The following is a 144,179-nucleotide window of genomic DNA, read 5'->3' as shown; positions in this document are numbered from 1 at the left end:
GTGCCATCAGGTGAGACGTGGGTGTCGCCCCTGGGCAGAACTTGCCCTACGATTCGCAGATTCAGGACAACGCAGGGGACGGTGTTTTGGTCATCGCACCATCAAGCGGCCAAGCCGCACAGACGTGGTCAACCACCGGGAGAGCTGATCCAGTCGCTACCTTTCCGGCCTGAATCGACCCAGGTGCCTTCAACCCTGGTGCCATTGACGCAAATACTATCGTCACCACCTGCTATGCATGAGGCAGACCCCGAGAAACCCTACAAACACTCGGTGAGTGCAGTCCCGTCAACTTCTTTTCAGGAAAGCCAACCAGACAAGACCCCGATAGTCTTGATCAAAATCGCAGGACTGGAACTTCCAGCCCTTTTAGACACAGGGTATACGGTGTCAGTCTTCGGCGATCAGGTAAAGAATTCCTGTGAGAATTCCGGGTGCGGAGTGTAAACACTAACCTTCGTATGGCGTCGACTCACGTAGTACCAGCAGCCTCAGCAGCCCACTTAACAGTTAATATAGATGAGACCGCGTTTCTTACACCTCCTCGGGCTATCCTGGCCAGTCAAAGTAGGCCGTAACTTCATAGTGAAGGCAGGAATCGTGATGGATATCAGTAAGGGCACCTACCGGTACGGCACCGGTACGGAAGCATTTCAGTTCAAGACCAAGGCCGCTGAGCCAGTCACAGTTGCTTGCCAGGAACGGCCATTCGGCCAATATCACAGGAACTGGTATTCTAACTGTTTTGAATTCCTTCACGGGACCACCAGCGGAAAAAAGCAGAATCGAGACAGTGCTCAGGCGCTTTGCAGCAATGTTCACGGAGGCGCCGGGGAAAGACAGTGTACTAACCCACAGGATCGACACCGGCGATGCTCGTCCTATCCGATTCAATCCAAGGCCCTTGAGTGTCCACAAGCGAGCGCTGCTGGATGGGGCCCTCGACGAAATGGTGGCTACTGCTGCAGTGAGACCATCAAAATGTCCCTGGGCGTTCCCTGTTGTTCTCGCGCATAAGAAAGACTGCACAGCACGGTTGTGTGTCGATTATCGACGTCTGAACACTGTGACAGTACGCGACTCTTAGCCTTTCCCGTCAGTTGACTCTGTCATGTACTCACTTGGGTCAGCTAAGTTTTTTACAACTCTTGACTGTAGCAGGGGTTTTCTGCAGATCCCAATTGCCCGCTGTAACGTTGAGAAAACTGCTTTCATTTTCCATCGGGGACTGTGAATTTGTGCGATTGCCTTTCGGTTTGTGCAATTCACATGCTACTTTTCAGCATGTAATGGACATTGTGCTCGGAGACGGTAAATTTAACTATGCCATGGCATACATGGATGACGTAGTAGTGTTCTCAGAAAGCCTAGAAGAGCATCTCCTTCATCTAACCAATGTCTTTAAACGAATAGAAAATGCGGGCATCACCATAAACCCCAGCAAGGTTCAGTTAGTGACAAGTACAATCAACCTTCTTGGTTTCATTGTGGAACAGGGCATAGTCCGCCCAGATGGAGAAACTCCAGGCCATTCTACAGCTCCCACCACCAACAAACATAGAGTCTCCAGTGGTTCTTGGGTGTGGTGAGATTCTACCGCCACTTCATCCCGAACTGCGCCGACCTAGCACGACCCCTCCATCAACTCCTCCGGAAAGGTGCCCGCTGGTCATGGACAGAAGCAGAACAGGGATCGTTCAGTTCACTGTCGGCAGCCATCGTGGATACTGCACGCCTGCAGCTTCCAGATCTTAACCGGCCATTCACGGTACAAACGGATGCAAGTGAGTACGGAATTGGTGCGGTATTGCTTCAAGAACATCAAGGAAAGCTTTGCTCATTGGTGTTTGCCAATCATACACTGACGGGACCGGAAAGGAGCTATACTGTGACAGAGAAAGTGTCTCGCGATTGTATTTGCACTAAAGAAATTTGACATGTATTTGGATGGCGCAGAATTCACTATTCGGACCGATCACCAGGCCCTTTCGTGGCTTTCAAGGTTGCAAAACCTAGCTGGTCGTCTAGCCCGCTGGTCACTCGCTCTCCAAAAGTATAATTACAGGGTAGAATACAGAAGAGGCACTTTCAACAAAGTGGCCGATGCCCTGTCCCGAACTCCACTTCCTGGTGAGGGCGAGCGAGCACTCGCGGTCCATGCTGTGACAGCTCCTGCAGACACCTGGGGCACACTGGTGTCCTGTCAACAGCTGCTCGGATCACAGGATAGCTCATATGTGGCACAATCGCAATGCACTAATTGCCGGTACTAATTGTCGTTATTTAATTACTTTGAATAAATATTGAACTTCAGGCTATAGCATGAAGTTATACATCTTTGGACAGCTCGTATAGCAAGGATGTTTGCAGTACACTAATTACTGGCTTTAATTAGGAACTGTTAACTAGTTGTGATTAAAGCTGGAACTTTAAGTTACATTGTCATATATCACAGCTAGGATAGCTTTTACGTGGTATATTCCAGTAAACTAATCTCTGGTCTTAGTTATTACCCATTAATTAGTTAATTGTGATTACCTTTTGTACTTCTGTCTACACCAAGGAATATCGCGGGGTATCTTATATCAAGTATGAATGCAGTATGCTCCTTGCCGGCCTTTATCTATAACCGCTCAAAAAGTGAATTGTAACTAATAAAATTCGTTGAGTGCAGTTTTCGTTTTTATCTTTCCTACATAGATGCTTAGCATCAGCAAACATTGGCTCTCTATTCTGAGCAATTTGACTTCTTCGAACCTCCTTTTTCAAGTTTTATTTTTCAAGTACTTCAATTAATTGATCAGTTACACACTATAATTTATTAATCAGCATCAACAAGCATCCGATTTTCATTTTGTGTGTTTTGACACCTTTTAAACCGCATTTACTAATTTTCATTTTGAGAATATTTCAATCATTAATAAAAATTAAATTCGTTAATATAATTATTTTTCCTTATATTAGCCTTACAAGCATAGGATTTTCTTTCGGAGCGCTTCCACAGCTTTGACCCCCTTTTCCAAGTTTTCATTTTTTCAATTACTTAATTGTTCAATTACAAAGTCTAGACTTTCTTAATTAGCCCCATCAAGCATTGTGTTTTCGTTGTGAGCATTTTCACACCTTTGAAACTGCTTTTTCGTTGTCTCATTTTTTCTTAATTCAATTATTTAATTCATAACTGCATGCTCTAAATTTTCTTATTTAGCATCATCAAGCATTGGCTTTACATTCTAAGCATTTTTACACCTTTGAACCCCATCTTTCTCTCTGAATTCATTAATTACAATTAACTCGTCACCGCCTATCATACATCAATCAGTCATTAATCACTATAACCACAAATTACCATGATACGATTTTTTACGCGGCCTTTGATTATTTCCAGCATATGGTTCAGACTATAACTACTACTACTATTTCTACTATGCCGACGGCTTTTCTACCGAATGAGCTGTATAAGATACATCACTTATTATTTAACGCGGTGCGCAAATATTTCATACAGATAGCAGCGAAGAAAAAATCAGACCGCCGCAATGTACGAGCGCCAGCGCTCTCCTTCATGCAGAGCGCCTGGCCGCGTCGGTTCAGTTGGGGACCAAAATGGCGCCGCTAGCTCATATGGCAACACTGGTCTTTAGCGGGCGGTGGCAAGTGCCCCCACAAAGGATGGCACCACCCTAAGCCGGACGCCGCGGTGAAACATGTAGCTCCCTACACTCGGCTTTAGGCTTGCAAGTGGAGAGGCAGCCTCGGTGGACGCGATCGAAGCTACAAAGAGACGATTTGAGTTTTGGTGGCAAGCAGCACATAGCAACATCCTTGTGACGCGGCCGCAGCTACAGTGATTTTTGTGTTTTCTTTACTTTTTGGCTATGCCTTTAGCTTGTTGAAGTTAAACTGGCGACCCGATATAAAGGGTGGGCCACCATCACCATCTTAACCATAACCATAACTCCAGCAGCTTGCCAACTTGCGACTTCCCTAACCTCAACCGTCTGTAAGCTAATGGAACACATGATCACCAATCGACTTACACATTACCTTGAGACCTCAAATTATTTTCACCCGTTCCAGACTGTCTTCCGCCCTCAGCTAGGAACACAGGACAGCCTTTATCTTTTCCACACCAACCCGAACAGAGCACGCCGATGGTGCAAAGGCCGTCCTGACATGTAGCTGTCGATTTACACAAGGCGTTCGACATCATCAGCCATCAAGCCATTGTCGACGCGCTCATCCACACTGGAGTTGGAGCCCGCGTCATCAACTTTGTGAAATCCTTCCTGAGTAACAGTACCTATGAAATTCAAATCGATACCAACCACACGGCACAACATTTTACAAACCACACGGGTGTGCCTCAAGGCTCAGTAACTTCCCCAACCTTATTTAACATCGTCATGGCGAAAATCGCATGGCAACTAGACAAAATCGATGGCCTATGGTTCACAATATACGCGGACGACATCACGCTCTGGACCACGTACCGTAATACGGCTTGAGAACAAACGGAGACGCTGCAACTAGCACTAGATACAATCGACATTGAACTTCATTCTACAGGCATGCGTCCATCCCCTAAAAAACAATTTCTGATCATACATCCACCACCTGGCGGCGTGCACAGACGTCAACCTTCACTGCGGCGGTCAAAGCATCGAACAACATCCGGAAGGTCATCTCCGCGGATACTTGACGTTCCTATCAATCAACATGGTACTGCTAAGGATTGGATCCAACAGCTAAAATCTCTATGGAAGCCAACGCTCCACTTAATCAAACGGCTCAGCAGCAAGAGTGGGGTCGCATGGACGGAGGTAGCGCGTCGCCTCGCCGTTGCCATTCTGCTCGCTAAGCTCCGCTACGGTGCCCCTTACTTTGACTTGACCGCAGCCAATTACAAGACACTTGGCTTACTACTTTATAACTCTGCCTTGATGGTTATAACTGGTCTACCCGTACACACACGCATCACGGCGCTTCACAGATTCGCTCAACTCCCACCAGTGGATGCACTTATTGCTACGCATCAAGCCAATCGTGAAACTCGCCTGCGTCACACACCTACCGGGCATCGCCTCCTCACTCAAATCTTTGACGAAGCAAACCGACACTTGCCCATATTGGACCACCTTACAGCACCAGGACAGAAACATTGGTAACGGATCCAAAGCCCCTTCCAGCCAACACCAAAGGGCCAGGACGAGATCACCGACAACCAGTGGCGTAGCCAGAAATTTTGTTCGGGGGGGGGGGGGGGGGAGGGGGGCTCACGTTGCAGCGCGTCCTCCTCCATATAGAAGTTGTCGATGGATCAAATATGATTAATTCCAGCCAATAGCCATTGTGTATTAGGTGCTGCAAACGAATTCTTGAATGCCACGCAGTACGCACTGACAAGACAAATGTAAAATATTAACTTTATTATAAAAGAACATATATGTATGTGACAAACATTGTGGCAGAAATAACTGACATCAATGCTTCCCTGGTTCTGTCTGTTGAATAAGCACAGAAAATATTAAACGAAATCTAGAACTATATCAGTTCGAAACCAGCAAAGCAGTGCATACCGCTGATATGAAAACGTAAAGGCCAAGAAATGAACACTTTGACGGGAAATGCTTTATTAAATCTGTCATCCAAGACGCTTGTTTACATTTTTGTACACGTCCAACGGCCAATGACGCTGTCCTTTTTTCCATTTATTGCACAGGAACACCTGTCACCAGTCGTATACTGTGGGTAATTTAAGTGAAATTATAGTCGCTACAGAGAGCGCACAGAAAAAGCAGGAGAGTTCCGAAACATATGTATTTACATACAAATGCGAAGATATAATGGAATATTATAAATGAGATGATACAACTTGATAAGGGCAAAAAATTACCATTGGAAACAAACTTCACTATATGTATGCACAAAACCTCGCAACATGACATTTAAATATACGTACAAGTCTCCAATATATGCAACTAAGCAAAGTCACTGCACATGATGCGTCAAACAAGGCACATAAACATGTTGCGCAACCCTTCACTAAGCTAAAATAGCCGGAGAAGTCGTCCGTTGGCTGAGATCATTTCCCTGGCGTTACTTCTCAGAAGTTCACCCGCCTGCTTCGAGAAGTCGGCGAGCAGGGTCAATGCTGATCGGCGACGCACCTCCGAACCTTTAAACAAAAGATCAGGTCCCCGTGGTCGTCGCCGCGGGTGCCAATAGTATTAAGGTCTGAAAGAGCAGCTCCTCTCCGTCTCCATCGCGAAAGGAGAGGGGGGAGGGGGGTAGGGGGCTTGGGCGCCGCAGTAGGAAACAAAGGATCACTCCGCCGCCGTAGGCGCCGCTTCGGTGTTTTTGGTCACGGTCGCTCACCGGCGCCCGCAAGGTCAGTTTCTGTTTTAAGGGGGATTAAGGTCTGAAAGGGCAGCTCGTCTCCGTCTCCATCCCGAAAAAGGGGTGGCGGGGAGGGGGCTTGGGCGCCGCCATCGGCGCCGCTTCGATGCCTTTTGGTCGCGGTCACTCACCGGCGTCCGCAAGGTGCGTAGGGCGGCGTAGAACGGTGTAGGAAAAAAAACGAGGTTCAATAAAAAAACCAAAACGCTCCTGGGCCAATGTTCAGCTCCTTCTCTTCGGCGCGTAAGAAGAAGCGTGAAAACGAAAAAAAAAACAAAAAGCGCAACCACGGAGAGAGCATAGTGTACGGGGAGAAGGGCGAGGGAGTACCACTAAGAGCTGCTACAGCACGGTGAGGATTCGCAGAAGGCACGAGAAAAAAGAAAGCCCCAAAAGAGAGACACAGGGATTTTGAGGAAGCGGGGAGTCGAAGGCGAGGGAAATACCGCCTTTGAAACACTGAGCGGGAATGGAAACCTGTCTTGTTTCGTCGTCCACCCCCACCTCCGCGGCCGGCGCGAGTTGACGCGACGAGCCCGCTCGCTATCTAAACGCCCTTAAAACTTAGTGCTCGGAAATGGTTCCTGGCTTTACGTGACTCCATCTGCATGGGCGTTGCTACGAAATGTAGCCCCCAAGTTCGTAATGTTCGTGCCGAAATGTATTTTCGAACGAACCGGAAAAAGATATTGTAGACAAAACCCAGAATGCTTTCGAGCGCCGGTGGTTGCTTTGGTCGGCGGTTCATGACAGCACGAAAACATTTCGGGGGGGGGCTGAAGTCCCATAAGCCCCCCCCCCCCTCCCCTGGCTACGCGCCTGCCGACAACGCCACATAATTTATACACAAGGCCAGCACATCGGTCTCCGCATTTACACCGACGCCGCCCTATATCATGACGATAACACCGGCATCACGTTTGCAACCACCGCTTACTACCGGGAGAGTTCACAGCAGCACTAGAGTCCCTAGAAGTATTTGCTAGTCTGCTGTCCGAGCGGGGTTCCCTATGGATCCGGTTGGCCGCTTCTCGGATGAAAGCGCACGGGGCGCTGCTCACCTTCGGAGCGTTATCGGAGCGTGGTGTAGGTTGTGCCGCACTGCGCGTCTGCGCCCTGCTGAACCGCCCGTGGCAACGCTTGTGCACCACGTGCACTTCTTTGCGCTCGCGAGCCGGAATCCGCGGAAGTCAGCATCTAGTAGCACACTTTGTTGCCTCAATGTGGCCGCAATGTTTGCTTTCAACATTGCCTTAACGTGGCTAGTGTCCTCTTTTTGCCACGTTGCTGCAACATACATAAGACAACATTGAAGCAACATTGCACCAATGTTACAACAACCTTTAGTCAATGTTTAAGCCACTTCTGAAGACGATATTAATGTAACATGGCTGCAACATTTTCTTAATATTGGTACAACTTTTTATTTGCACACATGCAACATTCCCATGACAACGTTAGTGCAATATTGCTGCAAAGCTATTGTAATGTTTCAGAAACTTTCAGGCAACATTTCAAGCTACTGAAATATTCCGCCGCATTGATGGCCACTAGCTATCGATGCTTGCTGTTCAATAAATTTATCTTGTGAAAGGCTAAACCATGTGCAATGGTATCGTCGTACCACAATGGTTATGGTAGCTTAAGGTCGCAAGAATGAGCAACTGAACATTACTCGTTGCCACACGGCAGTGCGGTGCAGAGGAGTACGAATACCTAAAAGGCTGCACTGGACAACACAGCTTTTCCCCACTTTTCAAGCCGCTTGCTCTGAATGAGACCTTAAATGTAATATTCATCAGCTCTGTACCAGTGCTCATTTAGACGCTATAAGCTGCTGTGACCTGAAAATGGCACTGAAAGTGGTTATTCTGCAATTAGAATGATTTATATATATGCATTATCATTAGAAATAACCATCATTTGTTTTTTAGCGCTATTTTATTTGTCAAGAATTTATTCAATTAGCCTAACAGCAAGCTTGATTCCAGTATACTCATTAGCTTGACATACAGAAGCTAGTTTCACAAATGTAAGACATTTACTTCAAGACAATCGTTTTATGCAGAAACTTTCAACAATCATACATAGCACACAGCCGATTTGGCTACTCAAGAACAGGAAGCACAAATAATGTCAACAGTTACTAAGCACATCAGCATAACTTTAAAATGTGCATGTCCCTCAACTTGAGTTTTACAAACATGACACTTTAGTAAATTATTAATTGCAGAAACTTGCAACAAAATATAAAACAGCAGTACTGCCTATTCAGAAAAAGGAAGCAGATATATAACATACTGAACATTTACACAGGCACATTGGCATAGATTGAAAAATGTGCCACATGGGCCGACATTTCACAGGCAAGATTTATTTTATTACTTTATTCAGTAACTTGCAACAAAGCTACAAAACAACTACTCAGGAACAAGAACCAGAGATAATGTTTTGAACAGCTACTGGGCACAATAGCATAGCATGAAAATGCACTCACCACCCCTCCAACTTGCATTTACAAATATAAAACACTTCAGTAAACTATTTACGCAAACACTATAGCACAGTGTAGCACTATTTTGTGCAGAAACTTGACACAAATACATATACAAAGTAGGAGTACAACCTAGTTCAGTATTCAGAAACAAGCAGACATATTATGAACAGTAGAGACATTACGACTAGTTTAATCCTTCCTTCTTTGGACATGCGCCATTGCACTGGAAAACTACAAACAAGTATTGTCAGCATTTTAATGAACAATTTAGCATGTCTAAAAATGCTTGTGCCCTGGTAGCCTCCAGCTGGTCACGATGAGGGTCTCTTCCAAATCATGATGTTGTCACAAGTGAAGCTGAAAAAAAAAATCGAATTGCTAAGTTAAGCATCTTGGTGGGCACATCTCTAATTACACAATTTTTACGCTGCTCTATGAACACTGACATGGACAGCTATCACGACCATTATCAGGACTGACATCTGCCGAACAGTTTTCTAGTTTGTCGTTAACAGCCTCTGCTATTCTTCGTCGTTGCCGGATCGACACTTCACTTAGCGAACACTTTACTCTCTTCATGATCTGCTGTCACAACCATTATCAGGACTGACATCTGCCGAACAGTTTTCTAGTCGTCGTTAACAGCCTCTGCTATTCTTCGGCGTCGTTGCCGGATCGACACTTCGCTTAGCGAACACTTCACTCTCTTCATGATACAATGAATGTAGCACTTTACCAAACTATCACGAAGGGCATGGGTAACACATGCATATATGCACTACTGGCTTTCTGCCAGGCAACACGTGTCACAGCTCAACAACGTAGGTTAGAAATCACTCACCACTGATGTTATCCTCTGTGCAGGCCTCCGTCATTTCAGCTGAATTCTTATGAAGCCGCAATGCAACACAGCAGCAAGAACACGGCGACCACAAAAAAACTATGCTAAAATAAGGGAAACACACGTGAGCCATGGAGGAAGGAAAATGCTCCATGCACGTGAAGAATTTGCCACGATCGCCGCTTACACGCGGTATGGTGTCTAGAAGGGGGCAGTGTGACGGGCGGGAGCCGGCGAAGCGCACAGCGGAGCGATGAAAGCTATAGATGGCGCTACTTGCAGCAGGTGTGCAGCCGTCGCGGCGGTTGGAGGGGGCGGCACAGGGCCCCAGGCAGGCGTGTCGCGTGAATTTTGTGTCGCGTTTGAATTTTTATTCTGGTGCGATGCCAACATGACGAAATGTTTGCAGATCGGAGATGAAAAGATGCATTGTTTTCTCCATCAGTGCGCGCAAATGGAGTTTAGCGACGTAATTTAGGAAAAGCAAGCTTTAATAGAAGGCATATCAGAATATTAACTCTGTACGCGCTTAGTTTTCACTTAAAAGCTTGATAGCACAAGTGAACATGGACAACGAACACGGACAATTCGGAACTCTGACTGGGAGCTTTGGAGTTCGGATGCAGCTGCGGAAAATATAATGAGTGGCCACAGAAAAAAAAAAAAAAAAAGGACGTACTAGCAAATTCTCAGGGCGCTACGACACGCTAAGAAGTAGACAAACGTATAACAGACAGGACGACGAACAGAGCGCTGTCTGTTCGTCGGGCTGCATGCGCCAGCAACATGCCGTTTATGGAATCACGTTACTTGGAAGTTGTAGCTCATAAATAATAGGTGCATTTATGGATGATCTGGCGCATCTCATATCATGCACTAAATATTTTCCATCACTGCTTTTGCTGGACAAATCCACAAGACCAAAGGAAACACTTCATTACAATTAAGGTAAAGAAATCATTTGCACAAAATGTCTACAATTAAGAGCATAAATGACGTTTATTTTATTAATACAATATACAAATGCAGACGTCAGAGCGACCGAATAACGAATGGCTCTGCTTTGAATTCACTTTGTTTATAACTTCGAATGTTTCTGGCGGTCATTTTGAAGAGCCGTGTCCTTTATTCAACGAGTAAAAAAAAAAAAAAAAAAAAATGAATCCATAGTTAGCACCACAAACTGGAAACATTTTGCAGTAACCTCTTTATGACGAACATCGCGCATCCCACTTGGTGGAGTTTGTTAGACTGTTGAGAAACTGCGCGAAAATATGCACACTGAAAGCATAAAACGTTTCCTTTTTTTAACAAAAAATGTGAATGCGTCCCCTACTAACGCCGGCCAGCATAGTTCTATATGCTACAGCCAGGAACAAACGTTTGAGGGCGGCCGGATTTGTGGGAAAAATTTATTTTTTCGTTGCCTCGCAAGTTTGTCTTCTGATATTTTTTTTTTCTCCGAATGGAGTGTGCATGTCCCCTCGTGACTCCACAAATTTCTTTCTTTATAATTGCCCGACCACACACACACACGCACACATACACACAAAGAATTCCACGAGCCAGCATCCCTCAAACTTTTGTCCCTGGCTGCAAAATAAGCCTCACCTACCAAATTGTTGCGTGCACAGCGATCCTAATTGCATAGCTGCTGCTCGGGTGACTCTGAGGCCAGAATCACAATTATGGCAAGAAATTGTGCTGCTAAACTGCTGTGTCACACATATCCTGCCATGTAAAAGATAAGCTGGCTATCCCTTGTTTCACCTACATTATTGTGGCCTGAACTGAGGCACAGCTGAATAAGAGAGCCAGCATCACATTAATGCTCCCAGCATATGTCCTGAAATATAAACATGTCCAGCGTATTAAAATATTATTTTCAGCTGGTGATCAGAAAAGGCATAGCGTAATATTTAAGTTTGGCTTGAATATTCTTCTGTTTCTGTGGATGGGCAAGGTTATAGAAACTAGGGCAGATGATAGTTACGAGCAACTTTGCAGGTCCTTGGTGAAGATATTTGTCTCGGGTATTCTACACCGAAAAAGTTGTCCTGTATGCCATGCGTTCGCAAACGAGACACAATAAGTCGTCAGCTCCTTGTCAGCACGTTTGATATTTCGCAATCCCAGTTCGCGTTAAGCTACATATTTAGGTGGTCTGAAAAGGGGGTTTCGGCTTTGCGCGCTTTGTACCCGCTTCTGCGCCCAGGTACAAAACATGTTCGTGCTTTTGCGCCACGAGTGTGCACAGCGTTATCTACTGCATAACACAGGATCAGCACAAAATCACTCACTTCGCATCTCAAAAGGATCACTGTGGTACATGTGCGACTACCAGCTTCGAATCGTTCGCGGTCCACGCGTCCCAGACCTCGCCCGCACCCGCGCTGCTGCGCTCAATCGCGCGGCAGCGGCTGGTTCCCCATGCACACCAGAGCGCTGCAGCGCCCCTTGCGGCGCCGAGAAATTTCATCGCGGATCGCGCCTCCCTCTCACAAGGCGCGGATACGTCGCCCGTCACACTGCCCCCTTCTAGCCACCATACACGCGGTTTGGCAGGAATGGCTCTCGGCGCGGCCGCGATTTCGACTTGATTTGGATTCGCGACGATCTTCATGACCATTAGGCTGCGGGGCATTAGTGAAAACAGAACTGAATTTCTTCAGCAGTTATAATTTTAGTCCGCATGTTTAATTGAAAGATAATGCAATCTCAGCAGTCTAAATATATTGCATGTAAATAAATATATATATATATATATTTCTATCTCAGTGTAACAAAGTTCAGCACACTTGAACTGTTCATCGCATGCACATGACATGCAAGGTTACCCTCAAACTAAAAAATAAATAAACATTGTCATGCGGGGAAGTGACAAGGTCAATGGAGTGACCTAATACCGGCTTTTGTGTTTGGGCTGCAGAAATAGTCTGAAAGAACGACAGTTAGCCAATAAAGTAAATGTTATAGCAATGTCATCGTATGTGGTTCAACATTCATACATCATTTGACAATATTGCTGCAATGTGGAAAGACCACTTTAGAGTAACATTGTCAGCATGTTACTTGTTAACATTGCAGCAACGTTATCGAATGTTGAAAGTTTTCTCATTATGTTGGATAAATGTAGTCCAATGTTATCGCAACATTATACAACATTGACAATGTTGCTACAATGTTACAGAAACATATTGTGCTACTAGGATATGCATGTGTGTTGGTGCTCCTTTTTTATCGATGTGCGATCGCGTCATGTCCACACAACGGGACAAACGTGACAGCACGTGTTTCGAACCCTACCGCCTTCTAGGAACTGACGCTAGCACACAAATAATATTTGCCAAGTATGGCTCCCTTAGTGGCCTGATCAGAGCAATTTGATTTGAGTGATGATCTGTGGAAACACTAAAGATTTCGTCTAGTCTTTGTTACCTCCATCTATGGCCATAAGCCGTCCTATTCAATAAAGGACTTGCACCTCAACTCGTGCTCGCGGGTGCAAGAGCTGGTAGCGCTCGTTCAAGGTGAAACGCTCTGTTTTAGGACACCGAAAGACGCAGAGAAGAGGCAAGAGCGGGAGCGCATCATCAAGCGCGGCGACAGAGTACGTGCTCGACGAAGGTAGTGTCGTTTGTGAGCGACACTTCGAACTCTAGCTGTTTCATTGAGAAGACTGTGATTCAGACAAAGGTTAATTGAGGTTCCCCGGGATGTTACCTCACTAAGGATGCCGTCCAGACAATGCTTCCTGACGTTACAAAACACTCGCCGAAACCCTTGCCTCAAAAGAAAAATGAGCGCAACTTGTTGAGAGAGCAAAAACAGTCAGCAGGAAGACCTGCAGAGAAAAAGAAGCGCATTGATCCAAAAGCACCAGTGAGACGATTGAGGAATACAATGACGGTGGATCGCACGTGTGACGCGAGTCTGCTCCAGGAGTGCAGAAAGCTGCTGTCACCACCACCGCGCGGACAAATGTCGATCTTTCTGATGATGAACAAGTAACATTCGCACATGCCACTCAAGCGAGGACGGATCTTCGGAAGCAATCTACGTAAGCCGGCGAGTTCTGTATACATGAAGCTGCCATGAATGCTGCAGTGTACATCGAGCAAAGAAAGTGAAGGAGATAGCAGCTATCAAGTAAACAGAAGAGATAATTAATCTTCTTCAGGACATTGCGAAACTCAGTTTGTGTCCTGGCTGCGGATTGAAGCCCATGCATGACAAAGACCTTTCCCTCCTCCAATGGGCGTTACTTTGCAACGAACTGTACCATTCTTTCTGATGCAGCACGCATGCATAGCCTGCAAATACTTGCGAAAGTTAACTCAGAACACCCTGTCAAGGAGAAAACGGTCAAGTCTGGCGGGTGTAAAGAATAAAAAGACTTCCAAGTCTTGAGCAGGTTGTCGTATGAAAGACGTACAATTGGTGACAAAGTTGGTAAAAGGTCTACGAAATGAAAAATGAAAATGAACACCTTTCAAGGACAGAGTTTGAAAGAAGGGTTAGTTGCCTTCCTCTCAAGCAGCATCTGGCTGTCAAAACATGTTTTGACGCTGTAAAACGCAATTCAAGAAAAGGGCCGGGGTGGCATATTCGAGTGGTACTCGGCTCCCTTAGCACCAAAGAATGCATATCAGCATTTTGCCTGAAGCGCGATGCGATTTGCAGGGCTCGGGTTTCCATCTTGCGTGCTTTAATTTTGCCTGCATCCGAAAGGTTCCAGTTCTACTTACGTGTTGTAACTTAACAAGAAGTGAAGATGAAATTATAGCGTGAACGAAAACGCCAACGACAGCGCTCTGTTTTTCGCACATATATGGTCCTCTGAGCATAGAATGTGCGTCTAATATAGCCCTTCATGCAAGAGTAATTGTTTATAGAAACCCTTCAGAAGACGTTATTACAATACGGCACCGCGGTAGTATTCAGTGAAGATAATAGAGTATAAAAAGCGGCTTCATTTCTCCATTGGCTCCGGGGCATGCGCGCAAAACATCGGTCACAACAACAAAAAAAATCGTTTCCGTGGTTATGCAAATTAGCTGGGGCGGGAATCCAATACTACGACTAAACTGAAATAAAAATCTAAAGAGCGGCATCACACGTACAAGGCACCAGGCAGTGCGCAGCGAATGCATTTCGAAGCGCACGGGTGCACGCGTCGTCTGCTCCGTCAGCAGTGGCGCACTCCGGTAGTGTTCCAGCGCCACCGCGGCGATCATTCGGCGGCAGCCCCCGCCGCGGCCGGCGGACGAGAGACTAGCAATATTTCTAGGGACCATAGCAGCACGCTTGGGTAAAGTGAGCTAGAATTGGGTAGTGGGCTCACTCCTCAGCCGGCGCCATACATTGCAATGACGCCGCCTATGTCAGCAGATTCTGGTTCTGCGCGCCTCCGCAGGGGGCCGCCACCGCCGCCTTCAATATATGTGAGTTGACAGTTGACAGTCGTTTGGTGCGGACGCGTGTTCCATCGCTCCTCCGATTGCACATGGCTACCGGAAACGGACTGACTGGCGACAGCGGGAGCTTCCGAAGCGTCAAATAGATGAGTTCTTTCTTTTGTTAACTTTATTTCGTTTTCAGCTAGGCAGGTTAGGTGCAGCCTAAAAATAGATTTTAGCTCTTTGTCCTAGCGGCCTGGTTTTTCGTGCCGGCAGCTAGGTTTTCTTGGCGTTCATTCTTTAACTATCTTGTTTAGATAAATACTTTTTTTCTAGGCTATTGCCATTCGCAGAATTGGTTTTTAACGCGTGTTTGCTAGTCGTTTCTTGTGTCTTCTTTTGGCAATTTGTATATTCTGAGAATTCGTAATAGATATAGTTCAGTCGATAAGCGCTTAAGATGTGCAATCAAAAGAAAGTAAAGTGTACTCAGTGTGAGGCGCAGGTTAATCTCAAAGAAACGCGTTCTGACTCTGTAGCTGAAGCGGAAGGCAGCGACTTTTTGTGTCGGTGTTGCGTACTGAATGCACGTCTAGATAGATTTGACCAAGAAAGGGGCAGTATAGTGTCTCGTGTGGAGGATTTAGAAAATGAAGTACGTTTGCTAAGGACGGAAAATCAGAAACTACTTGGACAGCTTCTTGAAAAAAAAAAGGGGCCGACTTTATCCTTGGAACCAACGAGGACGAACATTCCAATGCGGGCCACGTGGCTGGGGCCAGCACTGGCATAGAAGGCATAAGCAAAGTAGGTCAGGCGGATCAAACCGTCAGAGTTATTAGAAGCAGCTAAGAAGCCGGAAAAAAAGGAAGAAGTAAGTAAGAATGAAAATCCCAGAGAAAAGGACACAGATAACTGAAAGCAGGAGCCAACAGTTGGGAGAGGGAGAGAGAAGGCCCAAGTGCTTATCGTCGGAGATTCTAACATGAACAGGTGCAAGCGAGATATCATGGAACGTGTAAAGGGTGAAAGTGTTGGTTGAAGCCTTCCCAGGGAGAACAATGAGGGCAGTGCTAAAAGAGAGTAAAAATAGGCTGTTGAAGAATTCCGCAGAACGCAGTATGGTAATATTAGCCGCAGGGCTAAACGATGTCCTAAATGGTGACGCTGCAGGAGTGGTGGAAAGTTTAGCTAATGGAGTTGACAAGATCAGGCAGATAGCACAGCAGACGCAGATAGTTGTATGCACAGTAGCAGAGGTGCTAGGATTGAACGGAAAGATGGAAAAGGACGTGGTGACAGTTAATCAGGACATAAGAAAGTTAAGCCTGGAGAAGCGTTTCGAAGTGGTTGAGGTAAACAGGGAGGTACATAAAGCAGGTTTTGGTAGGGCTTTTCAGCGAGATGACATTCATTTTAACAGAAGGGTGGGAGCAGAGATCGGCTGGCGCCTGGCAGGCAGGGCTGTAGCTTTTTTAGGGAGTCCGCGAGGACTCCGTGCACAGAGGTAGTTAGAGGTGAAGCAGAAGAAAGTGTAATAATGGAGGCTGAGCCCCCAAAGATGGCAAAGAGTAGGTCGAGAAAGAAAAGTACAAAAAAAGTAATTTAACACTAGGATCAGCTACATAAACATGCAAGGAGGTAGAAAAAGAGCGAAATGGCTAGAGATAGAACAGCAGTTGAAGGATGACAAAATAGGTGTGTACGCTCTTTGCGAGACTCATCTCAGGGTTCTAGAAGATCCGCCGTTTATAGAAGGCTACGTCTGGGAAGGGTGCAACAGAACGAGAACGAAAAAAAAAGGCGGAGGGGTAGGTATGTTGATACACCAGGGAACAAATTGGCAAAGAATTAAATCATCTTGTAAAGAGCATATCTGGGTTTCAGGAACAATTGCCGGCATAAGGACATGGCTAGGGGTAGTTTATTTAGGAACAGGATATCAATGCAGGCAAGAAAACAGGGATCTTGTTGAATGTCTCAGTGACAATATAAGCCAGTTTGGAAATGGGGCCAATATTATTCTACTGGGGGACATGAACGGCCACATCGACGATCTGGATGGATACACGGATTGTAACGGCAAGCTAATGCTAGATTTCTGTGACCGACACGATTTAGTTATAGTAAATACAGAAACAAAATGTGAAGGCCAAATCACGTGGGAATTCCGCAACAGGCAGACGACTATTGTCTAATGTCGCAGGAAATTTATAGCAAGGTCACAAAAATGGAAATAGACGAAGAAGGGGAGTGTAGTCTGGGAAGTGATCATAAACGTATTAGTCTGCAGATGGGGCCCTTGATGAAAAGAGAAATGGAACTTAGACAAAATGTAAACGCAAAATTAAACGACGACCAAATAGCGCAGATAGCAGCAGACATAGAGGAAGCAATAGAGAAAAGCCCCATGGAAGACTGGGAATATGAACAGGTAGAACTACTCATAAGGAGGAAAATTCAGGAGGTTAAAGTAGCAAACCGCTGGAATGGAAAGAGGAAGCCACGGAGCTGGTGGAATAAGGTAATCAGGGAAGCTATTGAACAACGACGGGCTGCTTCAAGGGAACACCGAATGGCAAAGAAAGCACAGGTATCTGAGGAGGAAATCGACCAAAATTGGGAATCATATCGACAAAAGAAACTTGAGGTGCACGCCCTCGTCCAAAGTAAAATAAGGCAGTCCACCGATCGCTGGATGGCTGACATACACGATGCCTCTAGAGGCGGAGCAAGAAAATTATGGAAGCATATAAGCTGGCTAGGGAAGAAGAATCAAAGAAACCAGGATCGGATTCAAGATAACGAGGGAAATTGTTTAAAGGGAGATAACGCAGTGAACTACATTACATCAGTTATAGCCGAGTCATTTAAGAGCGACGATAGGGTAATCTCCGCAAATCAGGAAGCAACACAAGGTAGCAGAATACAGAGCAGCTTAGAACTGACCAATCTAAACTGGAAAAAGGCAGAAAAAAATATTCCTAAAAACACATCTACAGGAATAGATGGAATTCCGATCAAGCTGATTAATGAACTGGGTCCAAAAAGTAAGGAAACATTGTTAAAAGCTCTGGAAACAGTCATAACGAATAAGCAAATTCCGGGCAGCTGGCGGCAGAGTAAAATGAATTTGATTTATAAAAGGAAAGGAGACAGGATGCACATAAAATCCTACAGGCCGATTACCATAACATCTGTTATGTACAGGTTAGCCATGCAGGCGGTGAAATTAAAGGTGCAAGCATGGGTTGAAAGTAACAAGATGCTCGGAGAACTTCAGAACGGCTTTAGAAATGGTAGACGCTTAGACGATAGCCTGTTCGTGCTTACCCAATGCATCGAAATATCTAGAGTAGAAAATAGACCTTTGTATTTGGCCTTCCTGGACATAAACGGGGCGTACGACAACGTAAGCAGGCAACTCCTGTGGAACATATTAAAAGAAGAAGGTATCGGTTATGAGATAATAGAGTTCCTACAGGAAATATACCAGGATAACAAAGTAGAAATTACATGGGAAGGGATAAGAAGTACGGAGGATGTCAAAGTATGCAAAGGATTAAGACAAGGCTGTCCTCTATCACCGGTGCTGTTCATGCTTTATATGATAAACCTGGAACGGAGGATACAAGACAGTAACCTAGGTTTTAACCTGTCATATAGATTAGGTGGAAAGGCGGTAGAGCAGCGCCTCCCCGGTTTGATGTACGCAGACGATATTGTGCTGCTAGCTGAGAGCCTGGAAGAATTGCAAACTCTAGTTAAGTATTGCGGAGACGAAGGGGACGCTCTAGGCTTCAGTTTCAGCGCAGTTAAGTCGGGTCTGATGATTTTCAATGGCTCAACTGATCAAGGTCTTAAAATACAAGGCCTTGAAATACCTAGAGTAGCAGAATATAAATATCTGGGACTATGGATAAACGAAGGATTGGCATACATTGGAAAGCATGAGCAATCACTTAAGGCCAAAGGGCGAAGGAATGCCGGGATAATGAAGCATAAGGCATTGTGGGGATACAATAGGTAAGAGGTTTTGAGGGGTATTTGGAAAGGAATTATGGTGCCCGGACTTACTTTCGGAAATGCGGTTTTGTGCCTAAAATCAGAGGTACAGTCGACATTAGAAACAAATCAGAGATCCGTTGGACGATTAACACTAGGTGCCCACAGCAAAACTACAAATGAGGCGGTACAGGGAGATATGGGCTGGGCATCTTTCGAAGTACGGGAAGCTCAGAGTAAAATATATGAGGAATGCTTGAGGAAATTTGACAGTAACAGATGGGCAGCTAAAGTATTTAAATACCTGTACCTAAAAAGCATTGACTCACAATGGAGGAAAAGAACTAGGGAACTAACTAGTAAGTATGCTAGTAACAAGGACGGAGAAATAAAGAGCATTAAGCAACAGGTGAAAAACACAGAAGGTAAAAATTGGATAAATTCGATGGAAAAGAAACAGAGTGTGGAATTATAGTGAAAGTGGAAAATGCAGATCAGGAAGGAAGATTTCTTTGATAACTCAAGAGGCAGTGCCCTACTTTTTGAAGCTAGATCAGGGTGCCTTAGAACACGCAGCTACAAAAAGAAATTTAGCAATGGAGATGATGCATGTGCTGTATGTGGAAACTCCAGTGAAACAATTGATCGTATTATACTCGAATGTAATGGTATCCATCCGGAAGTTGGTGCAGGCGCAATCACTGTCCCTGAAGCTCTGGGGTTTAGTGATAACAGTGGCCGGGTGAATAAACCGGCGGTGGAAACTAGCAAAAAACGACTGGAAGATTGGTGGCTTAAAAGCAGAGAAGTGACATAATGTTAGTAATGTAGGAACAAAATTTAATAAATAGAATGATGGTTTAGTTAACCATTGTAAATCAATCATTAAGATATAGGGAGAAAAATGAGCATTATAGCTACTGCTACCACCCCGTTTCAAAGGGGACGCTCCTATATTCCATCCATCCATCCATATAGCAGCGCGCGGCACCGCGCGCCGTTTGCCTTTGCCTGCCTTCCCCTTCGCTGCTGTATTCTTGCCATTGCGGAGGTTTTGTTTTGAGGTGGGCAATGTGACTTCTAATACGAAGAAGCCACCCCGATGACAAAACCATTGTGCTAGGCTGCCGGACATGCTTACGGGAAAGGCACCACGAATCGAAAGATATGTGGCTCTTGGAAAATAATGGGGGCGAATATAAATACTCCCTAAAGGATATAAATACACGATGACCTGATCACATCAATGACACGTACACCAGCCTAGTTTTTCAGTTGTATTTCATTCTATGGACTTGTGGAAACAATAAGCCAGGGGAAGGGCAAGCAGGGCCAGCTAGCCGGATTGTCGACATATGCTGCATCAAGGAAGCACAAAGCCAGACACGAATGTGAACAAAAAGGAGGACCAGTAGTTAGGAAAGAACTTTATTCAACGCATTACTAAGCGTCAAGAATACGCTGGTATATCTGTTGACCACAGCCAGCATATATTATAGCCGAAGTGCGTGATTATAGGCTAATATTTCACACTACTGGGTATATGTTGCTAAATAGAGTCTAATGAAATTGAATTGCGAAGCTTGTACAAGCCTGCTAACCGCTTACTCGGCGCAAACTTCCGCGACAATGGGAAATCAGCTATTGTAAGTTCAGCTTTTGCTCCTTGAGCAAGCTCGAAAAATGACGGCCTGTGGGGCGATCATTCATGACTTGAAAACCACTGTACACGGCGCAAAGACGACAACACAAGAAATAAAAGAACGCCATGTGAGCATGTGCTGTCCTTTTCTTTCTTGTGTTGTCTTCTTAAATTTGCGCCGTATACATGCAGTGGTTCTCGAAATATATGTTCACGAAGTTTTTTTGTTTTTTTTTCGTGCCATAAACTGCATTCGGGCAGCAAATTAATTGATGCACTCGGAGTAGTAAAAGACACGCTCCCGCGAGAAATCGGATGCTTACAACATACACGCGCCTCGCCTCTCTCATCAGTTATGATTAACACGGGTGTACTTTTTGTCAAGGAAGCTAGCAGTGGAGCTGCCGTTCATCAGCCCGAGATGCCTACTAAATGTTTGTTTTCACACTCCTAGAGCTCCTGTCAGGTCCTTCCCTATCGATCAGAACACTGTCTACACGAATATAGCTAATTCGCAATTGTGCAGTTATCCGAAAATTTTCAGATTAAACTGCTGATAATGGACGGGGGATGCTCAACTGCAAGCTTTTAAGATGTGTTCAGTAATGACTTGTGGCAATTTTTATGCACCTTTCTTCCATAAACAGCGTCGACAGTAAATTAAAATTCACGATCCAGAAGGCAGGCGCGACAAAAAGGTGCTGACAGCTGCGGCCTATTAGGAATACGGATACAGCTTTACACGTTACACACGTAAACCTACGTGTCTCTGTACTCTATCATCGCGGCCGTGAATCACAAACCTCAGAAAATTGGGCAATCGAGCTCCGCAGTCATTTTCATACAAGCGCCTTAATTCACTTTTCGCCAAGGACTCCGGAGAGAAATCGGACACGTGTTTGCAGTTAGAAACCTCTTAGTTCATCTTATAGCACCAGTAGTAGCACAACTTGCTAATATATCCAACCTATGCATAGCTGCTACATGCAAATCTAGAAAGTGTGGATGAAGACGGTGCGTTTTTCTAAAGCGAGAAGGCCGCGGTCGCACGAACGCAACCCCTCAACCAGCAGAGCGCTACATTGAAGTCTGCGGTGGCGCCACCTAGTGCATGTGACACAGACTGCCACATGTGGTCGCAGGTACTGGTCCGCAACTGAACTCGAGTTAACGGCCATCGACGAGGCCCTTCAACAGTGCACCAAAGGTACAGATCGTTTCATCCACATCTACACCGACAGTCAAGAGGCTATAAAAACCCTGCAAGCCCGTTAATTCTTACAAGACCTCAGTACAACACCGCATCAAACAGCACTGCCGCTACCTGCGAGGGACCTCGCATGTCTCGGTACGAATTCATTGGACACCTGGACATCACGCACAAGGAACTGGGAACAGAATGGCCCACGAGGCCGCTGCAGCGCAGCTAGAGGAAGACCGCCGGCATAACCTTGATGTGGGCCCGTCCAACTCGGACCATCCTTACTGTTCTCCCGTCTCCTTCATCATACCGGATTCTGTCATCAAGCGGCTTAAACACGAATGAAGGGGTTTGTTGCGGGACCTTGTCCCCGATATTACTCCTCCGCTCCCTTCCGGCCTCAAGTTCTAACTCACAAGGTGCGAGCCGGTGCAGCGTACACACCGGACATCCTGAGTCAATGGGCCGAACCAAGATCAGCTGCCCCAACTGCCCTACTGACTCCGTTGACCTGCAGTACTTGATCTGTACCTGTTCTGGCACGGCTGGCCTCCGCGCACGCTACACATCTGCTCACCACATTCAGAGTTACGAAGACTGGACAGCCCACAATACCAACGCCAAGCGCAAGCTTAGTGCCCCGCTAGATTTCATGTCAGAGTCTGGCGCCCTCAATCTCACCTAACTCACCCCCTTCCCCTCTACTCTCAGGTCATCCTCATAATAATTTTTTGCCCCGCCGGGGTGGTGCAGTGCTAAGACGCCCGACTACTGTGCCGGAGTACCCGGGTTCGAACCCGACCTCGGCGGCTGCGTTTCGATGGAGGCGAAACGAAGGGCGTCGTGTGCTGTGCGATGTCAGCGCACGTTAAAGATCCCCAGGTGGTCGAAATTACTCCGTAGCCCTCCACTACGGCTCCTCTTTCTCTCTTTTCACTTTCACTCCCATCTTCCTCCCTTCCCTTACCGCGCGGTTGCGGTGTCCACAGAAAAACAAGTGAGACAGTTACCGCGCCTTTCCCTTCCTATAAATAAATGAAAAAAAAAAAAAGGTTTTTGAATGATTTTTTTTTTCTTCAAACCTCGTCGCAGCATCTCGTCTAGGCGAAGGGGTAGAGAGAAATACCACTTGGACCGTTCTGGCCGAGGCCGTGACCACGGTATGGGAAATTTTCTCATCTGAGCAGCTATAAATTAATGTATCTCGTGTGGAAAATAAAACGGTTTAGTGTTTTTTTGTTGGTGTGTGTTGTATGAAGACCCAAGTCGTGACTCGCGACGACATATGTCGTAGGGCGCCGTAGGGCTGCAAGTTTCGGTACTGGGCGCTTGTTTTTCTTTCATTTAATTGGCGGCCTGTGGCTAGAGTTGAATTAAGCGTAAAGTGAACCATGTTCGCACGCCATGTCAAGAGCGTGAATGTTTCCGCATTTGGGATCGGTCGTACTGTTGCTTCTCTCTCCATCGTCGCAGTTTGGCTGCTTTCGTTCGTCCCTTGAAACACATTTTTTTTTTTTTTTTTTTACATCAAACCTTGTCGCCGCATCTGCTCTAGGCGGAGAAAGGACCTTTAAATTTTTTGTTTTTATTGGCTTTTAGCGCGCAGCGCAAAAAATGACTCTTTTAATCTGGATGCTTGGGCGAGTTGGATGTTTCATTCTTGATCCGCCGCGCCCGTGTGTGTTTTGTTTGTGTCCCTTTGTAACGTCCGCGGCCGTTGCGCTGTATCAAGGACTTTGTTTTCTTTTTTTTTACCTCAGAACTCGTCGCGGCAACTCGTCTAGGCGAAGGGAGTGGGAGAAATGCCACTTGGGCCATTGTAGCCATGACCGTGGCAGTTTCACAACCGGTGTACACATCCACAATCAACGCAAGGAAGAGGAGAAATAAACTTTTATTTTCCAACAGAAATGGTGCGCGGCTAGCTCCACATGTCCACGTGACAAGGAAATGTAAGCACATCAAACATGATTTTGACGAAGTGACTTCATTCGGACAAACTTTTCATCCAGAAATTGCAGCAAAAATCCATCAGCTTGTGAGAGAAGGCACATCAGTGCAGGGAGTAAGGAAGTGCCTGAGGTACTATGCAGAAGATGTGATGTTTGCAGAAAAAAAGAAACCTTATCACCTGCCGAGCATTCTATCCGACAAACAAAGATATTGTAAATCACATTCATTATGCACTTAAAAAACAAAGGTGAAGTAACATTGGTCAAGATGTGGAAGCAATGGTTGAGGCTCCTCAGAGTAATAGCACAGGTGACAATGTCGAGTTCCAACCATACCACAAAACAGTTAATTCAGAAACTGAAGAGGGAAATAATTATAAGTTGGAGGCAGTTGCAAAGAATATGAGCAGGCATTATTATTTTACTACCAGTCATATTTTATGAAGGATTTGCTTTTAAAATACGGGCAGAGTGCTGTTTGTTTAGATGCCACCAACAAGACAACTATATGCTGCCTTTTTTTTTTTCACAGTAAACTCTGATTGGCTACATGGCTGCCAGAGCTTTCATATATCAGTTCGAGACTGCATCTTGCATAGCAGAGGCACTTTCTGTCTTTAAGCGTTGGTGCCCAGAGCTAGAGCCTTAGTACTGGATGGTGGACTGTTGCTCAGTATAAATGAGAGCAATTGAAGAAATTTTCCCAAACAGTGCCATGATGTTTTGCAAGTTCCACAGGGAACGAGCATTTGAACGGTGGCTAAGGAAAAGGAGAGTGGAGTAGCTGATAGTGAGGGTGCGCTTTCTCTATTAAGGAGGCTGGCCCACGCCATGTCCCAGGAAGAATACATTAAAACAGCTCATGAATTCTGACCATTGGAAAAACACTACACGGAGGAGTTATATGTCTTACCAATGGTTACCACTAGCAGACAAATGGACCATGTTCAACAGAACAAAATTCTCAGTTTTGATAACCACCAAAAATGGCACTGAATCCCAGAACAAATTGTTGAAAGAACATTATTTGAGATCCAGGAATGGCAAACAAAGCTTATCATTCCTAATATGGACATTAAAAGCCAGTTTTTGCCTAACGAAAGACACAATTCAACCAGGAACAGATGGGAAGTCCTCAAAGTACCAGAGGTATCATAATACTGTACCTATTTACCTACACAATAGACCTCCACAAGTCAGAAAAAGCACATCATGCAAAGGTTGGACACTGCATGCCCTGCAGTACACCCAAACTGATGTACATAATTCACCCGAAAACAGTGTGTTTAAAGACAACTCCAGCCCAGCTGGTCAGTATCACACTGTAAACTTTAACACACTAACCTGCACATGTGCAGACTTCAAGAAGTATAAACTGCCATGTAAACACTTCTGTGCAGTTTTCCAACTGATTGAAGACTGGGGCTTTGAGAGGCTTCCTGAGAATACACCAGCAATGTTCAACTGCACCTTGAAATGGGGTCAGAAGAGTCGAATGAGGTGCCGCAGCTCTGTCCACCCAAAATATCAAGCAGAATTCAACTCAGTATTCTTCCAAAACCTTAAAAACAGGGGCTCAGAGCCTCAAGAGCAAGACTACAAAATGTGACCGACAGGCTGAGAAACATATGGCTGTATACTGGAGTAACCAGGAAGCATTTGATGCTGCTTATGAGCATGTTTCAGCAGCACTCAATCCACTATCACAGGGGACAGTGGTCTCCTAGTCAGGCAATCCCCATAAGGGTGTTCTGGACAGACAAAAAGACAAACGCCCACTCGGCCACTGCTAGACAAATTAAAGTGCAGCAGAGCTGGGCTTACAAAATCCTGGAAGACACATGGAAGAGTGAGGAAGAAGGTAGATGCACTGAGAAAACACATACAAGTATACGACATACAGATTTGAAGAGTAAATCAGTACTACAATTGTTTCCAGCTCCAAAAATGTGCTATTTCTTTCATTTCATTTTGTACTTTCAAGCTCCTCCCCTGAGGTGGCATTTCATAAAGGGTAGCATAATAAGAAGTTAAAAGCAAAGCCCAAGATTAGTAGCAACACTTTCACAGATTGTACACATATAGAATAACAGGTTACAGCTGTGATGCGATGGACAGTTTGGTTGTTAGGTGCCATATCCTGCGAAAAAAATAGCATAAAAAATATCATGATGCGGGCACGCTGTTGCAATATTTGGAGTGTGTTTGACATGAAGTAAGCCCGTGCCAGTGATATTCGCGCTGTGCTGTGATCCCTGCATTTTATAGACTGTCTTCTGCTTGCTGTATTTTACATTCCTTTTGACAAGTGTGTAAAAACTAGGAAAAGATGCCAAATTCTGTGTAAGCCCGTCTGATCCACTGTGCCGTGTTTTTAGAAGTAATATTGTTGTGGGACGCTGTGCCCGCCTAGAGATGAACACAGAAGAACGGATGACACCACGCAAACACCACTTGCCCCGGCGCTCTTCTTTTGTTCTCTAACCCTCGCGCTGGCGCCGCGTGCTTGTCTCGCGTGGGAAAGGCAATCAGGCAGCAGGCGACGACAGTAGTGGTGATGACCCGGTATCTAAGTCGAAGTGAATGCTGGCGCCGTTGACATATCGCTTCATGTTTGACACGTGCTCCGGGAAAATGTGGTGCACACCGCATGGTCGATGCTCGGGGAGATCTTTGAGGCGGTATGTCACGGGGCCGAGCCGTTCAACGACACGGTAAGGGCCGCGGTATCAGGGCGTGAGCTTCGTGGCACGGCCAGTCGCGCGGATGGTGCGGCGAACGAGGACCAAGTCACCGGACCAGAAGGAGGGAAGTGGTGGTGCTGCCGCATTGGCCACTTGCACACGCGCATGAGTCGTGAGAAGGTTGCACTCAGCGTCGAGGCGGGCGTAACGAAGTTGTTGGGCGGAGTCAGTTGGTGACGCAGTCTGATGGGGAAGGCCCAACTGCGCGTCGGGAGGGATGGAGGTTGTTCAACCATAGACGACTGAGAACGGCGTAACATGCGTTGTTTCTTGCCTCGTAGTGTTGAGTGCAAAAGCTGCCGCAGAAACAAAACGATACCAGTTTCTGTGGGACGGAGCCACGTAGGAAGCGAGTATATAGGTGAGGGTGCGGTTAGCATGCTCCACGAGGCCATTTCACTGGGGATGATTGACGGATGTAGTGGAATGCGCAATGCCGAAAGAGCGGAGGGCTCGCTCAAATTCATGGGACATAAAGCAGCTCCCACGGTCCGTGAAGAGACATCGGGGCACACCATGCCGAAGAACGAGATGCTGTTCCACAAACAAAACGGCATGAGTGGAAGAGGTGTCTGGAACGGGCAGTGCTTCGACCCACTTGGAAAAGTAGTCGATCGCAACCAGAATATACCTGTTTCCGGCGGGCGTCTTCGGGAATGGGCCCAAATGGTCCAGTCCAACCAGTTCGAAAGGTGAACTCGGCGGCCAAGCCAAGGGGGTGGCTTGGTTATTCGTGTGGATGATTTCCGGTATTGGCACGTCTGGCAGAACGCAACGTGTTCCTTGACGTCTCTGGACATATTAGGCCACCAAAAGCGCTCCGACACTCGTGCGTAGGTATTGCCGCGACCAAGGTGACCAGCTGTGGGAGCGTCGTGTAGGCCGCGCAAGACTTGCGACCGCAGTGTTGCTGGCACCACTGGCAACCACACGGGTGGTCAACCACGGAGCCGCCTCACATGACACAAGAGATTATCTTTAATTCGATAGATATCGACCTGGCACATTTTACGAAGACCTGTGCCGGCGGCGGTGTCAAGGGATTTGTCGCAATGTGTCAAGAGCCGCAATGTCAGGATCTTGCGTTTGTGCAGTCCTGAAATCCGTCAAAGCCGTCACGGGACAAGGGTGGCGAGAAAGGAAATCGGCATCTCGATGGGCAGAACCGCGGCGATGCACTATGGTGAGATCGTACTCTTGAAGTTGCAGCGACCAGCATGCAATCTTGGCATTTAAGTGTTTGGCAGACTGCAGCAAAGTGAGAGCGCTATTGTCCGTGACTATGGTAAAATGACAGCCGTACAGGTAGGGACGGAACTTCTCGACAGCCCAGACAACGGCGAGGCACTCGAGTTCCGAAGAGTGACGGCGGCGCTCTACGTCGGAAAGCTGGCGGCTGGCATAAGCTAGAACTTTGTGGTCACCAGACTCGTCTTCCTGCAGAAGGACAGCGCCGAGCCCATCTTGGCTGGCATCCGTGTGAAGGACGATGGGGGCCGATTCGTCATAGTGGGCCAATGTGAGAGGCTTGAGGAGGGCATGCTTGACGTCAAGGAACGCGAGCTGTTGGACCGGCACCCAACTCCACGCTGCATTCTTTTTCAGCAGGGCGGTCAATGGAGCGCTTCGCTTGGCAAAGTCCAGAATGAAACGACCGAAATACAAAGCAAATCCAAGGAAACTTTTGAGCTCCTTGGCGGTGGTGGGAGCTTCGTAAGCCGTAAGCGCTTTTAGTTTTTCAGGGTCGGGACGGATGCCATGCCAACTCACAACGTGACTCAGGTACGTCACCTCTGCAAACCCGGAGAAACATTTCTTTCGTTTTAAGCGAAGCCCAGCAGAGGTAAGGGCTTCGAGGACGAGTTTGAGTCGCGTTTGGTGTTCTTCAAACGTAGCCGCGTACACAATTATGTCGTCCAGGTAAACCAACGCCATAGTTCACTTCATATTGCCCAAGACGCGGTCCATGAGGCGCTGAAAGGTAGCTGGGGCATTCGAGAGACCGAAGGAAATACGGTTGAACTGGTAAAGGCCGTCGGGAGTCATGAAAGCAGTCTTTTCCGCATCATCGGGGTGAACAGGTACCTGCCAGTAGCCCGAGAGCAGATCTACGGTGGAAAAATAACGGGCCCCCTTCAGGCGATCAAGTGCATCGTCGAGGCGGGGAAGAGGGTACACGTCGAGGTGAGTAATAGCATTCAACTTGCGATAATCAACGCAGAAGTGGAGTGTTCCATCCTTCTTGCGCACAAGGACTACAGGGGAAGACCAAGGGCCACAAGATGGGGCAATGATTCCCTGGTCAAGCATGTCGCATACGTGCTGCTGGATGACTCTCCGTTCGGCTGGCACTACACGGCGAGGTTGGTGATGAATGGGCCCGCGGTTTTCGATGTTGATCCGGTGTTGGGCCCAGGAAGTGCACCCGAGTTCACCGGCACTTAGAGCAAAGCAACTGCGATGTTCGAGCCGCAAGGCCTTGAGAGAGGCAAGCTACGCGTCGGTGAGGGTGGGGCCAAAAGTTAAATGTTTCCCATGGTAGGACCGCCGGCGCTGGAGGGTGCTGAGGCGGTGCTTCAGGTTGCAGAGACGCAACCGGTGATCCGGAGTTCAGGATTGAGGCTGTACCCAATTGAGTGCCAGGAGTCAGCACGAGAGGTGCGCGGCTGATGTTAAGCATAAATACGTGGGCCTCTCCTTTGAGCACAGGCAGAAGGCTTCGAGGGGAGGTCATCTCACGGGCTGGAGCTGAACACCAGATGGGTTCGAAAAGCACGTCCGCTGTGATCAGACTGTCAAGCTTGGCATACACTCACATTGCCGCACCCGGTGACAGTCACGGCGGACGCTACAGTCACGGTAGTGACGTCGATCACCTTGACTCAACGTGGCCACTTGTTGCGAGGTAACGCACAGATTCTGAGGCACGCTTGGTCGCCGACACCAGGGACTGCCACAAGGCGACACCTAGACTGGAAATCCGGCTAAGCCAACCCGGCCCACGCAGAGTTCGGCTCGCCCGTGGTTCTGTTGTTGTAAAATTAAGGACGACTCCGGCTTGCTGGCACCACCCGCGCACGAGGACCACTGGCCAAATAGGGCTGTCTGCTACAACAAACTCGGTGGAGAGGGTCTTTCCGAGCGCTGTCAGATTGACGATGACACGTCCGACTTGCTCCACCGGGGTACCGTTAAAAGCGAAGAGCCGGGTTTTAGCGGCTGGAAGAAGCCGGTGGGGCTCGTTAACAATAAATGATTTGTCCAGCACATTGACAGCCGCTCCGGTGTCGACCAAGGCCTCTATGTACCGGTCAAGCAGAGCGACGTCGACGAGTACGTAGGGAGCTTCAGTTGTTATCGAAGCCGACGAAAGGAGGAGACAAGGAGAACAAAGAAGTGTGGGGACGGCGGAACGGTGCCCCCTGAGTTCCGCCAAATCGTTTTCCGACGTCTGAAGGCTAGCACAGTCCCTCACGTAGTGCCCCCTCAGGCCGCAGCGGAAGCAGGTCGTGCGGGTGTCGTTACGCCCGCGTCGGTTAAAGGCCACTGTAGGGACTGCCAATCGAGGAGTCTGCACCGAGACTGTGGGCGCAGCAGACGGTGGCGACCCCCGCGTGGCCAACAAAGTCAATTCCGCCTCGATAGCGAGCGCCGTGGCGGCGTGGACGGATTCAGGACGCCCAAAACGGACCAAGCGCTGAACCTCAGGAAGTCGGATGGCGTCGACAAACACCTCAGTGCCGACCAGGGCCACGGCGTTCTGAGGTGCCTCCGGCAGCGACTGCAGAACCAGGCGCTCAATGGCGTCCTGGTATGTCTCCCCAGGCTCTTGACGGCAAGCTCGCAGGCGGTGGTACTGCGTACGGGGTTGACCTGAAGCACTGTAGTGGTCGGACAGGAGGCCCACCAGGACGGTGTAAGAGCCCAGCTGGTCAGGCGGCACGTTCTGCAGCAGCTCAGTTGCGCGGCCTCTCAGTTTGGAGATGAGCATCCATGCCTTCATTTGCTCATCCCAGCCTCTCGCCGTCGCAATACCTTCCAGTTGGATGCGGTAAGCATCCCACGAAATAGTGCCGTCAAACGTGGGTAATTCCACTACGTCCAATGATGTACCCGTGCCGAGCACATTATTGGCGGCTAAGACAGCAGGTCTAGCGACGGCAGGGATGAAGGCAGCGGTGGCGGTGACGCCCTAAGACTCATGACCTGTGTTCGGCTCGGCTGGCACAAGGCGACGAAAGTCGCGCCGGAGAGCTTTCATCTCCACAGCCTGGGCAGTCAGACGGGCCTCCCATGCGTCCATCTGCTGAGTAACTATATCCAGGAGGCGCTAATTACCGCCATCCAGCTGCTGCAAAGGACCGAGCTCCTCCAAGCGTCTAGGTCTAGATGCGTCAGCCGCTGCGTCGTCGGCGCCATCGCCTGGTGGCAGAGTCCTGTCGTCTGGCACGTCGGGTCCTTGACTTTGGGAGCGGGTGAGCAGCATGATCCCACCGCTGCCACCTAAATGTTGTGGGACGCTGTGCCCGCCTAGACATAGACACAGAACGGAGGACACCAGGCAAACACCACTTGCCCCGGCGCTCTTTTGTTCTCTAACCCTCGCGCTGGCGCCGCGCGCTCGTCTCGCGCTCGTCCCGCGCCTCTTTTTTCTAGCGCAGCGCTCCTCGGCGTGCGCCGTAACAATATGCTTTCGACCACTGATATGTCTGCAGTCAGCAATAAAATACTTCAATGCTTAAATGATGCGTTTTTTGTCCAACCGGACAGGAAACGACAAAAGATGATTTGGGTGCGCCCTCTCTTTTATCTATCTGTGTGCAACAAATCGGCACGCCGCAACATACTGCAAATCCGACTCGGGCGTTCGGAGCATGGCATTTCTCACGGTGTTCTTTTGTCACTACTAACTTTGTAGAAATATATAGCAGCGACCTGAAATAGCTGCAAGGTTCACACAAGCGGCATTCTTTCTTTTTTTTCTTGCAATTAAACTACTGCACATATGAAGGTAGCTGTTGCGAAGCAATGAACACAAGGTCGGCATCAAAATGAAAGAGAACACAATTTCTCGCACGCTCACCATTTCATTAGATTCCAAGGGACGAACGAAAAGAGCCAAGCTGCGACGATGGAGAGAGAAGCAACAGTACGACCGATCCCAAATGCGTATGACCACTCCGATGTCGATGACCTAATTACAATTGCTGAATTACAAGTAGTGAATTGCTAGAAATTTATATTCACACAATCTTTTGCCATCACTTTGCTTACTACCTTTAGACCTCCAAATTGAAGTATCAGAAACTGTAGATGACTTGCATCTACTTGCCTTCCCATGTGGTCCCATATGTGATAGGCAACTGATGTGCTGGAGAAAGAACAGCACATTGTAGCTGAACACTTGAATGTGCTTCCTGACATTCGAATAGAAACCACTATCAACGTTCCATCACATGTCAACATTTTGGGCCTATAATTTGTGCCTGCATGCCTAGATCATGTCAATGTTTGTACCAAGAACGACCAGATATTTCTGCTCATGTATTATGGTGCAGAGATAAGACAGCGAATAATTATTTATCCGAGAAACTGTTGAACGTCTTGTAGCCATATGTTCACGTATTTACCTGTTTGGCCAATGTAATTTCTCCCACATGTGAAAGGTATAGCCTTTGTCAAAAGTTTATAGCCCAGAGAGTTTGCTTTTAAGCAATATACTATATGGCATATATTATGAGTTCTTTAACAATCGTGGAAGTCCTAGCCACTAGAGAGGGTAGGACAAAAATATTCTTGCCTTCAGCAAGTTTGAAAATCTGGGAATGCATTACAAGCCACATAGTATGGCTCAGAAGTAGACCCCATGGGCTGTAACCTTTTGACAAAGGGTGTACATTATGTGCAACACCTGTACATGAAAGGAATGGTACCGCATGCTTAACCTGGCATCTCCTGCTGCTTAAACTTGGTAAATCTTGATCTTTAAATTTTTTCGACCTTTTCAGAAAAGTTACCCAAATTGATGGGCACAGAGAGCACCACTTCCACATCACACCCATGTCCTACCTATTTTAGGCGATGCGACAGCCTATCAGTGTATGTCACTACGGTAACGAGATCCTTAAAAAAATAAAGTCGAGCGAAAAACCAGATATGCTAAGGGCTCTCTAAAAACAGAAAAAAAAATTCCGTTCAATCCTGAACACATGCTGTCTGATCACTTTATTGTTCAGTGCAGCTTTTTGTTGCCACAGTATGCTGCTTTCAACAAACCAGGAAGTAGATGTTGATTTGTTGTTGAAAGACAGCTTGACTTGTTACAGCCCTACAATTGGCTACCTTTCTTGAAAGCGGTGGAGATCACGTTCACAGACGATATGTAGTGAGCCCCTGGCAAAAACAATGCCTCATCAAACTCGTCAGGAGGCGGTACTTTGTCGCTGAGGGCATAGCCAGTGGTGTCGGAGTGGACGATGGCAGTAAGGTGCAGACTCACTGACCTTCACTGCCAATGTAATTAAACAGGATAGCCTTCTGTAGGTGTGCGGCTAGTGTAGAACCACTCGACACCACTATGCAGTTCCGGAATGCCAGCTCCAGTTGTGCCTACTAACAGCAGGTGGACCAGGAGACAACCGGGACAACGGCGGCAGCTACTAGAGACTTGCTATGCTCATGATGGATGTAATAAGGCCACATCAAGGTCCTTTAAACAGACACCTTTGTCCTCAAAATGTTATCACAAAATTCAAGAAGCAACATGTACACATAACGCAGCAACAGGGTGCTCTATATTTCTTTCACACGCACGTGCATGTGCATACATCGCCTGTACTACACTTCATCTTCATAACAATGATGTACTACTTCATAAACTTCACAGCTTTCCTTGAGAATTATTTGAACACCCAAGTAGTAGTAATTGGAAATATTAGAAGCAAGCTCAGGCAACTGGCCATTAAAATTTATCAGATATATTTTAGCAACCTTTTATTCAACTTAACGATCTCAGTCCAAGTCATTCTTCACAGTGAGGTTTTTGAGTATGAGATGTGTGTTTCAGTATCCCATGACAGTAATTATAATTAGGCTGTGGCTGGATTGCAAATTGGCAGGGCAACTGTTGTTTGTGAGTTGGCATTGGAACAACCTAATTTCTACCAATCAAAATAAAACTGAATTAGTATGCTTCCACGATCCACTGAAACTTATTCCTGTCACCAGTCTGCTTCTTCATTCTCTGCTGTGTGATAATATGCCTACTTTTTTTGTTTCATACCTTTCGGGCAGTCATCTGGCTAATGTTTGTGATCGGCTGCCCGAATAGCTTGTCTGCTATATCCTATTAATGCATTCTGCCTAATTAACGCAGGAAAAACAATAGCACATGCATTGGTGCACAGCGTGCTCCAATATGAAATTTGTTCTTTTTGTGCTCGTGCAACAAGGTTTATCAGTTACTAAAATCTATAATTTGTGCTCTGCTGTATATATGCCAATTACCAACAATCACTGCCTTTTTTTGTGCTCTCGTATGGCTTTGTTCACACTATTACATAAGTGTTATTCTTAAGTATCGGCACAATAAGGAATTCTGCCTCTCTATATGTCCGTGCTCGAACAATCACAACCCTGAGACTGTTTTACTTCGTCCACAGTGTGGACAAGACATGGCGAACCTGTCCATGCTTTCTATGTGCGAAGGGATGATATGCCAACAAATGTTTTCTCTTGAAGCAGCCAGAAGAATGTGACGCCTGTTCTAAACTTCTGTGCTTCTTTTTTTTTTGCCTTCTTATTTTTCTTTCTTCCTATTTCCTAGTTTTACTTTGCTTGTAAATCGAGTATGGCATATGCCCCAACTTCTCATGCTGCTAGACACTTCCACAAGCCATTTGTGGAGGCCTGTATATGCACCATGGCATTACACAAACAGATATTCAGTAATTTAAAAAAATTACATCATATTATGATCATGTGTTCTCAGTGCATTATGAGTTACTGCAACTACTCTCTATACACATGTTGTTGTTTTGTGCAAAAGCTATGTAGTTACACGACTATGAACTCATTTTTGACCTTTTAAAAGTCAGCTTATTTTGCGCAGTGATTTATCGAGTATCCTGTGTTCTTATACTGCTTCAATCTTTCCAGCAACCACTCACACAATAAAAACAGAGAGTGCGCAAACGTTACGGTATGAACTTTCCATTACTAGTGCTCAAAGCAGAGCAGAAGACCGCGACGTGAGTGAGTTTTGAATGTAAAGAATGTCACTTATTAAGTTGGAAGGTTCATGTGGTATGCAACAGAAACCGCTCATGTAAGTTCAAGCGCTCTTGGTTTCAGTACGCTACATATACTGTGAACCTTCATCACTGCGATTTTCTGACCACCAAAAACCGTTGGTCGGCGGCTTTCCTTATGCGAGTATTTCATGTCTCAAGAAGATCAAGTTTAGTGCCTTCTTTATATTGCGTTTCGTCAAGCACATGCTCACTCACGAAACCTACCAGCCGTTACTGTAGTGTGATACGCAAACCTTCAGAATTCATGTACGGCACAATTCTGTTTATTTCTGACTCGCACACTGCACTGAAGCTTCCCTTAATTCATATTCCCTTTGCCCATACATAATGTGAATGGGATATCTTTGTGTGCTACTGCTTCAAGCATAACCTGCGTTTCCTTCCCAGTTATATGAATCGATTCATCGCAACCACCTTGACGTGTTGCATGCGTATTCGTTACCCAGCAAGATGAGATCACAACAGATTCAGACCGTTCAGGCTGCCACGACTCAAGAGCAATGCCATACAGTCTCCAGGCTCTAGGAAATGCCAGCTACTAAATCGTACGCACAGCCCACAGATCGGTGTGCATGCCCCTTTTCATGCAGAAGCCACTGCCAACAGCTGCTGAATGAGCACAGAGCACTGTTACAACACCGCAGCTAAAAAAATCTTGGATATGTGGAATCGGGTAGCGGTCAGGGACTGTGGCCTTGTTTAGAGCCCGGTAATCGCCGCATGGGCGCGTCGCCGGAGACGGAGACGGCACGGAGACGGTACCTGAGCGGAGGAATCCGTAGCCATGGCTTAAACAAGGGAAGGTAGGCGGGATCTCAAGCTCCGGGTGCTAGTAGGCCTAGCGAAGAGGCTGATGCAAGCGCAGGGCAGGAGCAGAGAGCGAAGGCGTGAAGTCCAGAATCACCAAATTTGTGGAGATCAACCACAGACACACTTGTTGTCGAGTCTCCACAAATATACTTGGCAGGACCCGCTGAGCCAGGCGGGAATGGGACAGCAAACCGCCGCCATTCAGTCCTGCTGTCACGGAGAACGAACTGCACGTGCTGAGGCTGTCGTCTCCTTTTGCGCCGAGACCACGATGGCATGCCACAATATGAAGGCACAGCACACTTGTAGAATTAGGTTATTGTGCAAAAACAACGTTACTGAATTAAGACATTGGCGGTGTTACTCGATAATGAACCTGGTAGCGGCGAAGTTTCGGTGGTACAACTTGTGGCTGGAATGACTAAGAGTGCGCTAGCTCTAAATCAAAGCAAACGGTTGATTTTGCGGCCAAGTACTCGGTGAGCTCGCATTGCTCACCCTCTGCCTTTCACCTTGATATCAGCGCCGGTGTTACCAAAGTGGCCCTCAGCTCTGTCACTGACGGCTACCAAAGTTCCGCTTGCGGCGAGGAGGCGGGGAGGAAAAGCGGGTCGATGCCGGGAAAGAACTCGGAAGCTCTCCTCGCCTGGGAAAGGCGTGGAAAATTACTATGCATTCTAGACGCTTATCACACTATGGTGGTATATTAGCGCTTTCACAAATGTTCCATGCGTTTGTGATCTTAATGCCCAGCCTGGAGTGCCCAAGACAAATATACGTTTAACCCAAGCCCGGCCCGAGCCTGAGGTAGAGGGCTTCCGAGGGGCCCGAGCCCGGCCCGCAGGCCGAGCCAAGTACGAACTTTCGGTACAGCCCAAGCCCAGGAACAGCTCTAATAAGTTATGCTCATTGTCGTTGTCTAGTCTTCATTCCGCCATTTTGTGAGGTGTCTGTTCCACGTTGTCATTTCTTTGTTCTGTTCCTGTTACTTGTTTTGATCCATCGCCTACCATGTTCTTGGTGTCACATCCCGACGGGACAGTATGCAAGCTGTACAGCTGCTTTTAAGCTGAAAGCTATACAATACGCGTGAGAGCATGGCAACTGCACTGCCAGTAGGCACTTCGGCATCAACAAGTTCTGCGTATGTTACTGGTGACGGCAGCATGAGAAGCTGAAGATGACAAACGAGATGCGCCGGGTCTTCAGAAGACCAGAGTGGAAAACTTCCTGGCTTTGAAACGTCACTCCTTGAGTACATTAAGGCGCTACAGGCGGATAGGTGTGCCGTGTCGATAGAACTGATAAGGAACCAAGCGCACATAATAAAGTGCTTTACCAGTTCGTGGTTTTGTCGACCTTGTACTTTTATAAGAAAGGTAAACCCTGCTTGAAAGTAACGTTTTGGCTATGTTTTCAACAGCTGTCCTAAGAATTCCAATTCACACCTATTTAAATTTGCTTTTAGCACTCCAAATATTTGCTCAAATTTTCGCAAAAAATTATTGCATCCCCTAACTTGGCATCAATTTTCCACAAAAAAAAAGTGCGAGCATTAAGCGAGTAAATGCGGTAGTAACACTTTACATGTTACTACCAACCTTACTACTCAGGTTAATGCTACTTTATTATTAAGGTTACTACGTAAACATACGTGTTGCGTGTATTATGCCCAATGATGGTTTTTTTTTTGTCTTGTAATAACCATTTCGGTTTTGTGGTGCTGTGAAATATTTTATCTGCTTTGTTTCGATGCGATTTTGACTTGTTTCTGTGACCGACACTGCTTATATTATGTTTGTTTTTTATGTACACCCTCCCCCACTGTAAAGCCGCTTGGCACTGTGGGTAAATAAATAAAGCAGCAGGAAGCACTAACAGCCTGCCTTCTGATGTTATGTCTGGGCTTTAAGGCGTCTAGGATGATGAGCTCAGCAATACACAGGTCCTGCAAGGCGAGAGTGACTGATGATCAGGCTTTGCACAAGGTCTTGACTTGCAGGCAGACGATGCAGCCCAGCAAAGTAGGAAAAAGTCTACATCGCTGTCAATCAGAGGCAAGAGCCAGACACCACGGAGTTTCACCAGGACCAGAGACGCAGTTGTCATCAGCTGGGCACATCAGGTGGCAGCAACAGCACTTCCCGGTAGAGTGGCCGCAGCGATTCCCAGCTGAAACGGCTTCGGTCAAGCTGCAACAAAGATGGACACTGCCAGACTCAACCTAATGCCCTCCAGCTACAATCTTCAAATGTCAATTTGAACACAGCACATTAACCCACTCACTATGACCCATACAATGGCGCGAGACCAACAATATTGCTCCCAAGATCATCCACTGTTTTCTGCACCTTTCCCTACAGTTCGCTAAACACATCATGTGTATATGCCACGCATACATAGCAGAAGGCAGATGGCAGCTCTTGACTGGACACCTGCCGTGTACAGCGAATGCCAGGGCTGAGCAAAAACAAAATATATTGTAAGAGAAGGTTTAATCTATACGTCGAGGACGGCAAGGAAGCGCACGATGATCAAACCAGCACGCTGATCTGCGTGATCACAATTCCACAGACTACTTCCTCTTCATCAGCGTCCAGCAGAAAGGGCTTATCTTCTTCTTCACAATGCCCCCCAGAGAAAAAAGAGCCATCCTGGCGACTTAAGGGGACGAAGGTACAATTGGATCGTAGAACGGCTTAAGACGCTGCACATGTACAGTCTCGCGGCCACGGCGTCACAAATCGGAAGATGGCGTAAGTGGCTCAACAATATAGTTCACTGGCGAAGTGCGCTCGATGACACGGTAGGGCCCGTGATACTTTGAGATCAGCTTTACAGAGACCGGGGCTACCAGATGGAACCCATAGCCACACAAGTGAGCCGGGCTCAAAGTGTGGTGCATTCTCCTGATCGGTGTCATGGCAATATTTTTGGTGCCACTGAGAGTCGGTCGTTAACGTGCGGGCAATCTGGCGGCATTCTTCGGCATACTTGGCAGCTTCTGTCACTGTAGTGTATTCTGACGGATCAGGGTTGTAGGGGAGGACAGTATCAAGGGGAGCAGATGGATGCCGACCGTAAAGCAAAAAGAATGGAGAGAAACCCGTGCTAGATTGCGTAGCAGTATTGTACGAATAGGTGATATAAGGAAGAACAATGTCCCAGTTTGTGTGGTTGGATACGACGTACTTCGCGAGCATGTCGCCGAGGGTGCGATTAAATCGTTCAGCAAGGCCGTTCGTTTGCGGGTAGTAAGCGGTGCAAGTCCGGTGAATGATTTTGCACTGATCGAGCAGGGCTTAAACGACTTCGGATAAGAAAGCACGGCCTCTGTCGCTGAACAATTCACGAGGAGCACCATGACAGAGAATAAAGTTCTTCAATAAGAAACCAGCCACATCTCGGGCTGTTGCAGCTGGGAGCGCGGCGGTTTCGGCATATCGCGTCAGGTGGTCGATGGCGACAATGACCCAGCGATTGCCATCGGGTGTGTACAGAAGAGGGCCATTAGGTCAATTCCAATGCGGTCGAAGGGTCTAAGCGGGCATGTGAGAGGCTGTAACTCACCAGCTGAACGGGGAGAGGCAGGTTTGGCTTACACTTGCACTTCTGACAGTGCAGGGAAAAAAAGAACGGCAGATAAGCTGAGAAATAAACGACCACAAGTGATCCCTTATATACATAGAGTTACACACTGCCTGAAAAAGGTGGCAGGTAGGTTTGAGGTACCAGTTGTGTTTTCTGCCGCCAAAAAACTGAATGGGTTGTGTGCATTAATAGGGAGGAGAAAGAACGGACAATGCGATAAGAAGCATGCAAAGAGTTTTATTGGATGTCGGGTGGGAGTGATTTATGAGATTCCACTGATGTGCGGTAAAGTATATATAGGGCAAACTGAAAGATGTATCAATGATAGAATGAGGGAACATGAGAAGTCCATAGAAAATGGGAAGGGGTCAAATTTACGCCTGCACTGTCAGAAGTGCAAGTGTGAGCCATTGTTTAGCAGGCTTAACATTTTAGGGAAGAGTCGGGATAAGATGGCGCGCGAAATTTTAGAGGCATACTGGATACAGAAGAAAGAAGACAGATGTATTAGTGAAGCTTCGTTGAGTTTACGTAGAAAAGAATTTACTTTTACTGAGCAATCCTCTTTAGTAATGCAAAGAACGAGTTTATTATCGGGCCTCGAGCTGTTATTCTTGGCCTCAAGCTGTTATTCTTGAACACCTCTCACGTATTGTGGCCATGGTAGTTTAAAGAATTTTTTTCCCTCAAGTATGTGGACTTCGTTGCTTTGTAGACTTTGGCAGGTTACAGTTTTTTTTCAATACATAGAGACTTCACAAGTGATGTGTTGTGGATGGACATGTCCTACTGTACATGTGTGGTGGTGGTTATTAGTGTGTGACTATGTGACTATGTGGTGGTCTTTGTGACTGTCCAGCGTGGTATGAGTTTCTGGGCAAAGCAGAGGTGTGGAGAAGCAAGACAGTGTAGAATTGGTTACTTCCATGCTTGGACGATGTTTATGTTCTGCGAGGAAGAAAGTGCCAATATCCCCTTGGCAAAGAAGAGGAAGATGAGAAGATGTACTTGAGTGTAGAAGAAGAGGAGTGGTGAAGGGGAAGTGTTTTCAGATCCTTATTACAGTTGGTAGTGTGCGCGTGTATTGTGTCTCTTCGCTTGTGTTTGTGTTTGTTGCACCACATTCCTGGGTATTACACTACAAATCTATTGCATGCCAGTAGTCACTAGTTAAATCTATGCAACCTGCACTTTCAGGAGTATACTAAACACCTTTATATTGGCTGCTGCAGTCTCCTAAGAAAAAGTTGAAAACTTTGGTCCAGGAGCTAGGCACTTCAACAAAATCGATTTTCAGACCTATCTTTTGGCAAGACACTTGGAGCTCTTGGCGCAGAAACTAGAACTCAGTATTCTGCAGTTCATTATCTTTATTTCAGGCAAAATTCATAGTTTTAGACAAATATTTTTTTTTCTTAATAGTAGTTCTTCAAAAGCTGCAAAAATAAAGAAATGTTAAAAAAGTCAAGAACTTGAATATGAATCTTTTAGGAAAGCCATTATTTTTTACCTTCATTAAAATCTCCCTAAACAATCCCCAGCACTCATGTTTATGAGGCAGCAATCAAGTTCTGCATTTATGTTGTTTTCAGTTCAGTTCAGTTCAGTCGTGTCTGACTCTTTGTGACCCTATGGACCATATCACGCCACACTTTCCGGTCTCTCACTATCTTCCTAACATCACATAACTTCATCTGCAACGCCTCGAGGACGCCATCTAACCATCGCGTTCGCTGCCTACCCCTTCCCCGGTGACCCTCAACCTTTCCCAACATCAAATCTTTCTCCAGCGACTCCTCTCTTCTCATCAGATGACCAAAGAAGCTGAGCTTTAACTTTAGAATTTGACCCTCCAATGAGCAGTCGGGGTTTATGGTCGACAATATCGACTGATTTGATCTTCTGGCCGTCCAAGGAACTCTCAAGAGTCTCCGCCAGCACCACAATTCAAACGCGTCAATTTTTCAGCAGTCACCCTTCTTCACAGTCCAACTCTCGCATCCATACATCACAACTGGAAAGACCATAGCACGAGTTATACGAATCTTGGTTGGCAGTGTAATGTCTCTGCTCTTTACTAGGCGGTCAAGGCTAGCCATGGCTCTCTTTCCCAGAAGCAGGCGTCTCCTAATTTCATGGCTGCAGTCTCCTTCTGGCGTAATCTTGGAGCCCAAAAGAGAAAATCTGTCACAGCTTCCACTTCTTGTTTCTTGATGCTCCAGGACTTGATAGGGCAAGACGCCATGATCTTTGTCTTTTTAATGTTCAGTTTAAGCCCAAATTTCTCTCTCTTCTTGTATGCGCATCATAAGCCTCTTGAATTCCACTTCACTTTCTGCCATTAAAGTGGTATCATCCGCATATCTAAGGTTGTTGATACATTTCCCAGCAATCTTCACTCCAGCTGAAGACTCGTCCAGACCGGCCTTCCTCATGATGCAATCAGCATATAGGCTAAATAGGCAGGGCGACAGTATGCAGCCTTGTCTCACTCCTTTCTCAATCGGAAACCAATAAGTAAGACTATGCCCAGTTCTGACTGTGGCCTCTTGTCCTTCATACAGGCTCCTGAGGAGACAGATGAGGTGAATTGGAAATCCCATCTCTTGGAGAGCTTGCCACAATCTGCTGTGATCTACGCAGTCAAATGCTTTCGCATAATCAATAAAGCAGAAGTAGATGGGTTTCTGGAACTCTCTTGCTTTTTCCATGATCCAGTGAAGGTTGGCAATCTGGTCTCTAGTTCCTCTGCCCTTGCGAAACCCAGCTTGCGCGTCCGGAAGCTCCTGATCCAAATACTGCTGCAGACTACCTTGGAGGATTTTCAACATCACCTTGCTAGCATGCGAAATAAGCGCTATCGTGCTGTAGTTGAAACAATCTTTGGCACTGCCTTTCTTTAGAATGGGGATGTAAACTGACCTCCTCCAATCCTGTGGCTACTGCAGGGTTGTCCAAATTTGCTGACATAATGTATACAGAATGTTAACAGCGTCATCATAGTTGAGGCTCTGAAGCAACTCAGCTGGAATGCCATCAATTCCGCTAGCTTTGTTCTTAGCAAGGCTGGCTAAGGCCCATTACTTCACTCTTCAGGATGCCCGGCTCGAGACCAGTAATCACGACCGTCTTATGTTGGGTTTGCACATCCAGGTCCTTCTTGTACAGTTCTTCTGTGTATTCCTGCCACCTCTTCTTTATCTCTGAGGGTTCAGTGAGGTCCCTGCCTCATTTGTCCTTTATCATGCCCAGATTAACACAGAAGCTTCCTTTGATATCTTTGATTCATTTCATTCATTCATTAATGTATTAATACTGTCAGCCTATGCAGGCTATTACAGGAGTGGAAATAAACAAAATTCACAAAAAAAAGGAGTACATTTCAACAACTACAAAAGTCCGACACAAAAATACAAGCAAATACAGTGGATGTAAAACAGAACGTCAAATAATACAGCAAAAGAAACAAAGGGAAACAGATTATGCAGAGGGACAACTTTTATAGAGGCGCGCTTTGTTCAAAGTATGTTTAGAGGCTTTCAAGAAAGGCATCTAGAGTATTACTTTTTACAATGCAGTCAGGCAGCGTGTTCCACTCTTTAATCACATGAGAAAAAAAGCTGTATTTAAAACAATCATTATGAGAAAGCGGCACAGGAATATACATACTATGCCGATGTCTTGATGACTCATCGGGGTGTACAATTGCAAAATAGTGTGATGTGTTAATCTTAAAGTGACCATGGATTAGAAGAAAGAGACACTTCAGCCTTCCTATCTTAGTGCGGCATTCTAGTTTTTCGAGGTTGGCTGATTTGCACAATTCGGTTGGTGAATTGGTTCTTCGGTATTTATTGTAGATAAAACGGGAAGCAAATCTTTGGACTTTATCAATTTTTGTTTTGTTAGATGCGGTGTAGGGGTCCCACACAAGTTTCCCATATTCAAGTACCGGTCTTGCCAGGGTCCTATAAGTGAGTATTTTTATATCGGGAGTTGCGCTGCGGATATTACGACCTAGCCCCCATATTACCCTGTATGCTTTAGAGCATACATTATTTATGTGCATATTCCAGCGTAGGTCAGAACTGAAGGTCAAACCAAGATACTTGTGCTGTTGTACCCTATTAACTTGTTTACCTGCAATTTAGTAAGGAAATATAGTAACATTTTTCTTCCTGGTAACAGACATGATTACAGATTTATCAGGGTTAAGTACCATTTAGTGCACCAGTTTTCAATTTCTTGTAGGTTAGTGTTCAGTTCTTCTTGGTCACTTGCGGATTTGATTGTTTTGTCCACCACACAATCATCAGCGAACAGTCTGACCGGAACAGTGATTGATTTTGGAAGATCATTTATAAAAACCAAGAATAAAAAGGGGCCCAAGACACTTCCCTGCGGCACACCTGAAAGCACTGGAGAAGTCGATTTATAATCTCCTAGATATACGAACTGTTTTTGGGAGGTGAGGTAGGAAGAAAACCATTTTGTTATTTTGGGGTTTCTGAATATGGCGTTAATTTTAAGCAGCAACAATTATCTTATACAGAGCTCGTGTTCCTCAATTGGCTGCTGTCCTCAACTGCTTGGCACTGCTTTTTCTTTTTTTTTTGTTTGAAAATTTATGCCCGCTTATTATTGTGTAACTTATTCATTGCCGAAATTTTAATAATAGGTTTCGATTTGATTATATCTTTTTCTAGATCCTATGCCATGCTTGTGTATTTATACTCATTGTATTCCTGATGGGAGGTCCCCCAGACAGTCTTACTTCGGGACCTCCTACTGTACAAACGTTTTTATGCACTTATGATCGATTTGTATTTCGTTTTAATAAACCTTCAAACCTTCAAAGTGTATGTTCAGGAAGGCATTCTTATCTCTTCTTACTATTTTCTGAAAATCCGCATTGAGAACCTTGTATTTTTCTCTTTCCCCCATAACTTTTGCCATCCTCCTTTCCTCAGCTATTTGCAAAGCCTCTTCAGATAACCAGTTTGCCTTTTTACATTTCTTTTGCTTTGGAACTACCTTAGTAGCAATTTCTTGTATTATATCACGAACATGAGTCCATATCTCTTCAGGCTCTCTGTCTTCTAAATCTAATTCTTGAAATCGATTCCTCACTTCCACAGCATATTCTGATGGAATTTGATCCAGATCATACCTGAAAGACCTTCTAGTTTTCTGCGTTTTCCTCAATCGAAGCTTAATTTTGGCAACAAGAAGCTGATGATCGGTGCCACAATCGGCCCCAGGCCTTGTTTTTACTGCTTGTATAGCGCTTCTCCATCTCTGCCGGCAAAGAATATAATCGATCTGATTCCTGTACAGACCGTCTGGTGAAGTCCATGTGTACAGGCGCCTCTTGTGCTGTTGAAAACGAGTATTCGCTATGGTCAGGTTGTTTTCTTGACAAAACTCTACTAGCCTCTGCCCAGCTTCATTTGCCTCACCAAGACCGAACTTGCCTGTAATTCCGGATATTTCTTCACTCCCCACCTCAGCATTACAGTCTCCTATGAGAAAAACGACGTCTGATGATGGGTTGCGGTCTAAAAGGCATTGTAGGTCCGCATAAAATCTCTCAACGTCAGCTTCTTCAGCAGTTGTGGTTGGTGCATAGACTTGGATAACTGTTATGTTGTTTACAATCATAAAAACAAACATTACATTGAGTTTATGCTTTTAAAAAATAGATACTAAAGTGAGGCCATGCTTTATTAGAACTGCTTAGGGCTGGCTCTTAAAGGAGAAACTTCCAGAAATTGCATTTATTACTCAGTGCACATAGTTGCATTCTAGAATGTACAGAGATCCACCTCATAAGTGCCTGTACTGGGTTTCTTTTTGCCTCTGATATGAGATCTGAAGCACATACTTCCTGCATTTACAAGTCTCACCTAAAAATGTTTCCAGCCATTTTCAGCAAATGCTTTAAATGTGTTGTGTGTTTTGTGGCAGTTCAGACAAGAGCTCACTATGGCTGCTACAACTATCAACACCCATTCCCGCTCCTGCCACGCAGAAGAGCCATGCTGGGCAGCTGCTTCGTGGCTACGTGACACCTGCTCGGATCCCGAATTTCACACCACCACACGTGCCCCCACTGCATGAAGACTTTATTCCCTGCTGTCATCTTCTTCCCATAGCAAAATTTTTTTTTCCTGGAAGTTGTGTCTGAACTACGACGTTGAATCCAGCAAGCGTATACACAGTGGCATGCAGATGTTGTTGGATCTCGTGTTTCATGTGTGGTTTTTCAGGATCATTAGACAACAGGTTCACGTTGTATTGCTTCACGATTTTTCTGCAACAGGAAGCTTCCTCGACAGGGACACTCAGCATCTCCCCCTATATGTACCACTGCCGTAGAGATGTACCGTATATGCACGATTCTAACGCGCACCTTTTTTTCCGAAAATAAGCGTTCAAAAATACATGCGCGTTACAATCGGACTCAAAACGCAAAAAAACCTCCAAACCGAAACCTATATCTCAAAAACCTAAACGAAGCAGCTCAATGAACGATGAGCCGCACTGACATCGGTATCAGCAAGCCGTTTTGAGCCGGATCTATCCATGAGCAAATCCAGCGTTTCGATCGCCATTTTTTCGCAAACGTTGTTTAGCTGGTGTGCCCAGAAGCTGTGTTGGATACGTGCATTCAGCCACAGCACAGCAACAAGATGGAAAGGCAACAATACTTTCATTACGAGGCGTCGTTTCAGTGGAAAGTAATCCTGTTAGCAGAAAAAGAGGAGAACCGGACAGCGTCCCGTGCATTAGATGTCTCGGAGACATGCGTTCGCAATGACCATTTTTGGTCGGTGGCCAGCGAAAAAGAGCTGTCTTTCGACTCTGACGGCGAGTAGACTATGATGTTCCCATCTTGTGGTTGTGTTCGTGTGTTCCGATTTGTGTTCTTGTGTTCGATTAAATGCTTTAGCCAACTTTCAGATGCTTGTTGACTGCATTATTCAGTGTGCGCGGTAGAATCGGCGCCAAGTTATTTTTGTGGTTTCTTGGCCTTAAATATTACCAATATTACTGCGCGTTACAATCGGGGGCGCGTTAGAATAGTGCTAATACGGTAAAATATCAAATTTTGTAGTTCCAAAATAAAACGTTTTGTTTTTAGTCTTTTTGAGAAAAATATGAAACAGGAAAATAACAGCAATGCACAGTTTGATTTGCTCATTTAATTTTTAACTAAGAAATAAGTAAATTTTCACACTTTCACACAAAGGTGCCTTCAGGAGAACATGATGTTCAGTGTATGTAGCACAGCTGATCCTAAGTGTTGAAAAAGCAACTCCTCACTGCTGGGTGGTGAAATGCTTTCTCATGCACCTTTTCCAACACTGAGGTTCAAGTGCACTCAAGTGAATTGTCACATGCCCTGTCCCGCTAGCCTCATGCGCAAATTCGTATGCACATTAACGAACTGCCATGAGCTCCTTCCACACGACACGAATAATGGCGAAATTCTGAATTACCAACTTGGAATGGACTTTGGCAGATAATTGCTACAAAGGCGTCGTACCCATGTTCATTCACTTCTTTAAATAACATGCTCACTGGTTTCAAAGCAGCATGGCGTCCGAAGCAGGCCCAGATGGACCCGGAGGTGGTGCTTCACATGGCCTGCCACTTAGTTTTATTGCATGGCTGGGCCGGACGCAACGGCACTTTGAAAGCAGAGACCGTATTAAAGCTAGAAGTGCATGACCCTGTAGATGACATCACTTTCTTAGCAGACTCCAAAACAGAGTATTTACAGCGAAGTTTACCATGCGTAGTAGGTGACACAGTGCCAGAAACTATAATAAGGGAGTAATTACTCGTTGACGTCCAAGCACAGACATGTGGCTACAAAGGAAAGCTATACAGCTTTTTCAGAAACTTTGTAGTTAAAGAAAAATTATTCCCGATACGGGGATCAAACCCGCAACCACAACCTTTCCGGGACAGAAACTATGTTTGAAAATCTTTGCACTGTTTTTTTTTTTTTTTCTGCAGAGCAAAAACAAAACCTGAAAAAAATGTCTTTTCCTTTAATTTTCTAAGGCTTTTTTTCCAGAACTTACATCCAATGTGCGGCTGAAACAACCGCAGGCTTGATGGTGTGCAGCTTATGAAGCAAAAAAGTTTGCTATATTTCCTAGGAATCTCCATTTTCCTTATTGGGAAACCAGCCCTGGCCCCGGTCTCCATCATCTGTTCCTCTCCAAGGTGCATCTCAAGGACAGTAAAGCCCATCTACACAATGAACACTTATGTATAAATGACAGGACTGCCACTTCCTTCAAGGACTCATGAGTACATTCAGCCCACTGAAAAACATTTTTAGCTACAGGACATGGCAGAGATGACTGCAGCAGCATTTGGTGGGCAAGCTAAATACACACCAATGCAGCACAACTTCTGAAAACCTGCACGTAAGACCAAAAAGACTGCCAGCAGCTTCACAGCACACTTGAAAGATGTGCTGAAGACTGTCAGTCAGCACTTCAGAGCACTGGTAGAACGATTCAGCATGCTTTCGTGAGAAGAAAGAAGAGTGGATAAACAGCAAACAAAGTGCCTGGCATCCAGATGGCTCACATTTGAAATATGGGTGAAGTGTTCATCAAAGCAAGGCAATGCCTTCAACAGGGCCCTCCACCGATTTGGAGTGGAAGAAATTGTGCTGTATAGTTGTAAGCTTCCCCACGAGATTTTCAAGGGGTCGTTTTGATTCCCCAGCATGGGCAATCATTTAGTACATCCAAGATCGACTAGTGGCTCAAAAAACTTGATGCCTGAATGATCTAAATGGCTGTTGAGAAACAGTGCTGGAACATGCTGTGAACCTGGTTGACCTGTCAGTACATTGGCTTCACTAATCCATTGCTCTCTAGACAAGAAATATTGATATGGCCAGGCGGTGAGTGCCTGCATCTGTAGTAAGCACTCAAGGGCTATTCCATGCAGTGACAGTTTCTCTGACAGATGGCAAAGGAGCTCTGGCGGCATCTTTCCACTTGGTTAGAAGCGGTGTTGCTCGCCACATGGTTAATCCTAGGCATGGTGAGAGACCCACCTTGGGCGCTGTCCTCCGGGCAGCCTCGGGTCGCAAGCAGAAGCTCCTCAAGCGCTTCACCAGCTGCCTTTCCGTGTTGTACAGACAGCAGGCTGCAAGGGGGAAAGGATGCCACATCACTCGGGCTGCTCCACTGTCAACATTTGTTGCACAAAACAGTGGTATGCTATTTACCTTCTATAGGTCGCGTGCTGCTGCAGATCAACAATGCCGTCTTGGTCACAACCGCAACTCACCCACTAGTTATGGTGGGCTAACTAGTGCAACATTTATAGCCACTAAAGCTCACAGGAAGCTTAGGGAAAATCTTGTGTAAAGACACAACCTTCGAGTACTGCATTGAACCACAGGTATGCTACCCTAGGTGTCTAATTTGATGGCTAACAGCAGTCGAACAAATAAAAAATGCCATAGAATCTTAAGTTTCACGGACCATGGTTCACAGGTGTGGAGTTAAGCCGATGCAAGACCACACAACTTCATTTTCACATTATGAGTCAAGCGAGAAGAACTAGGCTAGCTTTATGCGAATACTTCCAATCGAGCGCAGTTAACCGTCATAATATGGAGTACCAGCATTCAACAAGATGTCCTGTGGCTTTGTTCTGTTCTTCTGAGTGCAAACACTCTGTTTTGTGATGTCTCTACTTGAGCACAAGATAAGATACATTTCTGAACATAGATGTCTACACTCTCTCTCAAGCTCTCTCTCAAGCCATTCCTTTGATGCATTGTCTAGAATGCACAGTGAGTGGCTCACAATGCTGGCTTGCAGTGACATCATACAGGCTGCCATACTGCCAAACCCCCTGCAAGCTTCCAATTTCACCCGTCCTCTTGCCAGTATTCCACCTTCAGAGTCATACTATTGCGCAAGCCTGCTTTTTAGTATGTTGTCTTTTTCACGCAGCGATCCGGGTGGTAGCAGCAAACGCCTTTTAAGGTAATGATGCTAAATTTAAGCTGGCTTCATGATCGCGGCTGACCGTGTGCTTTCTTTGATGATTGGTGGATGGAAGGATGAACGACTTTCGAAAAAAAAATTTAAAAAAAATGTGTCAACTTTTTTATCGCGTACTGACCCCTCCCCTCAAACTGACGTCAAATTCTGCTTTAAAAAAAGTGGGCTTCTTGCGAGAGTAAATACGGTATTTTCCAGTTAACGCTTTGCCGTTCCGACTGGCCAGTGCCGTCATGGCGTGACGCATCCTGAAACTTCTGAACAGCATACTTTGTATGGGTGCCCCTATCATCATCACTTTGTTTCGCTCGCAGATTCCAGACTACCAGCAAAACTGGTGCGTAAAAGGGCAAATACAATGCGGCCTGTCTCGGCTAACGTTTGAGTACTCAAGAGATTTTCAAGGTGGCTGTTGGTACATGCATGCGGTGCACGAGGACTTCGTTAAATCGAACGTGCGGCACAAAACTACTACGTTAAATCATGAAAAAGAAATAAATGGTTTTCAATAGGGCAGAAATTGGGAAACAGTCAGTTACATCGAGCTTCGACTGTATTGCAAACATCACCCTACTCTATGTTCTGTTGTCCATTTTTTCTTTACATTCCAATTCTTTACAATTGTCAATACTTGTTCAAGATGTGTCTTTTTTTTATGCAAGTCCTGCCTGCACTTGTATTCACAGGAAGTGGTTTGTAGATCTCTTAATTTTCACTATGCACTGCACAGCCTGCTTAACGACCCTTAGATGTGGTTTGTACCGGTGCCTTTATTCTTGTGCCAACTGAGCTCAATGTCACAAGTGCAGCTGCTGTAAACCACCTGGCTGGGCCCAGTCAAGCTCTAGCCACACAACTTGAATGCCCATGTAACCATTCCAGAATTATTTGTACCAATATGGAAGAATCAACTGAATTTAACCATGTCCACACAATGGAATCCTGCAGCACTAAAGTTACTATCTTCTGGAAGCTGCGCCATAGCATACTGTCAGATGAGGAGTTAAGACATCTCCCTCTTCCAAGCCCACCCTGCAGAAGTAGTGCTGGCAGCCAGCACAAACTGCTTGTGCCATAGCAACAGGGGAGGGAAGGCACCGTCCACTTGACAGTAATGGCAACAGTCCACTAAACAAAAGAGAAAACTCTCAGGCACAGCTCATTCATTCACTCTCATGATCAGTGGCTACATCAGTGATACAGTACAGTCAAAACGAAGTCCTACGTGCAGCCGGAAATTTCGTTAAATCGCGAATTTCGTTACATTGAGGTTGCTATGTTTTAGTTGCCCAAATGAAGTAACAGGTTCATGAAACGTTGCTGGGAACATGTAAATTACGAACTCAGGAAATAATAGTGCTAACAAGGGCATGGCAAGTTATTTTGTATATCAGGAGCGCATAATGAGTGATAACAAACGAACGGGAACGCAAAATTTTTCTCCGCATGCGCAAAAAGCGAGCGCAGCGCCTAGTACTCAAAGCTGTCGCCAGATGTCGCCATTGGTATCATCATCATCATCCAACGTTTGCAAACTGAGACAAGAGAGTTAATATGAGTCTCTAGATCATCTGATCTAGGTACTTTAACGGGGACGCTGTCGTATTATAGTGAGCTAGATATAGCCGTATGTCTGCACCTTTGTTCAGGTTTCACCTATGCGTACGATATTTACTTGCATCAGAGCCCACCTCCCACTTTTGCCACCGAGAACTTGGAAGAAAAAAAAAAAAGAAACATCAGCTCGTTCCTCCGTTTAGCGCCGCCGCTGTCCAATGTATTTCTTGGCAGTGCGCCAAGGTGTGCAGCGAGAACAGCACTGTGTCTCTTGGTGTTAGCTTTAGTGAGCCTCACTGGCGTGGTGCGCCGCTGATCGTAGTGTGCTCGGCCTCCAACAGGTGACGCGACTCTGTTAGGAGCCAGTGACGCCAAAGCGCAGCGCTCGTAAACATGCGAATAGACTCGCACGAATTCGGGCAGTGTGAATCTTTCGTGTTCCCATCATAACTCTACACTGTTAGAAATTCGCTGAAAAAAAACATTATAGTTTAGGCCGTTTACAGTCTCCAAACACACCACGAAATGCGCCAGCTGTATTGCATTTCGCTTCCGATTAAAAGCGACCAGTTTGGCCATGATTACAATCTGTGAAATCGCATTCAATTAGAAAAAATACTATGTTATCGAACTTCTTGCGAGGAGGTTTTATTATTTAGACATCTTGAGGAAACGCAAAATCATGAGGAAACACAAGTAGCCAATTGAGCTCGTATGCAGTCTTCAAATCATGCCAAGACTGCCGTTCGTCGAGTGACGGTATCACTTCCCTTAAACAAAGAGAAAGCAAATATTCTTTTAGCATCAATGTATCTATGAACTGGAGGCGACAGCGGCAGAAGAAAGACAAGAATCTCAGACGGCGTGCCCGCCCTGTGGTGCGCGAGAGGCGCTGTTATATCATAGCTCACAAGAGCACTGCCGCCAGGGCCTGCACGTGTTCTGACTGCAATGCCCTTTGCTGATTCTGCACGTAGAAGGTCAACCCCCCCTTCCCCCTTCGAGCAATTCGATGCTGCTGCACCAGCAAGATGCAGTCTTCAAAATACAATATATGCTTCTCGCGCAAATCATATACACTGTTGTGGTATATGATTTGGTATATGAGGTGTATATGATCATACACACCTCCCTCATTACCTCGCTAATGCCACCTAGTCATTTTCGCTCTTTGAACTTGCGACTGAATGTTTTGTTCAATGATAACAAATGACAGATTTTCCCCTAAGTATAAAAGCTATTTACTTACACAACTGCCCCTCAAAGATGAAAGTAAACTCAGGGCAAACTGAAGTCCACATGTTGCAATGAATTACTGCATCCTAATGGCAGACTAGCTCCCTTCATTGAAAACAAACATTTCATATACCAAAAGGGCCAGGTAATCAAATACATGTACAGTCGTGAGCTTTATGAAAGGGAACTCGCGAGCGTGTGGCAGAGCCTCTGCAGAACAAGTGGTAAAGCGCGACGACGACGTTGGAAATGAAGTGCACCGTGCACTATGAGCAAGGTTTGCATCAGCAGCTAAAAATCGGTTCTGTGTCGTGCTGCCATCAACTGATATCACTGCTCACTTGGCACAAAATCGGGACAACAACTGACAGCAATGAAAGAACACATTTTATTCTTTTTTGACGCTAGGCGATAAAGAGACAAAGAGCAGCGATTCACCTTTTGCTGTAGCTCCTCAAAACAAAACTTGAATTCATTCATTATCAGGCACACTGGACATCCTTAAAAGTGAGCTAAATTTTCTTTACAAGTTAAACTTCAATGTAACGAACCTCCATGTAGGGAATTCGTTGATATTACAAAGCTTTTTGACTCCCCAACGCCGCCACAGTTGAAATGAGCGTATCTGAAAACTCCACGTGACAAATGTGCCGTGGCAACTGACCTTGATATAACGAACTCCCGGTGCCGACTATCTCTTAGCTAGAGCAGAATTACTGGACATTTGACGAAACACCGCAAGTCTCGGGACGATAAAACACGAAATGACATGAGAAGAATGTCTATGATTGTAACGGGCGACTGCAGTTGATACAATGCGCTGCGTTTCAGCGCATTTACGTGATGAACACAGTAGCCTCTGCTGCCTTCACTTTTGGAACATGACACTACAATAGTTCATGCTTAAAAGCAATGAAAAATAACAGAACAAAGAAAAAAGACATGGCGAGCAGTGTGCGTCCATCTCTGCCACGCGGGTGCTCATGGGCTCCTACGTCGCAAGAACAGCGAAGCATGCCTGCGCCGCGAGGCAGAGTCGGTTTCTTAGGGAAACGGTGGTGGGCCAGTGAGAACATGCCTGAAGACGCAGATGCCTCCTCGCTTAGCAGTGGCGCAAGCATTGTCCCCCAGACTAATTCCTCCCCCACTCCCCTTTCCACACTCTCTCGTAGAATTAGTTTGGCTTGTGGGGTTTCACGTCTCAAAGCGACTCATGCTATGAGAGACGCTGTAGTGGAAGGCTCAGGAAATTTTGACCACCTGGGGTTCTTTAACGTGCACCGACATTGCACAGTGCATGGGCACCTTGCTTTTCGCCTCCATTGAAAAGCAGCCGCCGCAGCCTGGATTCAATCCCGGCCACATCGCGCGAGCCACGGTGGTGGAGGCTGTTGCCGAAGTCGCGCCGCGCCCTCAGCGTGATCACGAAATGTTTCACCATCTCTATAACCTTTAATAATTCTTATTTACTGTTAACACTTTCAAGGTGGTTTCACTTGCAATCAATACTTATTTTGGTTTTCGTTCTGCATTGTCCTTGAGTGTTGACAAGAACACTGCATACAGTAAAATCTCGGTGATACGAGTCCGGTTGATACGAATTTGAGAAATTCCCCGACTATAGTGCATTGTGTACAATGTGCAAAATTTTAGATGGTCCGAACACTTTCCCGCGCCACTGCGGATGATATGAATGCTCGAACTGCGAACGCAACCTTAAGCAATACGCACTGCCCGCACATCATTGATTCTGCAATTGCCAGCCACGCTGTATGTACGCATCATGAGCAGTTTGCGGTAACGCGTAGTCTGCACCTTGGCGACGTCTCAATTTTCTGCCAGGCTCGCGCCGCGAAAAGCTTTCAGCGGTGCGTGGCCTACAAACCGCAGATGTCGCCATCGCTGTAGCTGGCACGCATGGACCAGACATCGCTGGCTCCGCAATCGCAATCCGCAAGCAGTTCACAGCGCCGCGTGGCCCGCATGTCGCCATCTCGTCATGCTGTACGCGCCGCGAGAAGTATGCAGAGGTGGGCGAATTGTACATCGCCGGCATCGCGATCGTTTTCCATGCCGCAAAAAGGCGCAGACGTGCAGGGGCTGCACATCGTAGACTTCGTGACTGCTAGTCGTGCTGTACGCATCGCGAGCAGTCTGCGGTGCCGCGTGGCTGGCACGTCGGCATCTCCTGTTATGCTGTAGGTGCCGCGAAAAGTCTGCGGAGGTACGCGGCCCGCGCATCGCCGACATCGCAATCGCCTGTCGTGCTGTGTGCGCCGCGAGTAGCGAGCTGTGACCACGCGACCGTAATAAACCTTCTCGGACGTAAACAGATATGCGCGACTGCCTTTTCTACGCTTCTGCACACTTATTTTCGTTCATTTTGATGATACAAATGTTCCGATGATATGAATTTTTTCGTTGCCTCGTGAGATTCATATCACCGAGGTTCTACTGTATAACGAAAAACTGAAAGTAACGAAAAATTGCAGACATTTTACAATTTTGTTACGACCAGGTTTAGCTGTAGTACTATAAAAGCTGGTGCTCTGCATACCGCCCCGTGCTGAGACGACTGCTAGCGTATCAGCGAAGCGAACGCCTTCAGAGCAGCAGGTGACAGAAGTAAAAACAGATAAAGCCATTTAATGCTTCGTCAAATGATGTTCATTTGCTTGTTTCTTTTTTAATGGCAAGCGTCAAAACAACAGACTTGCTTTCTTTGCTATTAGCAATATCAAGATTTTGCACGAAGTGAGCAGTGATATCAGTTGACATCAACACGGCACTGCACTAATGTTTAGCTGCCAATGCAAAAGATACACAAAGTGCATGAGGTGCGGCCAGCAGATGAAACATCCCCACTCTACTTTATTTCAAACACTGCCACCGCGCTTCGCCACTTGTTCTGGACGCGGCAATCTGGCACATGCTCGCATGTTCCCTTTTGTAAAGCTTACGACTGTACATTACCACCACCAGTCATTTTGGCAAGCGAATTGCAGTGACCTCAAGACAGTTTTTTTTTTGTGCAGATCCCTGAATAATACTAGAGAAGACTGCTGTACACTTATAGTTGATAATCCCAGAGTCTCTTTCAGTCTTCGCGTCCAATATTTAGAACCAATTTTCTGAGGAAATAGTGTGTCTTCCATTGCTATACAAACATCAACGCAGTCAGAAAGAAAAACAAGATCAATTTTGGTTCAGTTCTCCTCAAAGCCCACTTTAGAAGGAATAACCGCAGCAGACGTCCGTTCACTTGCCCTGTGACCCAGTAGGAAGTCCAACTCACGGGGGAAGATCTCTGGGTAGACAAGCCGGTTGGGGCAAAGTGGGTAGCAGCCCAGCAGACTGGCCTCCAGCCTGCACACACACAGCATGAAAGCCTGCCAGCCCAACACTGGTTACGAGGCTAGCATATAAGGTTGCCCTCAAGTAAGCTGGTACAGAAAGGGGAGTCTAGTACAGAGTGCAAAGGTTTACAACGCCAATAAGGAGCAAGGATAAACACAGGAAGTATGTCTGTCATTTTGCATCTCTCTTTGCCCTTGCTTTTAGTCACAATTAGCCAACCGGCACGACCTACTCTCCAGTTTCAGCCCAACAGACATGGTACAAAAGCATTGCACCACCCTGTGACATGCAGCAGTTTTAACGCAACAGTGTTAAAGACAAGATTGTCCAGAGCATCCATTGTCGCCGTTGTGGGCAAAAATCAGTAGCCTGCAGGTGGAAGTTGGCAGGTGACACGGCCAGGCAGTGATTGGTCAGCAGGTTGTGTGACATCATGAGACCATTGTGACACAGCTGAGTTGACAGGAGCTGCCAACGTGGGCAGCTCCTTAAATATGGGAGGGTTAAATGGGAATCAAACCCATCAGGGGTACCCTTGCATCCCAAGTCAGGCACATTTGTACAGCTTGGTTATCTATATGAACATCTATCTTGGGTGGTCAGTAACCTAATGTAGCTTACGACTGAATTAAAATGGAGATTTTGAGCTAGTTGGTATACGTTCTGCTTGTTTAGAGTGCAAGCAGACACAGACAAGGAAGACAAACAACATGTGCCAGTAACTGACAGCTGAATGCACGAATTTTTATGATGATGTAGAAGCTTTCAGTGGTCAGTAGAAGAGGATGCGTAGCTCGTCTTCCTTGTCTTCATTTGTTTCAGCTCAAAAGGTGCAACACAACTGAATGCTGATTTGTATGTCAAAATTAAAGGATCACCGACTAAAAAGGCTTAAGTAAAACAAGCAGGTGTTTCGGCTTCCACACGAAAGCTTTGTTCACTGAATGGAAACCAATGCAGATGTCGGATTTTCCGTGTACAGGGCCTTTAACAGTGTCGTGTTAAAAATCAAAGCATGAAGCTTAAGTGTGCCATAGTAATTGCCCCAGGCACCTCACACAAGTTAGCAAAAGAATACAAACATTCCAGTTTAGTTTGTTTTCTATACTTTGGATAATCAAGGACTCCAGATACTCCAAGCGACCTTATGCTGCGTGGTTTCCACATGTTCCGCGAGCGCATCCACTAATGTCCACTTCTGTTTTCACATCCAAAGCTGAATATGGCACAGGGACGTGCATCATGTGAAAATGTTTTTGTGAAACACTCTTACTACTTCATTCCAGAAATTAAAAACATTGGTGCCACCTAGCGACAAAGCCAAAAGCATGCGATTGGCGATGCCAAGTGAGCGTTGCATTTTGTGGAAGGTGCACTGGAGAAATTGTAGAACACGCTAAAACACGATGAGCTCTCCAGAAAGAAAAAAATAAAACAGTGCCCTCAAGGGAATCTTGATACTTTACCAAGATTTGGCCACTGGATGGGATACATTAATAATGACAGGGTTTCACTGCATAGTGGCACTTATGTTTGTTGCATACAATTTTGAGTGCTGAATTAAAAATTATAGATCCTTGTTTCTTGAATATGAGAGTGCTCAACCTATACATAACAGGCATCCCTTTCATTTCCACCCTAACCTCACAACACGTATTGGTCCCTCTTCAGCAAGGGTCTGAGTGTGAAACTGAACCTTAACCCTCACCAATCCATCGCAATCCCCAATGGGCTGAAGCAGTGGAACAGCATATGATGATCAGCTTCATCACAGAGCAACACTGCATCAATCATCAAGGTAGTGAGGCCTACTGCTACCTGAAGACGCTTAAATCCGCCTTTTGCGCGAGTTTTCTGCGCATGCGCGAAGCCCTAGCGGCGACTGATGAAAACACACTGAGAGGCGTCGACGGCACTTCTCGTCGCCGCACTCATAGCCAACGCACGGGGGCTGGAGGCGCGGTACGTTCACAGCCTCGGTAAAACGATGCCAACCACCTGTGCCGCTTACGGCTGCCACTCTCGAGGCGTGCCGGGATGCAAGACGCGTTTTGTTAGGTTTCCTTCGGCGAGCCGCGACCTGCAACGGCGTGAAGCTTGGATTAGGGCAACCAAGCGTCAAGACGTGAATGGGCGACCTTGGCAGCCGACTGCGTGCTCTCGACTGTGCGAAAAACACTTCGTTACAGGTATGTATGCATCTAAAGGAAATGTGCATGATGAAAAGTATCTACCGGAGTTTGCACCAAGCCTGTAACCCACCAGTGATAGCCGCAATGAGCATTTGTTCGACGCGTCTGATGGCGATGTATTTTGTCGTTTGTTTTATTTATGTGCGAAGGGGCCGGGTAGCGCAGATATCACAGGTGGCTGTGTGCGCTAGACCGTAATATTTAGCATGTTTTATTGCGACTGCCGCCTGACTAAAAAGAAGAAAAAAAGGGTGTTTGTTGTGATGCACCGCCGTTAGCGAGCCGAGTGGTTGAGCTGGTCATGAGGCTCGCGAACGGCAGTGCATTAAAACGCCGTATCTTTTTTTTCTTGTTAGTGAGGTGGCAGTCACGATAAAACATGCTAAATATTACGGCCTAGCGCACACAGCCGCCTGTGATATCTAAGGTACCTAGCCCTTTCGCACATAAAGATAAGAAGGGACAAAATACATCGCCTTCAGGCCTTGGTGCAACTGAAGCAATCACGCACCGAAGAAATCCTCATTGCAGCTATCACTGGTGCGCTACAGCCTGGGTGAAAACTCCAGTAGGTACTTTTCATCATGCCTATTTCGCTTAGATGCATACATACCTGTAGTATCTGTGTTTTTGCCGCTCGGAGCATATGACGCACTTGCACGACGCACAGTATTTTTTTTTTTAAATTAAAGGCTCGCCTTCGTGCACGCCAAAGCATCCGGACTTTGTTCCTTTAATGTACGCAATCAGATGCACTTCGTTAGGGAGCTTGATAATCGCCGTCTTCGTCCAACCGTTTGCAACGGCAAGGAAACCGCCCGGCACAATAAATGAGTCTCCTGGAGGGTTCATGCTCGTTCACTTGCAGAGCGGATCGCTCTGGACGTAGAACAGGGTTGGTTCCTGACCGAGATGCGCATCCGATATGTAGGAGATTCACATGTGTCACCAAGTTGTTGATTCCGCAGAAATCACGGCGGAGGCAGAAATGAACGTTGGAGATCCTTTCACAACAGAATGACCATTCTCTGCGCACCGAGAACCTTTTCACCACTGCGACCACATCCGTTCTGACTCCTGAGGCCAGAAACCGGCTACAGCTCTGAATCATCCATTGCCAGAAAAATGCAGCGCGTTTCCTGCAGGTGTACATTCCGGCCGGGACAATGCCCTTTTCACGGGGTGTGTATATGTGACTCTCTGCCGATCTTCGTGGATGAAATCCTATAGCTGCACGGTTGTAGATGACGCGAGGAGGAAGCGACGCCCATTGCACCATGCCGGCGCCGCGGTGACCGCATTGTGCTCGGTAACTCAAGACACCCCGCGCATATGCGCCACTCAAAGTCACAGGAGACGATTCCACCTAGCTCTGCAGCATCAACAAACCCCTGGCTGCTTTGCCCTTTGAGATCCCTCTCTCTCTCTGCCCCCACGCTCTCCTGTCTGCCGAAAACCTGCAGGCTGAGAGCGTCTCATTCTGTCACGTCGAACACGGCCCGCGCTACACGCTCTTACAATACGAAGATAGTATATGCGTACGTGCGTTATGAGTGGATTGTGAAAACGCTCTACCTTCCCCCATACTGCGTGAACATGATATGCTGCAACCACTGTCACTACTTTCTGCTCCGAGGCCAAAAAAGGAGGGAAGCTTTCGCTTTCTACCAGCGTTGGCGTGGCCATTTCGTATGGTGCGCTCTCGCGTCGTCTGCTACACTGCCGCTCAATGTGTTTCCCGCCCGCTCGCGCATGACGGCGCCACATCCTCGCGCAAAAGGCGGATTAGATGTGCCTTTACCACATCTGGCACTGCTCTTAGGGGGGACAGTAGATATGACTACAGCACTGACAACCTCAGAGGCACAATAACAATGCTCCTGCAAAAATCCTCCATGGCTTCAAAGCAACTTAGACGTCACTGAAACCATACGATAGTTGCGCTCTAAATAAGAAATGAAAAATTTGCAGCCTATCTCACAGCTGAGTCAGCATCAAATGTTTGCCACATTACAGCAGAACATAAACCGCGGTAGATGCCACCACTATTTGCGAGTTCATCCTTTGGCTGCTGAATGCCTGCTTTTATAGCTGGCCAGTGCACATGGTGCCCCTGACTGCTTTTGTGTTTTGGGGGGCCTCTTTCCTTAGCTGGCTCCGTTGACTGCTTTAGGCGCTACACTTATCAGTGGCTCTGTTCTCCCTCACTGTTGGACACATCTTGATGCTCATCCACTCTTCTCATCGCCAATAAATTTGGCCACCTTAGCTGCCTTTGTGTGCAGCTACACGATGCTAACACAGGCAAGCTCTTCTCCCCCTTGGCTAATGTGGTTCCATTGCATGGCAAAACACAAAATGCATGCGTGACACTGATTATACGAATGTGCAGCAAGATAAGGAAAGTGACTGTTTACAGCACACAGCACAAGAGGCTGCGGCAATGAGTGAGCGGTCGAATGAACTGGAAAACAAAGCTGCTCAGTTTACAGCAGCACTGGTTCAAATCCGACTTCAGAATCATATTTCCTAGTGCTTATTAGGACACAAGGAACAGAAAGAACACATATGAACAAGACAGATACTAGTCTTCAACTGTCATTTATTGGAAAGACATTTATAATTAATTTTGCTTTTTCCATAAACATAAAAGGTCTTTTGTACTCAATGCCACAGGGGGAAATCATGACTGCTTTGCACGACTGTATTGAAAGTGGTGCCCCAATTGCTTTTCAGAATGCTGTTTGGCACGTCAACTGATAGCTTTTTAAAGCTCGTGTCGTTTTACCTTTCGTCCAGTGTCATAAATCGTGAAAGTGCAGAATATCTTCAAAAGGATGGTGTGTGCATTGGTTCCTGCATTGTCCCAGCACTTAGTGACATCTTTTTAGCGTATTGTGACCAGACATGGCAGTAATTGAATTACAGTAATGAAATTAGTGTAATTTAATTACTTTTTCGGTAATTTGTAATGTAATGAATTACTTTCTCAGATTGGTAATTTAGTAATGTAATGCATTACTTTTTGGTAGTAATTTCGCAGCAAAGTAATTAATTCTTCTCGAAATTACTTTTACTAAAGTGCGTCATCACTCCTTCAATAGACAACAAATTAAGTAGAGTGCGCGAAAGCAGGAGCGACGTGCTGCAATCCGAAGCCAGCGTAACGGATTGGCAAAAGGAGGCAGAATTGAGCAGAACTATAGTCAACTAGAATACTCTGGAGAACAAGTTGTTGTTTTGTTTATTAGCTTTACTTAGAATTTGCATTTATGGAAACTAGAAAGTAATTTCAAAGTAATTGAATTACTCAGTAGAAGTAATTTTAATGTAATTTCATTACTTTTGGGGAGCAGTAATGAGTAATGTAATTTAATTACTTTTCTGCGATTTTCAACAAAGTAATTAGTAATGTAATTTAATTCCTTTTCAAAAGTAAATTTGCCATGTATGATTGTGACCAACGTATTGTTGCACAGATGAACCCTGGCAAAGTAAAATGCATTTTTAGATAACTACCTTGCAGTAATGAACCTAAAAAAAGTCTGACAATAGAAAAAATATGCTGGAAAATGTGCTTGATTTGTTCGATTCCAGTAGCCAGGGTTTAACCCTCACAACTGAAATACTAAGTGACAATAGGCGGCAGTTCCTTGATATATATACATAAAATTTGAAAGGGCATGTGTTTGCGGGTTGTATTAGCCGGGGACAAAATAAAGACCTTCTCAACTATCAACTGGCGCATTCTAAACTTATAAAGAGAGTAATCACCATGAATGCCATCCTCACTGCTCTCAATAAGTCTTGCCAGCAATGTATCCATGAAAATGTGGCATTGCAAAAACTGTGCCTAGAGAATGCTGGGTTTCCTGAGGAAGCCATTCTTTACATCTGTGACTGAAAAGCTACTGAAAGAAGTGAAAGTAGGTGACAACAAAACTGCGAAGATCCCCATCGACAAACTCAACTTGTGGCTATGCTATGTTTAACAAGTTGGCAAAAAAGTGCGACACTGAACTTGTATTGACTGCCCCAAATAAAGTTGTGTACTTGTGCCCTTCCATGAATGGTGCAGCAAGGCAACCAATTTGTAATACAAACCACCAAACGCAGTTAATTCCGTGTAAAGTTGGTGTCGTTTATGAAACCCCGCACACTTGTGCAAAGTAATGAATTGGACATTCAGATCGATGCTTAAATGAAAGGCCGAGAGAGCATCACTTGGCAGCGAGTCCATACCAGCTGGGGGGAATCTCACAGATCACTGCAAGCGGTGCTTTATCAAAAGATGCCTTGGTGACCCATACCCTATAACCTGCACACTGATCTTTCAGAATACACACGTAGTGGCAACAAAAAAATGCCGACAGAACGAGAGACTTTCGAAGCCCTGTGCACAGATAAGATGGACCAGCCTATGTTAGCACTTCATCTGTGTATCTATCTAAAGTAGAGATATTGTACCTTAATCGTGGCATCCCCACTGCACATGTGTGATTGTCACCAATTTGAGAACTTATATATTACATTCTTTTCTAATAAAAGGCAGTTAAGTGCTAGCGTCTGTTCTGTTCATATGTGTTCTTTCTGTCCCTTGAGTTCTAATAAGTGCTAAGGAATACGAGCTCAAATGCCTTCCAACTCGTCCAAGTTTCCACCTTAATAAGTCTCCTTTGGGGTTTAGTATGCAGTTCTTTCTGCTAAATACCACTCACACTTAAAGCTGTGAAATATTCCAAGGAACTGCGTTTTGTGTTTGCCTTCAGGTTTGTCACAATTCCCGCCCGAGTTCCACAGTTTCCACCTGTTCACCAGAGTTTGTCAATAAATAGAGCTAAAAGCACTTCGTTCTTCAAAATTCTGATGTCACCGATGATGAGGAAATCACATATATAAAATGTATGCTATCAGGGTGATGTTAGTGAAATATGGAAAGTACTCAGTCACCTTGAAATACAGTAGACTCTCATTAATTCAAACTCTAAGGGACTAAAAGGATTTTGTTTGAATTATCAGAAGTTCTCGCATATATGACTCTGAGCAAGATTACAGTGCACATTATAATTAAGTATCCACTTAAATCACATTTTAAGCACTTCTACTCTTTTATTACACAATAAAAACAGCAGAGATGAAGGATTCAGAACAAGTTTATTAGAAATCTATGGCTGACTAGACAATTTGAAGAAATCATGAGTCCTTGATTGCTTCTTTTTTACATGTGCATTCAGAACAAAGTTCTCTATTCCAGTAAGAGCAGCTAGTTCGTTTTCAGAATTTTCTGCTGCAGTCAGAAATTTCTGAACCCCGGCAAGGTAGTTGAAGACTTGTGCTGCTGTCACAGAGGATTGCTCTTCCGATTCCTCCTCTTCACTTTCGCTGCTGTACTGTGCTAGCAGCACCTCAGCTACCAAGTCGTCCAGAGTGTCTTCCCTGCACACACAGAGGTTATCGTCAGCAGCTGCAAATTCACTGAGGTCAGCAGCTATATTGTGTGCTTGGAGAGCAGAAAGCACTAGCCCTGCATCATCGCTCTCCATTTGGAGGCAATCTTCATTTTCATTTTGAGCGCAGTCAGGCGAAGTATCATTGCTGTGGCCTGGTATGCGGAAGGCATGCTGGAAGCAGTTCCATATTGCTGCTGGCGTTACTGCACTCCATGCGTCAGCTAGCATTCCCACCGGTGACAGCAATGTTATGCTGTACGACACAGAATTGTCCATGCATATTAACATCCTCTTAAGGAGTAGCTTCCTGTAGTTTGTCTTCAGACATTTGATCACCCCCTGATCCAGGGGCTGGAGAACAGCAGTTGTGTTTGGATAGAGGAATTCAAGACGAATTGCCTCCAGGCCCTCCACATCCCCGTGAGCGGGACAGTTGTCAACAATCATCAGCACTTTTCTTTTATCGCGCTTGAACACCACGTCAAGTTTCCGAAGCCACTCTTCAAGCAAAGATTGCATCATCCACGCACGTGAATTTTCTGCATATGAAACGGGTAGAGTTCGGATGCCTTTAAAGCACCTTGGATGCTTTGATTTGCCCACAACGAAAAGTTCGGGCTTGTGGCTACCATCCATACTGGCACAGACCATGACTGTGAGTCGCTCCTTGCTCAGCTTACCGCCGGTACAACGTTCTCCCTTGCGACACAATGTTTGCTGAGGCATGCACTTGAAGAATAATCCCATTTCATCAGTATTATAAATATCAGCCGGGGAGTATTCAAGCAGTAGGCTCTGAAGACGCGTCTGCTGCCAGTCGGTAGTAACCGCCTCATTCACCGCTGCCGCTTCTCCACTTACAGTTTTGAAAGCGAGGCCATGTTGCTCCTTAAATCGCGACACCCATCCATCACTACATATGAAATCGTCAATTCCAAAGTGCACAGACAGTTCTTTGGCCTTCTCTCGCAATATCGGTCCACTTACTGGTAGATTGGAGCTGCGAGCGTGCTTAAGCCAAAGGAGAATCGCCTTTTCAAGCTCCGGATGCGCCGCCTCCCTAAGCCTTTTTTTCTCACAAGCGAAGAGACTTGCGTTGTTTCACAGCTTGTCTTTCGCTTTCACAATCATTGTCAGCGTACTTTTCGTTATCCCATACTTCAATGCCACAGCAGTCTTCTTTGTTCCAGCCTCAACTTCTTCTATGGCTGCCAATTTTTCTTGCACAGAGTGTCTGATACTTCCCTTGCGTGGACATGGTGCTACCGACGTGGGCAACGGACCAGGGAAAGAAAAGCACGAGCAGTCATGCAATTCGCAGTCGGCCGACGCTACTCGCGTCACTTTCGCGTTCATTTTTTTTTTTTTTCTCCAGCAGTTTTGAAAATTTTAACAAGCGCAGGTGGACAGTCATCTTTTCCACAAGTTTTAAGGGCTAGGTATTGTTTTAATTTCGAATTTTCTCCATTGAACTGGCTAGCAAGCCACAAAAATTTGAGCAGCGCCCTTCGGAAGGCTTTTGTTTCGTTTCGAACGTTTGTTTGTTAGGCTCTTCATCGCTTTCTTTTCTTTTTTAAGTCATAGTGCACTTATTTTAACATTTTCGACTGTTGTAGTGTTAGAAGAACTCAGATGTTTCGCCAGTGGCGCAAACGATAGCCGATAATTTTCCGGTATGGACAAGCAAAAAGTATGAATTAACCGAATTGTGGTGTTTGAATTAAGCGGCGTTGAAATACAATAAAAACATGACGAACCAACCAAAAATTTGATTTTTGTTTGAATTAACCGAAAGTACAATTATCAGAGTTTGAATTATCGCGGGTCTACTGTAAAGTAAATCCAAAAGTGATGACTATTCTGATTGTAGCAACTGCTGAACGTGCAGCCCGTCATCACCACTGCCAAGTTTTCTTGCTCTCGATGGGCACAAGTTCAGCAAACAGCAAAGTCTGCTGCCCGAGTTCTTCGACCAGCCTGCCTGATTGTTGGTCGTATCCCTCACTACTCTCACCCCAATGCGACAACATTTGTTCACCCAGCAGGTTCTGGCTGTCTCACTTCTAGAATAAACACCATGGATCTGGGTAGACAGGTAGACTCTACATTCTTCTTTACATGCCACCAATTTCTGCTCAATTATGGTAACAACAAGTGTCTCATGACTATCTCATTTCCCCATGCACTGAAAGTAGATATATTATGATGAAAGTAGATACACAGATGAAGCTCCCCCATTAAGAATTACAAGCACTTTTGAGGTGTACAGTGCAGAGGCCGAACACTCTTGTGCAGCTTAGAACAGCAGCGAAGGCATGAAAAAGTTGGCTGGTCATACTTTTGTGCCCTCATTGAAAACCTGCATGACAGCATAAGAACATCTGATATATTAAACTCGAGAGGATTGTGGTAGCATGATATATTGATAATTCAATACATAAAATGTGGCAACAGATGAGCTTCTCTGTAGCTCATAAGCATGAATTCAGTGCACCCATGCTAGTGGCGGTGCCTCTTGTAGCCACCTGCTGGCTGTCGGCATACTTGGAGCCCACTGCTCGCCTTGGATGCAACCTAGGGAGTGTACAAACCCTCATTGCATGCCGAGCCCCACCACATGCCAGGCAGCGAGGGAAAGGGCACCTTCACATGCTACTCAACAAGCAGGAGTGCACGCTCTAAATATCCAGCAGGGGCAGTTCAAAGCACCAGAACTTGTATGGCCCCAGTGCCACTGGGGCTGGGCTCGCATCAAAGCTGCAGCTAAAGCTCCTTTGGGAAAATTAATCTCAGATCATAAGAGGTCCAATTCTGTTACCAGCACACCCTAAACGCAATAACAATCCAATTAAAATTACGATGCAGCTGATTTCTCTGTTGCTTTCAGCAGTGAAGCAAGCCCTGCAAGAGCTGATGGAAGCCTTCGGTACGCTAGGCTGGCTTCATCGCATGACAACCTATGCACCAAACACTGGTTTTCCTGCATGACAGCATCGCAGCGTTGAAGACAAGCACACCGCACAAAAGGCCACTTCCCAGTGGACTCGACGTTCGCATTGTCATGCAGATTTACAGCATTTGCGTTGCCAACAAGTACAGCACAACTTACCCGGCTCCACGTGCAAACGGCAGTTGTGGGGGCACCATTGAAAGAAGTACTCTTGCAGGGATGTGCCACACAGTTCAATATATTGTAATGGTGCGGAAGAGAAGGAAGCGCGGTGCTACCGTGCGGGGCAAGTGCGTGGAAGGCAGAGCATGGAGAAGAGAACAATAAAACTGGTAGTGTGCGAGTGTCTCCTGAGTGAGATCCTACCCTGTATGCGTCTATCTCCTGAGTGTCATCCTATCCCGTAAAATTTTGGTGGCAGCGGTGAGATTGCGTGCCTCTCAGGCTGTCAAAAGTGCACAGGCCTTTGAAATGCAGAACGCCGAGGTGCAGGAACTGCTGCAAAAAGAGCCCAAGCAGAAGCTGGCACTGAGCTCGCGTCTTCGCTAGCTGGAGAGCGAGAGCATGGCCCTCCAGGAGCAAGTGAAGCAGGCAGAAGAGGTCAAGCGCAACCTGAAGAATCACATCACCACCCTCATGCAGCAGGTGGCCAAGCTCAAGAGAAGACGGACAAGGAGGGCGAGGTGCCTGCGCAGGCAGAGGATACCCGCAAGTGGCTCCAGAAAAACATGGAGGCCCAGCAGAAGCAGATCCAGGAACTGTAGGCCTCAAGGACAAGCTGGACAATTCCAAGCGCAATCTCCAGGCCGATGTCAAGGGTGTCACCGTCGAGCTTGAGAACCAGAGGGCCAAGGTTTCAGAGCTGGAGAGGAAGCAGCGCAAGTTTGACCAGCTGCAGGCGGAGGAGAAAGCTGTGTCTGAGTGGCTGTCCGCCGAGCGGGACATGGACGAGCGGGAGTGGCACAGGAAGGACACCCACATGCTGACCCTGATGCGGGAGCTCGAGGAGCGCAACGACAACCTAGAGGAGCTTGAGTTGCAGCTAATGCAGTTGCTAATGCAGTTGCAGCTGGAGCTGGACGACCTGATTAACTCGCAAGGCACTGTAGACCGCAATGTGCATGAGTTGGAGAAGGTCAAGCGTTCCCTGGAGAACCAGCTGGCTGTGCAGAAGACGTGCCTGGAAGAGCTGGAGGATAAGTTGCAGCTGACCGAGAACGCCAAGCTGCGACTGGACGTCAACCTGCAGGCGCTCAAGGCTCGGCACAAGTGCGACCTGCAGGCACACTCGTGCACAAGCAGGCTGAGGAGAAGCGGCGGGCCCTCGCCAAGCAGGTGCGGGATCTGGAGGCAGAGATAGATGAGGAACGGAAGCAGCAGTCAGCAGCCCTGACACTTCGCAAGATGCTCAAGGCAGATCTCCACGAGGCCGACTGGCAGATGGAGTCTGTGAACAAGGCTAAGGAAGAGGCATACGGGTACATGAACGAAAAGTCGAAGCCCAAGCAAAGGCGTTGAGCACGGAAGCTGGAGATGCTGCATACTAGGCATGTGAAAGAAATCCAGAGCCTCGAGGAGAGGTTGTTGTCTGAGTGTGAGCAGAAGGAGCGGGAGCTGCTGAAGCGTTTGTTGCCTACAGTGAAGGTGGATGGTGGTCTGGCCTACTCGAAGTGGCTGGTGTGCTTTGAAAGGGAGCTGCGAAAATGGCCCAGGAAGCAACAGCTGCAGCATGGTATGGGCGACCATCTCGCACAGGAGGACAGTTCGTCCACTGCAGATGTGCAGCACTTTGCGGTGAAGGAACTCGGCACTATGCATCAACACTCGGCTGGACAAAGATGCGTCTGTAGAGCAAAGTGTTGAAAAGATCGAGGTGCTCAAGTTGACAGCTGGGAGAGTGGTTTTGGTTTTCGCCTTCGTGGTGGCAGGGAAGGTCTCATGTGCGAACATAGGCTTAGCGCTTAATGGATGCACCGGGCAGATAGAACCAACGCCGAACCTACACAAATACAAGCTTGTGCGTGGGCAACAGGGGCCCACGAAAACAAAAGGTGCAGACGGAGAGACCAAAAGCGATATCAAGACTGAGGAGAACAGCAGCGGCAAGGGTGAGCAGAGAGATGACAAAGGCTGATGACTCCTCGTCGAGCAAGGAAGGCGGAAAGGACGATGAGGACAAGCCTAAGGAGCCAAAGTTCGAGCCAGATATGGCGTCAACGCTCACCGAAGTGAGAATTGTGGACATGGGGGTCATCGCCCAGCTGAACGTTTTCAAACTCAACTCGTCTAACTTCGACCATGTAGTCAAACAACACGCGCTATCTGCTCGTGAAGTTCTACATACGGTGGTGTGAGTACTGCGTGAAACTGGGGCCTGAGACATTTCCGACATTAGACATTTAGACATTATTTAGACATTTCCGACTGGTGTGCTGGTGTGGCCTCGTGTGTTATTGTCCATTCCCTGTGTAGTCTGTGTTTTTGTATGTGTGTGTGTGTGTGTGGTCAGACAAATTCAGTACTTTCATGTCCCTCTTCCCCCATTCCTCTTGTGGAAAGATGTAACAGCCCGGCACTAGTGCGCGGGGCAAGCACGTGGAAGGGAGAGGGTGGAGAAGAGAACGATGAAACCAGTAGAGTGCAAGTGACTGTCTGTGTCCTGATTGTGATCCTGCCCCGTAAGTGTCTATCTCCTGACTGTCGTCCTATCCTGTAACAATATCAAATGTTCCACTGAACAGAAGTTCGATAACTGCACACAACACTACTTTACTTTTGCATGGCGTTCTGAAAGAGACTATTCTGAGTATAATATAAGCAATAATTCTATATATCTGGGTTCAATATAGCTAGGATGCACAAGGAAATGAAACAAACATACAGCAGTCCAGTTTGCTCCTTTCCTTGTGCCTTTGTGTAGCACACACACACAAGCAGGAAAGGTGGAAACTACTTGCATGGCCACGCCGTAGAACTCATGGTGGGCTGTGGAGACAGCTACGTCCGCAGTGTGCAGCAGGGCCAGGTAGCCCTCGCGGTCAGGCAGGGGACCCCAGTGGAGCACATGCACGCCCAGTTCCTCACGCAGCCCCTCCAGGGATGCTGCACAACGACAAGAGGGCATGCAGCTGAGGCCACTGCACTAGCTGCAGCATCTGCCATGCAGCCACACTGGAACGTATAAACAAAGGATCACTCCTTCAAGTGCCACATGAACACAACAGGGCAGTTCTTTGTTTCATTCAGTGATTAGCATGAGGGTGCTGCAGCTGAGGGCCCACAGTATTAAAAGAAAAGAAAGAAAAGAAACTAACACTGAATTTTTTGAAAGGCAACGCAATTCCTGATTGGTGCAAACATAAAAATTACTGAATACTTTGCATTAGTTGTGGCCCCAGTATTACAGAACCTTAAAGGGCCACTTTCCACCCTCCGGTCGACATTATTTTCTTCCCCCGTGACTGTGAGGCTTCACCCCCAGAACGCAAGGCCGGAAAAATGTTTTCGAAAAGAGTAACTAATAACGCAGTTACAGCCACCGCAATCACCCGATTCTGTCATGTTTCTCTCCTCCCGTTCCCTCACAAAGGTTTTTCACTCTCCTGTCCGGTTGTCTAGCCTCCGCAAGCCAAACGCCCCTTCTTCCTCGGCGTTTGGTGGGAGGTGGGGCGTGGCACCCTACGTAGCGAAAACGAAATGGGCGAGGGAACATCGCGCCACTGCATTCATTGCATTCAGTACGGCTGTGACAAGGTAAAAGCGCGCAGTGAGCGGCGCACACAATTAGTCCTGTATGCCCATCCTTCACCGTCAGCCAACGAGCCGGACCAATGGATGTCGTCGTCGCTACTCCAACATCAGCCTAGCGGCTCGTAGAGAACGGGAAAGCTGGTTTCTCCAAGGGGAGGATGAGAGAGCTTTGATTTGTATTTTTGCGGCTTTGTGGCACATATCGCTGTAGCAATTTGCACAGACTATCTCCGGTACCTGATCGAAACACTGGGCACCTTTGCTTAAAAAGTCATACCCTGGACAGTGGCCCTGATCAGCAATGCTCGAGGCTTATGCAATCCTGTTTCCCTGCTAATTCCTGCTTTATCACAAAATATTTGTTCAGAAACCTGTGACATGATTTGCTTCATTGAAAGGAAAGGATTTCACAATTAGGTAGCCTTCCATGTGGCTGCAACTATCAAATCTCAAACACTAATCCAGCAGAAATCTTGCTGGTCTGTCCTGGCCAGATTTTTCAAGTTTCTTGCTCGGTATTACTTGCAAAGGTAGTCTACATAGCACACATTACATACGCATGTTTGAGAAGAGGCTCCATGTGCGAGTGACTGCTTTTCGACAGAAATGCAAACAAAAAGAGCAGCCTGTATCTGACTGAGCAACTGCAGCCAATGCTCCCTTGCCTGCTACGCACTATGGATGGTTACAAAAGACGGCTGAATCTTTCCTTTTCTTCTTTCCTCTCTTCTCTGGGAGTCCATGGTCCAGGCCCAGAGGTCTAGCAACATTGCAAAAAAAAGTCACTACTGCTCAAAACAATGTTAAACTGGCTCTGCAGCATTCACTGAAAATGTAAGTAAAGCCAGCCAATAAGCAGTGCGCATGCCAACGAATGGCGTCCCCAAATCATCATTTCTAAGAAATCTAGACTGGTAGGCCACGCCATGTTGTGCTTAACAATTTGTTGATATAAGACACCCCCGACGGCTCTTTACAAATACTTGCATCCCATTCAACCCTGGATGCTGAAGAAGTCGGGTGCCTTTACTTGCATAGGTGCTTGCCTAAAATGCCTGTGACACAAGGTACACGATGCTTCCATGAAATTGATCAGGGTGGATGTTCGGGCAAGTTGGTTTATCATAAGTGAAATAGTACAGCGCTTTGAAGACAAGGACAAAAAACAGATGCTGTCCACTCTGCGTTTTGTAACGAAAGCTACACTGCGGTAGGTTTTCAAAACCTCGGGTGGCCACAGCTACGCCGTGAAGAGGCGTAGCTACGGCCTCCGCACAAAAAAATCAGCCTTCCATGACATTTGAATTCACGTTACCCCTATGCCACAGGCAGGAGCTGCCAACTCGGGTCGCTCTTTTCATATGAGAGGGTGACATCAGAATCAGCCTGCCAGAACTGTTTACATACTCGTTACCCCTACGACATACAGGCACGTCCATATGGCTTGTTTGAAGCGTGACTTTACATGTGGCTGGTAGCTTACACTCTCGCGTCATACCCTTAAAGGATGAGCTTAAGTGTCCCCAATAATGTAGCACCTTACACTGATAGGGCGTGATATAGCTACCGCCATTGCTTTCGCAATTCAACTAGGGTTAACCTGAACTAAACCACAACTAATTTTTTGTCCTTGTCTTCAAAGCAATCAGTAGAATCTCGATGATACGATTACGGCTGGTACGAATTTCGGGATGATACGAATTTTAAGAATGCTTTGAACGGACTACATTGTATAGAATACGTTAAGATTCGGGGTGATACGAAGAGTTTCTGAACCTGCCGCGGTTGATACGAACGTGCAAACCAGTCGTGCATGCGAGCGGGCCGGCGCGGCTGGCCTCAAGAGGGTAACATAACCGACGAGGCCGCCGCCAACTCCCTCCCCCTCCCCCCCTTCCCCCCGCCGCGAATGATAGGAACAAACGTTGTACAAACGCACAAAGCCACCGAGCAGCTCAGCGCAAGAGCTCACAGGGGGAGAGGGTACCCACCGCGGCCGCTGCCTCTCCGCTCCAACGCCTCTCACCCCACTAGCCACCCTACTCCCCCCTCCCTTTCGTAGCAAACCGACGAGCACTAGACAAGGACGGCCAAGGCGAAGCACGTGCCCAGTCGTGTACGTCACTCATTCGCTGGCAGCTCATTGGTCTATCGAAAAGTTGTCTCGCCGGCTGTTCCCAGGAGGACTGTGACGCTGGCTGCCGCTACAGTAGTTCTCCGGTTCTCCGTTCGCCGCTTCTTTCTGTCGTTCGCTGTGACGTGAACTGCCCAAACGTTAGAAAGACGCAAGCGTTCGCTGCTGCCGAAATGTCGCGGAAGCGTAAAGCCCTTTCTTTTAAGGAAAAGCTTGAAGTGCTGAAGAGGGTCAGTGTCGACTTAGCAAAAGAGCTAGGGTTGGCACCGTCAACACTCTGCACCATTGTTGGGTAGCGAGATGTCATCTTGAAGAATGTGCAGCACTTCGGTGCGAATGTGAAGCAGGCTAAAACAGCGACCCATGTCAAGCTGGAGGAGGTTCTGCTGACTTGGTTCCGCGAAGTGACAGCGGCCGGCGTCAACGTGGACAGCAAGGTGCTACGTGAAAAAGCCGACACCGTCGCGCTTTCGCTTGGAATTGAAAATTTCCAAGCGTCTGGGGGATGGCTGCACCGGTTTAAGGAGCGGCACGAACTTGTCTGCCGGGTCGTCTCAGGTGAAGGCAAGAAAGTGGATCAGTCAGCTGTAGATGAGTGGCTGAACACGCTGCCGGCGCTGATTTCGGAGTACGCGCCACGTGACATATTTAATGCCGACGAGGCGGGCCTCTTTTTCAACCTTCAACTAGAAAGAAGTTTGTGCGTAAAAGGCCAGGCATGCCAGGGCGGCCAGAAAAGCAAGGAGAGAGTAACAGTACTCTTTTGCTGCAACTCGGATGGATCAGAGAAACTCCAGCTTACCGTCATCGGTAAGTCGAAGAAACCGAGGTGTTTCCGATCGGCGGAGCGTTTGCCTGTCTTTTACAAAGGCAACCGAAAGACGTGGATGACTGAAGATTTTTTCCGCGAGTTCTTGACAAGCCTTGATCGGAAAATGGCGTCAAGAAACCGGAAAAGTTCGCTTTTCGTGGACCAGTGCTCTGCCCACCCAAAGGAAATGACATTCAATAACGTGAAAGTCAGGTTCCTGCCGGCGAACACTACCAGCCATCTTCAGCCACTGGACGCTGGGATAATTAGAAATGTGAAACATCATTTCAAAGGACTTCTAGTGAGGCGTCTGCTGGCAAAAATTGACCGTAAAGAAGCAAACTTGCGGATAAGTCTCTTAGATGCTTTGCACTTTCTAGCCATGTCGTGGGATAGTGCAACTTCAGACACAATCTCGAACTGTTTTAGAAAGTGCGGATTTGCCATCGGACTTGCTGCGGCTTCGGCAGGAGATTGTCAAGAGCCAGACGAAGACCTCACGATTGATGGCTGGGACAATCTGGAAACTGAAGCTCGGTTCGGGACTTCGTTACCGCGGACGACAATGTCGCGACCTGTGGGCTGAGGTCTATTGAAGACTTGGTCAATGAAGCGAATGATTGCGAAAGTGAGCCTGACAGCGATGGTGACGCTGATGACGAGTGTGATCAGCCACCGTCAAAGGCAGATACTCTTCACGCTTTGGACGTTCTGCGCTGCACCGTAAGTGCCAGCAGCGTAAGCGACGAAACCGCGGCACGGTTTTATGCCTTTCAGGCGGAGCTTGTCCGCGACATCAACAGCAAAAAGTGCAGACAAGCATTACGGACTTTTTCGGCCGCAAGTAGTTTGCCATAATAAACTTTGGTTCATTTTCAATTCATTCCCATGTGGATGTTGACTTGTTTTGAATCATACGAATTCGGGATGATACGAATATTTTGCGTGCTCCCTTGCAATTCGTATCATCGAGATTCTACTGTATTTCCATCTTTCAAGGAAGCTTCAAGACAGCAGAGATCCTCCCAGAGCTGCTGTCAATGTGCAGTCTCGTAACATTTCTTTACAATGCATGACAGCAGTGACTGCAGCACCAGTACCGATGACTGCCCCAGCAACACTTGCGAGTGCACCAAGGGGTTACCACGAGGCTGTTTTTGCTGCGGCTTCATGGCAGCACCTGTGATTATGCATGTTAAGAGCATTAGTTCTTACTACTTTCTATTCCCAAGGTCACGTTTGTCTGATATGAAGGTCAAACTGAGGCAGAAAGGTAATAAAATAGATATCACGTGATCATGCTAATAACCATATCTTCGATTCCTTATATAGTATGAGCCAGTATATCGGCCATAGAAGTGGAACCACCCCCGGGACCACCATTTGCATAAAATTTGAGCGTCACCCATTTGATGCATATTAATTCAAGTTGGTGTCAAACAATTAGGCACATTCTAAAAAATAAAATTGCCAATTGAAAAAAAGTCTAAATTATGTGAGAGTCACACCGACAGCCCTTCTGCCTCGAAAACGTTACGATGACAGATCTTTGGGCGGCGATTACAGTCAAACTGTTTGCATATAGGGTTCGGGATATGTGAAACATTTGTCTCGTTAGATGTACACGTTTATATGATTTAATTCCTGATATAACGAATAAATGCCCCGAATGTAGTGAATGTGTTTGTAACTCACAATATTAATACCTAATCAACATAGTACATGGCACTGCTTGTGTATTCGAAAGGATATTTCCCATTTGAAGCAGAATCTTTGAAGTAGTGTCAAATGGCCTGGCATGTTCCAGAGGATAAAATTGCTAATTGAGATGAAGCCAAAAATGTGTGTGGGATTGTGGGATTCGCACCGACAACCTTTCCACCCCCAAACCATCCATTCCAAGAAGCTGCAGATGGGCATTACGGTCAAACCGTTTGTTGCAGAGGGTTTCGGTCGGTGTAAAACAATTCGCTGTATTGTGATGCACATGTTTACAAAATTTAATAACTGACATTGACACGTGCATTAGAGGTAGAAGATGAAAGAGCAAAAAAAAAACACATTATGGAGCTTACGATCGTCGCTCCAGCTGTTGTAGCGGGCGACCCGCTCAAAGGTGTCCAACCAGTCTTCCGCATCTTCACACACGTCACCATGAAAAGATGGTGATGTTCGCGGCGTGTGGTAGAGGATGGGCACTGGGGACCTACCATCTGTGGCCATTTCCGGTAGGACCGTCGGTCGAGGCTGCGTCGTTCTCGTCGGGGTGGCAAAAGGTCCAAATTCAGGTGACTGACTGCGGAGACGGCGGCTTGGGCGCTGATGGACCGATGTGAACTTTGTGTTTTTATCTCGTAAAGGCGGACGCACATCGGGAAGCGCACCCAGCACGACTCCACCAGATGTGTAACAGTTGTTACACAGAAGGACTACTGTAGCCGCTTAGCAAGGGCACCGAGATAGCTGAACCAGGGAACGAGGGCACCAGGAACGGGCCTGCGCTTCAACATCGTCTATGTCTACTTCTTCCAACTGCACTCCTTCTTCTTCTACCTCTAATGCACGTGTTGGTAACGGCGCGGCAACTGGCCAGACACCGTATTCATCGTCAGCAGCAGATCGATGCTGACCACTACAACCTTGGATGCCGCTACGTTACCTACAACCCGGGCGACTATGTGTGGATCTGGACACCCGTTCGTCGTGTCTTGCAGCTGTATGGGCTGTTGAAAAATTTCGCCCTTACCCTTACGGTCGGCACTTAAAGGTAGTCACTGACCATCATTCACGCTTTGTGCTGGTGGCTCTCATTCCTGAAAAATTTACCTGTGCAACTTGGGCTCTAGATTCTCCGACTTCATGAATTTCAGTTCACAACGACTTACAAATATGGCAACAAGCACCTCAACACTTATGCCCTCTCATTGCCCCTATGTCTCCCCATCCCCTGGTACCGCTCTGAGAACTTCCTTCTCCGCACATGCAAATGATTTGTCTAACCAGGATGTGCATACCGTGTCACTTGCTGCCTTGTCCGACATCCAGCCTGATCTGGCTTCCACTCGCTGGCGGACTACAGCCGAACCCGGATATATCGAACTCGAAGGGGATTGCGAAATAGTCTGAGATATCGATAATTCGATATACAGAAATCGGCTTGAGACGCCACTTGTGAATGTGAAAAATAACACCGTATTTGTCATGTAATCAACCCACTCACATAATGAACCCCCCCTCCCCTTTTGCCGCCGAGAATTAGAAAAAGAAATAAGCGTTAGTTGATGCTGCATCCCTCTGTTTCGGCTGTCGCATTCAAAGCTCATTTATTGGCAGCACGCCAAGCTGCCATGATGCTGCGCAGCCCTAACGTCACAGCGTGTTTATCTTTTGACTATACTTTTGATGTTAGCTCCTGTGGTGGTGGGGAGCGAACTTGGCAGAGTGCCCATGATGGCTTGATTGCACAAGCCTGGTTCGATTTATCGCGTCATGTTTGGGACGAGCAGAGTCCACTGCCACAAAACCATTGAAAAGTGTGTTAGCTACAAATGCCATTTGAAGCGAACAATGCTCATAGCCGGTGTCACGATCGCAGCTGACCGCATGCTTTCGTTGATTCATAGATGCAAGGCTGGACGACTCTCGCCGAAAAACAATTCTGCCGCTTCTTAACATCCGCAGTCGCCATAGCTTATGCTCCGCCATGCATTCAGCACGACAACAAGGATGGACAACTCTCGCAAAAGAAAAAAAAGATTTGCCATTTCTTAACATCCGCAGCCGCCATAGCTTATGCTATGCCACACGTTAAGCACGACGACAAGAATGGACGAATCTCGCAAAAAAATGTGCCGCTTCTCAACGTTCACAGCCACCACGCTACGCCGCACGTTCAGCACGACGACATAAGATGCGCATCGCCTGTTACCTGCCGCGCGCAAAGGGTTCACAGCACACACTGAAAAAAGCGTCCGATGTTCTGCCTGCAACAGGCTGAGCTGGCTTGTCGGCGCATGTGTAGTATGTACTGTTGCAAATGAAGACCAGGAAAGAGACAGGAAAGGGAGAAAGAATGGCCACACGTTTGTGCTTCGCTCTATCCTGTTGTTTTCCCTCTCTCGAACCCCACGTTTGCTTTAGCTGCGTCTGCTCCGCAGCGGCTGTTGCCAACCGGTCCCCTCTCGTTCCTTCACGCACATAGCTTGCAAACGGCATATGCTGGCGTGCAGCAAATTATCACCGCAAATGCACGCACCTTTGGGGAAAGGGCTCAGCGCCGAACTATCCTCTCTCATTCCTTCTGTGCGTGGCTAGAAAACGTCACGTGGCAAATGGCCGAGGGTGATGCGATCATCTTTGGAGAAGGCACACCTGCCAGTACGTGGTGTGAAGTTCGATATCTCAAACGACCGGTGAAATTGGAGTTCGATATATGACGCAGCTTTCCTATACTTTTACGTGGAATTTTCAAAGGGATATTCCTTGAGCTCAATATAACCAAAATTCGAATTATCCGGGATCGCCTGTAGTACTTTCACATGCTGACAGATCGACTAAACTCTCTACCCTTCTACACTTCTCTACCCTTTTACACCTTTCAAAGTTGTAGGCATGGACTTCTACAGCCCTTTACTGTTGGCAGCAGCGGGAGATCATTGAATCGTAACGGCTGCGGACTACTTCCCCCAGTACGCTGAAACCAAAGCTATACCGTCTGGTTCCGCTGAGGAGATAGCAAGCTTTTTCCTCCGAGACATTATTCTATGACACGGAGCCCATAGCGTTCTTTTGTCCTACCGTGGGATATCTTTTCTCGGTACAATCATGGCCCAAGTTCTTCATGCCGCAAACGCCGTTCCCAAGACAACATTCACCTACCACCCGCAAACGAATGATCTCACGAAACGCTTCCATCGCACTCTGTCCGATATACAATCTACATACATCGATTCTTATCACAGTAACTGGGATTCCTTGCTTCCTTTTGTCACTTTCGCATACAGCACTGCAGTTCATGGCATGACCCGATACTATCCGTTTTTCCTGGTCTATGGTCGGTTCCCTACATTCTGCTTGGGAGCATCTTTCTTCTCTGCACCTGTTCTCTCTGACACAAGTCTTGACGAGTCTTGCTCTGGACGCCTACCCGTACACCAGGCTTGTCTGACAAACTTCTTATCAGCCGCTTCATCGGCCCATGCACGGTGCATGGACAAACTTTGCCAGTGAACTGTCGCGCAGCCCCCGCGTCTCCTGTCAACGACCATTGCTGTCGTAGAACTGAGACTGTGCATGCGAGTCAACTCAAGGCTTTTGCACGCCATCCTTCTTCTCTTTGGATAGCACTTGTCAGTGTTGTTCATCCGTCCATCGTGTACTTTTTGCACTATTTTTCATCATAATTCTCTTAAAGGGCTATAGACACCAAATTTTGTTGGCATTATTTTTCTTGTTAATAATGTTTAAGTCATTCCTGTATATCAATCCATACTCAGTTTTGCCTGTACTACCGCTTAATAATTTATATTTGAATTTTCTTTTCTCACTAGTTTCAGTTTCAGCAGCCGAGAGATGGCTGTGACGTCACAATTAAGTCTTGACGCGCGGCATGAAAAAACAGCGATATAAACACTGATTCTTCACTTGTAGTGATTCCTGTTCTTGAGGCAGGCTGGTTTTATCATTGTAGTGAATCCAAACGACACAGCAATGATTATATCACTGTATTCTCATCCCTAGCGAGACCTAGACTTGACTGTGAGGTCACAGCCATCAATCAGCCGTTGAAACTGAACCGAAACAGGTGAGAAAAGAAATTTGATTATAAATTATTCAGCAGTCGTAGGCGAACATGACACGGTAATCAGTGCACAGTAATGTCTTAGACATCATTACAAAGGATAAAACACTAACCCAAATATTACAGGTCTATACTCCTTTAAATTCCTGCAGCCAGGATGGCTGCTTTCGTCGTGGGGGAAAAGTGTCAGCACTTTTCACAAACTTCATCATCATCTGTGAATACTCATCATCACCCTTTGTTTCATGTGCACTTCATCTTCATTTGCGAATCATCATCATCAATGTTCAGTGTAAACGTGCTTCAACGCCATTGTTGGCATGCCAATAAAGCTCGGTCACCCAGCTCACAATACATCATTTCCTGCAAACGGCCCTTGCACACCTTATACCAGGTTCAGAAAATCAACGGAAGAAGTGTCTCTCAGCAATCACTCCGTGGCGGTAAACAATGCACCAGGAGTGGACCAACAGTCCAGTATAGTCATTTGAACAAGGTATGAACAAGGAGCAGCGAGTGGTGGCAACATGCAGCTGCAAATGAATCCCCCTCCCTAAACAGATATGCATGAATGTATTTCCTGCGCTTATATATATGAATTGTGTCTGTTATGAATGATACAAACGTCCTTCAGTACCCCGTGTGATTCATGCCATCGAGATTCTAATGTAAACAGCAGAGAACCTAGCTTTGGAAATCGCATGACCAATGGTGGTGATACCTGGTTTTTTTCTAGCTCATTAAAGCACCTCTGTTTACAGAGAAACTAAACATGCAGCCGAGTCTTACCTCCCGCGAACAGCAAAGGACTGCAACCACCTTCCCGGAACTACTGCTTCCATCATTGATCATCAGCGTTTTTGTTCCGCGTTAGCTAATATTGTATGATTATAATTGTAACACCCTGTACATAACTGCATATCTACTGCACTGTATATATATCTATTGTATTCTACCACTTCCCTCTTAAATGCCCTCGTGCCTTGAGGGTAAAATAAATGAAATGAAATGTTGCCATAAGAAAGAGTTGATCTGCTAACACAGGCAGACTTCAAGCTGTTCTCAGGGCCCCTTTAAAACTCTACACTCAAGAAACACGAATGGGAAACAGTGGCTAGGCTTGATGACTCACGTGGCAGCTCGGTGAAGTTCTGCCCCAGGAAAGACACGTGGAAGCTCAGCCCCAGCTGCTGAAGCTCTCGCATGACTGCCGCAAACTCCTCGGGGCCCTTGTCATGCTCCCTGCAACGAAGCAGGAAAACCTGATTGAGACAACAAGAATAGGATAAAAATGGCCTCAAACGTCAAGGGACAAGATTACACCCAGCAAGTCACAGTTTTCGTCTAAAAGAAACAAAGACAGGAGGCACGCGTGCTCAATGGTCCTTCACAGTAGGGGCAGAGAGATGCTTCGGCCCCTGTCAACATCTCTTCCGACAAACAATGGCCCTAAAAGAAACCTCCTACTTGTGAGTCCTAAAAACAACAAAAAAATTAGCTGGCGGTTTAACTTTGATTAACCCTAGAGGGAAGCGAAAACTTCATGTACATGGCTACACTCATCGCCAAGCTTGGATTAAACACATTGTGCATTTCTCCAAACGTAAAGCTGGTTCTTCATCGGTCTCTTCGACATTGCCACCTTTTCAAGGCCTCATTCCAACGTGCCTTCTTCGCGTTTCAACACGCAACTGTAGCAGGGTGGTCATCCTTCTCCATCTACGTGTATGCGTGTATAAATAGGAGCCCAGGGGCTCCTATTTATACACTATCGCCCCTCTAGCACCCTCTACTTCCAAGTCACACAGACATCAACTCACGTGACCTTGACCTTGACAGTATCGCCCCTCTAGCGCCCTCTGCTTCCACATCACACTGACATCACCTCACGTGACCTTGAAAGTGGTCACGGGCCACTCGGTGACCTATGTGACTATGCCCCAAAGTCACATGGCAACCATCAGACTTAACACAGTAGTTTGACCTCTATATCTCCCTCGAGGTGAAAACCGTGCATACCCAATGGCTCGAACTAGCTGGCGTAGTGAAGCTTTCGCTTCAAAAAACAAACGTGACTGATAAGTTCCCTAGCTATTGCTGATGGCCTTGGCCCATTTCTCAAGATACAAATCCTCACTAGGTTACTTCCTTCCTCTCTATGCTTTGCAAATGCTAAGTTGCACCAGAGCGAAGTTCCTTTCTGCAGCATCTACACCTATTCCTTTGAACACTCCTTTTGACATCCCGACAATGTCTCCAGTCTTGCTGGCGTGCATTGGGCAGAGACCACAGCGCACAAGGCCTGGGCAACATACATTGCCAATACGGAATAAGCTAGCTACACCAGCAACGCTGTCATTTTAGAAAAAATGAGTAAAATCCAAAGGAAACCATAGCAGTAGTTGAGAAAAAAAAAAGGAAGATAAAAAAGCCAGAGAATTGCTGGAGATCTGCATTATTAAAAAGAAGAATGTCTATGACCAAGTGGAGTGTCATTTCACACCAAATTCAATAAAGAACTAAAACAAAAAACAGCACCATAACGATGGACATGAAAGAAAAACAAGCATTTGTCCTTCATCTTATGAGTCCATCGTCGCAGCGCTGTTTTAAATTCTTCCATGATGCACCCACTCGCTCTATTTTCGGTTCTTCTACACCAAATTAAATTTCCTGGATGTCACATGTCAAGATAGAATTGCTGCTTGGACACGTGGGTATGCCATTCGAAGAAAAGCAGCGCAATTCAGACAAGGTAAGAAGTGTCCTTGTATAAGCTGCATTGTGTGTGTCCTCCTTCCATATCCTTGACTACATTTTCTTTAAGTGTTTGTGGTTTTCCTTGAAACTACTTCTTTAGACCACTGCTCGCATCTACTCTCACCTGCGTGCATGCGCATGTGCAGGCCACTATTACTCATCAGTGAAAACAACTGGAAGTAATGTGTCCCATAAGCCTTTACACACAACCCCAAACAACTGGACAAATCGACTAGCTTAACAGTATGTCCTCCTTGCCTATGGCGAAGTCACATGCCACAACACATAAACGTGCCAACCATATTGGACTGTACCAGCTCAACTCTACCAAGCTCAAGGGAAATAGACATGGCGGCACTTGTTCAGGCCGGATGCTGCACTGCAACCTGCTGCCTAGCCTGGGCTGCTCCTTTCCTCAGCTCACATGCGACATTTTTTTTTTCCATGCTCCTCTCGTACAAGAGCGCTGCTGGGAGGAATAGCATGCCACACAAGCCAACATGCCTGTGGAAGTTGCAAAAAAGGAAAGCTTTACTCACTGCACTGTAATACCCGGGTCTGAAAATGCCAAAACCATTATAATCATCGGCCTAACTATACCCACTGCAGGGCGAAGGCCTCTTCTATATTCCTCCAATTAACCCAGTCCTGTAGCTGCATCCCTTTGGCCCCCGCGAACTTCCTCATCCACCCACCTAACTTTCTGCCACCCTCTGCTACGCTTTCCTTCCCTTGGAATCCAGTTTATTACCCTAAGCGACCATCGGTTATCCTCTCTTCGCACTATGTGTCCCGCCCATGCCCATTTCTTCTTCTTGATTTCCACTAGAATGTCATTAACTAGAGTTATTTCTCTTACCCAGTCTACACGCTTTCTATCCCTTAACGTTACCCCTACCATTTTTTGTTCCATAGCCCTCTGCATTGTCTTTAACTTAAGTAGAACCCTCTTCTTTAGCATCCACGTTTTAGCCCCATAGGTGAGTACAGGTAAGATGCAACTGTTGTGTACTTTCTACTTGAGCGGTACCGGTAAGCTGCTGGTCATAATCTGCAAGTGCTTGCAAATGCGCTCCATCCTAATCTTATTCTTCTTGTTATTTCCCTTTCATAGTCCGGATTTGGGGTTACTACCTGTCCTAAGTAGACATATTCGCTAACTACTTCCAGAGCTTTGCTACTTAACGTAAAGTGCTGTTCCTTCCCGAGGCTGTTGAACATTACCATAGTCTTTTGCATATTATTTTCAAGCCTACCTTTCTACTTTTCCTGTCTAGGTCATCAATAACTATTTTCAATTCATCCCCAGAGTTACTTAACAAGGCAATGTCATCAGCAAATTGCAGATTACTAAAATATTCTCCCTCTACCCTTATCCCTAACTTCTCCCATTCCAAGTCTCTGAATATACTTCCTCTAAGCAAGTTATGAATAGTACTGGGGAGATCGTGTCTCCTCAACTAGCACCTTTCTTTATAGGAACTTTGTTACTTTATGCAGAATTATGGTTGAGGCAGCCACTATATACATCTTTCAGTACTTTCAAGTATGGCTTGTCTACACTGTTGTGCCCGGCCAAAGCCACCCAGAAATTCAGCCGGACGCCAAACTTCTCCGGCGAACGCCTCCTTCACAAAATTCGGATACTGCTCTGCAATGCACCGGTGCACTGGAGGCGAGCCATGCCAAGGGGAGAGAAGCGATGTGTTTGAACATGAGCTGAGCATCCAGACAGCTCGGCGCCGTGGCCCTGGCGGTGGACCCCTTCTCGCCCTGCGGCATATTTGAAGCAAGAGCGCAGCAAGCTCTCCCATTGGCCCTGCGAAAGTGCTGCCGTCGGATTGGACCATTTGAGCATCAACGGTTTATCGGTTTACGAAGACTCAAGTGCTTCCGTTCGAGTCTCCGAGTGTGAGTTCGTCACTAGCGTTCATCGGGAGCAGTTCGCCGCCAGAGAGAGCGGACGCGGCGAAATCTCCCCGGTCATCGCTGCGCGAGGACAGTCGCGTATGGCGATGTTAGCTTTCGGCCCCAGAGCCAAATTCGTTGTGTAAATGCCTATAAATACTGTATAAAGCTTTTTCGTCATCTAACCAGTGCCGACTCGAATTCATCGCTACCGCCTAGGGAGCTGACAGCCCTCGTTCACGAAACGGGTGATGAGCGCTACGCAACCAACTCCTTGGAACAACCCTGTTGACGGTGGGCTACTGTGTGATAACCCCACCGGCACAACAACACCCTGATTTCGCAATGCCTGCATGACCGCTTTGGTTTCTACTGAGTCGAATGCTTTTTCGTCATCAGTGAATGCTATGTATAATGGCTGATTATATTCCGAGAATTTTTCCATCACCTGGTCTATGGATATGATCGATACTAGAGTACCCTTTTCGAAAACCAGCTTGATGTTTTGCTTGAGTACAGACTAAGATTGTCCTGATTCTATTAGCAATACCTTTTTCTTATGAATTAAGACAATGTTTACGTTCTTCCATGACTCCGGTATCGTCGATGACACCAGGCACTGCGTAAACAGGGTGGCCAGTTTTCCTAGCACGATATCCCTCGTCCTTCAACAAATCTACAGTTACCTGATCCTCTCCAGCTGCTTTCCCCTTTTTCATAGTTGCTAACGCTTTCTTAACCTCATCCTTCATCACTGGCGGAACGTCTGACTGCTTTTCCCTATGCTGATCTCATTATTGTCCTGACTACTTTGGCTACTGTACAGATCAGTATAGAACACCTCAGCTATATTGACATTACCTGCCTTGTCCTTTAACGCATACACCTGATTTTTGCCTATTCCCAATTTCTTCTTCGCCGCTTTAAGGCTTTCTTCGTTCTTTGCAGCATGCTCAATTTTCTCCATGTTATACTTCCTTATATCGGCCACTCTGCGCTTATTGATTAGCTTTGATATCTCTGCCAATTCTATCTGGTCTGTTGGATTGGAAGCTTTCATACTTTCACATTTCTTAACCGAATCTTTCGTCTCCTTAGACAGCTTACCTGTATCCTCTCCAGCTATCCTACCGCCTACTTCAACAGCGCACTCAGTAATGATATCTCTGAAATTATTGTTCATTGCTTCTAGGCTAATGTCGTGACCCTCAGTTAGAGCTGAATATCTATTCTGTAGCGAGATCCTGAACTCTTCTGCCTTCCCCCTCACCGCTAATTCGTTGATGGTCTTCTTTCTTACTGATCTGTTTCGCAAGACCTTACATCCTGTGGTCACTACATCGCACTTTCCTGATTTCCTGTACATCCTGCATAATGGTGGGGTTAGAACACAGTATGGAAGTCAATTTCATTTTTAGTCTCCTTGTTAGGACTTACCCACTTGCAGTTTTTCCTTTTTCTGAAGAAGGTGTTTATGATTCTTAAGTTATTTTGCTCTGCAAACTCAACTAGTAACACCCCCTTGCCATTCCTAGAGGCAATGCCGTAGTCACCTACTGCCTGGTCTCCTGCCTGCTTTTTTTCTACCTTGGCATTGAAGTCGCCTATTAGTACCATATACTGCGTCTTTACTTTTCGCATTGCTAATTTTACATCTTCGTAGAAGCTTTCAGCTGCCAGGTCATCATAACTACATGTAGGTGCATAGGCCTGTACAATCTTCAGTTTATACCGCTTATTAAGCTTAATTACGAGGCCTGCCACCCTCTCATTAATGCTACAGAGTTCATGTATATTAACAGCTATATACTTATTGACAAGGAAACCTACTCCTAGTTCTCGCCTCTCCGGATAACACAGTACATGCCCGTCTTCAGTACAGTATATGCCTCATTCGGCCTCCTAACCTCACTAAGCCCTATGAGATCCCATTTTATACTCTCTAGTTCTTCTAACGGCACTGCTAAACTAGCTTAACTAGCTAAGGTTCTAGCATTAAATGTTTCCAGGGTCAGTGTCCAATGACAGCCTGTCCAGCGGAGCCAGAGATTCTTAGCACCCCCTGTTGCGTCACAGGTCTGAGCGCCGCCGTGGCCAGTTGCTCCGCAGCCGCCAGTGACTGAGGGCTGGTGTTTTATAGGACTAATCATGGGAGGTTGGGGCCGATTACTGCACCAGGGTGGCCAACTCTTGTTCTGGTGAGGCAGTGCGTTGCCGGCGGTGTTCACCAGCATTAGGTCGCAGCCCAAACCTGTTTATGCAATTCCATCGACACGCAGATTATTATTATTTTTTTAATCCGGTCGAGAATTGCGCGGCACCGGGACTCGAACCACGGTCCTCTCCAGCTCCTCGTAAATCTAAAACTCAAAACTTTGGTGGCTGCTAGGTCAAGAATAAAGGTAGTGGTAATGCCAAATGCCACAAACATTTCGGAAGTACCTAAACTCAGTCTATAAAGGTATAACACAACACTTCTATCCGTAGCTCCCCTTGCGGATTCTCGTTCAAGTATCTGCACTTTGCCATTTACTTAATCACTCTACCATCTTGCACACAGTCATTAGCATACAATCGCAAGCTGCCATATTATGTGCAAGACCAACCGACATAGACATAAAGCCTCGCTTTAACCGAGGCACACGAACATGCCAGTCTGGCCTAAGACTAACATGTGTAGTATTTTCATCTCACCCTCCCATCTCAAAGGAGCTGCTCGAGCTGGCATCTCCTCACAACTCAGCCGTCTCATGTGGTCTCATGACATCATACATCCCACCAGAGACGTGCCCGTGATTTTTTACTCACAACAGCGACAATGCCCACACCAAATTTTCAGCAGAACAGGGCCTGTCATATTAGAACTGATAGACTCGCAATAAAGAGACAATGCATGAGTCAGTCACATTATCAGTTGCAGAGGTATCCTCCCAAGCAATACGCTTTTCAACTGTGCAGCACCTACGCAAAGGTGACAAGCCTCAAAACTCCAAGGCAGTTTCAGCCGCAGATCTACATATAAAAAAGGGGGTGCCGCAAGCACTCACTCGGTTATGAAAATACAAGTAGCAAATAAACTTATCCTTTACCTTTGCAGTGCACAGTGCCAATGAAAGCCAATTTAACAATCACATTAAAGTACAGAAGACTTTCACAGATGTTGTGGTGTACATCAGGTGGCCCCATTAAATCATCAGTGGACAGTGCAATGACCTAACAGAGAGAGGCTTATACAATACAGATCAAGAGCCATTGCTGCACAAGCAGCAGAAGGCCATACTGAAAGTGCAAAGTGCCTTTCAGTAGTGTCACATTGCACCACTAGATGGCAAAACCTAACGTCATTTCAAGCGATGTCAGTGTTTCTGTTCTTTCATCGTTTGCTCATTTTCAATGCAATCATTGTAGCAGCTTGACAAGTGTGCTACATCTTTCTTGGCTCTGTGCCAACTCTTGCAATCCACCAACCACAGCACAGTCACATTGTGCATAGTCACAAAAACCAACAGTTCCGGAACAATCCCGCCCCCAACCCAACACTGGAAGGCCCACTGCCAAACCCCAGCTCACTGACCATCGGTGTGGCCAGATGATGTGCAGGGGAGTGGTGGGATCTCTCTCCGGGACCAGCGCGCGTGGGAGGGTCCCCACATCCACGGGGAAAGGCAGTATGCGAGCCTTGCCTGCCAGACGGGCTCGCAAGGGTCCCAGGCGGCCTGCCCCAGGCACCCGACTCAAGAATGGCTCCACGGCCGCAAGGAATGAGTCCCGGTTGAAACAAGAGTTGAACAGCACTACATCGGCCGCCAGGCTGCAAAACAGCGCCACCAACACAACACATGGAGTGAAGGATACATTCAGACCCGGCACACTGTCATCATCTCTATCGCCAGGAGAATGACCTCTGCTTAACCCTGCCCTGTGCCACCTATACCTGCAAACTGACCCTTGTACTCTCATAGAATATGCCCTGGTACCCCAAGGAGCAACTGGCTGCAATGCTTTTGCACTGTGTGCCCAGTTAAGATAAATTTAACTAAAAACACAGCGGAATGGACAAAGGACAAGCAAGTAGACAGGGAAAATGCTGAGTCAGCATTTAGCCATCTACATGCTTGTCCATCGTCAGCTGCGCTGTGTTTTTAAGAATGTTGCACCAAACTAGCTTAACTCTCCATTTCATTATCACAATTGCTCCTTAGCTTACTCTGCTCTCTTACACACATTACGCTATCTATTACAATCACTCTGCAGGGAGACATGACAAAGCAGGCATGCAGCAGTCACCAAAAACTCAGTCTTAAGAGCAACATGACCATTGCAAGTAACAGATTACTTGTGTTTGCAATGTTTAAAAGGCTTTAGTATTCAACAAGCTGTAAGATCTCTGACTCCAAATGTGGTTCAGACTAGAAGGAATGCCACAGTGCAGGGCTGCGAAATCATTCAGAGCCACCCACTACAGTATCACTTGCAGCCCCGAATCACTTTGGCACATTCAAACTCCATAAACGAGATCTCCAACTGTAACAATTTCTGTGTAGAAGTTTTGTATTCAGTCCAGTTAAAGACTAGAAAATTGTGGCCACCGCCTGTAGAAATCAAACACACTACCAATGAAGCTAACAAGGAGCACCAGCAGGTGGCAAGACCACCTGATACATGACCGAAGGCAGCTGCTTACAAGCGCTAACTCTTCTTCAACTGAAAACACCCCAGGCAACCAACTTTTTTTTTTACTAGCTACACGTGTACACTTAGGAGTATGCAGATGAGCAATTATTTCCTCCAATGAAATCTATTCCCTCTTGGGGGATTCTCCTAAATCACTGGACTAAGATTACTGAGTAAGAGCTTCAAGTGCATAGGATAGAAAGATACTGCTGTTATCATTTATTATCATTATTTGTCAAGAAAACATGCAAGACAGGCTACATGGATGCAGGAAAAATACACTGGGCACAATGGCTATGTGCTAAGTGCTTCTGCGGAACCGGTGGAAAAGAATGGAAGAGGTAAGACAAACCAAGGAATAGAGAAGAATGAAAAAAATTTAAAAAAAAATACATCAGTTCAAAGCTACTGAACCAAATATTGAGCAAAAGCATTAGCTGCGGGTGACCGAGCATTCTTCTTCTCTTTTTTTTCTTCCTCAGCCCACATATAAAGCCCCGCTTTAACCAATCTATATGAACGTGCCTTAGTGGCCTATAGAGGATAACGTGAATGCCAGGGTCCTAGCAGGCTGATTCTGACATAACCGTCCCATGTGAAACGAGATAAAGCTACAAAGGTGGCTAGTTGGTGGCATGTCATGAAGATAGGAGGCACGCTGTACTGATGCACTAAAACGAACAAGATGAAGCAAGGTAAAACAAGCACTGATTTGCACTTTGCTTGATATCATTGTTTGTCCTAGAGCCCATAACTGCAGCTGACTACACACCTGCATGGTACATAAAAGCTGCATTCCACTACAGTTAGGGGCACACTGCATCAAAGAAATAAATGAAGAAACTGATAGGCTGTGGCTTCAGGAAATGTTAAGAGCATACACCGAGATGAACTGCAGCCAGCAAGAGAAAGCAACATGGTGGTATAAAGCAGTACTACCAGTGACGCATGTAGTGCAGTGCATGCAGAACAAGGGTCAGTTCAAAGTAAGGTAAATGTATCCATGAATTAGCAAGCAGAACAATGGAAACCAGACATCAGCTCCAGCCAACAAAAATGTCCAGCAACCGAGGTACAACCAAGAGAAAGTTTGAATAGAATAGCATTTAACCGGCTGGTGCTACTGAATCCACATGCAGGACAAGAAAACGGCTCAGGCAAAGCAATGCACAAGTTAGGGTGCTCACTGAAGTGGGACTGGGGAATCAGCGGACTAGTACCACTAATGCAACTGTGGTACATAGCAGATACCAGTTATGGGCACCAAAAGCTAGATGACCTGCCATGAAGAGGCCCTTTAACGTTACTAGAACAAGCTCAGTTTCACAGCTCCGCCCGGAGAGGTGCCCCCGGTGGCCGTCGCGAGAACTAACAGTGCTGCAGTCGACTCTTGCTCCTTGCCAGACGCGTCGTCTGCTACATGCGGCGTGGAAGCATGGAGCGGCCGGCACACACGTAGCTGTTACATGCTGCTGTTGCACTCTACACGGCTGCAGTGCAGTTATGACTACATTACAACAGTTTTGGCTTCGAAGGCATGCATTACCTCAGAGAACGCGTTTGTGTGATGCAAAATTTAATGCCGTGAAACAAGTGTGTAAGCGTTGTCAATATGCTCGCCAGAACCAACATTCTAGTAACGTCTGCCCTTCGGTTTCATTTTTTTATTACGCAATGTCATACTATGCAGCTTGTCCAGGCGAAAAGGCATCACCATCGCCGTAACCAAGAATTGAGAAATATGTACCCGAAAAATATGCCTGTTATTTCATATTAAATTATGGCATAGCCGTTAATTGCGCAGCGTTCAGTGTGGTACCATGCAATTTCGCTTTTTATTTAGCATCCACTTTCTTGCTCAGTTTCAGTCTAGTTTGTGACAGGGATTCAAGCAGCTGACATGTGTGCCTCCAATTCTATGCCGTTCTGTAAACGTAGGGTGTATGCCGAGAAAATGCTGCGTCTTCCCCTTAAAATCAAACCAAATAGATGTATGCTTTGCGAACTACGTACCAACCTCTAGATGCCTAAAACAAGGCAGAATGAAGACGGCGTTAAAGGCGCCATCGCGTCCTCTCTTATTCGAAGCTTAAAGGGCAACTCCGGCAGTTTTTCATCTTTTTGAGTTTTTGATTGCATTACTTTCATCAGTGTGTCCTGACTCCAACACAAAAAAACGTTTTTCAAAATTTCAAGTAGAACTATTTTTAAAAAGGAAGAACAGAAAACCGAAACTGAAACTGCTTTCATGGCCAGAGACGACGTTCCAGTCGACGAAACAGTGACGCCACATACTGTATTAAAAAACACTCGCAAGCGTGTTGGGTGGCGGAATTAAAGTAGGGAAATCATGAGGGAGTACTTAAAATGTTTGAGAAGGCTAAATACAGGCCTCAAAATTTCATGATCATGCGAGGAGTGGGCAGTAACGTGGCTGTACTGCTTGTGACGTCACAAAAGCAGTGTTGCCCGCAGAAATTGTCTCAAAAGAAGCCACCAAAACTGCACGTTTTAAAATCATGTTGTGAGCAAACGAATCATTGCACGGCACCCAAATTTGATAGAATGCGTCTGAGCAGAGAGGACAACCCATAGTAAAATTTTTATTAGAATATTCAAATGTCGAAACCCCGCTCGAGTTGCCCTTTGAGCGTTCTGCTATATTTTGTTTAACATCAGGCCTCTTCATCCCGGCCTGCATGCTTTAAACCAGGGGCAATGAAGCCTAATAAAATGATTACTTGGAAGTCCGTCATTTGTTTAAGTCACTAACAAATGTCCTCGAGATTAAAAGGTTGGCCCTAGCTCAGCGCAGAAGATAACTTACTTCAAAGTGAACAATTTCTGATCTGCATTTAGAAAAGGAACTAGTATATTCAAGTACTTTCGTGATAGTTCGTGTAGCAAGGCTCTTTATTTCCTTGCTGGCACATATTTCGAATGCAAAGGGCATTATACCGAAGCGAAAGCATCCTAATAATCGCGCTGCCCCGTGTGTTTCAATAGCAATGCCAGAAGAGAACATACAAGATTCCAAGAGCTTATCACATAGCGCAAATCGGACAGCTGAGCTGCACAAACGGATTTGATTTGGACCATTTTGAGTTTGTCACAATACCAGCAATTCAAAGGAAATTTGAGTATTTTTGCGACAAGGAAAAAAACGAGCCGTGAGGGCGAGGAAATTTGCTAGTTGAGACTTTTGTCATTGAGCGGTTGTCACGGCAATGATTATAAGTTGCACATAAAGTTCTCGTATCGTGAATTGAGCGTTGGTTATGCCGGACCTCTTCTGAAGCCTGTCAGTGAAGCAAAATTGTGTATGGGGCTTGCAACTAGGAGCTAATCCGAAGAGGAGACATCATATATGAAATGCAAAGAAATTCGACAGCAAGATGATCACAAAAATCAAAATATCTTCAAAATAACTAAGCATGCCGCAGCTGACAAGAAAAAAGGAAAAAGAGAACAAATGAATAAAGCCTTTATTTCGATTGAAGGGATGGCTCTCTGCCGCTGTTTGGGTAATTAGGTAGTTAGGAGGAATGGGAGTGTAGCTTCTCGCTTCTCCATGATTCTTCAAGCTGTTTCTCATTGTTAAAAGATAAGTAGTAAAAAGCTCAGAAGAGAATTTAGATCAGCATGTACAAGCTAGGCCTTCCAGACTTGCAACGGCTGGCACGTGAAGCGCCTGCCTGGACTGAGGTGTGATGTCGAATGGCTTCGTAACTGCATTTTTGTGAGGCCAAGCGTATAAGCTTCTGGAAGAGCTCAGGATATGCTACAAAACAAGCATATGAGCTCCTTATTTCATGCATTGAAGTGCATTAGCGGCATATAGGGATTTTGCTGTTGAAACAATACAAAATCACATACAAAAAAAAAGGTGGTCAGGGGAAGCTGGAACGCAAACACTCATTTCCCACTAGACACAAAAAAGGATTGTGCTGCCCACTTAAACATTTCCCAAAAGAAGTATAATGTTCTCCTCTACATTGCTTGTAATCTTGCAATGTTTGTCTATGTTGATGAAGTCAAGTTCCGGTTGTTTGCTGCATTTCATTTGCATACGACATTAGTGCTTTGACAAATATTGCATTTTTGCTCATTCTTTCTTGTTGCGCTAATAAATACCTTAGGTTCATGCAATTAACTTATAACACTCTTTCTGGCACTCTAGATACCTTGAATATGATGTTTTAAGATTGCAGTCCAGTGCTAGATTGAAACTACATTAATTTCCCCTACAAGCACTAAATTTGCCATCTTTCTTTTCTCTGTGTGTATGCTAAAGGGGGAGGAGGCATCTCTTAAGGGCTCAACTTAATTACTCGCAATATACGTTTTTTTTAATAGACTCAGGCGCTTGTTCAGTCATTTCCTTTCACAGTGTGCACGCCCATTCTCACTGATTTCTCTTTCAGTAAACTCAGTAAATAACTCTTCATATCGGACGTTAAAGACGACACAGCAAAAATTTTTTTTTTACATTACTATACACGGGAGTGTGAGAGTGCAGATCCGGAGCTATGTTCCATGCCATACCTGAAAAGTAAGACATCAAGAAAAGCGCTTCTGATTAGGTGACAACGGAGGCCATTTATTTGTAATCTATGTTCACTATACTGTTTGACGCGAGTAGCCAGACTTCATGTACTGCATGAACAGGCAGCCCAGGCTAGCAGATCTCTGGATGTAATGGAGGCAATCTGCGCAGCACAGTAGTAAACATGACACCCACTGCGTTACCTTCTAAGGTTAGAGTGCTCCTATGCACTAAAAATTTCACTAATTTGTTTGCATGATAGGATCTATGCCCTGAAAGAACACACTACAAAACACAGGCCAGGGAGTAAAGCAAAAAACAGTGCTTGCGACTAAGCCAACGCCACTCACACTTGTTTCACAGCATTAATAAGTGAATTTCACATAACGAAAATGCGTTCTCCAAGGTAATGCGAGGCTTTGAAGCCAAAGCTGTCGTAATGTAGTTATAAATATACTGTAGTCATGTACAGTGCAATGGCAGCACGCAAAAGCTACGTGTGTGCAGGCCCCTCCATGCTTTCGTGAAGCGTGTAGCAGAAAGCGCGCCCAGCAAGGAGCAAGAGTTGACTTCAGCGCTGCTAGTTCTCGCGACGGCCACCTGGGACACCCTCTTCCGCTGGACTGTATTGGGAGCTGAGAAACTGAGTTTGTTCTAGTAACTGTGTTACTGGCATGCAGAGGCCATGGTACCGAGTTGTCCATGCGAGACAGTGAAACCTGCATCAATGCAAACCACACGTATGATGTTGCCAAACTGTCGCTCTCGCTGCCTTCCCAGAAAATGGGATACAATTCAATGCACAGTACAGACTCCACTGCCCACCACCAAGGCACCTGCATGATTAAAGCTACCCTCCTTTTCCTCTGACGTGTTGTCACACTGTGGCCCAGCCTTCTTCCAAAAGGAATGGCACCTGAGCAGAAGCAAGGTCATTAGCTCCTTCTGCACTATGACTGACACTCCCACGTAGGACAATCAGCTATAAGACCATCTGCTCTGAATTTGTTACAGGGACATGTGCGCCACACCTGTGTGCAGAACAAAGGAGAAGCAGAGCAGCAAAGCATGCATCTGTCTTTGACAGATTGTAGAATCAGATCTGCAGGTGACAACAAAAAGGTTGTAAAGTGCTTTTGCTAGAGTGCCAGGTTGCCCTATCAGAAGTCCATTTCACCATTACCTTCACTGATCTGCAGGCCATTTTCTATCAATAGCGTATCTACAGCCTTAAAAAAATAATAGACAGTTTCGAGCAACTGTGTCACTGTCAAAAGGTTGGATCAGAAACTCTACAAAATTGCTTTTTTCCAGAAAATAGAATGTGCTTTGCGAATATGCATTTGAAGGCTTTGCAATGTACAATGGTGAGAGACACTGGTCTACAGTTATTCATAAGAAGTTGAATCCCGCCTTTAAAAATGAGAATAACAACCTCACTGTGCCAAACATAAATTAAAAAATGCTCCCACAGACTCTTTTCAAAAAGAACTTCCAAGTAATACAATTCCACTCAGCATACCTATTGAGAAATTCCATCAGTATTTCAAGCAGCAAGATTTCATCAGGTCCAAAGTAAGCAGCTGCTGATGCAAACCTCCTGAATTGAATACGGCAAATTGGAAAGTCATTGTCGATCTCATCAATGATGAAGACTGATTGAAAGAAATGATTAAACAAGTTCATAATGTCACTTTTTTTCTGTCAGAACATTTTCCCCAAATATCTATTCAGTTGGGTTTTTCTTATATGCAAAATACTGCCACAACTCCTGGAGCATTTCAGAAAGTTAGCAGCATTTATTACATGATTTCTTTTTTAATCTAGTAAGACAGTTTAGAGCATTCTGTTGGCATTTGGAAGTTCAGCCACCTTATTTTGTTTTTTGCACCCTATTTTATTTTGTGCTCCAAGTGAACGATCAGTCCAAGGATTCTGCTCCTTTGATTTCTGTGAGTAGGAACATAACTGTGTAACCAATTTTTTTAGTGTGAATTTAAATTGTGTGGAAGAGAACAATGAAAGCAGGGGTGCCAGACAGGATGGAAAGAAGAGACAAACACATATGCTGTGAGAAAACGCATCCAGAATGTGGCTGTGGCCAGAAGGCTGACACATATAACAGATGAGAGGAGGCAGAAGGCAGAAAGAAAAGTTCCCAATGTAACAGAAATGAATCCAAGAAAAGGGCCGAGTCAGGCTGGTTGGTTCATGTTGGAAGAGAAAGGCAAAAACAGCGCTGAGAAATGGGACTGGAAGAAGAGACATAGACATGCTCTTTAGGTCCCATCTGTCAGCGGTTTTTGTTGTTCCCTTCCAATATGAACCAACCTTTGACCGACTCAGCCCTTTTCTTGAGCCTAAATTGCACCACAGTTCCTCAGTGCATCTCACGCTATGACGTTGCTTCAAATTCATTCAATTTTGCTTCTAATATGTCTAACATAGCTGTTCTTACAATCACATTATGATACACAGCCCAGATTTTTGGAGAAAACTCTCCAGTTCTCCTTTTCAAAATCTTCCTTCCACAGCACTACACTGGTGCAGCACTTTTTCAGGACTCGGTCATTCCTTTTTGAAGAAGAAAAATCAACGAACATTATTCAGTTGGGGCACCTTAAATATTTTTCGGCTCTGGTTCTGCATTACAGTCAAAGACTCCGAGCATACCAGCTGGCAGACAGATGGGGTTCGTATCGGCAGTTCTCCTGTTTCAGCCGAGGCACTGAATAAACATCTGTGTTGTACCTGCACTCTTGTGAGCGGTTCACTTGACAGATTTGTGATATTAGGAGTGTAAGGAAGACCATGCGTAGATGGAAGTTCTGAAAGCCCATGAGCCGCTCCAATCCACCTCAGCCAGGGCTAGATCAGCCCTCCAACCACTATTTGCAATCCCTTCACTCCAGACTCTCACCATAGTACCCACTGTAGCTCAGTAGTGTTCGTGGTGCCGCCAGACACCAAATAACCCGTTGAAGCTTAATGTGATCCTGTCGGAAGCCCACATGAAGATGCAACAGTGCAAGCTTCATGCTCGGCTTTTGAGACGGTTTCCAAAAATGCACCGGTTTCAGCCATTGCGTGGTGCATGTTAGTGCACTAATGGGACGCACGTATGGGTAAAGTCCTCGTTGGCATTCGAGGACTTAGCCGCATGCATACGTCCTGTATATAGGAGGCATTCAAGTGACGTCATCCGCAAGGGGCGTTAGTGGCCGGCGCGGCATTCGCCATATGCGTGGTTGTGTGTGCGGGCACCGCAACCAGCTGCAGTATTCAACTCGTTTTGATCCGTGGGGTGCGCCTTTCGGCCTTGTCGGAATTTCTGGGTGCGCCTGTGAAAAAACCATGCGAGTGAGTGAATACACCCGTGCACTTCGTGGAACTAGAAAAACGTCGCTCTCGGCATAATTTTCGACTTTGTGAAAACATCGGCTCGTACAACTGCAGTAACTTCGTCATAGTGTGCGGCGTACTACAAGATCCCTGCTTCACGTTGAATTCCTCGACATCAGGGCCTGTCTGGTGAAATGCGGTAATAAGTTTTGCAACCAGGTGAAGAAATATAAAATGTACAAATCCATGAAAGCATTTTAATTTTTTGGCAAGCGAGCAAGGCCAAGAGCCACACATGCGTGAGAGCATCGATGGCTGGCGTGCCGTTTTTAATTGAGTAAATTGCGACGTGTCTGTTCGCTTAGCTAGTGCTAGCTGTTACCTCTGCCAACTTGAAAGTGACGTGTTAAACTGTATCAAGGGTTATCGCTGCATATCGCATTATTGTGAATCTAGGTTCTATGGGTTATGCACATTTCAAGCAGAGCTACGTTGCCGATACAGAATTTGTAAAACATGCTCGCTGGGTGTGCCACTTATGCTGCGAACGCGTGACAGTATTTGCTCGACCTTCTATCACCCAAATTAAGCAAAGGCATTGATTCGCTTTACTGCTGGAACAGCGCCTGTGCAAGCTTCGATTCGATATCGACAGTTTGCCGACCACCGCCACTAGAAATCTGCGTTTCACAGCCATGCCAGCTTTGGAATTGGGGCAATTAATGCGCTGTCCCTTCAAGATATGTTCTGCCTCAATGGCAGCTAACAACGAGTTTAATGAGCTGAAAGTCATATCGTGTGCAATGGGCACCCGGGCACTTTTCCCATCGAGCTGTTGCACTGGTGAATGCCTTGTAAAACCAACAGGCAGTGTTATGTCCCGGAGTATGAAAATACCGCTGCAGACTCCATGCGCATAAAGGGCTTCACAACGGTAAGTGGATGTGAAAGTATTTAACAACTTGATAAAACTTTACGGACCACTGCCAATATATGGCGGCCACCTGACAGCGAACCTGCGCGAACCGATGCCACCAGCAACCTCCGACATGGCGGACGAGGCGTGACGATGCTCGCGCCATCTGGTTATACGGTCTCGGTGAATACCTCCTATGTTAGCGCTGTACAACCAGATTTGCGAACTTTTCTTCGCGAATGTATTGTGTCTCCGTGAATTAACCAATCAGGCGCGACGCCCTTTTTCAATCGTCTCACTAGGTAGACAGCTTACATGGTTTGTCAAGTAGCAACAGTTCCCAGATGACGCGCCGTTTCGCCGCACGGTTAGCTTTGCGCACGCATCGTTCTCTAGCTGTTCCCGAATGCCTAGACTATTTACCTCGACCAGAGTCGAAAATCTGTTCATGGCTCTCACCAGGAAGCCACCTGGTTGTATCCGTACTGGTAGTCCCGCTGCTGCTCCTTCTGAACAGGGTAGGCCAGCTGGTTCTCGTGCATGTAGAGCAACTTGCGCAGCGTCGCCAGGTCCGGTCGCAGTCCCAACAGCTCGGCTAGGTTGAGCACGCCGCTGGCAAGCAGCACGCGGTATCGGGCCGACGGCTCGATGCGTTCGGCCAACCAGAGAGCGGCTGTCCGTGCGCGCCAGTGCCACTTGGTACCCGGCAGCGTGACCAAGTGGCAGCCCTGCGGCCCCAGTTCGGAACATAACAGATCCATCAGCTGCCGATGCGAACCGCCGTAAAAAGGCTCTAACAAAAGCACCGACATTCTCCCTCCACCACAGTCGACGCGTGCGAGCGACAGAAAGCGTTGCGTGAGTGATCTTCTTCCACTTCCTCCGAATTTCTGCCGTACTGCAGTAGATATGCATACACGCAAACAGTACTACGCAAACTACGAATCAAAAATTCCGGTCAATCCGCGCTCCGCCATGACGTTCGCGGTAATCGTGCACTCGACAAGGTTCCGCCATGCACTCGGCAAGGTATACACTCGACCACGGCCACCGTGCACTCGACAGACTCAACAGTATAGTGTTCTAGAATTGGGAAGTGTGCCGTCTACGGCGCGCGGCAATGGGAGCGACGTGGTCGCCGGAGCGATGAAGAGCGTAGGTGGCGCTGTCAGCCGTAGGAGCGCATCACAAGCGCGCGCGCCGCAGAGGAAACGCTTGGGGCGTCTGCTTCTGCGGATCGTTTCCTGCGTGAATTTTGTTGCATCGCGTTGCTTTTCTGGCTGTTGTAATATGGCGCGTTGTTGAGCGAAGAGCGATGATTGGTCAAGCAGGAAAACAGATGTTTGCAGAGAGCACAGTAACAGTTCCGTCCGTCTCGTATGACTTTCGCCCCCCCCCCCCTTTTTTTTTTACTGAATGCTCTTTTCCTTCCTTTCGTTCTTTCTTCGTGCTCATTGCGCGCTCTTTCTGCTGCCTTCCCTATTCGAACCCTTCCCTTCTCGAAATACACTCAAAGCATGGTTTCCTAAGCAACAGCACCGCGGAAGGCCTTCAGGTAACTTTGCAGTCGACCTCGTTGACTACTTCTGCAAAATGCGGTTTTACATACATTATCACATCGAGACTAAGCCAAGACAAACAAGAAAACCTCTTCAGCATCGTGAGGAAATTTAATGGCTGCAACGATCATCCCACGCCGGCTCAATTTTAGTGACAGTTAATGATTTTACAACTTAGCGAAGCCCCAAAGACAGGAAATTGTAATGCTGAAATTGTAAATGCCTTACTTGGAATTAGCCGTACAAGCGAGAGACCTACTCAGCTTCTTTCAAATCCTATTGATGAGCTTGACCGTTTGGTTGACGAGAGAAGGCTCGAAGACGTCGAAGCTACTTTGAATTCCCTTCCTTCAGATGACCACAGATACGTCACATATAGGCACAGTTCTAGCCGTCGCATAGCTTATATTGCAGGATATGTCGCTAGAAAGTTCATGAAGAAGTCAAAATGCAGTACTTGCTCCGCTTATCTTATTTCAAGTAGATCGTGCGCGGCACAAAAAGAAGAAAATCAATTTATCTCAAACTTCGACCACGGATGTCTTCTTTATCCGTCCTCGGAGCTTGCAAAGCTCGTGCACACGCTGGAAGAGTCTTTCACGGTTGCTTTTTTTTTAGTTCAAGAAAGATTAACGCAAATAGCATGCGTGAATTTGCTTTTTTTTGCAAAGCGCAGAGGTTTCCAAGCTTGGTTGCCCTACTCATGACAAAGAAATTACACTTAACATAGTGAAGTTCTACGTCCTCATGCGATTGCGTTTTTATACGAAGTCGCTAAACCAAGAGCAGACCTCTAAAGCAGAGCAGGTAAAGCACCTAAAGCTGAGGAGGTGCAAGTAATCGTGTTTGAGGACTTTAATCATTCTGCCTTTCTCTTGTGTGTTTTCAAATTTAGAAGCTTAATTTATTCACGGCCTAGTACAGTTCATTAATATTCTCATATAGTTCTGTACAGTTTTATACGTTTGTACCATATTCTTGCACTAAGTCGCGATTTTTTTTTTTCAGGTCGTCCATTATGTGGTTTCGTTCATTGCTATGTGCTCTCATTCATTCATTTCGTTTTGAGTAGGACTGCCAGTTCATATGTATTCGCCCACATTTAAATAAAGTCATCAGTAAGCGCTGGCATAATTTCTGTCTCCAAGCAATCTTCGCATACCTCTATTTACATGTGGCGCAAAAAGTACGCTAGCCTATCCTAAAACACCATTCACTGCATTTTCAGTACGTGCGAGCGTCGATGGAAGACTTCAGTCTAGCCCGCATAAACCGGTGCATCCAATATTAAAAATTTACATGATCATAGAAATACGTTAGACATTCGTCATTGAACCTCCCGCTAGTGTTCGAGAAATAGAGCACCTAATACGTTCAGGAAATATATCTTGCCGTTGCTTGTCAGTTCGTCGGCAATCTGTATCTTACATTGCCTGTATTTGTATTGCCGTTCCCTGACGACGGCCGCTTATTTTATAGGGAACTAGTTGTTTTGTTCATGAACATAACCGTTTTAATACATTTAGACAAGCGTGTGGGAGCTAAAGCGACACAGTTTATTGCTACGCGCCTTCGGAGTCCGATTGAACTAGCGGTGACGAAGGCGGTTCACCCAGCTGTCTGCTCCGCGCTCACTGCGCTCCTCCTGCACACAGCGCCCTCTCTCCTGTCATCGCTGAAACGACCAGCTCGCCGGCGGCAGACGGCACACTTCTCAATTCTAGAACACTATATCAACAGTCAACACATGGAGGAAGAAAACAACTTCCTTCCTCCATCACTCAACAGGAATCATGCACTCAACTCACTATGACGTCATGCGTAGATTTTCTTTTTTTTTGCTACACCAGTGCACCAAAACCCAGATTTGTTACACTGGTGTAGCTGGTGTAGATTAAACCGCGGTGGGTTAAACCGTTAAACTATTGTAATTAACTATAGCTTAAATGTAGTGTATTAGAATACTAGTTCACTGTAGGTTAAACAAATGGTCCTTAGCAGGCGCGCGTGATTTGAACGCTGTTGCTAGGTCTAGAAAGGATACGGGTATGCGGGCATGGTATGCGGGTCACTGGCGGTAGAAATTTATTACATAAAAAAAGTGCGGAAATGAAGTGAAGGATATAGGCGGATAGATGCCGGCTGTCGCTACGCGGGAACATGAAGTGAAGGATAAAGGCGGATAGATGCCGGCCGTCGCTACGCGAGAACAGTCGCGTATGGCTATGTTAGCTTTCGGCCCCAGAACCGATCTCGTTGTGCAAATGCCTGTAAATAGTGTATAAAGCACAACCTACTGTGTATTATAAAGCTTTTTCTTCATCTCACCAGCGCCGACTCGGAACCATCGCCACCGCCCATGGACGTGACAGACCTCGAGTCATGGAGGAAGAAAAAAACTTTCTTCCTCCATGCCTCGAGTGACGAGAGCTACGCAACCAACTTCTTGGCACAACCCTGTTAACGGTGGGATCAACGTTACTAGAACAAACTCAATTTCACAGCTCCCCATACCAATAAAGCATGGAGGAAGGAAGTTGTTTCCTTCCTCCATGCAATACAGTCACTGTATAGTCACGGACTCTACATACCGGTCGTTCCAGCTCCTATAGGTGGTACGGCAGCAGCACGACATGGCGGCTGAGTCGGTGATAGCGCCGCTGCCATAGACCGCACGTTTTGACAAGCTGGCCTGCTTCTTGATGGTGTGGCATCGTTCGTGTGAGATTTGGCATTTAAATAAGTAGCAGTATGTCATATCAGTCATAAGTACGAAGTTATCTATGAGCTTGGCTACACTAGTTTCAAAATAAACATTCGTTGATTGAAAGCGGATTGAAATAAAAAAGTATTTTCTGTTGTGAGCTAACTTTATTTCGACATGAAAATCGAAATCCTCGCGTTAGATATCAAGTACAAAGTGGCTGTAAAATTTTACAATCTATCCCAGACAGTGGCTTACTGCTTATGAAAGATGTCTGTTTTAAAAGTGTCGCATAAAGGTCCTTTGCTTCGCAAGCAATGAAACGTCAACACCTCATTTAATGTTCGAAACAGCAACACACATACCAATGCTTTTACTGGCACATTTGGAACTCTCGTTAGAAAATCTTTTAGCCGCTTCACTTTTCACTAAAATTTCCATGCGCACTTTGCCGAATATTTTAGCAATGTCTTCAAGTAAGTTAATAGTAAGTTATGGCAAGAAGGAAAGCATGTCTGCGAAGTTACGCTTTGGGTAATGGTTTTAAGCACCTTCGACTCATGTACAGAATTACGGATTAGCTTTTCCTTGTTAGTGCGGAAGTAGTTTTCAACTATTTTTATCACTTCAATCACCCCTTGTGATGGAGTGGTCAATGACTGGTGGTGCTTTGAAAAATTTTTGAGCTCTATCAGTGTCGCAGAGCTGTCTCGTTCAATTAGAGAATTATAGCAATTCTCACACTGTACTCGCTTCACAAGTTTTGAAGCAACGTAGCCTGCTAGGTACGTTAATGACTGCTCTGTTTCAGGGCTCAGGTCAAGATCTTCGGGCACTTGAATAGCATCTGTGTCGCTTCTTGCTTCACTTGTGTCGCGTAAATGCAACAGTATATACCTTCCTCCTCGGAGTAGCTTCCAGATTTGCTAGGCTTTAAAAATTGACCGAGTCATATAGTCTTGGGATGGGGTTTTTGGCACGTAATGTAGAGAAAAAGTTTTCAAGCCCATCCTGGCCTAACCTGCTTAGGAACACATACTGAAGGTTGTACGTTGTAAGAAGGACGTCTTGTACTTCTAGTGCTGTTACTGTCGCTAGTATAATTCCCAATTGTACAGGCTTCCAGACAGCATTTTTTTCACGTCCAATTTGAATTTTAGAGAAGAGCTCAATGATCATTTGCAAAAATGCTACACTGGAGTCATACTCCTCTTGAACTGCGTGGCTAAAAGCTAGCTTTGTTGTCCGTGATGTCATCAGGCGAAACCACCTGAACACGGTTTCGATAAATCATGCAGTAGTAAGAGCGTTTCTCAGAATTTTTCCTCTGCCTTGAAGCAAGCGCAAGCCTGAAGCAGTGTCATTATGGAAAATGGAAAAAGCTGGGCCTACTTTCATTTTATCGTAGTGGCTTGGATCAAGACAGGAAGCATTTAGGTGCGGGGCAAGTTTTATATCATCCGTTTCATCATGCCTTACAATTGTGCTTTAATGAACTCAAAATTCACGAAATTAGTTGGCAAGTTATGTTTTTGCACAACTTCTTCGGGAAGGTAGATGAGGTGCCCTTTAGTCAAATGATTTCCAAGATTTTTTTTAACAAGTGAGGTACATCGGCCATGAACCAAAGTTTTCTTTGCGCGTCACATGGATGATGACAGCTAGTCCGCGCCCTGTTGTGCTTTCCTGAAATAATTCCGAAAAGTTTCAAAAGTGCCTGATTCGAACTGCCCATATCAGACACCACGACATGAATGCTGAGTCCGATAGACTCGCACTGGGTAATCAAGTCAACTATTTCACGTTTCAAGCTGGCAACATGAATGGAGATCCCAGTTAGATGATATCCTATTGTTTGCTTCCATCTAGTTGATAAACCACCTATCATGAATACCAAGCCGTGTGTAGTCAAGCAATCATCAGGTAACGATCCATCGGATAACGGCAGTGTGGATGCACCCACGACTTCGCGAACCGTATGATCATGCACAAGACCTGACGCGATTTGCATTTCGTCAAGCATAATAACAGCATGGCGCTCCTCCGGCTTCATAAGATTGACCTGCAGAATACAAATCAGCATTAGTAACGGCCAAATGCTGATACGCACTAGTAATGCTAAGATGGAAAAAAATATGGACAGAGAAAACGAAAGGACAGTAAAAAGGCGGGAATATATATAGCTACACCCGTACTGAGAAAGCAATTCAGGAAAATGAGATCGTACTGTAGAAAAATCGACAAAAAGGTCTGTTAGCAAAACATTAATTCCCATGTACCTTCATTTTTAACGGTTCCAAAATATCAGTTAGAATTCCAGGTTGAAACTTCGCATGCTCGATGTGTCTTTGCAATGTGCGCTCAGAAGGCAGTGGGTAACCATAATCTCGGAGCAGATTGTAGCCTCGCGTGCCGCATGCAAGCCGTAGTCTCAGCGACTTCACCAGAGTGTCAGCTTCCCACCGTGAACTATGGGAGGACAACCGCTCGATTGAAAACATTTGATCATCATTGAAGAAGTGCTTGATTTTCTTCTGTAGCTGCTCCTTCTCCGCTTCACACTTCAGGTATCTCCTTTTAGCAATTTGTAGTTTTCTGTTAGCATCCTTTTGGGCGCGTTCCAAATCTGATATGCATTCCAGGAGTGCCTGCTGGGATGCTAAAAAGGAAAGCCGATTTCAAAAACTGAAATTTAAGCCCTACACTCAAGACAGTCTAAGAAACAACATTCAGGGTTTCTAATGAGGCGCGAAAGCTCTGCTTTCTTTGGCGTATATTAGTGCAGTAGTAGAAGTCGCATGGCAGCACAATGTATTCTAAATTGCTGCACGTTACAAGCTACACTATAATGAATAAAAAGCAGTGTTTACAATTCACTGAACTCTGCTCGTGGGGCGTGCATGGTACCTCTTGATGTACTTCAGATGGGGCTGTACAAAAAAAAAAAAAGAAAAGAAATAATGTTCTGAACATGTACTACAGACCATATTGAAGTATGAATACGAAGGCAGCCGCTTACAGCAGGATTCACTTGTAGCGGTGAACTCTACTGCTGACTCACTGAAGCCTGTGGAGACTGCTGCTGGGATACTGAGTGCTGCATGAAAAATCACGCTAGCATCTGATACAAGAAAAATATTAAAACCTAACTCACCATTGGTTAAATCTGGTTCATGGCACGCACTTGGTAGCTCAAGGCACTCTTGAGATGGGGCTAAGAGAGGCATGAAACTGATGTAGAAACTGACTATCGGAGCCAAATTCAGGAGTAAATAAAAAAAGATGCTTACAGAAGAGATCCCTCGAAGATGGAACAGGCCCTATTGCTGCGACACTGCATGCAGCGGGCAAGGATGCACTGATTGAAGGCGCTGCATGAAATATCAGAGAGAGGTGGTTTATGAACAATAGTAAGGATTGCTTATACATTTGGCCAAACGTTATTCCTGCACTGCATCAGGTAGCAGCGATAATTGAGGAGTAAAATTATTGCAGGAATGTGCGAAGTTCAGACGTAATTAAAACGGGTACGACTTACAGCAGACTTCATTGGGATTTGTAGCGGGTGTCGAGGCATGGCATGAAGCGGGCAGCAAAGCGGAGGCTGCACGAAAAATCATTTCCTTCATATCACGCGCTCCAAAAAAATGAAAAGTGGATGTTTACCATTGGTTAAATCAGGTTCATGGCACGCCTCAGATAGCTCGGAGCTCCCTCCATCTGTTGCTAATGAACATTGGTTGTAAGAACGCATGACCAGGCACTAAATTCATGCGCCATCACAAAGAACATCGCTTACAGAGTTTTTCATTCGAAGAGGTGCCAGACTCTACTCTGGAGACATTACAGGAATCAGGAAAACCCGCACTGTTTACACTTGCTGCAGAAAAAAAAAATAAGGCGATGAGCTGCATCGCTAAGCGACAGAACTGATACCAATAAATGGACAAAGAAAGAAAAAACCAGCAATTTTTATCACTCACTTCTGTTTTCTCAAGGGTCAATTTTTAGTCGGGGTGGTTTCCTTGATTTTACAACAGGTCTGTGCGAGAAAAGCTTCGGAACCGCATTTGGCTTCAGCTTCTTTTTCCCATATTTTTGCAATATCAGTGGTTCAAACTGATCGTCACTTAAATGTGCCTAGAATGAAAAGCGAAGATTGGGTCTCTTATGGAGGATGAATCAATTTCCGTCAAATGACGCGGCTAAAAATTTATATAGTTAAACAGCAATACCAATTATTTATTCGCATAACCATCCCCGTAATATTTCGAAAGATATATACTGAGTGCCCATCGCAGCTAGAATTCCGTCATTGGCGCCGAAATAAGAGCTGTTAAGAAATATCTAAGGGTAAGACACGAGATACCATGGTCGAACGAAAAATTACAAGAAACCAAGATAATAATTTATGATGTATTTGATTTTAAATCAGTCATCGCAAACTGATTTCACGAAATGAAATAATTGAAACGAAGATATTTAGAGCGATCTAAAAAAATACGAATAAATGACACCTAATTAAGGTGAATATGCAATACTCGAACGTAGTTCATTTGGTATTTCAGCTCATATCTCGTGATTCCAGATTAAGTAACACTCCTTCCGTAAATTTGCTAAAAGAATATTTCTGCATGGATTACACTTCGTCTAGTAAACTTGGCAAAAGCGGGAAAATGAGGGAGGCGCCTTACCTCGCACACAACGCTGCTTCTTGTCGGCATGAAGTTCTTTCGCCCGGTATAATGAAGCCATTGTTTCGTCTTCAAGCGATCCCTCTTTCCTTGAGGAGTCAAGAAAACTGGATAGCTATCCTCAGGCCGGTTTGTACAGTTATAGCACAACACTGTGGCATTTGGCAAGCGCACCGCAAAGAGAAACAACGTGTCCAAGGGCTTCAGGGGGTGAAATTAGGCACGCGAAGAACAAAAAACTTCGAAAAGAAAACAAAAAGCGCGCGCATAATCATGGCGACCCCGGGGACAGCCAGAGTGACCAATCAGCGCGAAGCGCAACCGGCCGGCCGCGCGTCTGCGCACGGCGTCGCGCAGTGTCCGTCGCGCGGAGCTATGAATCCGACCAAGTGGCGAGGTTTTGGAGAGGAGGTGGAGAGAGAGAGAGAAAAGTGGTTCTTATGTGGAGGATGAAAAAGGGGATCGGCGCGTTCAACTGTCTCCTCAGGTATGAGGGATCACCGCCGTTGCGCCGAGTTAAGGGCCCATTGTTGGATGGGCGGACAATAGGAGAGCGGCGCCCGGAAGGGCGGTGCTGGTGGAGGAGTCCAGGGTTCGTACGGATGATGGCACAAGACCCCGCAGAGAAAGAGTCACTAAGGGGGATGGGGTCACTCTGGGAGGGCTACTGAGGTCACAGTCTGGGCACAACACTCACAGTCAGGGCACAACACTCGGAGTCACAGATGTTTGAGTGAGCACAACCGCGACACAGTGATGACACAGTGAGCACCACCGAGACACAGTGATGAGTCACAGGATGGACACAATGTGCGAAGGCACAGTCAGTGAAGTCACACTTTGGGCACAGCGAACAAAGGGGATAGTCGGGGAGGGCACAACACTCGGAAGCACAGTGGCTTGAGAGAACACAAACATGACACATCCACTGAGCACAGTAACGAGTCAGGATAGGCACAATGTGCGAAGGCACAGTCAGTGAAGTCACCCTTTGGGCACAGGGAACAAAAGCATGGTCAGGGACGGCACAACACTCGGAGGCACAGTGGCTCAAGTGAGCACAGACACGACACAGCCACTGAACACAGTAACGAGTCAGCAAGGGGCATAATGTGCGAAGGCACAGTCAGTGAAATCACACCATGAGCACACGGAGAGGAACGCAGACGAACGCGCACAGCACAACGCGAGCTAGCCACAGATTAAGTACAGAACACATACGCACTGAGGCGCACAGGTGAGGCGAAGCGCCGAAATGTCATAGGCGCATGATAAGGTGGGTGGACTCCAGGTAGTCCAGAAGGGCAAAGAACGCACGCTGGACTTTATGTCGGGGGCCACGTGGGAACAGCAGGTCAACGGTAGTAGCTGTCGGGAACCCCAACTTGCGATAGCCAGCATAGAGTTCGTCTTTGCCCGTCGTAGGCCGGACAATGCACAAGTAAGTGATCGAGAGTCTCCACAGCACCACAGTCACTGCATGACGGAAGTCCGGTGCGGCGAAGGCGGTGCAGTAGCTCCGCTGTCCAAACACAGCCGATGCGCATTCTAAGGAGGATTGCGCGCTGGAGAGCCGTGAAGTCAGCGAACTTGATTGTTCGAGGAGCCTTGCCGGCTGCAACGCGGGCGTCTGGGTGGGCGGCAAGTGTCCGTTGTAGAATTCTTGCCCTGGCCACATCAAATTTGCTGATGGAATTGGAGAAAGGTGGATCGCCAGTGTGGGCACTCTTGGCCAGGACATCAGCCCTTTCGTTGCCTGGGATGCCGACATGGGCAGGGAGCCATTGTAGAATGAGGTTGGTGCCTCTGCCCTGAACCGCTGTAAGCTTGTTGCTTAGCGATTGTACAGCAGGTATGTTGTACTCAGGCTTGCGTAGGAGCTGCAAGGCTGGTTTGGAGTCGCATAGAATGGCAGCAGCGGCGACATTAGAGCTGCTTAGGAGGAAGTCCGCGGCCAGGTGTAGTGCCGCTAGCTCAGCTGTTGTGGAAGAGGCTCCGAAAGGGAGTCGGCAGACGGCACTTGAGCAGGTGGCAGGAACAAAGCAGGCAGCTGTTGCGGCAGTCCCATCCCGTGCCACCGAACCATCGGTGTAGATTAGGAGTCTGCCTTGTAGTTCCTCGTTTAATAGGGCGGCGGACTCCTGTCGCATTGCACATATGGGTGTGTTCTGCTTGGACCGTATTCCGCTCACTTTGAGTTTGATTTGGAGCGGTGGGCGAGAGTGAGGGGGAGGCCTCAGAGAGGACTGGGGAGGGGGGTCCGCGATCTCTGTGTCAAACGTGCCGGCTATGCGACCCATTTTGGAATGAGGGGCATTGTGAAGCCGTTCGATGATGGCAGCAGTGTCGGGGGCTCGCCTCATGCGCTCGATCGCATTCAGGGCGAACCGTTCGGCGCGTAGTGAAACAGGCCACTGCGCAGCTTCCACATAAGTAGCTTCAACTTGGGAGAAATAAGGGAGGCGCAAGAATTTGAGGATAGCACTCCGCTGGTCAGTATCGATGCCTTGCCATAGGAGAGGGGGGATGTTGACGAATGGCAGTGCATAAAGGATTTCGCCACTGCGATGCCATTGTAAAACCTGATGGCAAGAGACGGGGAGCACCCTTCACCCTTAGATAGCAGCTTGTTTGCGGTCAAGACGACTTGGGAGGCTGCTTTTCTGAAGGAGGAAACGGCGGGGCGCCAGGAGAGTTTGTGGTCAATTGTAAGCCCCAAATAGCGGGCCGACTTCTTCCAGGGAAGAGGAACCCCTCCTAGTGTGAGTGGCGGTATGAGGTACATAGCCGCAGGGCGTGGGTAAAACACAAGGGCTTCGGTTTTTGTGGGGGACAAGGAAAGCCCGACACTTTGGAGAAACTGTTGGACAGTGAGTAAGGCAAATTGAAGCTCTGCGCGGACGGTGCGGCCGCAGAGTGTCGAACCGCTGCAGTAAAGGGCTATGTCGTTTGCGTACAAGCAAATGCGCACACCAGAGTAGAGGGCTGTGATGCGGCGAGGAAGCTGTGACAAGACGAGGTTAAACAGGAAGGGGCTGAGTACGCTGCCCTGAGGGACGCCGCAGAGGACAATGCGGGGAGAGCTTAAGGAGGAACCAGCCTTAACTTTAAAGGTGCGGTCAGACAGAAAGTTTTGGATGTAGCCAAAGAGGTTCCCGACTACACCGAGGGCGCGAAGATCATCTAAGATGGAGTTGTGAGATATAGAGTTAAAGGCGTTTTGGACGTCCAGTAGGAGATATGCACACTTGCGAGTGGCTTTAGGCTGCTCAAGAAAAACAGCTCTTGTACGGCCGGTCTCGCGGGAGAGAGCGCTTCTCTTCTCTTACGGCCTCTCCAATGGGGTCTGTTTCCACCGCCCGCCGCGCCTCGGTGGGGTCGCCACCGCCCCACTGCTGCTCCTCCGCTATAGCCGTTCACGCGCAAGGGAAACGCGCGCTCGCTTTTAGCTTCGCCCGCGTCAGTTGCAACCGGCAGGTCCGGACATTTCGCCCCTTGTGGTTTATACAAAGTCCGTCATCAACATCGAACATTTATCGTGTACGAGGAATAAAATACAGTCAACAATCCGCTCATGCGCGCACTCCTTCGTCAGTGCGGCCGTGCACGGTCGAATGAAGCTTTGGGTACACTTCAACATTTTTTACCCCTAAGTTTTGTACAAAAATAAATTTACCAGGCTATGCAATCCGCCTTTGAATGTTTTAAGCAGGTGTAGCGCGACCTGACGTGAGTGCATGGTGAACTGTTGGGTGGAGATTCTGTCAACCGCTACCGTTTTCGTTTAGATCAGAAGAGGCACCGGCAAAAATTCATGGCGCGTCTCAGATTCACAGTAAATAACAAAAATTTACGCATATAATAAAAATTTCACTAGTCTAGTAAAGTACGCTGTTCTAGCTTCGTTCAAAACATATCAGTCGGTTGAAAGACCGAAGATGTATATGTAGTCTCGCGACTACTTTTAATCAAGGAAATGGGCATAAACAGTTAAGCAGAATCGAAAAGAGCGGCAAACAATAACAAAAAAAAAATTGTCCTTCAAAGTTACACACTGCACTATATATTCATCAAATGCGACCTGCGTCTAGAAAATTCAGTCTCAAAATCTTCCTGCACGGCTTGTGCACATAAGGAGTTGGCCTCTCGGTCTTTTGTGTCAATTTCCTTGTATAATTAATTGAGAAGAAGAATTCTGAGAAATTTTTCAAATATCAAAGAAGCGGACCTAATAACATAGCTGTTGTGAATTCCTTTCGGGCAACTCAGTGTTGAATTCTGAAATGCTGACTGAATCAGGATCTTAAGTACTTCGAGAACATTTGTGTGTAGTAGGTGCACGGCAGTTTTTTCGAAAAAAAAAAAAAAGCTTGTCCGATAGGGCAACAAGCTCTGGTTTCGGATAATGCAGTCCACTAGAACATTGTCCTCGTAGAAGAGCGTACTACATGGGGCTGCTTCCTTCACTAGTTTCAAGAAGAATAGCGCAAGCGTCACACCCGAAGTTGATTAACTAAACGATATATCCAGCGACGTAAGGTGAACCGGAATATGTGACAGTGGCAAATGGGATGGTAGGAGATGCCATCACTTCCTTCAGTGCCTTGATTTTGCTCTCAGATGAAACGTCCGTCTTGACAATGTAGTCATCTGCCGCTAGCTGTTACGGCCCTCGCATCTAGCATATGTCATTCCCTTCCACACATTAACCTTACTTTCCTGAAGAGAGCCTCAATGGGTCGCTATATAAGGCTTGAAATGAGTCTTCAGTGAGAGTGTCCTTCTTTAACGCTTTAGAAGTTTCTTGCATACTTTCGATATAGCAGGTGAGCTCATTTGTTATACTGCATCGAGTGTCACCTTCATCATTTATTGGCCTTTTTTACCACTTCGAGCGCAAGTGGTGTCATGAATATCAAACCATTCTTTGTTTTCATAATAAGCATAATATCATGTAAAAATTTCATTATAACAATGTTTATTTGCAAAATTAAAATAATGTTTATAATACCACACATTGCATAGTATATGAATTGTAATGACATTTAAAACTCAACCCTACAACGTTTACTTTGATTGTTATACTAATAGTTTATATCATGCAAGCATTTCGCAATTTACATTACATTTTTATGAAATTATTTTCGTCTTCGGTGCTACATGGATGGTTTCGCATCTAGCGCTGAAAGACGCTTTTGCTGTTGGAGTTGCTGTCATGTTAGCCTTGAAGAAGCTTCGATGTGATCACTGCTCATTCATTTATTTTTTATTCCTATTCTTGTACGGGCTTCGGGAAAATTCAGACTAAAATGGACAAAAGTAGCTACCATACCGCAATGTATATCATATGCTTGTCGAACGTTTGCTGAGCGACAGTGTAAACATAATAAAGACTCCGTTCAGGTGTGTAATAGATGACGACATGTCGCTACTTCTGTGTCCTTTCATTTCGAGGCTGCACTCACCACGAAACCCGCGAGCGACAGCGCGAAACCAGGTAAAAGCCACCCGCCGCCGCTGAAGCAGACGAGGAGCGATGGGATGGATGGATTGAACATAGGAGCGTCCCCTTTGAAACGGGGTGGTAGCAGTAGCTATCGTGCTCATTTTTCTCCCTATATCTTAATTATTGATTTAGAATGGTTAACTAAACCACCATTCTATTTATTAAATTTTGTTCCTACATTACTAACATTATGTCACTTCTTTGCCACCAATCTTCCAGTCGTTTTTTGCTAGCTTCCACCGCTGGTTTATTCACCCGGCCACTGGTATCTCTAAACCCCAGAGCTTCAGGAACAGTGACTGCGCCTGCATCAACTTGCGGATGGATACCATTACATTCGAGTATAATATGGTCAATTGTTTCACTGCAGTTACCACATACAGCACATGCGTTATCTTCATTGATAAATTTCTTTTTGTAGCTGCGTGTTCCAAGGCACCCTGATCTAGCTTCAAAAAGTAGGGCACTGCCTCTTGAGTTATCAAGGAAAGCTTCCTTCCTGATCTGACTTTTATACTTTCGGTATAATTCCACACCCTGTTTGTTTTCCATCGAATTTATCCAATTTTTACCTTCTGTGTTGTTCACCTGTTGCTTAACGCTCTTTATTTCTCCGTCCTTGTGGCTAGCATACTTACTAGTTAGTTTCCTAGTTCTTTTCCTCCATTGTGAGTCAACGCTTTTTAAGTATAGGTATTTAAATACTTTAACTGCCCATCTGTTATGTCCAATTTCCTCAGGCGTTCCTGATATAATATTTTAATCTGAGCTTCCCGTACTTCGAAAGATGCCTAGCCCATATCTCCCTGTACCGCCTCATTAGTGGTTTTGCCGTGGGCACCTAGTGTTAATCGTCCAACGGTTCCCTGATTTATTTCTAATGTCGACTGTACCTCTGATTTTAGGCACAAAACCGCATTCCCGAAAATAAGTCCGGGCACCACAATTCCTTTCCAAATACCCCTCAAAATGTCATATCTATTGTATCCCCACAATGCCTTATGCTTCATTATCCCGGCATTCCTTCGCCCTTTGGCCTTAAGTGATTGCTCATGCTTTCCAATGTATTCCAATCCTTCGTTTACCCATACCCCCAGATATTTATATTCTGCTACTCTAGGTATTTCATGGCTTTGTATTTTAAGACCCTGATCAGTTGAGCCGTTGAAAATCATCAGGCCCGACTTAACTGCGCTAAAACTGAAGCCTAGAGCGTCCCCTTCGTCTCCGCAATACTTAACTAGAGTTTGCAATTCTTCCAGACTCTCAGCTAGCAGAACAATATCGTCTGCATACATCAAACCGAGGAGGCGCTGCTCTACCGCCTTTCCAACTAATCTATATGACAGGTTAAAACCTAGGTTACTTTCTTGTATCCTCCGTTCCAGGTTTATCATATAAAGCATGAACAGCACCGGTGATAGAGGACAGCCTTGTCTTAATCCTTAGCATACTTTGACATCCTCCGGACTTCTTATCCCTTCCCATGTAATTTCTACTGTGTTATCCCGGTATATTTCCTGTAGGAACTCTATTATCTCATAACCGATACCTTCTTCTTTTAATATGTTTCACAGGAGTTCCCTGTTTACATTGTCGTACGCCCCGTTTATGTCCAGGAAGGCCAAATACAAAGGTCTATTTTCCACTCTAGATATTTCGATGCATTGGGTAAGCACGAACAGGCTATCATATCTAAGCGCCTACCATTTCTAAAGCCGTTTTGAAGTTCTCCGAGTTTCTTGTTACTTTTTACCCATGCTTGCACCTTTAATTTCGCCGCCATCATGGCCAACCTGTACATACCATATGTTATGATAATCGGCCTGTAGGATGTTATGTGCATCCTTTCTCCTTTCCCTTTATAAATCAAATTCATTTTACTCTGCCGCCAGCTGTCCGGAATTTGCTTACTCGTTATGACTGTTTCCAAAGCTTTTAACAACGTTTCCTTACTTTTTGCATCAGCTTGATCGGAATTCCATCTATTAATGTAGATGTGTTTTTAGGAATATAATTTTCTGCCTTTTTCCAGTTTAGATTGGTCAGTTCTAAGCTGCTTTGTATTCTGCTATCTTGTGTTGCTTCCTGATTGGCGGAGATTACCCTATCGTTGCTCTTAAATGACTCGGCTATAACTGATGTAATGTAGTTCACTGCGTTGTCTCCCTTTAAACAATTTCCCTCGTTATCTTGAATTCGATCCTGCTTTCTTTGATTCTTTTTCCCTAGCCAGCTTATATGGTTCCAGAATTTTCTTGCTCCGCCTCTAGAGGCATCGTGAATGTGAGCCATTCAGCGATCGGTGGACTGCTTTATTTTACATTGGACGCGGGCCTGTACCTCAAGTTTCTTTTGTCGATATGATTCCAATTTTTGGTCGATTTCCTCTTGAGATACCTGTGCTTTCTTTGCCACTCAGTGTTCCCTTGAAGCAGCCCATCGTTGTTCAATAGCTTCCCCGATTTCCTTATTCCACCAGCTCCGTGGCTTCCTCTTTCCATTCCAGCGGTTTGCTACTTTAACCTCCTTAATTTTCCTCCTTATGAGTAGTTTTACCTGTTCATCATCCCAGTCTTCCACGGGGCTTTTCTCTATTGCTTCCTCTATGTCTGTTGCTATTTGCGCTACTTGATCGTCGTTTAATTTTGCGTTTACTTTTTGTCTAAGTTCCATTTCTCTTTTCATCAAGGACCCCATCTGCAGACTAACACGTTTCTGATCACTTCCCAGACTACACTCCCCGTCTTCGTCTATTTCCATTTTTGTGACCTTGCTATAAATTCCCTGCGACATTAGACAGTAGTCAATAGTCGTCTGCCCGTTGCGGAATTCCCACGTGATTTGGCCTTCGCATTTTGTTTCTCTATTTACTATAACTAGATCGTGTCGCTCACAGAAATCTAGCATTAGCTTCCCGTTACAATCCGTGTATCCATCCAGATCGTCGATGTGGCCGTTCATGTCCCCCAGCAGAATAATATTGGCCCCGTCTCCAAACTGGCTTATATCGTCACTGAGACATTCAACAAGATCCTTGTTTTCTTGCCTGCATTGGTGTCCTATTCCTAAATAAACTACCGCTAGCCGCGGCCTTATGCCGGCAATTGTTCCTGATAGGCTTTTTACAAAATGATTTAATTCTTTGCCAATTTGTTCCCTGGTGTATCAACATACCTACCCCTCCACCCTTTTTTTCCGTTCTCGTTCTGTTGCACCCTTCCCGGACGTAGCCTTCTATAAACGGCGGATCCCTGAGATGAGTCTCGCAAAGAGCGTACACACCTATTTTGTCATCCTTCAACTGCTGTTCTATCTATAGCCATTTCGCTCTTTTTCTACCTCCTTGCATGTTTATGTAGCTGATCTTAGTATTACATTTCTTTTTTTTTTACTTTTATTTCTCCACCTCGTCCTTGCCATTTTTTGGGGCGCAGCCTTCGTTATTACACTTTCTTCTGCTTCACTTCCAACTACCTCTGTGCACGGAGTTCTCGCGGACCCCCTAAAAAAGCTACAGCCCTGCCTGCCAGGCGCCAGCCGATCTCTGCTCCCACCCTTCTGTTAAAATAAATGCCATCTCGCTGAAAAGCCCTACCAAAACCTGCTTTATGCACCTCCCTATTTACCTCAACCACTTCGAAACGCTTCTCCAGGCTTAACTTTCTTATGTCCTGATTAACTGTCACCACGTCCTTTTCCAACTTTCCGTTCGATCCAAGCACCTCCGGTATTGTGCATACAACTATCTGCCCTTGCTGTGTTATCTCCCTGATATCGTCAACTCCCTTAGCTAAACTTTCCACCACTTCTGCAGCGTCACCATTTAAGACATCGTTTAGCCCCGCGGCTACTATCACCCTACTGCGCTCTGCGGAATTTTTTAACAGCCTATTTTTAATCTCTTTCAGCACTGCCCTCATTGTCCTCCGTGGAACTAACACTCGCTTATCACCCTTTACACGTTCCAAGATATCTTGCTTGCACCTGCTCATGTTAGAATTTCCGGCGATAAGCACCTGGACATTCTCTCTCCCTCTCCAAACTGTTGGCTCCTGCTTTCGGCTATCTGTGTCCTTCTCTCTGGGATTTTCATTCTTCATTTCTTCTTCCTTTTTTCCCGACTTCTTCCTAGCTGCTTCTAAATAACTCTGTCGGTTCGGATCCGCCTAACCTACTTTGCTTATGCCTTCCATGCCAGTGCTGGTCCCAGCCACGTGGCCCGCACTGGAATGTACGTCCTCGTTGTTTCCAAGAATAAAGTCGGCCATTTTTTTTTTCCATTTGAGGAAGCTGTCCTAGCAGTTTCTGATTTTCTGCCCTTAACAAATGTACTTCATTTTCTAAATCATCCACACGAGACACTAAACTGCCCTTTTCTTGATCAAATCTATCTAGTCGCGCAAGTGTGAGCGCTGTCGACTTGCTCACGAGCACTGTTTCTTGCGTTACTCCCTGGCCTGTGTTTTGTAGTATGTTCTTTCAGGCATACATCCTGTCATGGAAACAAATTAGCCAACTTTTCAGTGCATAAGAGCACTCTAACCTTATAAGGTAACGCAGTGGGTGTTGCGTTTACTACTGCGCTGCAGAGATTGCCTCAATACACGCAGAAATCTGCTAGCTTGAGTAGCCTGTTCATGCAGTGCATGAAGTCTGGCTACTCGCGTCAAACAGTATAGTGAACATAGATTACAAATAAATGACCTCCGTCGTCGCCTAATCAGAAGCGCTTTTCTTAATGTCTCACTTTCGAGGTATGGCGTGGAACATAGCTCCGTATCGGCACTCTCGCACTCCCGTATATAGCAATATGTAAAAAAAAAAATATTTCTTTGTCGTCTAAAACAACGTCAGAAGTGAAGAGTTATTTAATGAGTTCACTAAAAGAGGAATCACTGAGAATGGGCGTGTGCACTGCGAAAGGAAATGACGGAACAAGCGCATGAGTCTATTCAAAAAATTTAATTTGCGAGTAATCAAGTCGCGCCCTTGAGAGATTCCTCTTCTCCTTTACACACACACACACACACACACACACAGAGAGAAAGAGAGAGAAGAGAAAAACTAGATAATTTTATTTTATTGCTTGTAGGGGAAGTTAATGTAATTTCATACTAGCACTGGACTGCAGTTTTAAAACACGTACGATATTCAAGGTATGTACAGCGCCGGAAAGGGCATTAGGAGTGAATTGCATGAACGTAAGTTATTTATTTGCGCAACAAGAAAAAATGCAATATTTCCAACAACACTAATGTGGAATGGTATTAAAGTGCAGCAAATAACCAGAACTTGACTTCATCAACATAGACAGACATTGCAAGGTTACACACAATTAAGAGGTGAACATTATACTTCTTTTGAGAAATGTCATAGTGGGCAACATAATCCTGTGTGCGTGTGCACGTGTGTGCGTGCGTGCGCGCGCGCCCGTGTTTGTGTGTCTAGTGGGAAATGAGCGTTAGCGTTCCTAACTTTCCCTGACCATCTTTTTTTTAGCATGTGATTTGCATTCCTTCAACACCAAAAACCATATTTGCAGCGAATTCACTTCAACCTATGCATTAATGAGCTCTTATGCTTGGTGGTAGCACATTTTGAGCTCATTCAGAATCATATAAACTTTTGTGCTTGCTCGCCTCACAAAAATGCACTTACGAAGCCGTTCGACATCATACCTCAGTCCAGGCAGCTGGAGCTTGACGTACCAGCCATTGCAAGTCTGCAAGGCCTAGCTTCTAGATGCCGATCTAGATCCTCTTCTGAGCTTTTTAGATGCTTATCTTTTAACAACGAGAAAAAGCTTGAAGAACCATGAAGAAGCGATAAGCTCCCTCATAACTCCATAATTACCCCAACAGCGGCCGAGAGTCATCTCTTCAATCAAATAAAGGCTTAATTCATTTATTATTTTTTTCCTTTTTCTTGTCAGCTGCCGCAGCTCGCTGCGTTTTCTACGCCGCATGCTCAGTTATTTTGAAGATATTTTAGTTTTTGTGATCATCTTGCTTGTCGAATTTCTCTGCAGTTCTTATGATGTCTCCTCTCTTCGCATTAGCTCTGAGTTGGAAGCCCCATGCACAATTCCGCTTCATTGACATGCTTCAGAAGAGCTGTAATCAACGCTCAATTCATATGATATGAGAACTTCATGCGCAACATATTATTTCCGTGATTATTAACCGCTCAATGACAAAAGGTTTCTCAGCAAGCAAAATTCCTCGCCCTCATGGCTCGTCTGTTTTCTCGTTGCGGAAATACTCAAATTTCCCTCGAATTTTGCTGGTACTGCGACGAACTCAAAATTATCCAAATCAAAATCCGTTTGTGCAGCTCAGTTGTCCGATTTGTGCTATGTACACTGATAGGCTCCTGGAATCTGGCACTGCTGTCGAAACACAGGGGGCAGCGCGATTATTAGGGTGCTTTCTCTTCAGTATAAATGCCTTTTGCGTTCGAAATATGTGCCAGCAAGAAAATAAAGAGTCTTGTTACACGAAATATCCCGAGAGTACTTGAATATAGTTCTTTTTCTAAACGCAGATCAAAAATTGTTCACTTCGGAGTAAGTTATATCGCTTATGTGTAGAGCTTGTGCCCACATCTTAATCTCGAGGAAGTCTATCAGTGACACGAACAAATGACGGACTTCCAATTCGTTTCAATAGGCTTCGTCGCCCACGGTGCAAAGCATGCAGACCAGCATGAAGAGGCCTTATGCTAAAAAAATATATAGCAAAAAGCTTCGCCTTAAGAGAGGACGCGATAGCGCCTTTAACGTCGTCTCTTCATTTCGCCAATTTTAGCCATCTAAAGGCTGGTACGCAGTTGGCAAAGAGTGTGTCTATTTGTTTTTGATTTTAGGGTAAAGAAGCAGCATTTTCACGGCGCACACTCTACGCTTACAGTGAACGGCAATAAATTGGAGGCACACATGTCGGCGGCTTGAATCCCTATCACAAATTGTGCTGAAACTGGAAAAGAAGGTGGATGCTAAATAAGAAGCGAAAAATTACATGACAGCACGCTGAACGTCGCGCAATGTGCAGATACGTCATTTTTTTTTTTTTACGAAATGACTTGCGCTTCACCATATCGCGTAATAAAAAGAAATGCAACCGAAGAACAGAACGTTACCAGAACGCTGGTTCTAGCGAGCAAGTCGACAACACTGTCACAGTTGTTTCACAGCATTAAATTTCGCATCACACAAAAGCGTTCACTGAGGTAATGTATGCCTTCGAAGCCAAAACTGTCATAATGTAGTCATAACTGCACTGCAACCGTGTAGAGTGCAACAGCAGCAGGTAACAGCTACGTGTATGCCGGGCGCTCCATGCTTCCGCGCCGCGTGTAGCAGACGACGCGCCCGGCAAGGAGCAAGAGTCAACTGCAGCGCCGCTATTTGACGCGACCGCCACCGGAGACACCTCCCCGGGCGGAGCTGTGAAACTGAGTTTTTTCTAGTAGCGTTGAGTGGGATACTGTGTGATAACCTCACCGGCACAACAATACTAGCCCATCTCTCGTGGACCTCCCTAGTGGACTAAATCTCGAGCATTTATGTGAGCCGCCTCGTTCCCAGGGTTCCAAGAGTGTGCCGGTACCCACACTATTTCCACCTCCCTAAGATCTCGCCCGTTGGCCTGATTAAGAAGTTGTGCCGCTGTAACAGATATTCTGCCCCAATTTCGGATGGCTGTTTTTGAGTCGCTGAATATCAGGTCAGCTTTAGTGATATAGCTGCCTTTTCTACAGTTTCTGAGGAGCGAGCTCTGACTGATCCAGAGATCACAGACCGTCCGTCCGCCATCACAACTGCAGATGCGTCCTTGTCCTTATAATTTGCAACGTCTGCATAGACAGCCCGATTGCAATTCCCAAACTTAGCATGCAAAGTTCCGGGTCTTGCCTTCATGCGACCTTCATGATATACCGGATGCATATTCTTCGGAAAAGGCTTTATTTACAAACCTTTATGCATTTCCCGCCTCACCTGAACTTTCATGACCTCGGCTGGAGTATCAACCCCAATACCGACCTTCTCCAATATGTCCCTTCCCACTTTTGTTTTCGAAAGCCTACCAAGTTGCATCACCATGCGCGCCTGCCGTGGTTCTTCCAGGGTGTTGTGCACCCCTAATCCCAGCAGCCTTTCGGTGGACGAATTGTTAGGTAACCCAAGGACCCCCTTGCATGCCTGTCTAATTATATCATCCACCTTGTTTCTCTCCATCGCGTCCAGTTTCATATAAGATGTCGCATATACTATTTTACTGATCACGAATGCCTGCACCAGCTGTCATAACTCCTTTTCCCGCAGTCCTCTTTTACGATTGGTGATTCTCCTAATTAGTCTCACGGTAGCGTTTACCGTATCTTTAAGCTTTCATAAGGCCTCCGTATTCTTCCGGTTAGTCTACAAATGCATGACCAGGATCCTGACCGTTTGAACCTCAGCGACCGGCAAGCCCCCCACCTTTACCGCTAGCGGCGGTGGCAGCTCATAGCGCCTCGTGTGTATCCCTCTTGGTTTATCTCTCACCACAAAAAATCGGACTTGGACTGAGAGCACGAAAGTCCTGCCTCTCCAGCTAGCTATTCCACAATATCTATTGCCTGTTGTAGCATATTCTCGAGCTCTCCGTCGCCCTAGTAGCCCACAGAGTGACGTCGTCCGCGTAAAATGTGTGCTTAAAACGAGATACTCACTACAGCCTTGATCATAGCTAGATTAATAGGAACGGCGATAAAACCGACCCCTGTGGTGTCCCCTTGCCTCCCAGCGGGAATGGATACAATCTCGCTCCTCCGATCGTAATCTCCGCAGTCCTGCAGTCCAAAAATGATCTGATGTACCGAAAGGTCCTGCCCCCCGGCCCTATGTCTGATAGGTTCCTCAATATTGCCTCATGAGCAACATTGTCGAAAGCCTTAGTTTAGTCGAGCCCCAATACAGCCTTGGTACCCGTGCCGTAACCAGGATCAATCATGTCCTTTTTGAGTTGTATCATGACGTTTTGCGTTGACAAATTGGCCCTTAAACCAATAATTGTTGCAGGTATCAATTTCTTGTCATCTGCATAAGCCTGTTGAGGACCATATGTTTCATCAACTTGCCCTCGAAGGACGTCAGCGAGATGGTGCACAGATTCTCGATACATAGCTTCTTTCCTGACTTAGGAATAAATATAATCCTAACATGCTTCCATTTTGCCGGGATCTCCCCGGCCTCCCAATACTTGTTCATCAGGTCCATGACTGCCTCTACAAACTCGAAGTCCAGGATCCTCAGCATTTTGTTAGTAACCCCCGTCAGGACCCACTGCCGAAGTAGTGTGAAGTTGCCCCATTGCAAACTACACTTCCACCATCGTAAAGTCCGCATTCTATTCCAGACTTTCCTTCCCCGAATTATCCGGCAAGCAAGATACCCCGCCCGTCGTTTATGCAACGATTCCATAGTTCCTTTATAAACTCCTCAATTGTGCCTTCGTACTGAGGCATTAATTTAGCCATTTGCCCCTTTTGCGCTGTCTTGGTTGCTGCAGGCTTTAAAAGGTGCTTTACAACTGCCATGTCTTTTTGCATCCGAATTTGTCCTTGAACCGATCACAAATCTGCCCCCACTGCTTGGATCGCAAGTCCAACGTATAAGTTTCGATTTCTTTTTCTAGCCTAGCATAATGGAGTCTTACGGAGGACCTTATTATGCTTTTGCTTCTTACACGTCCTCAGGAGACGCGCATGCGCTTCCCACATGTGTAACGGTCTAGAGTCCGCCGTAAAACCCTCCTCCTCCATCGGAACCTCCTTCGTGGTATTCGTAACATATCCTGCTTGAGCGCCTCTACCCAGGTTCTTAAGTCCGTGATCTCCTCGCGTTAGCCGCGTTCTCCCTGACTTTCCGAATTATGTCCCAATCCGTCACTCTAGGCCCCTTCACCTTGTCTCTCTGCTCAACCAGACGCCCGACACATCCGTCTAAGAAGGCTCGATCGAACATTTAAATTTAATGTTCCGCGTGATATTCCGCGTCATCAGGCATGCTTGATACATAGACTTTGTCTAAACGTGGCCTTCACGCGCAAGTACTTACATTTAATTAGACAGATGGACTCACCGGAATGTTCAACTTGTGGCATCCCAGAGACTGTGGACCATGTATTATTGGTGTGCCCAGAGTATGCGAACGAAAGAAATGTGCTAGCTGCTTCCTTGAAGCGTTTATACAAGAGGCCTCTGTCGGAGGAACTGCTGCTGGGCGCTTGGCAGGACAAGGGGAAGGGCGTCCAGGCAGTGGGTGCTCTTTGCCGTTATTTGAGCGCGAGCGGACTTGATTCGCGCTTGTAAAGCAAGCTGCTGTGTCTGTATATATATTTCATATGCCTTCTCCCACATCATCACCCATCATGACCTTCTTTCTTCTCTCCTTCCCCTTCCCCAGTGCAGAGTAGCAGGCCAGATTTGAATTATTCGGGACAACCTCTCTGCCTTTTCCTTTCAATAAATCCATCTACCTATCTATCTCTCTGCTTCGTGGCACTAAACGCCGTGGAGAGGATATAGTGATCACTTCCCAGCGCTTGTCGAGGGTTCGTCCTCTTTGCATCCCGAATACCCTTCACAAACGTGAGTTCCGGAGATGTGTCCGTGCTTACGCTGTTGCCTAAAGTTCGTGTGATCTAATGGGTTGTTCAAGATCGTCCGCCGTGCGAATGGCTGTAAATGGGGAGGCCTACGAGCGACACTGGTTAAGGTACTTGGAGTTCAAAGGTTCCGTTTACGCTTCCATGTGCAAACTATTTTCGATTTAAAGCAACCCCAGTGCTTTCACCACGCACGGATCTTCTGGTTGGAAAATGGCAGAAAAAAAGGCTCGCGCGCATGAAAATAGCGTCAAGCACCAGAACTGCTCGGCAGCATGGCTTATTCGCTCTAACTCGAGCAGCACAATTGACAAGGAGCTGGTTAAGCATCGTGTCACTGAGGACGCTTACTAGACAGAGGTGTTGAAGCGCGTAGTCGTTGTAGTTAAGCTTCTAGCCGGGCGCAACCTAGCGTTTAGGGGCAGTGAGAAGGTCTTTGGTTCATCGAGAAATGGCAATTATATGGGAGTGCTTGAGGCCATTGCCATGTTTGACCCCTTTCTAGAGGGGCACATCAAACGCTACGGGAACAAAAGAAAAGGTCCCCCATCGTATCTGTCAAAAACCTTTTGGGATGAATTTATCGGGCATAAGGCAAAGGCTGTCAAGGAACGTCTCGGTGACGAAGTGAAACACTCAAAACACTTCTCTTTAATTGTTGATTCGACTGCAGACCTTACTCGGGTTGATCAGCTGTCAGTTGTTTTACGATACTATTTAAATGGGAAAGTGTACGAACGCTTTCTTGATTTGTTCCATATGAATCGCATACAGGCTTGTATCTTTTAGATACCGTGATGTCCCTCTTGACGACCAATGTCATCTCAATTGATGATTGTAGGGGCGAAGCTTATGATAATGCGAGTAATATGTGGAGAAAATACAAAGGACTGCAAGCTCAAATCAAACACCTGAACGAATTGGCAGTCTACATCCCGTGTGCTGGTCATTCACTGAACTTAGTTGGCGTGTATAGCGTTGACAGTTGACTTGAGGCAGTGAAATTTTTCACTGTAATTCAGAGACTGTATGTTCTTTGCTGTAAGCGATGGAGGTATATTTTGGACAGCATGGGCGGAGCTGGCCAGCAGCTTGTTTTGAAAAGTCTCTGAGACCAGGTGGTCAAGATACGCTGAATCATTAAAGCCATTCTGAAAAATTGCAATGCAGTCTTGTGTTGTTTTGAAGCTATGTCAAATAATGAGAAGAAAAAAAACCGTGACACTAGGAACGAAGTGCACTTTCCAAGAAAATGACAAAACTAGAGACTGCATTCATGGTGATTTTCTGGAGTAAAATCTTGGAGCGCTTTGAGAAAACGAGCGTAGCACTTCAGAAACCAGACCTAGACATTTCAACTGCTGTCGACCTGCTGAGCTCTCTTTGTTAATTCTTTGCGACCTCTCTTGACACCTTCAAAGAGAGAGCATGCACGCTAAGTACCAATCAATGTTATCAGGATGAAGGCTAACGCATCGTTTTGAGTAAGCACCCTGACGGAAAAGGCGATAGTGCGCTACAAGGCAGAAAAAGTTTATCGTAGACACCTACAATGTTGTACCTGACAGTCTAGGCTTTGCTTTGCAAGTGTGGAAGGCTGCCTACACTGAACCCTGCTAAAGGTTCGAATTCTTAAAATTGCTGACAGAAGTTGGGAGCGAAGCCTCTCTGGCACAGCAGGCTGAGAAGTTGATGAAAACCTACAAAAATGACTTGGAGCCAGCATTTTCTGCTGACATCCTTTAGTTTGCGAACTTTCTCCACAAATCTGTGTGCCAGGACACGAGTACCCTCCAAATAAAGAAGTTGCTGCACAAAAGAAAGTTATTGGTGTGTTTCCGAACCTTTCTATTGCTTTGCTAATGTACTTCAGCATACCCGTGGCAAACTGTGAGACCGATCGAACGATTGTTTTCCAAGTTGTCGCTGATAAAAAATCGCTTTCGTTCGAGCCCCCTTGACGACAAGGTGAACTCGCTTGCTATCATGTCCATTGAAAGTGACCTCCTCCACCATCTATCCTTCGAACAGAGTATATCTGCTTTCGCCAAAGCGAATGCGCGAGAGATGCGATTTTATAAGAGGACTGTTTGCGCTATACATAAATAGTTCCACTAGCTTCCTTATGTCGCCTCCCAGCCTCCACGTTGCCAATGAAACGCTGAGCAGTATAATTTAAGGCACGACATACTACACTACTGATGATGTCTTCATTAATTTCAAAGTACGACCATAGCCTCTTTTATACTCTGTGCCTGTCAACGCGCCGCGCGAACAATAGAGCGGCGCCGTCGAGTAAAGTTGCGCGGTCCCCTCGCTGAAGGCGCCGCTGACGTAGGGGTCGAGGCGCACGGGTACGAATGTCGGCGCGGGGCGGGAGCGCTGTTATTCGCTAGCGGGATAACTGTTCCTAAGCATGAGTCGTGCATATTCAGCATGTTTACTTGTAAGGCCGACATCCACTAAGCATAACAAGTGATCACGATACTTGTTAGGCAATAACACCAACGCTATATGACATTTTATGTCAGGCAGTTTTAAGAAATTGCGCATGGCTCTAAAAACTGCATGACTGCTCCGCTAGCACCAATGGTAATATAAAAATTACAATGCTAGTCTACGCTGCAATAAAACAAAATTTAAGAAGAAAGACAATAGCATTTATTTACACATTTCACAACAGCAATTGTATTTCAAGAGTACCATGTAGAAGTGGTGTGATAGCTGCCACATGTAGGGAAAAAAAGTTCACGGTGACAGCTGTCACTGATAGCACTTCAGAAGCCAGCTTGATTTAGAGAACTGCATTGCAGTATGCCATTGAGATCTGTAAGGAGAACAATTTTGGTATCAGCTGTTACTTTCAATGATTCAGCGCGTCGTACAAACCTTTTTTTTTTTTTTTTTTAACTAGGAAAACAAGGAAAGACAACTATACGCGTTGCATCTTTCTGTTTCGATCACTCCAAAATAATCGTCACAATAGGCAAAGCTCGTGTTTTTATTTTTTCACAGAATTGCACAGTTAGCGATACAAAAAATACTGCGCTGGAGCACATGTAACATACCACAAAGTCAAGCTAACCAGGGAGGAAGTTCGCATCGCAGTCCAGAAAATACATGTGCACATTTAATATTATTATTACCTTACTGACGCGTAATAAACACACTTCTGGTGCTGTCATCATTTCTCACAGGCCTTAATGCGGTTGAGTGCGAGAAGGGAAGCTAATATAGGCTTTGCAAGATTTGGTTTAACTCACTTTAAAGTAGTCATCTTCACAATAGGTAAATCTTGTGTTTCTATTTTATCGCAAATTTTCGTAATTAGCGTATACTGCAAAAAAGAAAAGCTTCGCAGGAGCACCTAAAACCCTACGCAGACGAGCTAGGCAGGGAAGCAATTAGCATTGCAGTCCAGAAAGCACAGGCGCGCATCTAACATTACTATTGCAGTATTGACGCTTAATAAACACATTGGTGCTGTCACTATTTTTTACAAGCCTCAAAGCAGCTGAATACTACGCAGCGATCGCCGGAAGGACAAAGCAAAGCTGGTACTTACCAGTTGGTGCAATGCTGTATTCCTGCAGCACCCGAAGGCAGAGAAAAGTAGAAGCATGACCTTGCACACAGCAGAACAGTCCACCAAACAGCGAGACAGCGGCAGCGCGTGGCTATCCGGACCGCTTTGCAACACGGCGCACCCGGCACACTCACGGCGCACCCGGCACTCGCCTGGCAAAGGTGACCCTAAAATCCCTTGATAATTTGAAAGTAGCGACACTCTCCTACGTGCCGCGCTTTCCTCCTCGATTCTCCTCGCGCGGCGGCGGAGAGCGCTGCGCACGACACGCTTTTTCTCTTTGGCGGCCGCCGGCCGGCCGCAGCAGTGAGGGAAGCGCAAGCTTTTGGGCCAGGTCTGCGCTCCAGGAGTGCACAAAGTTTTTGAAAAATTGCGAGAAAAGCATTGAGAATGCCAAAAGTAACGTTCATGAATTGATTGGTTTCTTCTTAGAACTGTTTGAATGGGTAATACTGATAAACAAAGCTTTCAGGCGAGTTCTGTGCTGCTGACACTTTTTAAGTAACATGATAAAGTGTTTTACTTTGTGCACCTAATCTAGTACTGCCTCTGACTTTGTGTTGGTTTTTTTAGTGTGAAATCTGTCACTGCGGTAAAACTTCGGAAAACGATCCAGGCTGGTGCTTTGAACTTCAAGATCAGAGAAGGTCAAAGCAGCTGGACTTAGTCTATTTCGCTACTGTCAAGCTATCTGTCTAAGCATAGTATATGTCACGTGATCAGCCATGAGATTGGATTATTGGTTAATTCTACACGTATTTTGATCAATTACTGGGCCAAATTAATTGATATTTAGTAAATTGCAATTAAAATCTTAATTTTAGCTGCAACATCGGACCGTATACCGTTGAAGAACTTAGGCCAAGTGTAATGGCACTGTGCTAGTTAGCGATCCGCAATAATCTGTGTTAATTAGTTAATTTTGTATAAAACCAAACTTTGAGCCAAGGAACAGGTTTGCCACGGCAGTCTTGATATGATGCTGATGGAGGAATTAAATAATTTTATGAATACGCGGCCACTAACTGACTTCGCGTGTGGTTAAAAGACAGCAGGGTACACTGGGAGAAGTGGTGGACCCTATTGCCGACACACTGAAGTTCTGGAGCAAGCATGCTGTGGCCTCATGCGCTATGTAAAAGAGCGTAATTTCATTGAACGCAACAATCAAATAAAAAAACAGGGGGCACATAAGTCTTCAACGTGCGGAAATGAGAAAGCATATAACTACCAATTAATTAACTATCGCTATCCTATCTATCACTATATCTACTAATGCTGTCAAGTGAACTATCATAACTGTCACTATTCGCAACGACCACTATCACCTCACTATCCGGGCCTATTACTATCATTTACTATTAATATCCGTAACAGTCACCATCATTAGCTATCACTATTCATAACCATCACTATTTAATCTGATGCCGTCCCATGACCAATTGATATACTTCAATTTTCATCGACTTACGTTGTCAGTCATATCTCTATTACCTCATAATATCTGACGAGACAACTATACATTGACTTTTAATTCTTATACTTTCTTATTTTCTCATAAATGGAGGTGGGAAAAGAGCAAGCCACAGAAATAACTAACTACTATCAGCGCGAGGTTCATGTCTCTGTCGAGGAGGATTCCTTTGCTTCAGGACAGGTCGGTGAGAGAAAATTGATGGAACTGCGTTGGGCCTCAGTTTTTTTTTCGAGTTCGTGTAATATTGGCGGCTCAAACCGGTCTTCAGTGAAATGTAGAGAACATAGAGCGATGAGTTAATCACTCAGGCTAGATGAAAAAAAAAATCTTCTTGCATACAATTGAAATGAGTAATATGTTACAGTGCTAAGAATTGTTGCTCGCAGAATGTTCCCCTATTTTTACATCATAACTATAATCATTATTGATTGTTTAAGTTTCGTAAATACAGAAAATTGATGCAATGATTCCGGCTGGTTTGACATCGATGGGAAAACGTTTCTCGCAGTAAATGAATACGCGGAATCGCGGTTTTAGAGCTCCAGCTTTCAAAGCGAAGGTAACCTGCCAACGCCTAGTAGTCATGGTCAAAGGGAAGCGTGTGTGATCATGTGAACACCCCCTGTACATTAGCCGTATCCCTGATAAAACGAACGCATACGTTTTAACCCACGCGTGCGTCGAAGCATGGCAAGACACATTCAAGAATTGAAAAAAAAAGCCTTACGACCTAACTAGTGCAGATTACCCGCAATACCTCAGGTTTACTTGCCAAAGTTTTTCAGGGCCAGCATTCATTGCTCCTGAGTAACCGACGCAGACTACAAGTACAAGCTGGAAAGACTAGCTCCTCTACAGACCCCACTTTTTATTTTTAGTGAAGGAGGCCAGGGATCCTAGCATAATCGCGACAAATGTAATCGAGAGACTGTACTTTTCCAGTTATCACTGACAGCAAAAAGCTGATTATAGTGCCGTATTTCTGACTACAGAAGTCAGCAGCGTGTGAAATGATGGAGCCTTTGAGCCTCGCAGAATATTCAGCATCCTGCAGAGGACGACCTTATTTTTATACAATGAACATGTTGCCGCCGCAAAAATATTGAGGAGCAAGCAGGAATAGAAAACGCAGCGTCAGGTGACGCGTTATTAGGGAGAGTGAGAAAGGCGCATTACGTCGCAAACAACCCCGTTCTTTCTAGGAATAAACTTCTTTCGACTAATCTTGTGAATCCATTGACTCTTGCGCAAGCCGCCACGCTTGCCTTGAAGTATCATGAATACCGCATAACCATCTTCAGGCCGCTTGCTGCAGTTGTACGCGCCACAGCACGGCATAGAGCTTGCACGCTGCAATAAAAGCACTGTGCGCAATATTCGCTCGCCGAGAATAGGAGAAAAATGGCGTGAAGGAAAAAGAAAACACAAGTAAAACGCCGAACGGCAGGGAGACCAATCGTCGCTCAGGAAATCGGGCGGAGAGCCGGCCTTCGGCGACGGCGAAGACAAGGGACAAGAAACAAGAAAGCCACAGTACATGCGCTTTTTTGTTTCTTGTCCCTTGTCTTCGTGTTCGCGCTGTTTATATTAATAATGAATAAGTACCAACTCGCCCAACTAAGTATCTTGGGATGCTTCGGCGAAGGGGCGCGCAAGGGGCGAGGAGGAGGCGAGGAGGTAGCGCGGCGGCGGCAAAGTTCAATCGTTGGCGTAACTTTCAAAGTATCAAGGGGTTTTAGGTGACCCTACGTCGCTGTCGCCATCTCTCGGCAGACAGCGGCGTAACTTGTCAACGGAGGAGGTGTGGCGGCGACGGCCGCGGAGCTGACAGGCACAGAGTGTATAAAGGAGGCTACGGTACGACATACTACGCCACTAATGGCGCCATTATTTATTTCAAGGTAGGAAATACTACACAACCGATGACGTCATCATTAATTTCAAGGCACGACATACTCTGCCACTTATGACGTCATCATTTTTTTCAAGATACATTACTACACCACTGATGACATCAAACTAAAGCGTTACGGACAGACGGACACGATCGTGACAGCAAGCATGAGCCATTAAAGGTTTTCGCCTAAAAGAGGTCATTTTGCAGCGTGCTACACACGATCAACCATCCACGAAGTTCATGAGGAGCAAGCAAGTTATGACGAATTTGACATTATGGAGATAGGCAGCCATAGCGCGGGAGCCAAGCATGAGTGGCTTGCCCCAGCGAGCATCGGAGGTATAAACGTTGAGTTAAAGAATTCTAAGGGGCACTTTGGACCAAGTGCGATGAGGCGAAAGCGTGTATTGCGCGGTGGTCCGAAGTCCTCAACTACTCAGCACCTCTCTCTTTTTTCACTCCCATCTTCCTCCTTTTCCTTACAGCTCGGTTAAGGTATCCGCGGATAATTGTGACAGATACTGCGCCTTTTCGTTCCTGTGAACCAATTTGAAACGCCGCTGGTGCCCTCTGTAGTGCGTCTTCTTCTGTATGCTGTGTGGTGCGGCGTTCGAGGAAGCTTGAAAGGAGCCGCATGGACGCCTTGATCGAACGCCCAGCGGGGTCAGCTCGCATACGCGTGATGGTAACAACTTTATTATTCCTTTCGATAAGAAGGGCTCCTAGTCCCCGCCCACGGCAAGCAGGCCTAATGGACGGGGGCCGGGACCTCGGCGGGACGTCATGACCGGATGTGACGTCATTATGAAGTCAGCTAAGGCTATTAGACATGACCTGCTGGTACCACCTTTGCCGAAAAACATGCACCCGGATCATAATAAAGAACGTAGAGAACATAGAGCAAAAGCTATTGCAAAAAGAATGAAACACAAGGCAGCCGAAAACGTAGCATATGTCGACGCATCGTACGGAAGGCATGGAGCGGCAGTCTCGGCGGTAGTAGATGGGAATGGCGTACCCAACATTGCGGCCTCGACACGCACTCGTGACACGAGCACAGCTGAAGAGGTTGCAATAGCGCTCGCTCGCGTTGGCACACAGGCAAAAGTAGTCATTAGCGACAGCAAAACGGCTGTCTGGAATTTCGGAAAAGAAAGGGTTTCGGAGGAGACCAAAAGGATCTTCTTTGTTAACCCCATTAATCGAACAATCTCCTTCATATGGATACCTGCCCATGAATCTGTCTCTAGCAATGAAGCTGCACACTTGCTATCCCGAGATCTCTACCACCGGGCAGCAATGGAACAGCCCGACTGCTGGAGAATAAAAGATTGTGCCATAACATACAATGAAATCAATGAATTTTACAAATTAAATCGAAAGAGCCCACTCCCGGATCGGTCTCTAACAATAAGGCGCGCATTTGGAGGCGGTTACAAGCCGGAAACTATAACTGCACGGTTTGGATCTGCCTGACACAGACCGAGGAGGAAGTAGATTCGAAAAGCAAAAATTGCGACCAAAAAGGCGCACTAGATCACATTATTTGGGAATGCGCCGACATGGACATAAAAGCCTGGGAGGTTTGGCTGCGGAGCGGAGACCCCGCCGTTCAGCAGCAGGCCCGGCTGAGGCTGTGAAGAACTCCTGTACCTTCACTATAGTCCTTAGTCTGCTGGGTTCCTCCCCCCCCCCCCCTGGTCTGCGTGCTGGTGGCGGGAAACGGAGGGCCCCTTTTCGGTGGAAAATGAAAGTTTGCATTCATTCATTCATGGCCGAATGGGGCATAATGATGACATCACATCCGGTCTTGACGTCACCAGGTGATGACGTCATAGTCATCTCTGTCATTATCATCACTGTCACAAACACTAAATCATAATCATCATCATCAGCCTGACTATATCCACTGCAGGGCGAAAGTCTCTCTCAGATTCCTCCAGTTAACCCGGTCCTGTGTTCATCATCATCATCATCAGCCTGATTATACCCACTGCAGGGCGAAGGCCTCTCCCATATTTCTCCACTTAACCCGGTTCTGTGCTAGCTGTATCCACTTGACCCCTGCGAACTTCTTAATCTCATCTGCCCACCTAACTTTCTGCCGCCCCTGCTACGCTTTCCTTCCCTTGGAATCCAGTTTGTTACCCTCAGCGACCATCGGTGATCCTCTCTTCGCACTACATGTCCTGCCCATGTCCATTTCTTCCTCTTAATTTCCGCTAGAATGTCGGTACCTTGAGTTATTTCTCTGACCCACTCTGCACGATTCCTATCTCTTAATGTTACCCCTACCATTTTTTGTTCCATAGCCCTCTGGGTTGTCCTCAACTTAAGTAGAACTCTCTTGGTTAGCCTCCACGTTTCAGCCCCATAGGTGAGTACAGGCAAGATGCAACTGTTGTATACTTTCCTCTTGAGCGATACCGGTAAGCTGCTAGTCATAATCTGCGAGTGCTCGCCAAATGCGCTCCATCCCAATCTTATTCTTCTTGTTATTTTCTTTTCATGGTCCGGATCTGCGGTTACTACCTGTCCTAAGTAGACATATTCGCCTACTACTTCCAGTATTTCGCTACCTAATGTAAACTGCTGTTCCTTCCCGAGGCTGTTGAACATTACCTTAGTCTTCTGCATATTGATTTTCAAGCCTACCTTTCTACTTTTCCTGTCTAGGTCATCAATCATTATTTGCAGTTCATCCCCAGAGTTGCTTAGCAAGGCAATGTCATCAGCAAATCGCAGATTACTGAGGTATTCTCCATCTACCCTTATCCCTAACTGCTCCCATTCCAAGTCTCTGAATACTTCCTCTAAACAAGCTGTGAATAGTACTGGGGAGATTGTGTTTCCTTGCCTAACACCTTTCTTTATGAGAATTTTGTTACTTTCTTTATGCAGAACTATGGTTGCTGTGCAGCCACTATATATATCTTCCAGCACTTTCACGTACGGCTCGTCTACCCCCTGATTTCGCAACGCCTGTATCACCGCCGAGGTTTCAACTGAGTCAAATGCTTTTTCGTAATCAATGAATGCTATGTATAAGGGCTGGCTATATTCCGAGCATTTTTCTATCACCTGATTGATGGGATGGATATGATCGATAGTACAGTACTGTTTCCGAAACCCTGCTTGATCCTTTGCTTGATTGCAGTCTAAGGTTGTCCTGATTCTATTAGCGATTACCTTAGTAAATACCTTATACGTAACAGACAGTAAGCTGATTGGTCTGCAATTTTTAAGGTCCTTAGAGTCCCCTTTCTTGTGAATGAGGATAATGTTTGCATTCTTCCATGGTTCCGGTACCGTCGATGACACCAGGCACTGCGTATACAGGGTGGCCAGTTTTTCTAGCACGATATCCCCCCCGTCCTTCAGCAAATCTGTAGTTATCTGATCCTCTCCAGCGGATTTACCCCTTTTCATAGTTTCTAGTGCTTTCTTGACCTCGTCCTTCGTCAGTGGTGGAACGTCTGACTGTTTTTCCCTACCCCCAATCTCATTACGGTCCTGACTACTTTGGCTACTGTAGAGATCTGTATAGAACTCCTTGGCTACTTTGACTATCTTTTCCATATTACTGATGACGTTGCCCGCCTTGTCCCTTATCGCATACATCTGGTTTTTGCCTATGCCCAATGTCTTCTTTACCGCTTTAAGGCTTCCCCCGTTTTTTACAGCATGCTCAATTTTCTCCATGTTATACTTCCTTATATCGGCCCCCTTGCGCTTATTGATTAGCTTTGATATCTCGGCCAATTCGATCTGGTCTGTTGGATTGGAAGCTTTCATACTCTGGCGTTTCTTAATCAAATCTTTCGTCTCCTTAGACAGCTTACCGGTATCCTCTCTAACTATCCTACCGCCTACTTCTACCGCGCACTCAGTAATGATATCTCTGAAATTATTGTTCCTTGCCTCTATGGTAATGTCGCCATCCTCAGTTAGAGCTGAATACCTATTCTGTAGCGAGATCCTGAACTCTTCTGCCCTCCCCCTCACCGCTAATTCGTTTATGGGTTTCTTTCTTACTAGTCTGTTGCGTTCCTTCTTCAGATTTAGGCGAATTCGGGACCTCACCATCCTGTGGTCACTGCATCGCAGTGTCCCGATTACCTCTACATCTTGCATAATGGCGGGGGTTGAACACATTATGAAGTCAATTTCATTTTTAGTCTCTCCGTTAGGACTTTTCCATGTCCATTTCCGGTTCTTCCGTTTGCTGAAGAAGGTATTCATGATTCGTAAGTTATTGCGCTCGGCAAACTCAACTAGTAACTCCCCCCTGCTATTCCTAGAACCAATGCCATAGTCACCTACTGCCTTGTCTCCTGCCTGTTTTTTCCCTACCTTGGCATTGAAGTCGCCCATTTGTACAGTATACTGCGTATTTACTTTTCGCATTGCCGATTCTACATCGTCATAGAAGCTTTCAACTGCCTGGTCATCATAACTACATGTAGGTGCATATGCTTTTACAACCTTCAGTTTATACCGCTTATTAGGCCTAATTACGATGCCTGCAACCCTCTCATTAATGCTATAGAATTCATCTATATTACCCGCTATATACTTATTGACAAGGGAACTTACTCCTAGTTGTCGCCTCTCTGGTAGCCTCGATAACACAGTACATGCCCATCCTTCAGTACAGTATATGCCTCATTCGGCCTCCTAACCTCACTAAGCCCTATGACATCCCATTTCATGCCCTCTAGTTCCTCTAACAGCACTCCTAAACTAGCTTCACTAGCTAGGGTTCTAGCATTAAACGTTGCCAGGGTCAGTTTTGATTGGCGGAGCCAGGCTTTCTTAGTACCCCCTGCTGCGTCACAGGTCTGACCGCCGCCGTGGTCAGTAGTTCCGCAGCCGCTGGTGACTGAGGGCCGGGGTTTTATGGAGGTTATTATGGGAGGTTGCGGCCAATTACTGCACCAGGGTGGCCAACTCCTGTTCTGGTGAGGGAGTGCGTTGCCGGAGGTGTTCACCGGCATCAAGTCGCACCCCAAACCTGTGTATGCAATTCCATCGACACGCGGATTTTCTTGTTCTTTTTTTTTTCATCCGGTGGAGAATTGCGCGGCACCGGGATTTGAACCTCGGTCCTCTTGCATGCGAGGCGGATGTTCTACCGCTACGCCACCGCTGCACCAGTTAACCCGGTCCTGTGTTAGTTGCATCCATTTGACCCCTGCGGTAACCTCCTCCGCCTACCTAACTTTCTGCCGCCCCCTGCTACATTTTCCTTCCCTTGTAATACAGTTTGTTACCCTAAGGGACCATCGGTTACCCTCTCTTCGCATTACACGTCCTGCCCATGCGCAGTAATTGCTTCTTAATTTTGCCAAGAATACCAGTAATTTGAGCTATTTCTCTGACCCACTCTGCGCGCTTCCCATCTCTTAATGTTACACCTATCATTTTTCGTTCCGTAGACCTCTGCGTTGCCCTCAACTTAAGCAGAACCCTCTTCATTAGCCTCCACGTTTCAGCCCCATAGGTGAGTGCAGGTAAGATGCAACTCTTGTATACTTTCCTCTTGAGCGATACCGGTAAGCTGCTAGCCATAATCTGCAAGTGCTTGTCAGATGCGCTCCATCCAAATCTTATTCTCCTTGTTATATCCCTTGCATGGTCCGGATCTACAGTTACTACCTGTCCTAAGTATATATTCGCCTACAACCTTCCAGTGCTTCGCTGCTGTAGTCGAGGGTTCGACGGCATACCGACTGGTCAGGAATCATGGTTTGTTGATCGATTCACTGGTCACTGACCATGGTCAATTTTAAAACAAATGACGTTTCGGGAGCGCTACGGCTCCCTTGTTCACAATGAACAACCGGCCGGACGTCCCGGGCTTTAAGCCCGGGACGTCCGGGCTTAACAAGGGAGCCGTAGCGCTCCCGAAACGTCATTTGTTTTAAAATTGACCATGGTCAGTGACCAGTGCTTCGCTGCTGTTCTTTCGCAAGGCTGTTGAAGATTACCTGTCTTTCTTCTGCATATTGATTTTCAAGCCTACCTTTCTACTTTTCCTGTCTAGGTCACCAATCATTCTTTGCAGAATTGCAGTTCATCTCCTGAGTTACTTAGCAAGGCAATGTCATCAGCAAATCGCAGATTACTGAGGTATTCTCCATCTACCCTTATCGCTGTGTGCTGTGCGATGTCAGCGCACGTTAAAGATCCCCAGGTGGTCGAAATTACTTCGTAGCCCTCCACTACGGCTCCCCTTTCTCACTTTCCACTTTCACTCCCACCTTCCTCCCTTCCCTTACGGCGCGGTTCAGGTGTCCACAGAGCAAGTGTGACAGATACTGCGCCTTTCTCTTCCTGTGAACCAACCAACCACACACACACACACACACACACACACACACACACACACACACACACACACACACACACACACACACACACACACACACACACACACACACACACACACACACACACACACACACACACACACACACACACACACACACACACACACACACACACACACACACACACACACACACACACACACACACACACACACACACACACACACACACACACACACACACACACATATATATATATATATATATATATATATATATACTCTGAGCCTTCCACGGATCTTCTTCGTTCATTTGTACTATAGTGAACTATAATTTGTACATAGCATCGGCATCGGCCCGCGTCGCCGACTCCGGCACGCGCCTGGGTTGGCCATCGGATTAAACGCTAGACGCGGCATATCTTGCCTTGCCATTTCGACCTGGCCTTCTTTCACAAGTGGTGGAGGTAAAACTCGATCCCCTTGCTAAGCTACCGTCCAGTCCCTGGTAGGACGATAGAACTGGTATGGGTTCCGGCTCACTCGGGCAATCCCGGGAACGAGAAGGCTCACTAATATGCCCGAGGTTTCGTCGGCCGGGCGGTGAGCACCTCGTTTCTCGCAGGCGCGAGGGAGGGCTTGCTCTCGTTCCGTGATATAACTCGCCATTATAGCCTGGGAAGGCGCATCTTCCCTCCACCACACAATTCATTAAGCAAGGCCCAGGAGATACTCTGGCGCCAGCTACAAACCCGCTCCTTCCCCTGCCCCAAAGTTTATTCATATGTATTCAAAGAGCAGGTTGACCCTGAATGCAAAGAGTGTGGCGTCGACGCTACTTTAGACCACATTACATGGGGGTGCGCGGCCTATCCGCCACCCGTCGATTTGCTGCCAGCTCCATCTCTGGAGGAGTGGGAGGCCGTGCTGCGCTGCTCGGACCCGGCCATCCAGGCTCGGGTCACTGAGTGGGCCGAAGAGATCGCCGACAGGACGCAAATGGCGGCCATCTGGCGCGGCCAGCAATCAAACTGAACCTCTTAAAGCCGATGAAATAAATGTTGTCCCATCCATCCATGCCTTGTGCCCTTCCTCTCGCTGGAGCTACGTTCCGGTCGCCGTTTGGCAACTGCCACCATCGTCATGTCAACTGGGAGCAGTCCCGACCCGGCTGGACCCTCTACATCGGCTGCACCGCCGCCTCCGACTGTGCCCATACTAGAACGCGACCCGCCGCTCTTCGCTGGTCGTCGTAGCTCGGCGCCTATGAACGCTGCAGTGTCTACAACCGGTGGGACGATGATTTAAAATTCTTCAACGTTTCGTTCTACCTCACTGAGGTCGCCAGTACTGGTTAATCAACCGCGAGCCCCACACCATTAACTGGCCCAACTTCAAACAGCAGTTCCGGCAGTATTCCGCCGACCCAGCTGTTCGGACTGAGATCGCCAAGAACAAGCTCGCTTCCCGCCTCCAAGGTCCCGATGAGTCTTATGCCTCTTACATAGAGGCCGTATCTTGCACTTTGCCGGCGTATTAGTCCCATTATGCCGGAACCTGAACTCGTACACCACATCTTGAAAGGAATAAATTCTGTGGCTCTTAACACCCAGTTGCCCAGAATCCTTCAAGTGTTGATTCCATTATTACGACCTGCCAACGCCTCGACCAGCTGCAGCCCTCCCGATTGGAGCCCGGCTTCGCTACTGGCCGACCTCTGCTGACCTTGATCTACGAGCCCTGATTCGAGCGATCATCCGCGAGGAGCTTTAAGCCCTCAGCCCTTTCTGCCGCCACGGGTGCGATCATTCTCCTCCTTCTAACGACGCCAGCCTCTGCCACATCATTAAAGAAGAGTTGGCCACTATCACCCACCCTGTCACACCTGATCCCCCTGCACCTCGCCCAGCGCCGACTTACGCTCACGTCGTTGCATCCCCTCCTCCTTTTGTTCCCCCACCCCAAGCACCGCCCTACAACCACATCAACGCCATGACGACGGCTCCACCAACGCCACCCTATTACGCACCTTGGCGCCCCTCTCGCCCAGTGTGCTATTATTGTGGAATTCGAAGTCATACATCCCGCTTTTGTCGCCGACGCATTCAGAACGAGCGACGTGGTTACAACGCCTTCGAAAGTGACATACCTGCGTATTATCAGCGACGACCAATTCCCAGCCAACCTCGTCGATCCTCTCCACCACCGGTATCCTCGTCTGAACCAAGTGGGGCTCATGTATCCCGACGCTCGTCCCCTTCCCCATACCGCCGCTCTGTTTCTCCGCTTCGATCAGCAACAGCTCTCCCTGTCCGTCATTCGGAAAACTAAGCGATGCAGTTTCGATGCAGTTTCCGGAGGTGAAACTGCACTTTGCGAACTTACAAAAAGTCCGCCTGATCGCCCGTATAATATGATTTCCGTTTTAGCTGAAGGATTACCGGTCGAAGCTTTGATTGACACAGGGGCTGCACTTTCTGTTATTCCAGCTGATTCGTGCCACCGTTTGCGGAAAGTAACGACACCATATGATGGACCTGAACTTCGTGGAGCAAATGGCGTCCCTCTGCACCCTTCAGCAAAATGTACAGTTCGAGTTGGTATAGACGGCGTCCGCCACCATGTGCAGTGAAACAATTGATCAGTGAAACAATTGACGACATTATACTCGAATGTAATGGTATCCATCCGGAAGTTGATGCAGGCGCCGTCACTGTTCCTGAAGCTCTGGGGTTTAGAGATACCAGTGGCCGGGTAAATAAACCGGCGATGGAAACTAGCAAAAAACGACTGGAAGATTTGTGGCTTAAAAGCAGAGAAGTGACATATTGTTAGTAATGTAGAAACAAAAATTAAAAAAATAGAATGATGGTTTAGTTGACCAATCTAAATCAATAATTAAGATATAGGGAGAAAAATGAGCATGATAGCTACTGCTACTACCCCGTTTCAAAGGGGGCGCTCCTATATTCCATCCATCCATCCATCCATCCATCCATCCATCCATCCACCCATCCATCCATCCATCCATCCATCCATCCATCCATCCATCCATCCATCCATCCATCCATCCATCCATCCACCCACCCACCCACCCACCCACCAACCCATCCATCCATCCACCCACCCATCCACCCATCCATCCATCCATCCATCCACCCATCCACCCATCCATCCATCCATCCATCCATCCATCCATCCATCCATCCATCCATCCATCCATCCATCCATCCATCCATCCATCCATCCATCCATCCATCCATCCATCCATCCATCCATCCATCCATCCATCCAGTTTGCTGTGCTTTCACCGTGTGCACATTTTGATGATTTCTGGATGGGATTTTTTTGTCAACCGCAATTCAGCGTTAATTTCTTGTGGCGAGCGTGTCATCCATATGACAGACATTGATTTTACATCTGACATTTCTGAACGGCATCATTCCCTCATTGCCGCAGCTGATACTGTATTGCATCCACAGTGCGAAACACATCTTACCGTTGTTTCTGAACACATCACTGACGGGGATGTACACATCGCACCATCTTATCGTCATCTTGCAGGTGGAATCACCTTCCCATCAAGTCTTGTACGATTCCGCAATAGCTCAGCGATAGTAGCTGCCACGAACACTTCCCGTGAATCCCCCGTGCTGACTAAAGGAACTTCACTGCCATGCATAGTGGATGCTCACCCTATGTCCATGATGGTGCTCACTGCCCCGCTACCTCAGCAACGTGATTCATTGCGTCTCTCTTTCCATGCTGTTCAAGACAATCAATCCGAACCTTATGCCGCACCGGCGCCAAGAATTGCTGCAATTGCTTCAAGCCCACCAAGCCATTTTTGATGGCACTTCCCCCACCACTGTGACGGACTAGCGTTGCACATCACCGCATCCTTACTGAAGGTAACTCAATTGTACGCCGACGACCTTATCGGGTTTCTTTCTCTCTGGGAACAAAAAGTAATTGAAGAAAATGTCAATGACATGCTCCGTCGCGATATTATTCGTCCATCAACAAGCCCATGGTCCTCCCCAGTAGTATTAGTTAAAAAAAAAGGACGGATCGGTACGATTTTGTGTTGATTATCGCGCACTCAACAAAATTACCCGCAAGGATGTCTACCCGATGCCGCGTATTGATGACGCCCTTGACTCTCTCCAAGGCGCCGAATATTTCTCGACCTTGGACCTCCGCTTATGTTATTGGCAAATACCTATGCACGAGGACGACAAAGAAAAAAAACCGCTTTCGCAACTCCCGATGAACATTACGAGTTTAATGTTATGCCCTTCGGACTTTGTAACGCACCGGCAACACTTGAAAGAATAATCGATACTGTATTTCGTGGCCTCAAATGGAGAACCTGTTTATGTTACTTGGATGACATTGTTATCTTTTCGTCAACTTTTACCGACCATCTCACGCGCCTGAATGAAGTCCGCACGTGTTTTGCTTCAGCGGGCCTTCAGCCCAACACCAAGAAGTGCCACTTTGCAGAGAGGGAAATTAAAATATTGGGACGTCTGGTTAGCCATGACGGCATTCGTTCAGGCCCTGAAAAAATAATCGCGGTCTTGAACTTTCCTCGTCCGCAACGAACTACAGATTTGCGCAGTTTCCTCGGCCTGGCGTCCTATTTCCGGCGATTTATAAGGCATTTTGCAACTATTGCAGCGCCATTTCATGAACTATTTAAAGCGCGCAGCCCTTTTGTGTGGACTGAACAGTGCAACACTGCTTTTAACAACCTAAAGCACGCCCTCACATCAGATCCCGTTCTTGGTCACTTCAGCGACAGCGCTCCTACCATCCTGCACACTGATGCCAGTGGTCACGGTCTTGGCGCTGTCCTTTTGCAGCGCTATGCAACTTCGTGTGAGAAAGTGATTGCCTTCGCCAGTCGGACCATGACTCCAGCTGAGAAAAACTACACCATTACCGAGCAGGAATGTCTTGCCGTCGTCTGGGCTGTTCAAAAGTTTCGCCCTTACCTATATGGTCGGCATTTCACAGTTGTGACCGATCACCATGCTCTTTGCTGGTTGTCTTCACTAAAAAATTTGACAGGCCGACTTGGCCGTTGGATTCTACGCCTGCAAGAATACCATTTCGACGTCGTTTATAAATCGGGTCGCCAACGCTCTTTCTCACTGCCTAGTTTCGGAATCAGCCTGCTGTTTTTCTTCACAATGCATTTCCACCTCTGACCACAGCCGACCATCGCTTCCCCCGACGCATATCACAAGTTTTTTTTGACAACTCTGAGAACAAGCACGCTCTCCGCTCGCTGCAATTAGCTGATGCCTTCTGCCGGCCCATCATCGACCGCCTTATCGGCGTTTCGAGCCCACCCAACGTTAGGCTTCGACGACAGCTTCGCAATTTCAAGCTTGAAGATGGCATACTACGCCGCTACGTGTATTATCCTGATGGAACTCGCTGACTCCCAGTCGTACCGCATGTGCTTCGCCCACGTATACTAGCGGCTTTCCACGATGACGCTACTGCAGGTCACCTTGGTTTTGACAAAACATACGACCGCGTGAAACGACGATTCTTTTGGCCTGGCCTGTCTACCACCGTAGCTTAACGCGTTGCTTCCTGCCATTGTGCCAACGTCGCAAGCGGCCGACGTCTTCCCCCACTACACTCCTCGACACTTCCTTTTTCTTTACGCCCGACTACTCCTCATCATTACCAGCCCAGTTCTTATCCCGTGTGGCCAGATGCCGTCATCTTGCCCGCCTCAACACAGAAGCGTGCCAGCAAGACCGCAAGAATCGCTACAATTCGACGCATCCTGTGGTCTCTTTTCTTCCTGGTGACGAAGTACTGCTTATACACCACTGCGCACCCCTGGCCTTAGTGATAAATTTCAGCGCCGCTATCTTGGTCCCTACAAGGTCATCAACCAAACTTCCCCAGTGAACTACCAAGTCACACCTGTTGATCCCCTAGCCGACCGACGCCACCGTGGAACTGAAATTGTTCATGTACCTCGCTTGAAGCCGTTTGTGCGCCGCGGTGCATCGGTTGGTTAGGAGCGGCCAGGCTGGCCGCTTTCGAACCCCCGGGCAGATTGTGTGAGCCCCCACGGACATCATCGTCCCGCGGCGCCGGCTCCGGCACGTGCTTGGGTTCTCCATCGGATTAAACACTGACACGGCATACCTTGCCTTGACGTCACGACCTTGCCGTCTCGACCTGTCCTTCTTTCACAATATGAAAACACATGTTGGCTAAGCTGCATCACACTTGAGTACAAATAAAAAAATAAGAACGACATAGGCGAGAAAATAACTGCACATTATGACTGAAATATTGCGGGCAACTGATTTAATGAACTTCTGGTTATGTCAATATTTTAATTATGGCAAAATCCTTGATAGGCTCATGAGTGTCCGTCGCGAGAAGTGTCTCACTTCGCGAGAATCCGCGGGATACAGAGATATTGTGGCATATAGTGAACTACAATATGAGTATTCCAGTTCACTATATTGTGGCGTCATCATCTTGTGAAGTCATCGGCCATGACCGGACGTGACGTCATACCGGATGTGAAGTCATCTCGACATCACATCCAGTCTCTTCGAAGAAGGCAGCAGAGCAGGTAACACCAACACAAAGCACAAGAGGCACACACACGCACACAAGGACTACCCTGCACTGACAACTATATTAACTGGAAACCGCACATATTCTTCCTTCCCTTCTTCCTTCACTTTACGTCTGCAGCCAACTTCTTTTTTCTTGTCGTTAACATCCTGCCGGTTTGCGCGAAAATTCTACTTCCTTCTTCATCCAGTCACTTACAAAACTTTTGCGAGATACTGCAGAATATGTACGCGAGATGTGTCAGTGGGATTCCGCGAGTGACAGATAACGCGCCTTTCTTTCCTGTAAACCAGTTATAGAACGCCGGTGGACTGATTCGTTCAACGGAACGCTGGTTGTGTTCCGCAAGGAGCGGGCTATGTACCGTGCGCAGCAGCAACGCTCAAGCTTTCGCATTTCTGCACTGTAGATTCTGCAGTGTACTCGGAATTTTTCAGACAGTATTTGGTTTAGTACCTACCTTTACACACTTTATAACCATTCCCACCTATTTTAACATTGAAATCCGACTCTTTCCCGCTCGTTCACGTTCAAACATTTCAAATTTCCCACCACCGTATGTTAGGCCTACGTCGCTGGAAGTCGAGTGCCACGTGACCCACTTTGAACGTCGACATTACCTCTTCCGGCTATTTCGACGTCTGATTGACTTAATTCGCTACAATTATTTAACCAACTAACCCACATCAACCATTTTGTCATTTGCACACCTTTACTGACGCTCTATCCGATGGTGCCATTCTTTTTCCGATATACCAACTAGTGCCTCTTTTACAGCTCCGAGAAGGTGATGCCCACGCGAAATCCGCCTACATAGCCATACAATTGGACCATTTTTTTTACCCTACACCAGCTACACCGGTGTAGCAAATATTCAATACCTTCAGTGGTGTTTTGTTACACTAGAGTAGCTGGCGTAGGTTTAAAAAATGTCCATAATGCTTACGCATTGATAACAGGAACTAACGTTATTATGACGTCACATCCGGTCATGACTGAAGGTTCACGAGGCAATTTACGCATGTACTATACTCGGAGACAGCTTTCTGTGGCAATGCTACAGTGAACTAGTAGCAATGCGGTGGAGTTACGGAGCCGAAACGCGCCAGCTCGCTCCGCACAAAAATATAGTGCCTCCAGAAATTTCGCAGGTTATGCTCTGAAATGTTATACCATTACGGAACTGTTAACGTTATTATTATTGCGAAACCAATACTGCTAGCACTTCGAGCCTTTGGCGTGTCGTGGCGCCTCCATACATGACCTTTCACGTGACCGTGTGACGTCACGCCAGACCGAGAGACTGGGAGAGACGCGCCATTGGATGGTCGCGGTGAGTCCTTACAGGAGCCCATGGAGGAAGGAAACAACTTAGGAGAGGCCCTTGCCATTCCCAATGCATTGGAGAAAGTGTGGCGGAAGTGACGTCAAAATTTAGGGTTAGCCAAGTCGGGCCATTAGCAACGGCGACGCGCTGCTATGAAAACTCGGGCCACTAGCAACAGCGTTGCTAAGGGCCCTAGGTACGCGAGCGTCGCGAAGAAAGGGTAAAGGAGGAGGAGAGACATTTGCAGCGTCCGGTCGGGGCGCGGCCGCGCCAGCTTCAAAAACATGACGTCAGGGCCTCTCCTAAGCTTTCCTTCCTCCATGCAGGAGCCGCAGCGGTGGTGTCATGCCATTTTCGCGTGACCGTGTGACGTCACGCCAGACCGAGAGACGGGGCCCCAGCTCGCGCCATCGGATGGTGGCGGCGAGTCCATACACGGCGCTGTGTCGCAGCCGATAGAGGGCGCTCGCTGTTTGTGACGTCATCCTATGAGGATAAATGGGGCTGTGGCTCGGCTCCTCGCAGTAGTCGGGGCGCAGCCTTATGGTATGTCGGATGATGCGTATAAGGCTATAAGGCCCATTTAAATGGGCAAACAAGAAGGGAATTAAGCTACTAGAAGCTACCAGAAGCAACCACCAGCAGCATCCGCGCTTTCGCATTACTCCAATGTAGATTCTGCAGTGCTCTAACTTTTTGTATCAGGCTTATGCTACAGTACTAGCCAGTATCATCATCATCATCAGCCTGATTATACCCACTGCAGGGCGAAGGCCTCTCCCATATTTCTCCACTTAACCCGGTTCTGTGCTAGCTGCATCCACTTGACCCCTGCGAACTTCTTAATCTCATCAGCCCACCTAACTTTCTGCCGCCCCCTGCTACGCTTTCCTTCCTTTGGAATCCAGTTTGTTACCCTCAGCGACCATCGGTTATCCTCTCTTCGCACTACATGTCCTGCCCATGTCCATTCTAGCCAGTATAGCGGGAGTTTAAT

At 46.4% G+C, this 144,179-nt stretch overlaps 1 protein-coding gene and 1 pseudogene across 3 annotated transcripts; both read right to left on the bottom strand.

Annotated features, from left to right (window-relative positions):
• Positions 1-23,859: 23,859 nt before the first annotated feature.
• Positions 23,860-97,897, bottom strand: LOC146201138 (tRNA-queuosine alpha-mannosyltransferase). 3 transcript variants are annotated; one of them, XM_084595665.1, is made up of 8 exons: positions 97,636-97,897; positions 97,285-97,553; positions 86,922-87,158; positions 79,812-79,921; positions 69,142-69,286; positions 55,531-55,601; positions 48,482-48,573; positions 23,860-37,994 (listed from the first exon to the last, which is right to left on the bottom strand). In XM_084595665.1, the coding sequence occupies exons 1-8, from the start codon at positions 97,738-97,740 to the stop codon at positions 37,911-37,913; spliced, it is 1,113 nt and encodes a 370-aa protein (XP_084451791.1). In that variant the 5' UTR covers positions 97,741-97,897; the 3' UTR covers positions 23,860-37,910. The 3 variants fall into 3 exon arrangements, with proteins under 3 accessions (XP_084451791.1, XP_084451792.1, XP_084451793.1); XM_084595666.1 differs by having other exon boundaries at positions 97,285-97,897; XM_084595667.1 differs by lacking the exon at positions 55,531-55,601.
• Positions 97,898-107,040: 9,143 nt separating this feature from the next.
• Positions 107,041-108,082, bottom strand: LOC146201137 (uncharacterized; annotated as a pseudogene).
• Between the last annotated feature and the right edge of the window lie 36,097 nt (positions 108,083-144,179).

This window comes from Amblyomma maculatum, chromosome 2 (assembly GCF_055883805.1).
Source record: "Amblyomma maculatum isolate TAMU_Amacu chromosome 2, ASM5588380v1, whole genome shotgun sequence".
In the NCBI taxonomy this organism is placed as follows: domain Eukaryota; kingdom Metazoa; phylum Arthropoda; class Arachnida; order Ixodida; family Ixodidae; genus Amblyomma; species Amblyomma maculatum.
The sequence above is the reverse complement of the archived record's forward strand: the minus strand, read 5'-3'. Positions and strand labels throughout refer to the sequence as shown.

Coding starts and splice junctions, on each gene's coding strand:
- LOC146201138 (XM_084595665.1), bottom strand. CDS start 97,740: ATGCATATCTACTGCAGTACGGCAGAAATTCGGAGGAAGTGGAAGAAG. Junction 87,159..97,284: donor TACAACCAGGTGGCTTCCTG/GTGAGAGCCATG, acceptor GCTGTTTTGCAG/CCTGGCGGCCGATGTAGTGC. Junction 55,602..69,141: donor GAGTTCTACGGCGTGGCCAT/GCAAGTAGTTTC, acceptor GTGTGTGTGCAG/GCTGGAGGCCAGTCTGCTGG.